Genomic DNA, 144,179 nt, shown 5'->3' with positions numbered 1-144,179 from the left:
CAATTTTCGACCTTCGGGTCAATCAATTTCCAAATTTCGACCTTTAGGTCAACCAATTCTCAATTTCGACCTTTTTGGTCAAATCAATTCTCAATTTCGACCGCCAGGTCATCCAAATTTGTGACCTTCGGGTCATTCAATTTCCAGCAACCAATTTTCCAATTTCCAGTTTCGACCTTCGGGTCAATCAACCTCAATATCCAATTTCAATCATTTTCTCTTGCGAAAGACCCTTTTTAGGGAGAGTTCGAGGGAGCTCGTTCTTTTCGCATGCTATCCAATTCGTTCACTTAGCCCCTTTTCAGGGAGAGTTTGAAGGGACTCGCGTCTTTGTGAACCGTTTGCAAAACAATTTCTAATTTCACACGAGGAACCCTTTTTAAGGGAGAGGCTCGACGGAGACTCGCTTTTCTTGTGACCCCCCAATTTCATACTAGGCCATTTTCGTCATGAAAGACCCTCTTTGCAGGGAGAGTGTGATGGACTCGTTCCTTTCATGACCCAATTTTCAGACCTCACTATTATCGGCCCCCTTTCCATAAGAGAAGCCTAATATTAGGGAGCTTTGACGAAAGCTCAATTTCTCTTCGAAAGTTCGTTTTGCAAACACCTCCTCTTCAGGGAAGAGAGAAGTTTTTCCCATTTCCCATTCAGGTAAGGGCTAAGCCTGAGTCTCTCTTTTTGGGGAAAAAGAGAGGAGAATTCTCGTCATGGATGTGTTGAGCCGGATTTCAAATACTCGCTTTCACTAGGGATTTCAAGAAATTTTTTTCAAATTGTCAATCAAATTATTTGTTGATTTCAGAATCTTTATTGCACTAATCTCTATCTCAATTTACCTTCAGCATCACTTCCAAAAGAGTGAAGCTTTTGCGAAAAGATATTCAAAACTCAAATTCTTTCTATTGGCCAACCAAAAGGATGAAGGATAAATCCTTAATATGGCCAGAAAAGAAGATTCAATGTTATTGAAAAGCCGTGGATGATCGATATTGATCGCAGTCAATGGCGCATCTTTAAAGGCTATTCTTGTAAGGATGAGGCAGTGGAAATATCTTGAGTGCTAGAAAAGAGAAAATTCACCCAAGCCCTGTCTCCTCAGAATCACCTAAGCTGCAATTAAGTATCCGCAAAAGGGATCTCTCATCTGTCGTCAAGATGAAGACGAATTAGGCAAGTAGACCTCCGGGGCCAAAGAAGATTCGAAATATCTCCAAGATGACGGAATTTGTGATGGATCCTTCCAGGGAAAGTCCAAAGCACTGTCAAGATGAAGGCATATGCGATGGACCTCTCGACAATCCCTAAAAGATATTTAATTTCAGCTATCGCCCAAAGATCTCCGAACCCATCGTCCAAGAAGGATCGAAACATCTCCAAGTTGAAGGAGCTTGTGACGTACCCTTCCCAAAAGAGAGCAAGAGAGAGAAAAAGTCAGAACATCTCCAAAATGAAGGAGAATATAGCCAAAACACCAAAGAGCCAAAAGAGTGCAGAAAAATTATCAAGAGAGAAGCTCTCAGGATATCAAACTGCCAGATCTATCAAGAATCCTCTTTAATCTTGTGAAATTCTATTATCAACATTCTTTCATCAATTGCTTTCATAATATCAAATTCTCTTTCCTGCTCATATCAGAGAAATTGATAACTTCCTTGAAGAAGGTCAATTGTAAGCAATTTGGATTTCAAGTCTCGATTCTACGAAGTGAATCTTGTTTGGAGGTAATGCTTTAGGTAGAAAAGAAAGAATATCTTTGCAAAAATGTGCAACATTTTCAAAAATCTTGAATCAACAACAAAATTTCCAACATTTTGACAATATTTTCTAGTCATCCTGACGTGAAGTGAAAGCTTGATGTCCATTTTCGATGCATCCTGACACCAATTTTAAATCCCTCTTAAGGACTTGATTCCTTCCCTTCTTTGAGAGCATGAACTCTCAGAATTGCACACTTCCCTGTGTCCCCACTATCCCACCATAGACAGTCCCATTTCGGTTCGAGGTCGAACCACCAATCATTTCCTGCAAAAGGCAATTTCAAAAGCTGATTTTAGTCTCAGCAATGAGACGCCCAAAATCAATCCCTTTTCAAGCTTTAGGGACCCCATTTTCCTTCCTTTTGCATAAACCCTGTCGGATTTATTGTGCAAGATTCGAAGGTTCCATCATGGTCTCTTCTTTCGAGGATTCCATTCCATTTTTCGCCCGATCAGGATAAGGGTACAAACCTGAGCCTCACTCAACGAGGTATTTCATTTTTCGCCCGATCAGGATAAGGGTACAAACCTGAGCCTCCATCGACGAGGTATTTCATTTTCCGCCCGATCAGGATAAGGGTATAAACCTGGGCCTCCATCGACGAGGTATTTCATTTTCCGCCCGATCAGGATAAGGGTACAAACCTGAGCCTCCATCGACGAGGTATTTCATTTTCCGCCCGATCAGGATAAGGGTACAAACCTGAGCCTCAATCAAATAGGCATTTCATTTTCCGCCCGATCAGGTTAAGGGTACAAACCTGAGTCTCATGTTTTGAGATATTCCATCCCCAATCAGGTTAAGGGCCAAACCTGAGCTTCGTTCCATACGAGGTATTTCTGTCCCATCTAGGTTAAGGGCATAAAACCTGAATTTCACTCTCACAGAGTGAGTCTTTTCTCTCCATTCTTCGCTTCATATCAACCATCTTCCTCGGGCTAATTTCTTCACACCCAGTCAGATCCTTCTAACTGGGGCATTTTTTTATGTATAGCCCAAATTTGGTGTGTTTTTCTTTGCCACTAAGCTCGGCCATGAGCCGGCTTAGTAGCAAAGAGGGGCATCTGTAAACACCCCAAATTTTCACTCACCTCCCCTACATCTCCACCAAACATCATCATTCAACCTCTGAAATCGTCGGAAGGCAAAATGGTCATTTTCTGAGCCCGGACCTTGCAAAAGTCTAAATTTCATCTGAAACTCTCAAAATTTCTCTATTTTTAGCTCAGATGTTCAAAATTTTACTCCTGACAGGAGACAAACATCTCCGAGTCTTGGCTCAAGATTATATTGCATAAGACATGACATTGCATATCATTGCATGAGCATTTCAAATCACTGCACTGCACAACATGTCATTTCGAGATCCAGAACTCTTGATTTCAAAATTTTCAATCCAGATTAGAATTTTAACTCTTTTCAAAATTGACTCCAAAACCCTGGGTCATCAAAATTATCAATTCTTCCCATTTTACCCCCAGAACTCTGAATTTTAAAATATTTTCTCAGGAAAACAATCTGGATAATTTTCAGTAAATTTCAACTCAGATTTTGCCTTTTGTCAGCTATTTCAACTATCTTCCTTTTGCAAAATCTCCCCACAGGGGCCAACTCTTTCCAAAAATTCCCGTTTTACCCACTAGTCCAGATTTTATGAAAATTCCAAAAAGAAGTTGTTGTTTTATCCTTATTTCAATAAAGAAGCAATGTGGGACCCACACTGAGGTGGTGTCACACAAGCTTCTCTTTAGAAAAATTTGAATTTTGAAAAAACCCAAAAATATAGGAGCCTTTTCCATTGGATTGGTGCCACTTGTCTTTTCTCTCTCCTCCCATTTCCATGCCAAGTGTCAGTGTGGGGCTACCCTAAGAAGCCGCCACATGTCATCCCATTTATCTGCCATGTGTCACCCTATCCATCTTGCGCCATGTGTCATTTCAAGGAACACCAGGAGATGCCAAGTGTCATAGGTTGTCCTGTCTAGAAAAGTGGAGCTTGTCTCCACTGAGGTGGCGCCACTTGAAGTGTGTCTCCTACAGGGGACACGTGTCAACCTCTTACTCCTTCTAGAAAAGTAGCCTGACACATGTCTCTCCCTACTTTTCTCAGAAAAGTAGGAGACGTGTCACTCCTAGATTTCTCCAGAAAAAGTAAGCTTGTCTCCTCTGAGGTGGCGCCATCTGGAGTGTATCTCCTACAGAGGACACATGTCAAGCTCTCATTTCCTCAGAAAAAGCAAATGCCATGTGTCATTTCCTGCTCTCTTCAGAAAAGCTAGAATTTAACCATTCAAATCTCCTTATAGGTGGCGCAGATCCTGAACTTCTACCTTTTTCAGGTTGTCTGAGATGGCGCCACATGGCTTGGCCCTCCTTCTCTCCCCTCTGCCACATGTCATTCTCTGCTTCTTTCAGAAAAAGCAGGTGACACATGTCTCCTTCTACCTCCTTCAGAAAAAGTAGAGGACACATGTCTTCTCCCTACTTTTCTCAGAAAAGTAGGAGACACATGTCACTCCTGGTTTTTTTCAGAAAAAGCAAGCCATTCAAATGTTCAAACAGGGCCTAGGTGGCGCAAATCCTGAGCCATGATTTTTCCAGATGGCCTATGAGGGCGCCACATGTCACTTCCCTCCTTTTCCTCCCTCTTGCCACATGGCATTGTAGAAGCCACCCTGAGGTGGCGCCACATGTCCATCCTCCATTCCTTCAGGGCCAACCTCCATTTGAAATTCAAATTCTCCTCTGAGGTGGCGCCATCTGAAGAACCTCCTCCAGCAGGCTGACACTTGGAACCATCCTGGACTGCCACATGTCCAGATCTCCTTTCTCCAGAAAAAGTAGAATTCAAATTCCTCTGAGGTGGCGCCTTCTGAGCCCACTGCTCTGTCCTTCTGACATGTGTCAAACACCTTTTGAGGTGGCGCCATTCCAGGACTCCACTTGGCTCCATTTTGATTTTTTATTTTATTTTTAATAAAAGTAGCCCACCATGAGGTGGCGCCACCTGAGGACTCCCTACAAATGGTGAGTTTGAATTTCAAATTCCAAGAGAGCACCCTCTGAGGTGGCGCCTTCTAGGAGTTCCCTGCAGAGAGAATCAAGCAAACTTTTGAAAATTTCTAAATTTCCCCCTGCTGAGGTGTCTCACCCACAAAATTTCCATTTTTTTTTTATTTTTCTCAAAAATCAAAATAGCCTCATAAGGTGGCGCCATCTGAGGGCTCCCTGCAAAATCCAAATTCGAATTTCAAACCCCCAGATGGCACCCCCTGAGATGGCGCCACATGGAGGGCTCAGATTGAGCCTGTTTGAATTTCAAATTTCTTCAGAAAATTTATAAAAACAAGGCTCCACGCCCAGGAGAAGGGAGCATCTTTGGAGACCATTTTGTGAACTTGAAAATCCGACCTAGCCTCCCTAAAATCTGATTCTGAAATTTGGAAATCGTGCCCCCTTTGGCTCATTGGAGAAGGTGGAGTAAAGTTCGTGCAGTGGCCAATTCGATTCAAGCATAGGTCGATTTTGGTGAACCATCTGAAGCCTGGAGTGAAGGACGAAGGAAGCTCGTGATAGCCGCCCTTTTCAAGAGCTTCTACGCTGCGTAACGAAGCAAAGTGCACTTCTTTTCCCCTTGATGTAATTCCATAATCCGATTCGGGAGTCGTTTGAAGAAAGAGCTCATCCGAGAGATGGATTGAGCTATTCTCATAAAACGACATATATAAAATGTTTAATTATGCTTCCTTGATGATTTTTAACATTCATGTAGTTAGCTAGGTTTAATTTGCATTTTATTTCATTCATTTAGCACATTTTATGAATTAATTAGGATTAGTTTAGCATTTATTTCAACTCTGCTCATTTTTAGTAGGTCTCTGTTTTTGTCAGTCAGTCCACACGTCATTTCATGCATTTGTTTTTTATTAAAAATCCCAAAAAAATCACGAAATGCGCCCTTAGGTGTCCCTGAAATTTTGCCAAAAATTCGGAGGCATTTGAATTTGTTTACTGCAGTAAACATTCAAAATGGAAAGTCGGGTTTTGTTACCCAGGATGCGTTTTGAAAATCATTTGCCGACTTGTAAAATCGAGATATCCCTCATGGAAGATCTTATTTTCGATCCGAAAGATGTTATGAACTCGGGAGAATGTCTAGTTTTTAATATGATTTTCTCAGATTTTTCTGATGTTTTTTAATGTCTGACAAAAATCCGAGAGTTCGGGACACGTGTCAGAGCCTAATTTGAACCTCTGAGATCTTGGATCGACTAGGGGCTAGGGTTTATCTTTGTGTGTTGCTCCAAATCCAAAACTGTAAAAAGTGAAAGTTGTGTCCAATATGTCCTCTGTTTGCATCTGAAAGCCTGTGATTTTTTGGAACAGTATTGATACTTGCTTCGGATTTTTTTTGTCAGTCCCCTGTTTTGCTACATTTGTCTGTTCTGTTAGTTTAGGCAGGAATAGTTATATTTTTATCTGTGTTTCCGTTGATCAAATGCCAAAGTCACAAACATGAAAGTTGTTCATGTAGGTGTCGTGCGTAGCTCTGATTAATTTCATAAATTTCCATGGCTGTTTTATATGTTTTTGGCATTTTACATCAGATTAGGGTGATTTTTAACTCTGTCAGAACTAAATCCCTGTTTCCGAACTCACCATGGCTCAAATCCCGAGGATGTAAAAACCAAAAATGTTCCATTTCGGGTCTTTTATCAGTCTCCAAAATATCAGAAGTTTCCATGTTGTAAATCTTGCATTATCATATTAGGCATCGCATTTGGTTCGGATCCATAGGCAAAATCCACCATTTTAAGACTTTCTTTGAATTTTAGCATTTAAATCATATCATTTCGTGATTTTTAGCATTCTAGGTTGTTTATCAGAGTAAGTAAATGCTTCATACCGAATTTGGTGCAATTTGGAATCCATTTGAGGTTCGGATTATCCATAATACCAAAACAGGGTCCCGCAGGACCCAGATCCAAGTGAAAAACAAGCGAAATTCGCTATTTTGGCTAAATTTCAAAATGTCAAATTCTGATTTTACAGTCCTAATGTGTTTATCAGCATGTCATCATGCCTCTTACTGCATTTCATCATCATTTGATTCAATTTGAATTTCGAAATCTCAATTTTACCAAGTTTTCCTTCAAAAAACCCTGATTTTAAAGGTGTAACTTTAATTTTAAGGGTATTTTGGTCATTTTGACCCCAATTCCGAATTTCAAACTGTTTTCCACTGAATTCTCTGCATTTACATCATTTCAAATATCAAGGAAGCATGAGAATAGGGTTTATATCCAATTAAATCCAATAATTTCATAATATTATTGGAAAATCTTGGAAAAACCCACATATTTGAGCTAACCCTATTTCAAGTTTGGCAGGAACAATAAAAAAAAGGAGCTGAAGTCTGCAAATTTCTTTTATTTCCTTTATTTAGTGATGTAATAATGTAAATTTTGGAATAAGAGAGTTAATTTCCTACTTAGACTAGGATGCGTATCATATAGTTTGAATTTATGCAATATCCTGCTTCTATGATTCATGCATTTTATTTCAAAAGCACTATGGATGTTCACGAATGACACGTACACCAACTCTTAGGGAGTTGATGAACTCGGTGGAATCCATATTTACGGCCCTAGTCGGAATATGGACGAGACCCAGATCCATCATCTTTCTACTAGTCACATTGAGCCTACACTCTTAGGCTATCTTAAAATGCACATCATATTTCCAATGTTTTCAAAGCATTGTGCATTAAATCAATTAAACTCGGAACATATTCATGGCCACAGTCAGAATATGTGAAGGATTTATTTTGACTTAATACACATTTTTCCAACAAATTTCTTAGAAAGTCTTCCAAAGTGATTCATACATTCATATCATTTGCATAATGAAACCATTGGTTTTCTCATGATTCTCTCAAGAAAACCTCATTCTCAAAGAAATCAATTTCTCAAAAAACCCACAGTATTTTCCAAAAATCGGTTTTCCCAAGTCAAGTGTTCACAGTTTTCCATGAAAACCAGTCTCTCAAGAAACTTCTAAGTGGGATTTCCAAAATCAAAGTTTTCCCTTGACTTTCCTTGGAAAAGGTTATTTTCTTATGATCTTCAAAAAGAGTTTTCCAATCTTTCTCAAGAATAAAAAAAAATTGATTTCCAAGTATTCCAAGGGTAAGATTCCCAGGATTTCAAGTTTTGAATTTCCTTCTCCAATGAGTTTTCCTATAAATTTTCCATCATGTTCCTGAGAAAATTCTCAAAGTCCAAGTTTTCCTAAGAAGTATTTACCTTTTCAAAGGTTCACCCTTTTCTCAAGAATCAATCCCATTTTCCCAGGATTTTCAACCATTCATGATTTTCCCACAACTTCATGAACTTTCTCATGTTTTCAAAAACTCTTTTTATCTGAGTTTCCTGAGAAATTGACCCTTTTCCTGAGAGATTCTTTCCAACTCCAAATGTTTTCTAAGTATACATCATGTTTTCCAACCTGCATTTTCCAAAATCTCATAGCACATGCCTGAATTCTTTGTGCATCTAGGATAGAACACGATTTTGATGATTTAACTAAGTCAAGCATAGTTTTGGTCCTTGGTTCGATTACCCCTGTTAAAGGCGGCAGGAACGGTCGAATCTCGTACCGACAGGTCGAGCCCCATCCCATGGATTTTCCCGCAATTTTCAAAAACGGAGGCGAGTATTTCAAAAGCAATTTCCAAAATCCGGTCAAGTTTGAAGCGCGAAAGCGTTTTCCCTTTCTCTCTTCCGCAAGGAAGGGAAGACGGGGGAAAAATTTCGCGACGATAACAGGTTTGGCGACCGTGATGGGACTGTCCTTGTCTGACCTAAATTATGCTTGACTTAGTTCAATTATGAAAATTATGTTCACAAAATGTCAGCTCTTTTACTTTCAATATCATGTGAGCCTAGGAGCCTAGATTTTGACCTAGCTGACATTGACCAGGTTTGTTGCACAAATAGCAAGTAAGAACAAAATGTCCTCCTTGATTATTCATAATAGGAGGCATATTGGGTGTGGATAACAAATCACGTCCACCTCCATTGTTCCTTCTGCCTTCACGAAAACCACAACCTCTTTCACAGGAAGACCCCATGAAGAGGACATCATATACATCTTTTGGACCTTTGTTAGCATTATCTGACAACCCTTTAAGTGACATTTTATAATCGAGTAACTTGGGTCTCAGATTCTTAAAGGTTGGGAGCTTCTCAAGACATGTCATGGTGGTAGTAAGGACATGATACTCTAAAGCTAGCCTATTAAGGGATTATTGTATGTTGTCTTTATCTGAAACTTCATAGCCAATAAAAGCAAGCAGGTTCGTTATGATCTTAATCTTGTTCAAATAATTCAGGATGTTGGTATTGATGTCTTTTTTCGAATTCTAAAATTCTCGCTTCAAATACATGACTTTAGACTCAGATATCTGAGAATATGTTTGAGCCAAGTGTATCCACAAGTGCATAGTGGTGCAAACATCTGGTATCCCAACAAAAACTTCTTGAGATAATGTAGACATGATATAAACAACGAGTGTCTGATCATGCTTTATCCAGGATATGTATTTTTAATTCTGAACATGAGAGGTTAAGACAATAGCCCATTTTTCATCTTTTTCATTCTATAAAATAAATTTTGGTGGGGTCTTGACTGACCCACCCAAGTAACCCGAAAGATCTTGGCTATAGATGAAAGGAATAATTTGTCTTTTTCATGTAAGAAAATTAAAATCCGTTAACTTTTTGTAAACAAGTTGATTAAGAAAATTGGCTGAAAGAACATAGATTTTAAACATGGAAGAATCAATTGATGTTTAAACAAGGAAGAAGAATGAAGATATATTTCACAAATTTCAAGAAGAGTGGCATGGTTTTCAAGAAGACCAGATTATAAGAAAAATAATTTCTCTCAAACAAGCTACTAAAAATATATTAAAGAAAATGAGTCTTCAGTGATATAAATACCTGCACATTTTTTTTTGCAGATCAACAGACAAATACAAATTTGGTAGTATGTGTTTCAACAACAAAGATTAAGCAAAATATGAGGGTTTTGATAAGAAAAGATTAAAAAAAATGAAAAGGGGATATTCACATGAAATAGGGTTAGTCACATGAAATATAAAGGATATAGTAGAAAATCACAGTAACAAAGGGAGATGATGCAGAAAATAAATTAGAATCAACATTCAGCAAGAGCAAAAGAGAGAAAAATCTAAGCATAAAACCAAGATTTAGGGTTTTCAACAAAGAACAATCAAAAAAGAAGGAAGAAAAATAAGAAAGCACAATAGCCAAGCATTTGTAGACTCACCTTGATGAATAGATCAGGACTATATATTCTGATACCATCTTAAATCAGATCAAAACCACCATAAAAGAAGAGAGAAAAAGGGAGAGGAAAAAAGAAGAGGGGTTGATGCAACTCCCAGGGCATGTTTTCCCTGTGTGGGAACATGTGGGTCTTCCTTTTATTTATATCAACCTTCCTTTAAGTGATGTTATTGTTAAAAATAATGAGAATAGAGAAGAGGAAGAACCAGAGTTTTATCTAGAACACAAGAAGAGAGAGGCAACAAAGTGCTTTTATATTCAATAACTCATGAGAGGCTTTCCTACTCACTTAAAAAGGGTCGACGCCCTTTAGTTTACAATAAAGAGTAAAGAAAATATTAAAATACCCCCTAGTATTAGGTAATGTACAATAAGTCCTAATACAAAGGGGTATTACACATAATTATAAAACACTATATTACATAGTTTTCAATACTCCCCTTCAAACTTGGAAGGATGCAAAAAAATCATTCTAAGTTTGAAAAGGAAAGTACTGAAGTGCGAGAGAACAAGGCTTTTTGTAAACACATATGCAATATGATCCTTTTTACTGACATGCTCCAAAGCTATAATCTCATCTTCATAAGCCCTTCTTATATAATGGTAGTCTATTTCAATATGCTTGGTGAGCTCATGAAACTCAACATTCTTGGTTATATGTATAGCACTCATATTGTTACAATATAACTCAGTCTTCTTTTCACATGAGAATTCTAATTCATTTAATAACCATAGTATCCAAATAATCTCAAAAGTGACTTGAGTCATAGCTCTGTATTCTGCTTCGATAGTCGACAAAGCAACCCTCTATTGTTTCTTGCTCTTTCATGAAATCAAAGAGTTTCTAAGAAAAACACATAACCCAATAGTGAAAAGTCTATCTTTAGTAGATCCACCAAAATCAGCATCACAAAAACTTCTCAACTTTATGCCGGATGAAGACGAAAAAAATATACCATAGTGCATTGAGTTTCTTACCTACCTGATGATTTTGAGTGCAGTTGCAAAGTGAAATGATCTGGGGGCACTCATAAATTGACTAGTTACATGAACTGCATGGGTTATATATATTCTGGATATAGTTAAGTATATAAGACTCTCAACTAATTGCCTGTATACAACATGATCTTCTAGCTCAACTATATCAGTGATCTTCATCTTCAAATTTGTCTCCATAAGAAAATTTACTCTTTTTGAGTCATCAACTAATCTTGCTTTCACCACCAAATCTGTAGCATACTTATGTTGAGACAAGTACAGTTTCCTTGGAGAGTATGTTATCTCAAGCCCAAGAAAATACTTTAAACGCCCCTAGTCTTTCATCTCAAACATATTGGTTAGTTTTTTTTTTGGTCTCTTGAATCGTCTTTATGTTATCTCTAGTGAGAATCATATCATCAACATAAAGAAGCAATATACATCTTCCAAGTCCAGAGGAAGACACAAAAAAAGCAGGATTATGGTGACTATGCTCAAAACCAAGTAATCTCACCACTGAACTAAACTTCTCAAACCAAGCTTGAGGTGCTTGCTTGAGTCCATATAGTGCTCTGCGAAGTCTGGAAACTTTATCTTCTAGATCTAAATATCCTTGTGGTAGCTCCATATACACTTCTTGTAAAGCTTTATTCAAGAATGCATTCTTGACATCTAACAGCCAAAGATCCTACTATTGTACGACAACCATTGATACTAGTATACGAATTATGGTCATATGAGCTACATAAGCAAATGTTTTAGCAAAATCAATTTCAAATTACTGACTGTATCTCTTAACTACTAACTTGGCTTTATATCTTTCCACTGACCCATCCGCCTTTGTCTTTACCTTGTACACCTACTTGCTTCCAATAATATTTTTCTTTGGAGGAAGTTTTACTAATTCTAATGCCTGCATCATTTCAAGTGCATTCATTTCATCAATCATGACCTTTTGCCACTCATTTCCTGTTGCCTCTGCATAGGACCCAAGCTCAACATAAGAATGACTTAAAGCTAAAAATGCACGATGATGAGGAGCAAAAGATTTATAGGATACAAAATGAGAGGGAAGTAAAGAGGATCTACAATTTTTATGTATTTGAGAAGAAGTAGAAAAGGAAGATGACAACAATAAGTTTTGTTGGCCTAGATCAGTTGATGTAGGAATAAGATCATGATTGACCTCTTCACTTCCCTGCTCTTCTACTTGATATAAAAATGGGATTTCAATCACATATTCATGACACCTTGAGTAAGTCTAACCAAATTTATTTTTTCTAGCCAGAACATATTCTCCTTGCTCCTGTTGACTATTCATTCCCTCTCTCACACCTTCCTTTTTTCTAAAGAGAACAAAAAAGGATAAGTCAGTTTCATTTTATGTCTTTTCTTTATACTGACTAAAATACAACACATTCTCATGAAAAACAATATGTCGAGATACCCACACTTTTCTTTCAATAGGATCATAGCACATATACCCTTTTTTACCATTAGTAAAACCAAGAAAACAATGCTTGACAACTTTAGGAGATGACTTATCTCTATATCTCTCAGGTAACAAGACAATATATACAACCAAACACCTTCAACACATCACAGTTTGAAAACTTTTTCATATAATTTTTGAAAATAAGATATGCTCTTAAGTACTCTAGAAGGCATACGATTTATCTGATAAATGTTAAGTTGAATTGCATTTGCCTAGAACATTTTGGGTACTTCTTCTCCAAACAGAAGAGCTCTTGTTGTCTCTAAAACATTATTCTTCCTTTCAGCTATACCATTTTGCTTAGGAGTGTAGGGACAAGATTTTTGATGAATCACACATTTCTCCTGTAGGAACATTTCAAATATATAACTGATATATTCACCACCAAAGTCAGTTTGAAGAGTTTTAATCTTGATTGCAAACTGATTCTCATTCATGGCACAAAAACTTTTAAAGATTTCAAAAAATTTACTTCTATTTTTTAAAAAATATATCAATGTAAACCTTGTACAATCATTTATGAAAGTACCAAAATATGATGATCCTCCTTTTGACACAACAGAAAAAGAACCTCACACATCTTAATGTACCAGATCAAAAGGACTTCCTGATACTCTATCACTAGACCTGAAAGGCAAAGCATGACTCTTAGCCAATCTATAATTTACACAATCTTCTACATGATTTAACACAACTAATTTAGATTTTCCAAAACTTTTTGAGGACACTAGATTTTGAAATCTAGAGTTGAAAATATGACCCAAACTCTGGTGCCACAAAACATACTCATCTATAACTGAAGCTCCATATCTGATTTTAGTCTCCTTTTGATCCCTCATATCAATCCAATCCAAATAGTATAGATCTCATCTTCTATGACCAATCCCAATCTTCTTCTCTGATAACTGATCCTGCACAACAGAACCAACAGGAGAGAAAATAACATTATAGTTATGTGGTTATTTGACCAATAGAAATAAGGTTCATAGCAAGGGATGAAAATGATACAATTGATGGAGATTAAATTCAATGCCAGGATAAGAGTCATAGGTAATTGAACCTACTTTGGAGACAGACATATACAAACCATTTGCAATGCGAAAAGTACCATTGCAGGGTCGACAGTTAGCGAAAAGTACCACTGTAGTACCAAAAGAGGAGGCAAGAGTGACAGAATAAACAATGATTGACTAAATAAGAAGCTGCAATTGTTGAATATGATATAAAATCTCATATTGAACTTGTTCTAACCTCCAAAGCTGCTCACCACCTAACACTCCACTGCTAGTAGGTGATAGGCCAACTGACTGCTCATCCTTGGACATTACATCCTCACTCTCAGAAGAAGCTACATATACCCCACATTTCTTTTTCTTGAGAACTGGGCAGTAATTTTTCATATGCCCAAAGTTCTTATAACAGTGACACTGAATAGAACTAAGATCACCTCTTCCACCGAAACCCAAATTTTCTTGTCCTTCGGTCCTATCACCACCTCTTCCAAATATACCTAAATACAACCATGACATTATCTCCAGATGAATATGATCCAAGATACTTCATTTTGGTCAATTATGCAATTAACTCTATAATAACTTGACTTACATATGGTAAGTGGGAACGATGCAAAATGACACTCCTCGTTCTATCAAAATCTGGTCTAAGAGCCATGAGAAACTCAACAATTCTGTCAGACTCCCTATGCTGATCAAGAAGCCCTAGATAGGTTTGGCATGATGTACATGGCACACACTTTGTACATTTTTCATATTTCTTTTGGCCCTCCATAAGTGCAAGAGCATCACAGGTTGTCTGCATATCTGAATAAAATTCTTCAATATATTTGTTTCCTTGGCGCTTACTTCTCAACTATTGAGTGAGTTGATAATGCCTTGCCCAATTCTTCTGTTCATAGACTTGCTTGAGATACACCCAAACTTCTTTTGCCTCATGAAACTTAAAAATATTCATAGCAATTCTCTGTTTCATAAACCCAAGAATTCATGCCTTGACTCTTGCATTGTTCATGACTCATTCCTCTATAGACTTATCAAAACCCTCATAAAAGACCTTGGGTTTTACCTTTGAATCATCCAAATAGCCTCCCAAACCCTTCTCCACAACCACTGCTTCTATGAAATCAACCCAATATGCATAATTAGTTTCATTCAACTTCACTGGAATAATTTGAATTCTCTTTTTCTCCATAGTTTACACAATCCCAACTACACAATACTATGTAGTTGCACTGAAGAACAACAAACCAAGGTCCAAGATAGAGAATACAACAGTACACCAACACAAATTCCAATATGCAAATAGTTATATCTACAAAGAACCTCGCAGATTGCCCCTATAAAAAAGAAATGAGTACCAAAAACAAATTCAAATCACTCTCGTAGCACCCAAGCATGACCAAGTCTACACGATATGGTTTAGAAATGCAACTCTGCTGCAAAATATGTCCAACTACAAAAGATAGACTATAACAACATCTCTATTGCTAATTTCACCAATAGAAGCATTGAAAACACTTCAAGCAACACAAAAACCCAACCAAACTGCGCGATATGCCTTGCAGCCACCACAAATACAGGTGTGCTATGATAAAAAATCCAATCACAACAACTAAAACAAGTGATAATAATAAAAACAATGTTACCGCCCCAATAGGCACACCAAAAGCATGACACAACTCCTCCAAATCACCACCTCAAACCCCTAAATCACTTCTAAAACCATTCTACCACAAAAGGATCTGATTACGCTCTTTTGGAGGATTAAAAACTATCCATTAGGTCAAAATCTATAAAATTCCCAAATCTGGACCCTATTTGGTGCTATTTTCAGAAAATGTTGAAAACATCCTAGAAATCTCAAATCTTCACTAAATGACCTAATTATTGATTGTATCAACTCCTAAAATCAAGATCGACTTGAACCATACCTCAAATGGAGATGAATCAAACTTCGTATGGCAAAAGTTGATGATGTCAGCACCAATAATCGAAGGCCAAAAATTCGTTCTTCCTTCTTCCAATCTTCTCTCTCACGATCCTCTATTGATCTGATACCATGTTAGAAATAGTGAGAATAGAGAGGAGGAAGAACCAAGGTTTTATCTAGAACACAAGAAGAGAGGCAACAAACCGTTTTTACGTTTAATAACTCATGACAGGCTTTCTTACTCACTTAAAAAGGGTTGACCCCCTTTAGTTTACAATAAAGAATAAAGAAAAGACTAAAATGCCCCCTAGTATTAGGTAATGTACAATAAGTCCTAATACAAAGGGGCATTACACAGAATTGTAAAACACTATACTACATAGTTATCAATAGTTACAACATTACCCAATGAATACAAAAGGAAAACATAACTCATAGGGTAATAAAGAAAACATAAAGAAATAATTAAAAACACGCGAATATACAAATTGACCTAGGCTAAAATATATCATATCTAGATCTGAATCTGATCCAGACCCAATCACATCACAATAGTCGTCTCTGTGTCCTTCCTTAATCTCTCCATGTTTGCACACCTACGATCTTCCTCCAACTACTGCTTCTTAGCTCGTCTCTCGTCATGATCAACCCTGCAAAAGAAAAGTGCTTGTCATCATAGGATATTCTAAATGCAGGAACACTAATTTGACAGAAGGAACATTAGAGATTTGTATTTGTAGCTCTCCATGTACTCCTCTGCACTAGCTTCTATGGCCTTGAAGAAATTGTCAAATCCTCCACCATCTCGTGCAAACACTCCAACAGATTTGAGGTTTCTGTAGAACTCATCAAGCACTAGAAGAAGGTTTTTACTCAAAGTTGATGTATAAGATGAATCAAACTCTAGCGCAACATGAAATACATCAAAATCTTCCATCCACTAAATGGTAACAACATTAACAATATGTCAAGGAAAGACAAAAACTTAGCACTCCTGTTATTGCACCATTACACCATTTCAAAAAAACAGTCTCTACCAAGTGCAAAAAACTGCAACATTCTTTATTGAAGAACAAAACTAGGAAATTTCTACAAGGATGCATAAGATCATGCCATATCTCAAAAGCCACCAAACTAGAAGTACATATACCTCCAAAAAAAACTCATGTCACGTGTAACACTCTCATTTGGGACCTTGAGAGTTCGAGTTCAGTTGGAATTACTTCCCAGAGGCAAAGCATACAGAGTTCACACAGAGAAAACATGGCTAAAAAATTATTTTCATTCTTTTTCAAATAACTCACTTTCTTTCATAATGTGCATCATTCATAACATAAGGAAATAACAAGTACATAAATGTTCATTGACAAGAAATTAAAAACTACCAAGTGCTCTGCTGAAGTAGAGGTAGTCAATCACGTCATGCCTGTGCTAGTGTGCATGAAACTTGCAATTGTAATTATACAGGGGGTGAGTCTACAACGCAGTAAGGAATAATTATAAGCAAATAAAACTTTAACTTACATCTATAGTGGGCTCTAAGCGCCTAGCTTGAGTTTAGTTTTCGACACACCATACAAGTTTGTATGTTTTAATTATCCTCCTTTGACTCTCTCAAACGCTCTGTCACACCAAACTAACACTAGGTTGGCTATACCGGTCATAGCCGTTTATGGGTGCAACAATCTGCGCAGAACACCCAAATTCTACATGTTGGTCAGACTATGAACCATAAACTCCCAATGATCTTCGGACCACCAGGTACTACAGTGAAACAAAAAAAAGACCCCACCGGTAGCTAGTCGGGAGGTCAGGCTCAATCTCAATCTCGGTATAGTTCATGCCACATCCTAACCATGATGGTTCTCAACCATCCATGGTTGTCTAGAGTTCCAAACACAGTGTTAGTATATCCTAAGGTCATAAATTAAGTTCATTACATTGAACCACATTCTCAAGCTCATTTTCACTCATTCTCTCACAAGTGATGTCGTGAAATGACAATGACATATATCACTCTTTAATCTCATGATGACATTAGGGTTCACACTTATCTCATACTAAGCATGCAATGATGTAGAGTCTCCACATTGTTAAATCACTGATGACCCACTCTCCATAATGGCTGCACTCTGGCCACAAACCAGGTAGCCCTTACCACAGGTCGCCACTTCTGAGATTTAAGGGGTTATGCATGCTGATCTCAATATAACCATTCACATGACATGAATAAAATAAAGGGACTCAAGTCTAATCACAATCTTATCATGATGCATGTTATTTGCAATTCATCAGAAAGATATGCTATCATAAAATAATCTCTTTCTAATATGCATGACATATCACCACTAACATGTGTATGTAATCATCTCATAATTATATGCATGGTCATTTTATACACATCATGTTCACACTCAAGAGTTATCTTTCTAATCATACTAATTCATAACATTACAAAAACATGCAACACAAAAAGGTTTATTCATAACTAAAATTACTTATAATATCCCTTACATCGAATACAAATATTGTGCTCTAGTCACAATCAAATCTCAAGATGCTCTAATAGTAGGATCTGATCACTACACAAGCATATTCGTCTTAATACATATAACCTCTTATATTTTAACAAAATTACCAAAATGCACTTCTCAAATTGACTCATGAGACCTTGATTTTTATGCCCCTGATTTGACCAAAACCAGAGGACATAGAGATTTCCCTCTATAATACGAGTCCAATGCACCAAACCTCACTCACACTACAAGAAAAATGTTATTTAGCGACGGAAATTTGAGACAGAAATTATCCATCGCAACTTTACGATGGATTAGCGAGAGAAAACTATCTGTCTCCAAATTTGGAATTATTTGTGAAATTTGTGACAGAAACATTCTGTCACAAACACCGTCATAAATTTGTGATGGATTAGAGACAAACAAATTTTGTCTCACACTCCGTCACAACTTCGCGATGGATGAGCGACACCAATTTCCCGTCACTACTCTATCACAAATTTGCGATGGCGTTTGCTGCAGAATTTTTCTATCGCTAAGCCGTCGCTAAATTTCCTGTAAAACCCTAATGCAAGCCCTTTTCTTTGCCCTTTCTATTTCATTCTGTCGCCCGCCGCCCGTCAATCGTCGCCCATCGCCCGTCGCCCTCTCCTTTACCTCCTCCTTCTTCCCTCACTCTATCTCTTGCCACCGTGTGTCGTCGACGCCGACCCCCAAGCACCGACGTCGTTGTGTGCCATCTGACACCGCCACTGACCCCCGATCATCGACGCCACCGTGTGCCGATGACCCCCAAACAACCTGATTCATTGATAGTGCCTCGTGGTGTGATAGGGTCCGGACACGGCTAGGCTCTCACCCTCTCCTGTGCCCCCTTCCAGGGGACTTGGGTCTAGTCCGTCGGTGAAGACACTTCTATAGACTATAATTTGGTAGGCGAAGCCTACCGATTCTCAAGCTGGGCTATTCTCGGTTCGCTCACTGTTACTAGGGGAATCCTTGTAAGTTTCTTTTCCTCTGCTTATTGATATGCTTAAACTCAGCGGGTGGCCTCACCTGACCTGGGGTCACTAAGCTGAGATGAGAAATCACCTTTAGAGTTCCAGCAAACTTTTGACGCTTCATGCGAGCTGCAACAATCCACCACACACAGAGTGCACGACTATGGTAATCCCCCGCTTGCCTCACCACATCGTGCTGTGAGCCAACATTTCAGCCGATGACATACCCATAAAAAAGGCACCACAGACCAATCTTCTGTTTGTACATTTGTGCTTTGCAGATGCGTAGCTGATCTAATTATGTGATGCTTAGTGCTAAGCATTGCATGCGGGTAAAAACGCCATGCAAAAAGAAATAAGAAAAATGCAAAGACAAAAGCATGTAAATCGGGTAAATACCCATGGTGAGTAAGTGATGCAGGCACATCACACGTTATTTAATTTATTGGATGCAACACTTTTTTGTTCACACGCTCACTTAGTTGTGGATATCTAGGACTGCTTTGCTGGAGTTCGGAGATCATGTTGAGCATGATTTGAATGTATGAAAATAGAAGTGCTCTTATTTTTGAAGTTCGGATTCTATACTAGTCATGGTAGTAGTTAGCGAGATATTAGAGTGTGTTTGTTGCAGGTACATGTTTGACATTATTGTGGTATGAATGAGTGATTGTATTGTCATGTTTGATGTGATTGTATCCATGCTTGCATAAGTTATTTTCAATTTGATTCTGCCTTCCATGTGAAATTGTATCATGAAAACATGCTTCAAATGAATGTATCGTATTGATGAATATGATTTCATCATTCTAAATATCCTTGAGATGAGTGTAAATATGATGTGATGGTTTTGCAGATGAAAATATTAAGTTATCAATGCATGCATCATAGTTCTTTTGATTGAATGACATTATATATATATATATATATGTGTGTGTGTGTGTGTGTGTGTGATATATCAAATCATTACATCCACCATCAATGCATGATAAATTAGACATTTTATTCATCATAGCATTCTTATGATTCTCTTTTAACTGGTTAGGATAATATCCGTAACAACATAAGACAAAATGGCTACAAACCGTGAATGGATGTACCGTAGAAAAGTTGACAATGAGGTATCACTTGAATATATGAATGGTATTGACAGTTTTATTGAATTTGCAATGGCAAGTGTCAGTACAGTGGATCCCACTGGTCGGATTAGGTGCCCCTGCACGATGTGTAAGAATAATAGATTTATAGAACCTCATAGCGTTAGACATCATCTATACATAAAAAGTTTTGTGAGTGATTATCAGAATTGGATGCTTCATGGTGAAGAGTTGTACGCCGCAGTGGAAGGGTCATGGCTCTTCTACTATCAGGATGGATTATTGGGATGCAATGTGCGATAAGTGGGTGAGCCATGAATGTAAGACTCGATAATTTTCTGAGAAAAGTTTTTCGATACAAGATAGAAATTCATGATTTTATATGTGTTTGCTTAGGCCGTGTGTGTGTGTGTGTGTGTATATATATATATATATATATATATATATGCGCATGTAATTGTATATCGGAAACCCTAATGCGGATAAATATTTATATACGTATTGAAATAAATGCATATGCATGCATATTTTGATGCATCGATCATCAAAACCCTAAGGAATGTAAATTTTAAGAGGCATAGGTCATACCGAAGATGGTCTTTCATGAAAAACAATAATTTAGAATATATTTTAATATTTGGGTTATATTTGAATTTTTGTTGGGTTTGAGACTGACTAGGGGTTGACCTAGCCCATGGTCGACCATAGGTGGACAAGGATAACTCTAAAGACCAGCTGGTCAAGTTGACCAAGCTGGGCGATGGCATTGTGGTAAAATATGGTAAGACTTTTCTCAGAAATGTTTCTGATTGGCCATGTGGGCGGTAGCCCATGGCACTTCTAAAAGAATTTAAAGGTAACTAAAAGGATGTAATCTGATTGGTTCTAGCCATGGGACACTTTTTGAAAAGTTTTAAAGGCAAGAGGGCATAATAGACTTTATTCAATGGCATTTTTGAAAGAAGTTTTGGAAAATTTAAATGCTTGCTTCTCATAGGGGGCGTGGGAGGTGGGTTTGGGAAACCCCAACCATGCCATGGCCTAGATGGGTGTGCAACCCATTTCAGCCCTTCCTTTTTTGAGAATCAATTCCAGCCCTTCAACCAATTAACCCTACCTATTTAAGTTTTGAGAGGAAAGAGAGAGAAAGCATTTAGGCGATTTCTCTTCTCTCTCTCTCCCTCCTCTCTATTCTTTCCCTCCTAACTGTGAGCCCTATCTTCTCTTACTCCCATTTTGTGCTTGTGTGTAGGGGTGGGTACCACACGAGGGACTCCCCTCTACACTCTAAGCAAAGGAGAGGTCGACATTCTTGGATTTCCAGAATAACATTGTGAGATTTCTTCCTTTCTCCATGTGCATTTTTATTTTTGTTGTTCCTTGAAGTAATGTGTTCTTCATTCCTTGTGTGTACATGAAACCAGATTCCATAATGCATATATGTTGAGTTGCATGTGGATTCGGCAGATTAGATCCGTGTTGTTGCTCTCTACTTTCATTTCGTAGCACTAGATGTGGTGCATTCCATGACACACACACGGTTTTAAAAAAAATGTGTGTGCATTTTGGTAGTTGAGGCATTTCAGCTGGCTCGCTTTTTTTTTTTGTTCTTTCTCCTTTTCTGTTGTTTGATGGCTCTAACCCAGGGTCTGAATACACGGTTCAGGCCTGGTCCGTTAGCCTAGTCCATACTCGGTATTTTGTCAAAACGAGTTTTCCGAATCCAGAGTTGTCAGAGATGCCTCTGATGAATCGACTGTATCTCCCTAGATATTGGTTGTTTTTTTGTATTCTTGGACATTCTGGAAAGCTCAGACTTAGTTCTCTAACTTTGTAGTTAAAGGAATGGTCCGATTTGATCCTCAAAGTCCTCTAAAATCCCTGTCAAAAATATAGTTTTTGTAATCACTGGTTCTTTTTTATTTTCTGAGTTATTAGAGACAACTCTGCTAAATCGATCCTATCGGCCTAGATACTAGTCGGCTTTCGATGTTCTTGAACATTATGGAAATCCAAGACATAGGCCTCTAACTTTGTAATTAAAGACTTGGCCTTATTTGGTTTACATAATCCTCTAAAATCCCTGTCAAAAATATAGTTTCTGCATGCACTAGTTCTTCCCGATTTTTTATGTTATCAGAGACAACTTTGCTAAATCTTATGTATCTCCCTGGATATAGGTCGGTTTTATGTGTTCTTAGACATTCTAAAAAGCCAAGATACATTCCTTTAACTTTGTAGTTGAGGACTTTTCCTGATTTGGTATGCAAAGTCCTTCAAATCTCTTATCAAAATATATAACATTCGGATATTTGTCAGTCCCTCCTCAGTCCAGAACGTCCTGGACAATGTCCCATATTTTTGAGATTTCTCCTGACTCCTTCAATGAAAATTTGATTGGTTTGATTTTGTGAAAATCTAAGAGATAACTCTACAACTTTTGTGTTTAAGGTTAGGGCTGAATCTTCGCCTAAACATCTCAAAAATATTGAGCTTTCTGCTATTGTAGGAAGTCATGTTTTTTTTTATCCTATTTGGATCTCTCTCGTTTTGGGGCCAAGTTGGGTGCAGCCTAGCTGAGACACCAAGCAACACAACACACTGGGTTTTCTTAGTTACAGACCTGCCTTTGAATAAAAAAAAAATATAAAATGGTTTTTGGTAAAACTACAAGTTTTTAATGGATGTTTCTATGTCAAACGTGTATGCGCTTGTCACCAGGCTGTTGGCGCTTGCGGACTCTCGGTGACCCTAGCTTGGGTCTTAGGGCTGGGTTGTGCCTCTCAGTTGTAGTCTAAACCTCTCGGTTCAGACCAGGTCTGATGCACTCTCGTGACGGACCTTGGTCTGGTCTCCCACCGAAGTCAGCCCCAAACAATTCAGCAAAACTGCACCTCTATAGGTGCAGTCTGCCGTGTTCACCATATAACCCAGACCAGGCTGAGTGTGGGCCCAACAGTGGGCTGGGTACCTACGGCTCCAACCTACCTAGCAGTTGGCAGCAACCTTTACGCTTGCACAACAACTTCCAATCTTCTCCTATGCGGAAACCGGTAGGCGTCGGTGTACACTTTAGCATTGGAGAAAAGTGATCCCTTGAACAATCCCCTTTCACATTGCCAAATTGTGACTCTTAGCTACCCCATTGCAGCCTGTGTTAGACTCGCATTTTCAAGTTGTTTGACATCGCTTATATCGTAGTCAATGCTCTGTAGCTTGGGCATTTCTTGACAACTTCCTACACGCTACTTTTCCCCCCTTTGGTGGCGCACACGATAAAGCATAGTGCTGGAATATTTTTCCTGCATTTCGATGTTATAGCAACCCTTGTATGGCATGAACCTTATGATTTTGAGGATGCATGGTGGTTCTCGTTGACTTTAGTGATTGATGGTTCCAACATACTTGATCGAATCTATGGTAGCTCCTTTGCATCAACGAACCACATGAATTCCTTCGCTAAACATACATCTCAGCTTGTTAAATAAAATGTCATATAGTTCATCATGTCACGAGCACAACCACATAGGTAAAACTGTATGCAACTTGTTCAATGCATGTAGTTCGCACTTTGGCATTTCAAAAATTTGGTAGTATGCTTGATAGAATGAAGAGTTAACATGTACCATGGCGTACCTTGTCACCAAACTCAAACGACTTAATTAAGCTTGTTTATCATTAAGTATGATTAAATTTTGATTAGCCAACATGCGATATCATGCTTGTATTGCTTTGATTTATGTATGCTTACACACTACATGAAAACAATGTGCTATCAATGTTATAGCACAAATGAATACGTTTCACTTGCACATCTTGTCACCGAATTTAGATGTATTGAATGAATTACCTAATAATTCAAGTGTCTTAGCATTCAACGAATGATTGAATGTTTTTGTGTACGGTTGCATTGGACACACGATTCACTCTTGACACCTGATTTGTACCGTAAGTACAAAGGAGACTTGAAGCACATTTTAGAAATATACTTGTCCTTGAGACTTGATTGTATGGCAAACACTCCGTGGTGAGTTAATATGGGTGATGGAGTCATCTCGTGAGTCAAGCTCACTTATATCAGAAATGTGTAGTTACACGTACTTTCCTTCTTAGTACATCTGGTATGATATGATTCTAGAGGTGTCATACTTTGGATATATAATTAATGAAATATTCATTATTGAATGCTAATGTCAATTCCATAATCCTGTTAGTCGCTTTATCATGAACACACTGCTTGTTTTTTATCATGATGCAAGAATAATATCTTCCTTACTCATTTGCTTAAATATTTGATGTTACAATTTAAGTATGTTAGTTCTTGGCATTGTCGCTTATTACTTAGTGTTATCCATTACTACCTCGATACTTGATGTAGTTGCACTTAATTAATCATTTCAAATATTCTAACTGTCTCACCACGATGCACATATATATGTTTGCTTGTCCTGCTACTTTGATCATTTATGTTAATGAATGCATGTCATGTTATAAATGCTATGTTTTTCGAGACTTGTTTGAATATCACAAACTCTGTGGCAAGTTAGTGTGGGCGATGGACCCACCTCGTGAGTCGAGCTCACTTATGTTAGAAATGAGTGGTTATATGTACTTTCACATCTTGTGTGATACGTTTCATAAATCCTCATATTAGGGTTCTGACACTGGTTTGAAAGTTGAGGAATGTTTGAATTCCGTGACGAGTAAGCATGGGCAATGGACCCATGTTGTGAACTAAGCACACTTATCTAAGAGTATCACACCCTGAATGTTAAATGGTTGTTATCGCCTTCACCAGCGAAGTACTCCTTTTGGTTTATAGAGCTAGAGCTCTTAAATGTTCGAGTGTGACCTCTACATTTTGATTGTGTTGCCCTACGGGGAACACAAAGCCAGATGGGCCTAAGTACCTAAGAAGGAGGGAATGTTGCTAGATATGCCTAATTAAGATTAACAATTGATTTATGAGTATGCTGATTTCTATCATCGTAATTGCTTAACTGTTCAGTTGCTTATTTACATAATTGCTTAATGGCTAAAATGCTCAAGTACACTTGGTTATGCACCTAGATGCATATTTGCTATCTAATGATGTTATTCATTATTTAATATCAACCCTGTGTTTTAGGGTCGTATGTTTCTACTCTTAGTTATAATTAATGAGATATTCATTATTGCCATTGACTGTTGATGTTAATTACATAGTCATGCTAGCCATTTGATAATAATCCATACTACTTTTTCATTTATCGCAGTTGCACTTGTTTAATCACTTCAAATATGCTAATTGTCTCACCACGATGCACACATATGCCCACTTGTACATATGCATTGCTTGTGATATTTTATCTGTTATGTCATGATATATTCTCTTGTACTGTTACCTTGGTTATTTATGTTATTTGATGCATATCATGTTATAAATGCTATGTTTTTCGCAAATGGATTATCGTGGATGATATCTCACCAACTCGCAAGAGTACTCACTTCGTTTTATGGGGATACAGGTGATTGACAGGTTGTGCAATGAGGCTCGATGTGCTGCGAGGCTTGAATCTCACACTTCTAAACTTCTCACGATTCGGGCAATTTTTTTGGGGGATGTGTTCCATTTCTTTTTGAGATATATTTTATTAAGAAATGAATGTATATCTGTCGGTCTCATTTTTGTAAATTAATTGAAATGTGTTGTTTCTACTTGTTGTTTCCTCCTGTAACCCGCTCAGAATTTTTAACTCCTTTTTCCTTTTGATTTTTCGCTTTGCTCAATGTTTCAAAAAAAACATTTACTCTAAAAATCTAAGGATTTTTCAAGTTGGGATTCTAGGGCGTTACAATGAATTTCAAAACAGAAAAGGCTGCATAGAATCGAGCCAAGATGCCCGATGTCCATCTACACACAGGTGGTTCTAGGACTTTTGGGAGCCACTAGAAGAAAATGGTAACTCATCAATATATATATATAGTCAAATTTATAAGTATTTCTGCATACTTTCTAATTATTTTTTTTATCATTTAACCTTGCAGGAAGCCAAAAAAGGAGGCATTGTGCCTTACAAGGATGTATTTGTTGAAACATATAAACGTAAGGGCACGAGAGAGTTTGTATCAGAAAAGGCGAGAGCGACAACGATATGTATTTATTGTATTAATAAACATTATAATATACAAGTTACCATGAATTACATTATCATAAACATTGTAATTCTTAATTATTAATTCATACTGTAATCATTACTTTGTAGGAGTCATACGAGCAACAGATGGTAGAGTGATACGACGATGACTCCACTCAGCATCCGCCTTTTGATCATGCATCATGGGTGACTGCAACCGGTGAACCGAAAAATGGTCGTGTGTTCAGGTTTTGGAGTAATATGAACACCACACCATTCATTGCCTCCTCCAACGAGGGCTCTCAGAGTTCTCCCACCAGCATCAACTCTCAGCGTCCGATTAACCCTGCTAATTCTTGGGATGGTGTCTGCCACCTTGTTAAGGACACAGTACATGACTTTTTACATGAAGTCATTTTCGACGTTGTCCGTAATGAGTTGTGAAGCTTCTTTGGGGACAGGGGAACTTCGTCTGCGGGTGCCTAAAAGGTATGAAAGTTTCATGTCAGTTGTTTCATGTCGTTAGATTTCGAGCTAGTATATGCATGATTTCATCACATATGAGCGTGATTTCATCATTATGAAAGTTTTTTTACTACATTATAACATATATATTCATGATTGAATCACTATGAAAGTTTTTTGACAATCTTAGAATACATATAAGCATGATTTCATCACTATGAAAGTTTTTTGACTGCTTTATAACACATATATGCATGATTGAATGACTATGAAAGTTTTTTGACAACCTTAGAACACATATAAGCATGATTTCATCGCTATGAAAGTTTTTTGACTGCCTTATAACACATATATACATGATTAAATCACTATAATTTTTTTTGACAACCTTAGAACACATATAAGCATGATTTTATCACTATGAAAGTTTTTTGACTGCCTTATAACACATATATGCATGATTGAATCACTATGAAAGTTTTTTAACAACCTTAGAACACATATAAGCATGATTTCATCACTATGATTTTTTTTGACTGCTTTATAACACATATATGCATGATTGAATCACTATGAAAGTTTTTTGACAACCTTAGAACACATATAAACATGATTTCATCACTATAAAAGTTTTTTGGCAACCTTAGAACACATATATGCATGATTGAATCGCTATGAAAGTTTTTTGACAACCTTAGAACACATATAAGCATGATTTCATCACTATAAAAGTTTCATGTATGCATGATTGAATCACTATGAATTTTTTTTTACAACCTTAGAACACATATAAGCATGATTTTATCACTATAAAAGTTTTTTGACAACATTAGAACACATATAGGCATGATTTCATCACTATAAAAGTTTTTTGACTACCTTATAATACATATGTGCATGATTGAATCACTAAGAAAGTTTTTTGACAACCTTAGAACGCATATATGCATGATTGAATCACTATGAAAGTTTTTTGTCAAGCTTAGAACACATATATAAGCATGATTTCATTACTATGAACTTGTTTGACTGCCTTAGAACACACAAGGGTAGTTTGGTTATTTCTATCATTATTCTCAAATTTTAAAAATAAATCATACCCTTGATCCAGATCCATTTCTGATCTGAATCCATACCCATTTTGATGTGGATCCAGAACTGGTCCATCCAACAATGAGTTGGATTTGGATTCAACTGTGATCTTGATCTAGCCCCAGCTCTGGATCTAGAACTGATCCATTCAGTTACCTAGATCCAGTTCTGAAATGGATTCAATACTGATCCAAACCAGATTCAGTTCAGTTATGGATCCAGAATAGTCAAATAGGATCCAGACCTGAATCTCTCTAGATTCAGTTTCATTTAAATTGGTCCAGACTAATTGGATCCATAATCGGTATGATCCAGATCAGACTGGATCTGTATTGAGAACCGAGACCCAATCAGACCCGACTAGGTCTGGTTCACACCCAAATTTGTTTGGTCTGGATGAGTCAGTCTGAATAGGTTCAGTTCGGTCTTAATCAATTTGATCGAGGTCGGTTCGGTTTTGAGTTGGCTCGATCTGAACCGGTTTGGTCGAAATCGGTTCAGCCTAAATTGGTTTGATCATAACCGGTTTGACCCGATTTTTTTTTAATTCACTTGGTTCGGTTTGGGTGCGACCCAGACTGACTAGTCTTACTCATAAAAACATCGAAAGAAAAAGGGGCCTCTGCCCCTTCCGTCTTCTCAGGTGCAGGGGGGCGTCCCCTGAGCTGACCCTCTCACTCTGCTTCTTCCCTATGATAGAGGGGCTGGCCATCGGCGTCAGCCTCTCTCTCTCTCTCTCTCTCTCTCTCTCTGTCGTAGCCCCCCTTTTTTTTTCTTCACTACAACTCACCAGAAGCCATGGTTGTCGACCCTCTTTTAATCGGAAAAAGAAAGGAGGAAAAAAAGAAGAAAAAGAAGAAGAAACATACATGGAGTCGCCACCGTCTGGTAAGTCCCCTAAATTTTTTTCTTCAAGCCCCTCTCCTTTTGTCGCTCTCTTGTTGGGTAGAGGAAGAGGCTTATAGCTCTCACGCAGGGTGAGGAGGGTGAGGATAAACCTCACCGCCTCCCGAGGATTGTGGGGAGTGAGGTTTATCCACATCCCCTCGGAGGCGGTTCTCCAAAATGGGGAACAGTCTCCCTTGTTTTTTTTATAAACTCTATCTTCTCCATCGTTTTTGTCGGGGGGGATTACAATTCTACCCTCCTTAAAAGAATATTCGTCATGAATCTTACCTAAAAACAATTGTGAAAATTATGCACAGATGTCTGATTCGCTCTCTTATGTAGCCTCATTTTTGTTGTGATGACCCCATCTGAATAATACCAGAGTTATTTCTTTGCTTCTTAGCTTCTGTACTTTCGCATCCAAGATTTCTATAGGCTTCTCACTCATGCTCAAATTGTCTTAGATTTTCAACACTGATTCGACTGTATCTAATTTGTGAGAGGCATCAGGCACATATTTTCACAACATAGAGACGTAAAACACGTTGTAAATTCTAGACAAGAAAGGTGGCAAAGCCAATCGATATGTTGTCTGACCAACTCTTACGAGTATCTCAAAGGGTCCAATATATCTTGGACTCAATTTTTTTTTCTGACCAAAGCACATCACTCCCTTAAAGGGAGATATCTTTAAAAATATATGATCACCTTGCTTAAATTCCAACTTGCGACGTCTTTCGTCCGCATAATTTTTCTATCAACTTTGCGCTGCCAAAAGACGCACTTGAATAAATCTCACTTGGTCTGTCATACGCTATACTAAATCAGGCCCTAACAATCTTCTTTCTTCAATATCATCCCAACACAAGAGTGTTTGGCACCGTCGACCGTACAGTGCCTCAAATGGAGCCATGCCTATACTTGCTTGAAACCTAATGTTGTAGGCAAACTCTGCAACGCCCCAAAAATTTGACTCAAAAATTTTGGAATAAATTTTTTTTAAAATATATCACAGTGAAATACCGGTTAACTTATTCGGTCAAACTGTTAGACGAGTTACAGGGTATAACAAATAATACTCAAGGAACATTTATTACCATCAACAAATGATATATCCAAAATTAATACAAACTCATTAATAAAATATCAAAAGGTTTATCAGAGTTACGCAGGATCACAAATAATGAATCTCATGGCTCCACCCACGATGACATCGTAATACGCTCTGTGTAACTTATTCGCTTCCTACAAAAAACAAGAGAAGTAGAAGCTTCAGACTACAATCAAACTGAGTAAGAAGCATAATATCAATATGAATGTGCTTAGTGTCATGTGTACAAGTATAAATGTGTCATATTAAATAATAATATTTCATAAGAGTTTTATGGTAGTCATCCAATGTAAACAGTTCATGATACAATATATAAAGAAAATATTACTGAACAATGTTTCACATAAATCAACCTTAACTATGTTATAACAAATGCAACATCTAGCAGTGTATGTACTTGAAGACAACTAAAGGTGAGCTGATTTTATGTTTCTCTTGTTAATTACCCTGTGGGTACGCACAGATATTCGACATCATAGCGGACCGAGACCACACGGGGGTCTGTTATGCTTTTCCAATTAATACCCCATGTGATTAGCCGTACGAATACCTAAAGGGGACAATTTATAACTGAGAGTGTACTCCCCAATGGCAGCTAGAAATAGGATGCACCCTGGAAACTTCTACAGAAGACTTAGATCTACCACCTAGGAGACATTAGTAGTCCTAACCTCCTAACTCCGAGGATTGGGGATCGGGTGAGATACCTCACTCTCAGAAAAATATAATTATCCCATAGAGCTTATACCATCTACTCTCTCCAAGGTAGAACATGGGACTGATAATATATATCGTCTTTTAGGTGTACCCAGAACCCTGGAAAACTGATAACATATACCATCTTTCAAGTATACCCAGAATCCCGCAGTTAGGTTATATGTGCATATATTAAATTTTTTATTTCTTTATGCGAGTCATTGCACCACAAAGGATTTCCAAAATCCCATAACCACACTCGGGGTGATCAAGTGTATGTGCATTACCAACCTAGTGCCCAATAGGTACCAACAAAAATTCTCAGAATTATGGCTCAAATCTGAGCCGAGTACTTGTACTTGAACAATTTTAAAGATTATTTCTTAATTAGGGTATATGCATCATACCCCACTGATCATGTAAACACATGATTTGTCTCAAGTATAACCCTTCAGGAGTGTTCATATGACATTACAAGGGCTCTGCGTAACCGCAAGCTCAGTCTTGAGCTTTCACATAATTCATGACCCTACAATATTCATAACAGTGCAATTATCAAAATAATGCATTTAACAACAAGCGTTCTATGCATTGTACATGGTCATGCGAATCATATATTCAATTTATATGCAAAACAATTAGCATCATGGATATCTTATTCATGCTATAATACATTCTTGTACACCAATGAATGTATATATGAACACAATCTTAATTTTGATGAAACCATACATATAAATAAATGTCTCCAATATACATTTACGTATATCTATATGTATATGACTTATCTCTAGAGTTATAATTCAACATAAGTCAAAAAATTTCTTACTGTTGAGATAAACATATCTTTCATGAAACATATTCAATTAAATCAAACAAATACACGAAATTCAAGTTCTAGATGTATAGATTATGATAGAATCATTGTTCTTATTTATTGGATTCATTGTCTAGAAGATACAGGTCTTTCTCCGAAACTGGTCAAGTTAGAGAAATATGTATAATCCAGAAATAGGACAGAAACTAGTCTCTTCTTGCAATGAACATATCTCCTAGGATACAAATTCAAATGAATCAAATAAATACACCAAATTTAAGTACAAAATATGTAGATCAAGATAAAGTCTTTATTTATATTTTTTAAATTTATTTTCTAAGAGATACAGATGTTCTTCCAAAATAGGTTAGACTAGAACATCAATACAGTCTTGCAAACATGATAAAAACTAGCCTCTTGTTGCATTAGACATATCTCATAGGATACTACTGTAAATAAATTAAATAAATACACCAAATTTAAGTATAGAATGTGTAGATCAAGATAAATTCCTCATTTATATTTTTTAGATTTGTTTAATAGGAGATACAAATGTTCTTTCAAAGCAGGTCAGACTAGAATATTAATACAGTCATACAAACAAGACATACATTAATCTCCTGTTACAACAGACATATATCCTAGGATACTACTACAAATAAATCAAATAAATACACAAAATTTAAGTACAGAATGTATAGATCAATATAAAGTCTTCATTTATATTTTTTGAATTCATTTTTTAGGAGATATGGATGTTCTTCCAAAATATATTGGACTACAACATCAATACAGTCTTGCAAACATAATAGAAACTAGTCTTCTGTTACAATAGACATATCTCCTAAGATACTATTGCAAATAAATCAAATAAATATACCAAATTTAAGTACAAAATGTGTAGATCAAGATAAAGTCCTCATTTATATTTTTCAGATTCATTTTCTAGGAGATATGGATGTTCTTCTGAAATAGGTTGGGCTAGAACATCAATACAGTCTTGTAAACAGGACAAAAACTAATCTCCAGTTGCAACAAACATATCTCCTAGGATACTACTACAAATAAATCAAATAAATACACCAAATTTAAGTACAGAATATGTAGATCAAGATAAAGTCCTTATTTATATTTTTTTGATTCATTTTCTTGGAGATACGAATGTTCTTCTAAAATAGATCAGACTAGAACATCAATTCAGTCTTGCGAACATGACAGGAACTAGTCTCCTGTTGCAACAAACATATCTCCTAGGATACGAATTCAAATAAATACACCAAATCGAAGTTCAGAGTATGTAGATTAGGATAAAGTCCTTGTTTGAGAATTTGGATCAAGATATAAAGGAGATCCAACCCGTTTTTTGAGACTGGTTAGTATGAACACATAACACCGGACACACGCATAGAGATATAAGGCTCCCTACCTCTTTCGATAAGTTGAATCACCAAATACTCTTGCACGGTTTGGTCGGATCTACGTTTGCACACCCTCCTTCAGTCGTTCATTCGTCTAACACCTCCAATAAGGATGGTTGCACGATAGAGATGAAGATAGAAGGGAAGAAAGGAACAAGAAAAGAAAGGAAGAGAGGAGAAACCTAGAGAGAGATGAGTGAAATGAGAGAGATATCCAACCACCAAAATCGTGTAACTTATCTTTTGACACTCAAAATTTTTCCCTTTTTAACCTTTTTTCTTCTTCTTTGGTTTATGGCCAGAATTTCAAACTCTTGAAAATTGCCCTTCCTTTAACCATAATTCGAGATTATCATTTTGATAAAGTTATCAAAATGATAGTTACTAATTTGCCCCTCTCCTTATTCACGCCTATTCACTTTTTTCCTTATTTGATTTCTCAATACCCCTTTTCACTCTTGCCCTTTCTTCCAGCTATGCACACAAGCCCCATCACGAAAATTATGGATATGAGAGGAAAAATAGCTAACTTCCTAATTCAAACATTCAAACTTCCTTTTTTTTTAATCTTATCTTGAAACCCATAGAGGAAAAAATGTGTGGTAGTTTCTTCATATTTGTAGAGTCAAGTTTTTTTAATGTAAAATCCCTAATCGAGTTTGTCATTGTAGAGTTTTCGACTAGCTTATCTCTTATATAAATAAAGTATGTAAACTTACCATTTGATTTCAGATTTTTTTTTTTGTAAAAAGAAACCAAAGTATGAAAAAGTAAAAAATTGTGTGCATGGGTGATTTGAACCTAGGTCACTCCCCAAAGAGGCAACAAACATTTCCACTACACTATAATTTATTTTGTTGCAATTAGAGTCTTCTTTAATTTACTTATACACGTGCAAGTGTTATGCATTTTTGTTAAAAAGAATATAATGTTTCATCATTGAGCCGTACACGTGGGTGTGGTGGGATTTGAATTTGCATCAATCCCCCAAGAGGCAACGAACCTCTCCACTACATCACATCTCATTTCGTTGCAAGCTTTGTCTACTTTAATTTAAATATACCTTTATTCGAGTTTTCTCCAACGAGCCCTCAGATTTTCGGATTTGAGTTCCGAGTATTACAAATCCATAGAATCCGCTAGTTGGTTTTTGGATCTTGATTGAGTTATACGATATTTGGATCCAGTAAGATCAAAATTAAATTTTAATTGGGTTTTGGATTCATCTGAGATCCGAATCCACTTGCTCTATTAATTGGGTTCTAGATTATCCGAATCCACTTGATATTAATTGGGTGCTATACATATCATGAAAGGAAGATGTGGGACAAAAATGACTGTCTATACAAATCAAACTATGAAGTTTTTAAGGTTCTACCCCATCATGTGATGACTTTTCCATGTTTTCCAATTGATCCCTCTAAGTATTCGGTACCTGCAGTTTTTCCTGTAACTGGAAACAAAATAATATTCATATGCATAATCAAGTGAAGAAGCACCTCCAATCTAAATTGTGTTTGAAAATCAATTCCTTAAGGGTGTGTTTGATTCGTAAAACCAGATTCTTCAGGACAAGCTTGTCCTGAACAAGCTGTCCTCGAGCAATTTTTGTCCTGTGTTTGATTTGACTGAACAATTATCATTGAACAAGTAAATTTGTTTGAGTTGCTAGGACATCTTGTTCTAGTCAGTAAAATTTTGCTAAAGAAATTAAACTTTGGCACATGGTTGCATATTTTTGAACAACGCTTGTCGAAATTGGATTATGAACCAGATCTATTTTTAAAGAAAAAGATTTGAATTGGCGTGTATCTAATCGACTTATTTTAAAAACTAATTTTGTTAAATTTTCAAATTAAAAAAGAGAAACTTTTTGTTAAAAAATCAAGTGAGACCACAGCCAAAAGATGGCTAAAAGTGAACTTCAACAACAACAGTACACACTGAAACAGGATCACACAAGAGATGTACTAAGAAAAGCCACCTTCAAGAGCATCACCACTGTCATAATATAAAGAACTCTTGCAAGTCAGCAATTGGTTTTACCAACCAGCTACTCTTATAACAACTATCAGAGACCGACTTTCATAAACTTACACTTCTCAAAATGACACAAGCATCAATCAAACCCACACAAGAATCAAAATTCAGTATGATACCATTCATTCCCTCCATATTGGCTGGAACAGGCCGGCAAAGCAAGGAATTTCCACAAATACCAGTCATAATCCATTTGCACAGAGAGACCCAGATTCCTCAAACACAAAACAGAGTTGTGGTGCTGAACCAAGAGATGGTTGAGGCAAATGGTCGAATAGTTGGAATGCAGGCCGAGGGAGGAGCTCACCAGCCGGAGAATGTTGGATGTGCTCGAATTGCCTCTCGAGTTCTAATCCAATACCGTATATGCCCCTCGAGGATCCTGACTAAGGGTGTCAATGGGTCCGGTTTGACCCAGACCCGACCCTTACCAAACCTTACAGGGTCAAAGTTTGGTGATAAACAAGGAGGTCAGATTGGAATCCGGGTCAGACTAAAAAAAACCGGTTAATACAGGGAGCCAGGTATTAATTGTGAAATTTCATGCCAGACATGGGTCCAAACCAAGTTCTGACTAAGATCTGCAAATTTTCAATGTAAAAATGATACAAATATTATTTTATCGGGTATGGTCCGGGTCTGGTTCATGTAATCCTTATAGGATTCATGTATGGTTTATCTTATTATAGGTACAATTGAACCTGGGTCTGGACTTGGCACCAGCATTTCAAATCAGATCTAAGTTTGGTCTCACCTGGGTCCAAACCAAACCCGACCCATTGACACCCCTAATCATGCCTCTCTGAGTTCTAACCCTAATCCAATATCCGACTAAGTTTGTTATGGATAGGATCCTTGTTCGGATTTACAATATCTAGATCGACTAATTTGAGTCGGATCCAGTTCAAACACGGGCCAAAACTCGAAGTCCTTTGTATCCCCGCCGAAGGGAAGGAGGGAGAGAGGGAGGGAAAGGGGGAGGATGATTCCCTATAAGTAAGGATGCCAATGTATTAGATATGATCATGCTAGATCTGGATCTGAATCTGAACTCAAAATTGTGTGCAATAAGTTGGGATCTGAATGATATATGATGAGGTAGGTCGAATTTGAGTCTGAAACACTAATATGTATGGTAATACTGGATCTGGTAAGAAAAACTATAAACAAGATTTCTAAGCAAAGAGGTCGGATCATGTTCAAACATAGATCAGATATTGAATACAGGACTGGTCCAAATTTAAAAATAATCCAATTAAATAAACCCAAATCCGATTGGAACACACATTTGAGGTGTTTCCTTCCCGAAATCTACTCCGTGCCATGGTCACAAGTTAATATATCGGCAACTTATTGTTTGCCACCCATATCACATATCGGCTATATATATAGCTTATATATCGTTAATTTATCGATAACTTAGTTACTATTAAAATATACACAAAAATCAGTAAATTTGACGCACTAAATTACATCCATTAGCTGTAACCATCAGTTAATCTGCAAAAAAATATCAACAAAGAATGTGTATATACAAACCCATGTGAACTTAGATAACCACAAAAAATGCAAAAAGTATTCTTTTTAGAAGGCAATTTTCACTGCAGCAAATGTTTAAGTGAAACACAAATGGAAAATAAAAACTACTAAAATATTGGAACACCCAAAAGAAAACTTAGATTATACCATGAATTAAGGAATCTAGGCTTAAACAGAAAGGTATGGTATGAGAAAAAAAAAACGTAAATATAGTGCAACCTGCAAAGATTTGCACATAAATACCTTAAATATCGGTTTCTTCATAAACCCACATCATTTTGGAAGATAAAATCTGGAAAAAGATCAAAAGAAAAGAAAATATTGTGGTTTTTATTCAAAACTTATTGCGATATATCGCAATAACTATTTTTTTGGGCTGTTTTTTGAGAAATTTATAGTTTTGAAGCAAATGGTGATACATCGCTATATATAGGCTATATTGTTACCATGCTTCGCGCTTCTTGTAAATTTCAAATATGCTCTGATTTTTTTTCTTTTTCGACGGAGAAAGCCGGGGTTAGGCAGACACCTACCAGTAGGGATGGCAGTGGACTGGGGGGAAACGGGCCCCGCCCTGCCTCGCTCCGTTTGGACCGGGGATGGAGGACATGAAATGGGAATGGAAGCGTGGATGGAGGTTAAAATAAAAACATGTGCGGGGATGGCAGCGAGAATGGACTTACGCTTTCCCCCGCCGCGTCCCCATCCCGATCCCCGACTTGTCCTGCCCTGTCCCCAATCCTTCTTTATGGATGGCAATGGACCAAGGGGAAATGGGCCCCGTCCAGCCTCACCTCGTTTGAACCAGAGATGGAGGACATGAAACGGGGATGGAGATTAAAATCAAAACCCGTGTAGGGATGGAGGACAGGATTTTGAGACAGGGCGGAGGTGGAGATCTTGTCCCCCACCCCAGTCAACTGCCATCCCTACCTATCAGTTACACAATCGTACCATTTGGGGTTCGAACTTGCAACATCTAGTGCACTAACTGCTCCTGCCAGACAAGCGAGGCCCCGTTGGTAAATATGCTCAGATTTTTGCACAACTGGCAGGACAAGATTGTGGAGAAGGATCAGGTCCAAGAAACTAGACAGAAAACCATCCCAGGCATTTCAAGCCAGTCCTAAAAGATCCAATTGATAATTGGATAATTAGACTTGGATTCAGTCTACGATTTTACACCAGAATCTGAACCCGACTGACGTTCAAATCTGATTAGATGTAAAACGCATACCCAGTTAACTACTTAAGCTAATCCGGATTAGTAGTAGCTTTTTCCATCCAGATCAGGATCTAACTTGAAATCCAATTAAGCCATTTCTAATTATGTAGGATAAAAAAATGCCTACATTTTGTATTGAATCCGACTTGTTTACATCTTTAAAAACCAGATCAGATATATAACCAGCATGACTTTATTTCAGCCACACAATGACGAATATCATTATATTTTTCTAACTATCACGAAAAAAAAGTTAAAAATACATCGGAACATGACATTTACCTTAAATAATGCATTTTTTATTATAAAACACATCTGTAAGTTCAGATTAAGCAAACACCTACAGCTAAGGCCATGTGGTATTCGAACTAGAGACCTTTCGGTTAAGATAGTGCAGCCCTACCATCCAGCTATCTCGTTTGACCCCAAACAGAGAGTCATTTCCCAATGCACTGCATGCAATGCATCCCCTTTAGTAGAAAGACGAGAAAGTTGCACTCCTTATCAATCCTGTCATCTAAGTAATCTCTATAAAAATTTTATTTTCCTGTGCAACAGAAAGGAAAAGTGACTGTCAAGCACATATGGAAAGAAAATAGAGAAGCACATAAATGCCCCAAAAAGAGTAATCAAAGATTCCACCAACCCAAATTATGATAATATGTTAGACAGTAAACAAGGATAGACAAACTAGCTTGAGGTTATGTTGCATACGAATTGTTATATGTCCCTGACCCACTGCTTGCACATCTTTTAACTTTATACAAAGCAGAAAACAACATGATGAACAAGAGTGAACCTTGGCTTAGAAGGGAAGATTGGTTACCTAGGAAAACAGTAACCAACCCTTTTAGATACGAGAGAGAGAGAGAGAGAGAGAGAGAGAGAGATTATACACTCCAATGTGACCCTTTATCTATTTTACCTTGAATACCCTTTCACACAGTTATTCCTGATTCACGACTATAGTTTCTGTGTGATTCTGTTATGAAAATCATCCAAAATAAACATGGATGCTTTTCAGGAATGATGGAAGGAAATTCTGCATTGAAAACCATGAACAGAATTTTCATGATATGTGCCACAGGCTAGCTCAACCAGTATGGAAGATGAAAGTTCTCCACTAAATGTATTCTCAGACTCGGACAATGATGAGACCACTATTATCCAGTACACAAAATTGGATTACAAAATCAAGGAGAAGACTTGAACATGCAGTAATAAGAGTGACAGATACCAAATTTCTTGTATGTACTAAATCAAACGAAATATGAAGAACGAGAAATAAGTTCAAGAAAAAGAAGTATAATACATCCCACACACACATACAAAATGTGTCATGGGTGTTTGTGGACCAAAATGCTACAGTATTGGGCCTTTTGGCACAATTACAATATCAACTGCATCATAATTAAAGCAGGCAAAGCAACATTGCAAAAGCAAAAGACAGAAGAAACCAAAAATGGAAAAGAAGAAAGCATGTGGTCATCATCTATTGCCTTTATTTCAATGTTGACATGAGCGCTTGCATCCTCCTTACGAACTAGCACTCGGACTTCATCAAATAACATTAAGATAAACATGATTTAACCCTATAATCTGAAGGTATTCACCTTAAGTTTCAAGAAAAGACAGTTGGAAGACGGATGACACAACACAATATAACTAATATAACTAACAAAACTATATAATTAAAGCTTCACATACCAAATTCTTAGAAGCTAGCAAGCATATACTAACACTGCACTTATAGGGTTCAATTTCCCCAAGGCACTACTGTAGCACTAGAGCAGAATTCATATAATTTGGATTCCTTGACTGCCAATAGAACATGGCAAACAAGTGCAAATATTTACAGCATATGATTGTCAAGAGAAGATGGCAACAGTATGATGCTCAAGGGTTGTGAGTTCACAAAAAAATAGCATGTGTAAAATCTGCATAAAACAGCACCAGCAGATTTTAAATTTTATAGCATTTGGTTGAACTTGTCAGTCTCTGCTACAGTTTCTCTAGTTGCGGACACTGCTGACTGTTAAGTTGTATATGTGTATATACATACATATATGTATTATATACATTCTTGTATGTATTTATATCTTTTCTATTTTTAGAATGTATTTAGGTTTTGCATGTAAATTTTACTTTTTATTTTTTGTATTTTTAGCTTGATGCCCTTTAAGGGCATTTAGGTTTTTTGCTCAGTCTTCTGGCCGTTAGAGCTATCTAATGGCTAGTCTGACTAGCTGTTAGGCTCTAACGGCTAGAAGCCTTCTCCCTTGCATATAATATAGGGGACTGTTATCCCCTCTTTGTTATGCATGCTTTGTGCATTCTCTTAATCAATAAAATATTTATTTTATTATTGTGAGTGTGTGCTATTGTGATTCTTGTGAGTACCCCTTTGCGGGTTCTGTTGTGATCTTGCCCTAATAGGCATTATTTTTTTATTCTTAGAGATATCATTACATGCAATTAAGCCAATTGAAATAGGATCAATAAATAAAGAACCTACATATGACTTGTCTGGGAGTGTGTGCTATTAGTGAGTTGTAAACTCGTCATATCCTTTCAATTCCACTACATGGTGTTATGAAGAATCACCTTGAAGACATGACAAGAAGGGAAGTGGGCCGCCCACTCTTTTCCATGGTTCCTAAACCTAGATATCAGTATTTGACTTGTCTGGGATTGACTCAGGACTTAGTTGGGTCAACCTAGTGAATCAGTTAGCTCCTGTTGACTTTATACACATATACACCCAGAATATATATATATATATATATATATATCCAAGAAAATATGTTGATGTCAAAAAAGCACGATCCGAAGTGCAAATCCTAACAAATAAACCCTGTTGAACACACTTGTCAGGTTAGATTAAGTGGATAGAGCTTGCACCTATGATTTCCCCACTAGATTTGTCTGTACAGTAGACTATATAACACACACACATATATATCACAAATACTAGTATTAACTGTTCTTTAATTTATCAAAATTTTAAAATATTTTTATTAAAAAAAATATTATCAAATTATCATGATCAATCGAAAAACCCAAAATGAAATGATCATCTATCACAATGATTTCTTCAGAGATTCATTTTTCAAAAACATTTCAAGATTTCCCCAAGGAAAAAACTACATATTTTTAAATTCTCCCCAAAACAATAAGTATTTCCATGTCCAACTTTTCCCAACACGTTCACATCATTAGGAATTAGAACCTGTAGCACAGAAACATGACTCGAACTTCAACATGGTAGTCATGAGTCCTGAGTACATGGATCACAAAAATAACTCTTCCCTTCTAGTATGGCCTCCCTAACAATAACAAATCAGCCAAAGAAACATGTAAGGACATTAGAACACTAGACAATTCACCATCCAAAAAATGAAGCTTAATACATACAATTCACCAAACTAGGAACTAGAATTGAGAATGGATAGGAGAAGCAGAATTGAAGTATTTTAAGATTCCCAAGAAGCAAGAAATGAGAAGCAAAACAATCAAGTAACACAGGAATTAAATGGAAATGAATGTAATATGTTCTTTTGACCAATAAAAATATAATGTCATAGAAATGTAAAAAGACATAAAACTAAAGAATAAAAGAAATTATGCAGAATATAATATCCATGTAAACATCTAATAAGTTAGTGTTCAACCTTCAAATGACAACCAACATAATAAAAAATTCATATTCTATATTACCAATGACCTAATAAGAATAAGAATTACCAACTCTACATGAAGGAAATAATACAACAGCATAATCACATTATAATTATGATTTCCATTTTAAGGAATTGACCTTTTCATGTGTGAGAATCACGAACTTCATTGAATCTCAAACATTTCAGAAACAAGGAGTTTTGCACTTCAAAAGCACGTTCCCTAGGAGCATGCTTCCCACTCTAACGTGCCACTTTCATCAACTCCAAGAGAGACCACAATTAAAGTTAACTTACACATTAGGAACCAACCAGAAAAAAGGAAGACACTGCAACAATTTTTCCTTCATAATCAAATTGAATCATTATGGAATGATGTTAAGAGTAAGAATTTGACAATGTTAAGAAGTTGTAACTGTCAAAGCTGAAGAACTTGGAGTCAATCATGGCTGAAAGAGGCTAAAATAAAAAAGGCTTGCACATAGACAATGTTCAGAGAGACTCAAAACCATTTCCTGAACCAATCACTCGGTTCTCCTAGCCTCCATCGTTGGAGATGCTCTGCTCCCAAGGCAAGAAAAAGAATTGATGGAACTGTATGATAAAGTAAAGACAAAGTTCTTTCCAACAAGCAAAGCATACAAAAATAATGGAATTTTTCTAAGAGAACAGCAGAGTAAACATTACAAGTCAACAAAGTCTTTGAGCTGCAGCTCACAAACTTTATCAAAATGAAGATGGTTCAAACAAAACCATGTACAACCTTTGCCAATTACACCCAAGAAAAAGGATAAAACAACTCAAATCTTTGGCATAACTGGAGAGTTTGGGCTAATATTTTCCACATGAAAACAATATTGAGAGTGACCTAGCAGGGCACCAGATACTTACACACTTGGAAATCTCAAATAGTAATAGTGCAGACATCAGAGATTCATAAATGAACACAATTTTTGATGTATATCAAAAGGTTGCAAGCTAGGCGAACCACTTTAGAGTTCAGTTCAATGAAAATATCTTTCTACTGGGTATTGGATAGGTGCAGAAAGGGCCTCTCCTTAACAAAGACCATTTACTTAGAAAACAAGTGCATCTTCCTCTGTTTGTGTATAACCCCACAACCAAATGCAACCAACCATGAGATGTGCCGTTGCCAATTCTGATTCCCTTCAAGGTAGGCAACCATGCCCACTTGTGACCAATACTACAACAAGATGACAAACCACAAAATGCACCATATTTAGTTGTATGCATTGCCTAACTCCTTATGTTTCAACTCTAACACCATATGCTCATTTTCGAGTTTCATCCTTTCATTTTTCATCCTAAGTTTGTCGAGTTCCCTGTCCTTCTTCATGCTGAATTTCTGCCACTTTAAACGCTGCTTTTCCAACTCCAAAACTTGAGCCTGAAGGCTCAGCTTTCGTTCCTCCAGCTGCAATGCACGATTCCTCATCCACTGTTTCTGCATCCAAGTTGCATTGGACCCATCCTGGGGCATAGGATGCATGTCTGGGCCAAGAGTCTCAGGATGAGATCTTCTGGCAGAGTCCTGAGAGCTAGAAGCATTAAAAAAGCTTGCATCTTCAGCATCCTGTTTCGATTTCATCCTTTTTGAAAAGATATCACCCTCTTGAAGACCATCACTTTCATCATGAAATCCATTGGTGCCCTCAGCATTATCATCCCTCTCATCGATCTCATGTTCTTCTTGTTCATCTTCATCGACATCATCCTGCAAATGCCACCTCCTATCACGATCTTCTCCACTTCTAAGAGCCAACTGCACACTCCTCTGAACAGCAGGATCACTAGGCAAACAAAATCTGTTCTTGTTATGATACGAGCACATCTCCTCATAGAACAGCTGCTTTGAGCTCAAAATCTTCCTAGCACCCTCCTTCGTCTTCTCAGAGAGATTGCCCATCAAGTCCAACAGGGCCGGATTCTCGACAACCTTGCACGATGTGCCCCTACCAAGCATGTCCGTCAACCTCTTATACCGTTTGTTCAGATCATTGAACTTGTCTTCACACTGTTGAGGCGAAACATAATAACCCCTTTCAGCCATGACTTTGGAGACCACTTTCCACTTCCCCTTCTTCTGCAAGATCGCGAATTTCCTCTTTCCACCACTGCACTCAGAAGCTGATTCCTCCCCAATGTAGGATACAATCGTAATCAGAAGCCTCACCATTGCATCCGTCCACTTCATACGATGCCACTGTGAATTCAACTTTCCTTGGCCACCATCGTTATGAGCTTCAATTCCCTCATCAGTGAGGCTAGGCTCATCCTCATCACTCATAAAAGTCTTGCCCATATCTGCATTCATCGAATTCCAATGGCCGCCTTTATAATCCATGACAGGAATCTGCTGACCACACTCGTTCGCATTTCCAACAGACATGGGAAACATATCCTGAACTTGGGGATGGGCGACCGCGTTAGTGTGAGGTTTTTTTTTATGGCGATGGACATTCAGAGAACCCTGAAGGCCTAATACACCATATGGAGGGCTTGGTAGCAGATTACCTGCTGATAGATGACCTTCCATCGCTACCAACAAACTAAAAGTAGCTCAATGATTGATCTAATCTCAAATTTCTCTAGCACATCCCCACGACTTTATACCTACTAACCAAAACAAACTAAAATCTATTTCTTAAAATAACCAAAACAATACTCAGAAAAAGCTACAACCCACAAAAAAAACCCACCATTGCTTAATCTTCTCAGCACTCTTACAGAAAATCCATTACCCAAAACTATCAAGTCCAATAAAAAAAGTGGCAAATGAGAAAAACCCAATTCAGAACATCACTCAAAAACCCCAAAAAACTCAAGCAACCAAAACCTGTGCGTGCGTATGTGTGTATGTATGTAATACATCTCTACCACAAACTAAAAGAGAGAGAGAGAGAGAGAGAGAGAGAGAGAGAGAGAGAGAGGCTCTAGATCTTGCTACAAGCAAACTAACAATCTAAAAAAACCAACCTTTTTATTATCCTTACTTTAAAGCAGAATCAACAATTGAGTGGCCAACAATTTGCAGAAAAAGTAGATGTACCCATCCCACCATCTCTATCATTAAGCAAGAGGACCATGCCTTTGAGTAAAAATGATAAAAAAATATGGTTTTACCAGGTATGGTATGGGTTCATGTAGTTTTTATCGGTTCCGGACCAGTTAGGACCTGGGTCTAGACCCGAGACCATACCCAAAAACCAGATCCAAGTCTGGTTGGTTCCACCTGTGTCCGAACCAAACCCAACCTATTGACACCCCCAATGTGGACATGGGTTTGTTATGAACTTATGAGTAAATGGTACGTGCTAAATAAAATATGCTAAATGAAAAGTGCTAAATGAGTTTTTCAGTTTTTATTTTATTTTATTTTTAAATGCCTACCTTATAGATGTGATTTATGTACTTTATTTTATAGGGACCTGCTATTGAAGTGTTCAATTCCGACAAGGGGTGGGTTTTTATAATGTTTGAAAAATCAATTGTTCAAAATCTTTGTAAAATTTTGTGGCTCCAAATATCATTTTTTCCATTGAAAACACATGATCCAAGTGGGGATTGCTGGTAAATCGATCATGCCCAACACATTTGTAGGGTCGAAAACTGCAAAAAAAAAATACAGAAAAACTCATTTAGCACGTACCCGTTACTCAGTTTGTCATTATTTAGTTGATAAAAACATGTATTTTACTGTGTTTAGTACATAATCATATATTTACAACTATACCATTGGGTTTGGAACCTGCAACGTCCCAACACAAGGTGAAGTGCGCTAGCTGCACCTACCAGACAAGCAAAGCCCACATTTTTTTTTCGCTAACAAGAAGAAACCACTATAATGGTTTAGACATTTTGTTACGGGAGAAGAGGTGTCACGTTAACCATAGCCTTGTTTTAGTATATGCATCTTAGAACTACACAAGCACTTCTGTTTAGGGGTGGCAATCGGGTCGGGTTGGCGGGTCAGCATACCTCAGCCCGAACCCGACCCGTTTATTAAACGGGTCGGCTGTGGCAAACACTAACCCGACCCATTTAATAAACGGGTAACCCGACATGACCCACCAACCCGTTTAATAAATGGGTTGGGTCGGGAAAACGGGTTGGCGGGGCGGGTTGGCGGGTTGACCCGCCCGCCTAACCCGTTTATTAAACGGGTCAGCTGGGTTGGCGGGTTGGCATACCCCCAACCCAAACCCGACCCGTTTAATAAACGGGTTAGGCGGGTCAACCCATTTATTAAACGGGTTGGCTTAAGCCCAACCCGAACCTGCCTAAGAGGCGGGTTGGCGGGTCGGGTAGGGTCAGGTTTTGCCACCCCTACTTCTGTTTGCCCACTGGGAATAGTTGTTTTTCATGGCTTCGGATTTGCAGCAAAAAGCCCGTACACCTAGCCCAGGTGTGTAGAGCCCTTGCTTTTTGGAAGAGGGGAGGGTGCATACAATGAGCCAACGCTACAACTAGTTCTGAATTTAGTTTAGTTTGGGAACAAACTTGGTAGGTTGTGTACCAAGTTGGTCTCAAATCGCATTCATTAATTTATGGGTAATTAAATTTATAGAATGTGGAATATGTGTATATTAATGTAGGATTCAAATCTGGTTGGTGTATTTTATTCACTTTTTTAATCCATTCAAATATGAATCCGTTAGGTTTGTGTTTGGTTTATTTCATTTTTTTTATATTTACACGGAGAACACCTTCATTATCAGAGACATATTCGTGCTGCTCTGCATGTTGTACTTACAGCTGCTGTCCTGTCTGCGTAAAACTCCATGGGCTTACACTTTGCTGTCGAGGAGTCGCCATGCTTTGGCTTGTGCAAGGAGTGACGCCTATGAGATTTGAACCTAGATCACCTGGCTAGCGGCCTAGGTCCCATCTCACTACAAAACCCTTTGGGGTTCTGGTTTATTTCACTTGCTTATTGAAAATAACTATTTGTGTTTTAGTGCAGACTTGTTGGGTCTTAATTTTGTATATCCAAGAACCAATCAATTTGTTAAAATAGGACAAAGTTACAGAGGGACCCAAATCACAGGCCTATTAAAAAATAGGACTAAAATCAGGACATGTAGCTATGTAAGGCCTGATTAGTTTTTTTTTTATTTCTTTTTTTAAATTGGATCGAGTTTAACCGAACCACTTATACCACTGTACGTAGTCATGCATTGATTGAACATTGACTAAGCGTAACTAATTTGATGGCACCACTGAGGTGGTATCCCATATGGTAAGCGGGTCCTGTGTCAAGCTAAAGGCCCAAGATCGAATCCCTCTGCCACATGAAGCGGTTGTTGTTCTGGTAGGGGTCCGCCTAACTCCGGTTTGCCTTTCAAAAAAAATAAAAGCTAACTTGTCAATTAAATATGATGTGAGCGATTCAAAAATATAATATAAACGGACACAACAATTTGCCATCGCCTTGGAGTTAATGAAATTAAGAAAAGCCCACTTGCAAGTATCAGCTTAAAATTGTATATATATATATATATATATATATATATATATATATATATATATATATATATATATATATATATATATATGGTTAGTATTTGGTGTTCAGGCATAGAACTAGAGTATAAATAACCTTCTTTTTTTATATTTTTTATTATTTTGTAGATGGGACCTGATGTGATCTACACAATTTGTTTAGAAGAAAATTGACTTTTGAATCAGGACATGACAAGTAAGCAGGTATTTCAAGAGCTTCAAAAATCAATAACCCACAGTGAACTAAAGCATAACTCAAAATGTCACGTTTTTAGATCTCAATAACACGTTTTGAAGTTTGATCCATAGCAACCAAACCATGTTAAACACATCTATGTGGTTAAATTGAGTGGATAAAACTTTGAACATATGATTTCTAGCTCAATAGTTCTATGCTTTTAGTAGCACCAAATATTAGCTGAAATATGAGAACAGTTTTTATGAACAAAGATTTTCATTGGCTCTTTTATTTTCTTCTTAACTGTGACAGTATGAATGTGATATATATTTTTGCTTTTATAGGCACTTGTTCTTAGATAATCTGATTATATGATGTATAAGAAGGATCTTTGAGGCTTTAAAATCAATGGCTAAATTTTTTAATAAATATACAAGCATATCAAAATTTTGCTTTTCATCTCAAAAACATGATCCAACAGTCGATTCTTAGCAAATAAGTTTGCAAAAAAGTATAGAAAATGCCTACTTCACACAAAAGTTGTATATATGGTTTATATTAAGTACAATCGTTTGTACCTACAATTTAGTTTGAATCTCACAATCCAGTTGTTTTGACACAATCTAACCTTGTGTTCAAAATGCTCGATTTAGTTGGAATAGACTCTTGGATTGTTTTTTTTTTACGAAAAACATGTTTTTATGATAAAAAAAATTAATGCCTTCATAGCCAATGATTTTTGGATCATCAGAAAGACCTGTATTAGCAATCCAAAAACTGATTTCCACTAAACCAAACATGTAGATCACATCTTTGGTGTTAGATGTGCAAACACTATAACAAACCTGAACCCATATATATATATATATATATATATATATATATATATATATATATATATAGAGAGAGAGAGAGAGAGAGAGAGAGAGAGAGATCACTTCTTGGAGCATTTGATTCTGAAGAATAGGTTTTTGTAAGGTTTCAAAGATCAATGACTTATAATTTTCATAAATTTTTGAGAATCAAGATACTGTTTTTTCATCCAAAATATAATCCAAATGTTGATTTCTAGTAAATCAATCATGTTGAACACATCTATGGGGTTGAAATTTTGAAAAAAATATAAAAAATCCAATAACATATTTCATTTAGTGTGCCTATTTTTTTGGTTTTTATTTTCATATATATATATATATATATATATATATATATATATATATATATATATATATATATATATATAGAGAGAGAGAGAGAGAGAGAGAGAGAGAGAGAGATCATATTCAAAAAATGAGTGTAGCTGAGATGCGTATGCTGAGATGGATGTGTGGAAATACAATAAAAGATAAGATTCGGAACGAGGAGATACGTAAGAAGGTAGGCATTGCACCCATTGAAAATAAGATGAGAGAGAATCGTTTACGGTGGTTTGGACATATTCGACGAAGGCCTAATGATGCTCCAATTAGAAGGGTGGAGAAATGGGAAAATATATTAGTTAAAAGAGGTCGGGGTAGGCCTAGGAAGACATGAATGGAGGTGATAAGAAAGGATATGAATGCTTTGAACCTCACCGAGGACATGGCATTGGATAGAAATGTATGGAGGAGAAGGATTTATGTGGAAGACCCATAATGATTTTCTTTGTTGGTTCATATCGCCGACCCCAATTGTTTTGGGATGAAGGCGTAGTTGTTGTTGTTGTTGTAGAGAGAGAGAGAGGCATTGCTAACATCATGGGTCCCATATTAGAGTTTAGGTGGTATTGACATTAGCTTGCACTAAAATTCCTTGATTTGGTGAGCATTATTTACATCAAGAAACGTTGAAGGTGCCAAAAAAGTAGTCTTGGAGATTGTTGTGCCGAACGTGCATTGCGTATGCCAGTGGCGGAGCCAGGGGTGGGCAGTCGCCCACCCCAGAATTTGAAACCGAAAAAAAAAAATACTGTGCCTCCAACGATATTTCGTAAAGAAACAAAGAATCTGATTTTAACTCTTGTATGGTAATGCCTACCGCTATGTGTGTTTTAATTTGTCTGGTGTGTGACACACAGAAATTAAGTGTATGTTTACTTTTAATCTAGCAATCTGTTCGAAGATCAATAACGCATGCTTGGAATTGAAAAATTGTTAGTGTTGGACTTGACCTGTTCTGGATATTATCGTCCGTGGTGTGTTGTCATTTAGATGCAGTTTGTTTTAGGTGGCGAGCACTCGCCCAGGACAGCGATCAGCAAGTGGTGCAGACACGTTTATGTCTTCCCGTGGCACCGGTATCACATACACCCTAAGCTTCCACCTAATCTGGACCAGCGTCTGTCACTCCCCGAGTTCGAATCTGCATTCAACCGGGTTCTGGATTGTGCGTTTTAAGCTTTAGAAACTGCTTTCGGAAAGCATCGTAATGTTCTGGTTCCTTGCTGTTTATTTGAGCTGAATGTATGCAAGACAGATCTCAAATGATTTGATTATATTGTGATAAATATTGCTGATTTTTTTTACATTGATAACCAATAGATTTCAATATAGTTCAAAGACTTATTTAAGTTTTATCTCTTAACCAACAACTGTGCCTTCAACGAAATTTTTTTGGCTCCGCCATTGATCCAAATAAATGGATCGTCCTTCAAGACCATAGCATTGTCCCCGAGACCCAAAGTCTGCCCACCCAACGAAAAACTCCTGGCTTCCGCGTATGCCATGGCAATTTGAGAAATTTTCTAGTATCAAATTGCAAAGGATATTTCCCCCAAGAAAGCTATTTTTTATGAGAAGTCCTGAGAAATCTACCATTGATTCTCAAAGAAACGATGGAGCTAGGTAGAGGCCACGTGCCCACCTTGACCCAAAAGTTCCCCAAAGTAGGGATTGAGTCAGGGTGGGCAGTGCCATCCCTACTCAAAAAGATGCGCCTTATGTGCTCCAGAGTTGTTGAGTAATAAATATTTTTTTTTCCTTTTTGGAGTAAAGTGCAAGCTTTATTCTTTCTGTCTCATTTAGAAGCTCCTTCTGCTTAGGGATGACGGTGGATCGAGGGAAAACGCCCCGCCCCATTTGAACCAAAGATGGAGGACATGAAATCGGAATGGAGGTTAACATCAAAGCTCGTGTGGAGATGAACTTACTCTTGGCCTCACCCCGTCAGTCCCCAATCCCTTTTACTATATATATATAACATTAACATAAAACCCTTTCTCGAATCTCTTCTCTCTCCTTTCTCTCCTTCCTCTAACAAGCTGTGTGAACTTTCATTTCTCTTCTATCCTTCCTCTAACAACGGAAGCAACAGCGGCGGAAGGACCGAGAAAATGGGGCTTCGACCCACCTCGCCCCATTTGAACCAGGAATGGAAGACATGAAACAAGTTCTCTCCTTAGAAATAAGCGTAGGGGCGTTTCTTTCTCTATTCCTTTCCTTTTAACTTGTGCTTTTCATTTAAAGCACCTCCTTAGAAAAGAAAGATCTAATTTATCTCCCTCACAACCATGTTTATGAGTTACTTTATAACAATGCATTAGCTTTTAGCAGTAAGGGTTGAAAATGAACTAGATCCAAATTGGAACCTACCATATCCGATGTTGAATCCAAAATGGCAGATTAAAACCTGAATTCAAAAGCACATCCAAGGTGGTAAGATTGAAGTTGGATGTAAAATATACGTAATTAAATTGGATCCTGTGAAAAAAATAAAAACAAACCTCCTAAGTGCAAAGAAATGCAACCGATTTCTTCCATCATTCACGCCATTCACGGGGACATTTTCTTTATGGCCTGCTCGGTCTTGCCGGATTGGCCAGCCTGCCTTGGTGTTTTTATTCATGCTGCCAGAGCTGGAGTTGTAACCTGATTCGGCTGTTTCTCCTTTTGTTTTTGTATTTCCTTCTCTTCTCATTGGTTACTCCTCGTCACCCTGCATGATTTTCATCATCCTCTTGCATTCAATAAATTTTCACTTTCTCTAAAAAGAAACACATTCTCGTTAAAAATTCTTTATTAGCAACATGAGGGGCCTTTCATTTAAAGCCAAATGCTGCTACTTGGACAATGACTACCTTAGTTGATAACAACACCTCAACTTTGGAAGTTGAGTGGATGAATGCATCCAACAAGAAAACGCTGCTTTTGCAATTATAGTCATTGTTGCTTTTCAAAGTTAGTGTTGATCATAATGGTGATTAGAAAAGAAACATTTGCACTTTTTTTTTTAATTTATAACATGAATAAAGGACCTGTCATGAAAACCTGGTGGAGCTTGGCTCAACCTGCCATACTCACGGTTGTGGTGACAGCATAAAATTGTGAGGCTAGGACCCCCCTGCCCCCGAGGCCTATGTGTTGGAGCAAGGGCAGCGGAAGCAACTCCAGGAAAAGCAGAGGCAAATTGAACTTTTCGAGTGATAAAAGAAAGAAAAAAGAAAAAGAGGAAGAATTGGGTGGCATCTTTGAGGTTTGCTTTGAAGGCTTCTAGTTACAGAGGTAGATTTCTCTATGTGTGTTTTTAGGGGCCGAGTCCCTTAGATTTATAACCTTCGGTTTTCCTCTCTCGGCTCAACAGTCAGTTAAGATAATCACGATGAGTTGAGATTTTTGATAAAGATAAAATACGAATTTTGAAATGCTTTTATTAAATTGACTCTGCTTATCCATGAACAGGCCTACTCATGGCCACACACACCAACATCTTTCACTTGGACATGAGACTGCTCAATTTGCTCCCACTAGTGTGGGCTTCCTTGAACTGATTACAAATTTTCCATTAAGAATTTCCTTCGTAATCATATGTATCTCAATCTCATACGGGCAACGTGCTTGGTAAACAAGTCTTCTGAAATACCCTTTGTTAAGGGATCAACTACCATATCCAATGTAGGAAGGTAGTCCATAGATATTTTATTATTTTTAATCATATCATGTATGTAGTGATATTTCACCATTATATGCTTGCTCTTTAAGCTATCAACTCTACTTTTTATTAGAGCAATAACAGCTTGATTATCACAGTATATTTGTACAAATTCACATACTAGATCTATCTTTAAGTCTTTAATGAACCTGTTGATCCATACTGCAAATGTCGTGGTTGCATTACACATTATATACTCAGCCTCTTGAGTATATTGAGCCACACAACCCTGTTTCTTACAGAACCAAGCAACAACTTCTCCTCCAAAGAGGAAGATGTAGCCAGAAGTAGATTTGTTGTCATCTTTGCACCCTGCAAAGTCAGCATTAGAGTATCTGATCAAGTCAAGGTTGTCAGTTTGAAAACTCAGTTGTAAGCCTTTAGAACCTTTTAAGTATCGGAATATCCTCTTAACAGCTTACCAGTGAGGCCATCCTGGATTACTTTGATATCTATTAACAAGACCTACCGCAAAGCTTATGTCAGGTCTTGTACATAGCATCACATACATTAGGCTTTCAACAGCCTGAGCATAAGGAATTTCAAGTCTTTGTTGGCCCTCACCAGGACAATCACTCTTACTCAAGTTTACTCTTTTAGCAACAGAAGTCCCAATGGGTTTGGAGTCATGCATTCTATATTTCTTCAGAATATAGTCAATATACCTTTCTTGACTTAGACAAAGAGACCTTGAACCTCTGTATCGGGTGATTTTAATTCCCAAGATATAAGAGGCTTCACCCATATCCTTCACTTCAAAGTTGGTATATAATCATTTCTTTGTGTTGACTATCATTTCATTATCATTACCATTTCATTATCATTATCAGTCAACAGAATATCATCAACATTTAATGATAGGATACAAAATATACTCTCACTTTTCCACACATATACACAGTGGTCTAACTGATTTGATACATATTCAATCTTTGTTATGGCTTTGTGAAAAGCCAAATACCACTGTCTTGGTAATTGCTTTAGTCCGTAAAAAGATGCTTTCAACTTATACACTTTATCATTATTTGTCACATAACCTTTTGCCTGAGTCATATAAATAACTTCTTTTAAATCACCATTTAGAAAGGCAGTCTTTACATTCATTTGCCATATGTCCAAATCATAATAAGTAACTATGGATAATATTATCCTGATGGATGTAAATTTAGCAACTGGTGAATAGGTTTTTGTATAATCAATCCCTTTCTTTTGGGAAAAACCTTTTGGAACCAGTCTTGCTTTAAACTTGTCTATAGATCCATCAACTTTATACTTTTTTTTAAGAACCTATTTACAACCAATCAGTTTTCTTCCTTCAAAAAGTTTAGTTAATTCTCAGACTTGGTTCTTTTCGATGGATTCAATTTCTTCATCCATAACCCTTTTCTATTTTGATGTCTCTTTCAAATTAATTGCATCAACATATGAGAGATTATCGATTATTTCATCAAGGTCTATAGAGTAGCAAAGTTTTTCATATAAATACACATAATAGTCATCCAAATAGGATGGAGGAGCTCTAGACCTTTTATGACCACTTAATCCTTGAGAAGTAGAGGGTTTGGAATCAGTTGGTTCATTGCCTAACTGTTTCATAGTTGGTTCATTACCTAACTATTCATCTTGATCATCAAGATCATCCAGCAAATCAAATGGATCCTCAATTGGATCATTGAATTCATTATTGAGATTTTTTAGAAACTCAACATCTCTACTCTCAATCTTTGGTGGTACAACCTATAACCTTTTGATCCTTTTGGATAACCAATAAAGATACATCTTGCAAATCTGTTATCCAATTTATCCATAATTGGATCTAAGATCTTCACATGAGCTACAAATGTCCATCTCCTAAGATGATTTAAATCTGGTTTCATACTAGTCCATCTTTCATATGGAGTTGTTGGAACAACCTTGCAGGGCACTCTATTTAAAGTATGCATAGCTGTATTTACAACTTCACCCCAAAAAACTTTAGGTAGTTGTGCACCTGCCAACATAAGGTTTCTTCTCATTGAAGGGACATAGAGAACATCTTTAAGTAAGACACTAGTCTCTTTAACATTGAGTCTGTAAGACCCGACTCCTAATACATCATTGTAGGAGTTATTGCCCATGTAGACCTTGTGCTCTCCTAAATCCAGCTCTTTGGGATCCACGGCTCCATCAGAAGACTTGGCAATGTGGTGCATAGCTCCAGCGTCCACCCACCATCCAGAGAGTTCTTCATTCGTGAAGTGGCATTCTGATACAATAGAGACAACTTCTTTTTCATCGTTCTTCTTGTTTGAGGTATTGTATCTTTCATTGTTCCCATTGTTCTTATTGCTGGGAAACCTTGTCCTGTAATTCTTTTGAATGTGTCCCATCTTGCCACACTTGAAATACTTGACTTGCGAGCCCTTTGTGTCCTTGAGGTTTGAAACATGCATTTTTTCCTTTGTAAAACTTGTCATTACCCTTCTTCTTAAAGTTGTTATGTTTAAAGGGTACTCGGCTATTAGATGGTGTGTCTTGAGTCACCATCAACTCGGTCTTCTTTTCTTTAGTCATATGTTCTTGCTTTATGGCTAATTGTAAGGGCACCTCGGTCAGGTTTGGGTTCTTTGAGTTCAACCTCAGTGCAGTTGTCACCATTTTTCATGAATGTGGAAGACTATTTAGTATAGTAGATACCTGCATTCTGTCTGGAATGACATTTTTAGCAATGACTAGATCTTTAGCTATGACCAACATCCTATTCACATGGTCTACTACACTTTCACTTTCCTTCATCCTATATGAATTGTATTGTTTAAGTAGTAGTTGAATATGGACTTCGGATGTGGTATCGTACTTCAAGGCGATTGCCTCCATCAACTCCGCGACGGTCTTATAGTTTTCAAAGACCCTAATTAGGTCATCATCCATATAGGCGATCATAATTGTTCTGGCCATTAAGTCATCCTTTTGAAATTTTTCGAACTTATTGATATCATCTTGGGATGCTTTGACACTTGGTTTGTCCATAGATGTGTTCAGAACATATTCTAGACCTTCAAGGGTTAAGGTCAAGGGTATTCATCTTTTCTAAACCAGAAAATTAGTTTCAATCAATTTATCGTTTTTGGCTAGCTCAGAAGCACAGACTCGACTTGTCATTTTATACTAAAGTATATTGTTTTATTATTTTATGGCAAGTTACCACAAAAGAACAAATAAAAATAATAATAAAAGAATTTTGTGAGGCTAAAAAATGAAAATAGAATTTAAAACGGGTCTCTGTTCGCGAGACAAAACAATTTTGGGCCTTAAAATGGAATTTAACAAAAACCAGGAGCTAACTAATAATAAAAAACTTATTTCTGCAAAACTGAAATTGTTGCAGGTACTGATTTGGAATTAGTTCTAATTTTGAATATAAACTAGAAATTTCAACTGATGCAAGCCTGTTTCTGAAAACAAAAAAAAGTAAAAAGGCGGGTTACAAATTTAAGAATTATAACAACCTTTTTGAAAAAACGCATAAAATCCTAGGGCAAAAAAGTCTTTTTGCCCACCAGGATATAAAAACCCTAAACCTTGTCAAAAACTTTATTTCAACAAGGGGTTTCTCTCTCCTCTTTGTCGGAGCTTCAGAGCGATCAAAACGACTGAAGAGTTTTCGGTTGTTCTCCGGCGGCGACAACCTAACTCTGTGGTTGGGTTTGCTCCTCTCAACGCAGGCTCCCTCTGCGCATAAACCCGGGGCCAAACGATGGCTGAAAACTATTTTTTTGGTAACTTAGGGTTTATTCTAGAGTTTTCTTTTTGCCTCCTGTGTTCGGTCTCCCGAGTTTCTACTGTTTCTCTTGTTCTGTTATTTGGTATTTGCAGGTTGTTGTTCGGCCACTGAGGGTTTTACCCTCTACGGAACCGGGAGCATAGTGAATGATGCCGGAAAAGAGAGGGCTTCTGTTTACAGAGCCCAGATCTACTTGGTGCTGTCAGAAAAATGGCAGTCGACCTACCTTAATCTGCAACAAAAAAACTTTCCTTTTTTTCTTTTGGTTTGCAGAGACAAACAGAGAAAAGATCGCCTCTTTCATGAAGAAGTCAAGCCTCTGTTTGCTCTTTAGAGTTTTTAGAGACAGACAGGGAAAAGAAAAAAAATTGCCTCTTTCGTGAAAAAGCCGAGCCTCTGTTTGCCCTTTAGGGTTTTTTTAAAAGACAGAGGAAAAAAACGTAGATGAGAAGACTCACTAGTTAGCCTTTTTTCTTTTCCGTAGGTTGGAGGCAACACAGCTTGGGGAGCATCCTCGAACCACGACTCTGATACCACTGTTGGAGCAAAGGCAGCAGAAGCAACTCCAGAAGAAGCAGAGGCAGATCGAACTTCCCGAGTGATAAAAGAAAGAAAAAAGGGAAAGAGGAGGAATTGAGTGGCGTCTCTGAGGTTTGCTTCGAAGGCTTCTAGTTACAAAAGTAGATTTCTCTATGTGTGGTTTTAGGGGTCGAGTCCCTTAAATTTATAGGCTTCGGTTTCTCTCTCTCGGTTCAACAGTCAGTTGAGAGAATCACGGTGAGTCAAGGTTTTTGATAAAGATAAAATATGAATTTTGAAATGCTTTTATGAAACTGACTTTGCTTATCCATGAACGGGCATACTCATGTATAAGCATAACGTGCAGCACATGGCCACACACACCAATACTATGCTACTCATTGGCTTGGGCAGAGGGGCGACGCCCATGAGAATTGAATCTTGATTATCTGTCTATCTGCCAAAGCCCTACCCGAACCCAACCCCCTTGGGGCTAAACATTTGAACTTGAATAGTTGAAAATCAAAATTTTTTTTTTAAAATAATGGGGAGAAACCATCGTTTTAGTTCAGACATCCTGTTTTGAGTCGATAGGTGCCCACTTTGACTGTGGCCGTGGAGTAAAACTCCACTAGTACTCCACCCTGCCCACCAGGGATAGTTTCCTGTTGCAGTAAAGGACACTTAGCCTGGGTATTGAACGAATGAAGGCAAAATTTAAGAGATTGAGATTTGCATAGGAGTGTCACTGGGTCAAAATTTGACATTGGCCTGTCTTGTACGATGTGTTAGAATGGACTTTGATCTCAATTGAGTTTGGCTAGTGCTTGAGAAATGTCACCAATCTTGTTATTGGGATGACAAATTTTTTTTCCACGAGCTTGCTTGGCTCGCCATTTATATAACCCGATCACAAACGAGTTTTCAACGTGCATAACAGAGTCAAGCCACGAGCTGTTCAGTTAGCTTATCAGTCTTTATACAACAAGAATCGATCTGGGACGGATGGACTCGAACCTCCGATGCAGACCCAGAAGAGTGGCCTAGCAATAAAAAAGACTACTTGAAATAGGAAATCAATTTCTGCGTTTGTACCGAGGCTACAAATTTTTTTTTTTGATATTTTACCTGGAGAACCGCCCCAGGCGCAGAAACCTAGTGACGCTGGCTCAGCTTGCCGTATGTAGCGTTGCTGTTCTGTCGGTGTAAAACTCTCTGAGGGCTTACCCCTCAATCCCAGGGAGTGGCGCCCATGTGATTGGAACCTTGGATCTGTACCGAGGCTACAATTGGTAAGGCTGGGTAGTAGAGACGAGATAAATGTGCGAAATAGTTAGATATACACAAGTACCATCAGAAACCCATGAAACTCGATTGCAAAATTTCGTAGACGGCCATTCATTGCTCAACCTACCAGTGGAGCTTCAACAAATTAGATATGCCCTAGTGCTTGTTTATTAGTTAACAATACCCATCCCTCCCTGTCTCTCTGCACAGTGTGTAATTTGTGTGTGGTGGACACAGTGGGCTGCCCGTTGGGAAAAACCCAGCCCACGGGCCGTGGGCCTAATTGGGCCGGGACTCTCTCTCTCTCTCTCTCTCTCTCTCTCTATATATATATATATATATATATATATATACATATATATATATACATATATATATATATATATATATATATATATATATATATATATATATATATACATATATATATATAAGCCGAGTTGGGCCGCAGGCCAGCCTGTGTCGGCCCAATTCCGGCCCATGGCGGGTTGGGACAGGCCGGCCCGATGCCCACCCGTACATGTATATATGTGTATCCCACAAGCACACAAACAAACGTGCATATATGACAGGTTGGACTTTTTTTCTTTTCTTTTTTTAAGATGACTATTAGGGCACCACCCCAGGGGGTCGCCCGTGTGGCCAGCGGGGTGGTTGTGAAGTCCCCGGATCAAACCCTGCTGGCACACGGGTGTTTCTGTAGCTTTCAGAGGTGGGCCAGGACGGGTGGTTGTGGGGCCCCACCTGGAGTTTTCCCTCTCTTCAGCAACAGTTCCTCGTCATAAAAAAAATAAGACTGTTAGGGCTGCTGCAGTATAAATGTAGTGCAATACAAGAAAAAGATATTTTTAATGACGAGAAACCATCACCGAGAACCAGGTCATTTCATGGGCCTGTCCACCCTGCGAGGTAAACCCTGGCCCAAGCCCTTACCGGGCTCACCCGTAAAAGGCACCCGCACACCCTGTGGGAGTCGATCACCTGGGATGAAAGGGTCAGCACCTTCTTGCAGTACAAGAAGAAAAATACTATTACAAACAATCCAAAAAGAAAGAAAAATATTATTATAAAATCCAAAGCCAGAACAAGCGACACAAGTCCATGCATATGCATGTCCCAAAGTTACCTCCTACGGCAAGCTTACAAGAAACTCTGAAAAGTTTATTTTGCAAGAAACTTGTTTAGGAAGCCGAAAATCATGCACTTTCTTTTAGGGCGCGTTTGGAAGCAAGAAACATCTAGGAAAAGTGAACCTACGTCGAAAAACCTTTTCAAATGAGCAAAAATGTTTTGCTGAGAAACATTTTCAAAAAAGTACAATTTTTTATAGGAAAGACTCCTCCAAGGGGTGGAAGAATCTTTCCTATCAAAAACTTTCTGGGCCCTCTTAGCGTCACTGTCACCGCCCTCTGCTCTTCTTCTCCTTCTCCTTTTCTTCTTTCCTTCTGCTCTTTTTGTTCTTCTTACCTTCTGTTCGAGGTGTAACACACCAAGGCTTGACATTTTTAGGTGGCGGTGGTGCTGATCCTGCAGTTGAACCCCAAGGCGGCGACACTGGTGGCGAGGGTAGAGACGAGCAGGAAGGTGAGCAACAAATGATGTGGTGGAATCGGTTATCCTGAGAGATAAGGACAGGGGTTTTGGGTTTGTGCTCCTCTCTGATTCCTCTTCAGCTGACAAAGCCCTCCAACACAAGCATGCTATCACCGGCAGAACAGTAGGTCTCTCCACTCACCCGCTCCTCCTTTCTTTCCACTTGTTCAAGTAAAAATCAACCAAACCCATTTTCTTATTCTGATTTTTTTTTGTTTACTTCTTTATGTTCTTCACTTTTCAATGGTAAGAACTGAGTACATGTTCTTTTTCTCCCTTCCATTTGTTGTTTCAGTAAACGAAACTGCATCCTCTTTCTTTTTTAATTTTTTTTTTCACTCTGTGATGTTGCTTCTGTTTTCCATCCTCTGATTCTGCTGCATCATTTGATGATGATCTATCTATTTTTTTTAGAAGTTCAACTCACATTAGGTTGAATATTCTTTGCTACTGAGTGGAAACGTTTTGCCTTTTCTTTTTAGTATTGAATCAAAGTGAAAAGAAAAAACCTGTAAATAGGATCCTATGTAGCTGCTCATCTTCTCCGACGCTGAAAACTGTATGCCATTTGTTTTAGTTATCAACTTCAAACAAGCATCATGAGAGATCCTTCATGTGGTTTTATGATCTGATTAGTGTTGATGATTTGTTGGAGAGTTTTTCATGCAAAAACAAACAAGCAAAAACTGTTCTCTTACATTTCTGGCTGGTTTTTCTCATGCTACACAAACAAACAAAAAACTTTCTTTTGAAAAACTTCTCATAGGCAAAACTTTATTTTCCTAAGAGTTTTTCTCGCTTCCAAACACGCCCCTACGCTTTTTGAAACATTATGATAAGCTCAGCTCCTTTAATATAAAAATTGCAACTCTGATAGATGTTGAAAATGCACTTTTAAAAAGAAATTTTAATGATTCCTTATTAAAAAATCAACCTAATGAATTTTTTTTTTTTTTGAGAAAAAGCTTAAAGAAGGAAGAACACAAGCTTTATGTTTTCCTTTTTTATATCACTTGCATTAATTATTGCTTTAACGTAGTAAGATAAATTTTAAGGCTAGGTCTGTGCGCCTGGAGTGGTTTCTCCGAGTACAAATCGAAAAAGATGCTTTTTAAACATGCATTTCTCACTTCACATTCAGCTGAAATCGCTTCTTGCACTCATTACTCTGGTAACTATGGCATGTCCAAGAAATCAGTAAGATTATGGTAATGAGCTGTAGTGTAGGATAACTGGGAAACAGAGAATGTAGGAAAGAAAAAGGAACACGTTTTAACTACCATTAATACAAAATTGAAAAGCCAGAATCAACAAAACAGATCTATGTATATGCTTGTCCACCGAGAAATCAGTCAGATTATGGTAAAGAGCAGCAAAAGAATAACATGTTTTTAACTCTCAGCATTTCCTTATTCCAAAATGGATGCCAACGTTTCTCCCCCTTGCAACGAAACATTCAAATGTTCAAAAGCCCCCTGAAGCAGAAGCAGACGTGTTCAAGTCGGGGTTTCTAGTTACAAATTTTTGCGGATCACGTGATTGCATTCTTAAACATTGCCTTTCATGATGCCCTTACCAGAAACTTCAATCTTCCAGAAATTCAAGCAACTGCATATCAACCCTTGCATCGAGTATTCATCAAACACCTGATGTTTCAGACGCCACCAACACTGAAAGGCACCCACCGCAGCAGGATCCATGGATTCCAAATTCTCATTTACAAAGGGATAATTATCAGCCAGATGAACACCATTCATGAAGATAATTACAGCAATGTAGTACATTCTCCACTGGCAGAAGCCCTAGAACAGTTTATAATCCACGCAGGTTGCAAGCAACAGAGCCTTTGAATCTTGAATGAACATCCTTCAAACAGAGTGCAGCACCGAAGATCAATCAGATGTATGCGATAAAGCTGAAGTACACTTAAAAATTTGTCATGCACTAATATGTTCTAAAATGAATATAAGATACCTTTATGCTGGTGAAGTCCAGGAATCATCGCTGCAGCACTTTATAGTGGAGTATCAAATCTTCTGGCTTTTTCCAGATGTATGCCTTAACAGTGGCCAAACTCATATCAGGATTCAGGAGCTGCACAAAATGTATCACGATTTCCTCAATCAATTTGTGAAAAGGATTGAAACACGAGTTGCTAAAAAAGAAGCACAACAAGCTGAATCAAAGACCTTTACAAAATAAAATATAAGGTGAGAAACCCAGAAAAAAACTTTCACCACCAATTACAAGCCCAATAATACTAATAATAATAATTATTATTATTATCATCAGCATCATCACCACCACCACCACCACAGTGGAACTACAAATTAAAGCTTTAACAAAGTCAAAATAAGCTCAAGACACTGATAACATCTCTGAATCATGTGAACTTCACGAATATCTCTAGAATCCAGAGATGGTTCAACAAAAGCTTCATGATACAACTTCAAATACTTGCTTTTTTGAAACCTAATGGCTGAACCATTGGAGACTTTCACTGTTAAGATGATCAGCTTAACTTGGGAAGTCACTCATGCTTTTAGTTATAGGAGGGCTAGCTTCAAAAGGGAGAAAGTATAGGGAAAAGGTTCAAAACAACTTGAACACAATAAATGATCAATATGCAATGACGAAGTATGAGGATAAATGGAGTGAAATGTTTAAACAAAAGCAGCTGAAAGCAAGGTTTGAAAACTCGCTTGGTCAACCTGGTGACTCGGCCCAGATTGTCCAAGTACTGGGTCAAAATCCAGTACAACTCGGTTTTGTACAAAACTCGGCCAAGTCAGCCGAGTTTTAGCATGATTCGGCTGAGTTTGCCCATGTCTCAACTGAGTCATGCATATATATACATAATATGATATATTTTATATATAATTATGTATATTATATATAAAATATAATATAAATATTATGTATATTATATATAAAATATGGTTATACATGCATTAATAATATTATACATTAAACATATTATGCATATTATATATAATATATTAATAACATACTATAAAATATACATAGTATATATATTTTATATAAAATATAAACTTAACATGACCAGGCTGAGTCACCGAGTTGACCCAGCCGAGTCACGAGTCACTGAAGGACCAGCCGAGTCACGAGTCACTGGGTTTTAAAACCATGGCTAAAAGTGCATAAGTGGACCTGTACAACATGTCATAGGCAAGATTCAAATTAGTAAGTTCTGCACAATGCACAGGCAATGAGCGATTTTCAAGACTAAGGTGCTGAAACACCACGATTACAATTCAGCACAAGTGCACAACCATCATCATCATCTACATGACATCATCTTTGCTTGTTAGTTGTCACTCATAACTTTGCATTCACTTTCTAGTGCCAACTTTGGAGCCATGACACGCAGACATCCCCTCAACCAACCTTGATGCCAGAACTAAGTTCAAGTAATTGTTAACTCTTGAGCTAAACCAACTCCCAAGACAAAAATCAGGCGTCTTTCAAACGAGGGAAAGAAGTAAAAAACGATACAAATTCTGTCATGATTATTATTCAGACATTCAAATTCTGCATACTAGCAAGTCAAATCATCAAAAGATGCTGTAACGCAAGCAAGTTACAACTGTAAGATAAGAGTTAGTCAATCTTTAAGTAGGTAATGAGGATAACAGGCGTGAAAATTTACTTGACAGCATTTTAACTACATGAACACCAACCTGGTTATTGCAAAGGATCTCCACAGAAGAAGGCTTAAGCTTTTGCAATGGCTTCAAGCCAGATCTGAAGGAGCCATCCCCAATAGGTGGCAGTGGTGATTGCCCAGTCATTCCAGATACAAAAGCTCCATCCGAATTATTTTCTAATGGCTTATCAAGAACCATTTTCTCAATAACATAATTTGTAACCTGCAAAACCAAAAAATTATTGTTCAAGCAGGTTTTCCACTATCCTGTGCAAAAGTACAAAAAAGGGATTGTAAAGGCAAAACAACACAATCAGTTTTCCATATATCCCTATCATTTAAAAACATTTGGAACATAAAGGCAGAATAATGACATTCCCTAAATCCCCATACGAGAAATTAAAAATTCATGCCCCAAAACTCAAAGATCAGATGATGGTATTTAAGGTTTTTCATAAGGTAGGCATGATTGCAGATCTACATTTTATGATAAAAAAACTTACCACTCCCATACCACAGTCAAATAGTATGTCACAAAACACAACCAAAAATTAAAAACTTCTAGCATCATAAGGTACTAATAACGCCAAAATACATGCTTACTTTATGTATCCGCAAAATCCGTGGTGCACTTAGCTTCCCTTGCGTAAGGACTTGCACAGTTGTTCCTTCATATGGTTGCAAATAAAAGCTGCATCTGCAGGAAATAAAAACAAATACAGAAATTTACATGTAACAAACATAATTGCAAGACTAAGCATAAGAAAATCAGACAACTTCAGGATTCATGATCATTTCAACAAAATTAGTATATTTAAAAGATATTTGGCCCCATAACATGCTATGATTCTATAAAGTAAAAGTGATGTGAAACATAGAACAAGTGTCTTATTTTCACATGAAAAGGACAAAACAACATGCTCTAGGCCTCGAATACAGAAAGCCCATACTGCATGCCCCCCTTGACATATATCAATTGGTCTGGGCTGATGTGGGCTTCCATATTGACCACAACTCTGACATCAGGCATCTCATATTGGCATTGGATAGGCACAAGATGAAGAGGTGGTTTCTAGTCTGGCATCGGCTCCCAGGCCAAGTTCAAGGTAGGAAGTAGTGTACACACCTGAGCACAATCTAACCAAGTTCAGGCTCTGCATGGACTGTTAACAGAACCCAAGCTCAATGCATTCAAAGTGAGCACACAGCCTATCTAATATCGACAAAGTTTCAGTGTAGTATTATTAAACATGTAATAGATAGAAGAAGGTACCTTGTTAGTCATAAAGCACCCATGTCAGCATATCAGAAAGTCTATCCATGAGCATTCCAATGAAAAACATACAGAAAGAATATGCAATAAATAAGCAATTCGGGAAAATATTTCCCCCTCACCAGATGCTCTGCATCACGCTGCTGAAGACTTTAAGTTTACTATGACAGCCAAAGAGCAAAAGTTCAAAAAGTATAAGGGGTGACAAGGTTTAACACAAAGCACAAAATGCAAATATATTGTAGACAATTAGACCTAGCTATTTATAAACGGGGAACCTAATACCATGTGACATGATGCAACCTGATTATTCTACACACAACTTTCCTGACTTCATCTCTCTTTTGGAAAAGCATACATTAGATAAGCAACAATCAGATGCCTAATTAACTTCTCCCCTAGCCTTGCTTAGCTTCATAAGCCATCCAAAAAGTTCTAATCCATGGACAGATCCCTCAGCCTAAATCCATTTAGAACTAGAGTGGAACTTCATTGAAAGAACCATAAGTCGGATCCATCTTATTCAATGCTCACAAGATCCACCTAAACATTTAAAAGGCAGAATGTTCCAGGTGCTACGAGTTTGTCCACCAATTTCCTAAAGAACACTAATTCTTAAGTTCCACATTGGGAATCATTCCGGGTCTAGAGTGAAATTCCTATAGAAAAATAATTAACTGGAACCATATTCTTTTATCCCTTCTAGTAAGGAGTCACCAAGTATACGGAAACAATAAGAAAAGGATACACCAGCATAAAGGTGCCGGAAGGCCACTATCAGATTCCCGCACACACACACACACATACAGAGTCCACTTATTAAGGAATCACATGTACACAATTCCACTATCATGAATTTGAGGGCATGTTTGCAATGCCCTGTGATTCCTGGATTTTCTAAAGATCCTGTGATTGCAAATCACAAGCACACTACTTTCTCGAGTTTACTGAAACATAAAAAGGTAAGCTGAGATTGTGATTCTCACTTGAGAATGCTCATCCCTTGAAACATGTGATTCTTGGTCACAAGACCAACAATCACAGCTTCTACTTTCTCAGCATTGATTGTTCATCCCCACTATGACTAAAGCAAACATGCCCTAAATGTTTGAGTTCAGAAGAACGGTGGCATCATAAAATCTAAAGAATACCCATCTCTGTAGTTCGAACTTTCAAGCAGACAAGACAGAAAACGCTAGATAAAACAACTATAATGTCGATGGATAGATGTTCTGGATTTTGAATGCTAGGCTACAGCAACACAGTAAGCAACAAGAGGATGGCTTTATGGCAGATAATGTCAACATTTAAAATGACTACTTTAAATCAGTCATTGATCCAACAAGTCACAAAAAGGAAACAAAAAGAAGAGAGAAAAGAAAAACCTCGAGGCATGAAAACGACACACCAAATAATTGCAATCGTAAGTATACTTCAAGGAGAGGGCTTACTTGGTATTTTCTCTAGGAGGTAGTCGACCATTCAAAACACAGTCTAGACACCACCATGGTAGCTCCTTTTCGTCTTCTGAGCCATCCAAGTCTGTAATTTTCTTTCTCCAAGGACCTCCATGAGAACCTTCAGTAATGATGGAAGGAGGAGAAACTGTTGAGAACTCAAATGATGGAACTGCAGAGCTGTGATTTTCAGTACCATCATCAACCTCTAGCCTTGAATGAGGATGGTTCCGAATGGATATATCTTTCCCTGTTGGAACATCTCCATTAGCTGAAGCTGGCGATCCAGATCTTTTCTTTCGTTTGGCTAACCAGTGGGCCAAAAGACCCCGAAGTGTTTCTTGAGCCAGATTAGTCTGCATCATTCAAACAAGAGCTTTTTTCATTTTCACTTTTTCGAAAATAAAACCAGTGTACATTAGGCACCAAATAGTATATAATACATTTCTTCACTTTCATATTTTCAAAAATAAAATCAATATACTCATAGAAACTTTTCAAGCCCAGCTGACGTGAAGCCCACATCAGCCAAGCCACATCAACTTGCTTACATAGCTTTGTTTCGGCAAGGTATATCTATTCAATTTGCATGCTGAGGGGAAAAAATTAAGATTTGTGAACATCAAAGGAATTTACAGTTGCCATGTGTTAATGTACATATATATATATATATATATATTATTTATTTATATACAGTTTATAAACATAATAGGATATGCCTCTTAGGGGCATTTTAATCATTTAACTTTTGTAATAGGGACTGCCCATTAGGGCCAGTTTTGTAAATCTGTTTTTCTCTATGTCACATGGGGTGCGGGTGCGGGTGCGGGTGCGACACGGGTGCGGCACGGGTGCGGCGCAATTTTAAAAATTTTGGACACGGGGACTCGGCTATATATATATATATATATATCCAGTGTGTGCATATGTCTATATAAATTTTGGACTCGGCTCGTGACTCTTCCAAGTTGTCTCAGATCCTCAACTAACTGAGTTAAAATAGTAGTATAACTGGGTTAGAACCAAACTAGGCTGAGTTTATCATTGACTCAGCCGAGTCTTAGCTACCATGGGAATAAAACATCATCAAGGTATTAATTAAAAGCATGTTCTGGTAAATGCATTAAATATCTTTTGCTAAAATTCATAACATTAATTAAAAGCATTAAAAGCTTTTAATTTTTCAAAGCTAGATTTGAAAAAGAGAGAGAGAGAGAGATCTCGGTGGATGAGAAAGTGTTGCTACTCGTGGATGAGAATTTATTAGCTTTTATAAGAGAGAGAACTTGGTGGATGAAAAGTGTTGGTACTCGTGGATGAGAATTTATTAGCTTTTAAGATTGAGAGAGAGAATTAAATGATAATATTTAAGAATAATTTTTTTTCTGGGCCTAATGTTTAAGACTCATGCTATATATATATATTTTTAAAAAATATATAAAAAGATCTTCTTTTTTATTTTTTGTACTAAAAATGGACATTTTTGGACTCGGTCAACGTTGACCGAGTCCAAAATTAAGACGGACTCGGCCTGGACTCGTTGACCGAGTCCGACTCGGCGTTGACCGAGTCCAGGCCGTGTCCGAGGCCGCACCCGTGTCGGGGCGTGTCGACTCGGGTGCGGCACCTCCCTAGCCGAGTCCGTGTGACATAGGTTTTTCTGTTTTTTATTTTTATTTACTTTATGTTTTCCAACTGTTGGAGCTAGCCCAACTAGCCATTGGGCTAGTCCAACGGCTAGTTGGACTAGCCTCTTGCTTCCATGTTGGCCTATATATATGGGATCTCTCTCATTGTTTCCTTAATGCTTTTCTAAGCATATTAATGTTAAATACAACACATTTTTTTTTATCTTATAGCTCTCTAGTGGATTGTGTTTGTGTATCGCCTTTGTGAGATTGTATTTGGTCCATAAGTGGCCTTTTGTTTGTATTTGTGTATCTCCTTTGTAAGATTGTATTTGGCACATAAGTGGCCTTTTGTTTGTGTTTGTGTATCTTTTTTGTAAGATTGTATTTGGCCCATAAGTGGCCTTTTGTATTTGTGCATTCTTATGTGTTCTTGTAGCCCTTAGAGGCACTCCTTTGTATTCTTCTTTGTTTCATTTCACCATGCATGGTAAATTAAAATATTAAAGCACTTTTTTCTCACAAGGAATTAGAAAGCATCACAAGTTGTGGATTCAACAAGGGAAAAGAAAAGAAAAAGTTTGCAAACGATGTTCCAACACCCACACCCAGAGACAAATGAATAAAATAACAGAAGCCATGACCAAGGTGCACTAGTAGCAAAAGCATGTGCAAACTCTTAAAAATGTAAATGTATATATATATATATAGTCATATGTAATGTCTCTTTAGGTTATCTTTATTTTTTGGTTGCATTTGAACTAGTCAACATAGGGAACTGTTGGGGTCCCAACCACTCTCTATGGCCTCCTTCACTTGTGTATAAATATGAGGCAAAGCCCTACATTGTAATGAATCTTGCATATGTTAAGATAAATAAAATCATTATTTTTTATCTCTTGTTTTTATTTTCCTTTAGTGGGTGTTTGTGAGTGAACCCATTTGTGGTTATTTGAGTGTTCACACTTGGTGATTGAGTGAACAACTTTGAAGGAAATCAATTCCTTACATGGTTTCAGAGCTTGGTTGTTTTTAGTACATTGGGAAGCATGCCACTCCAAATTTGAAAGTATTAAAGCTCTATTGCAATTCTTATTCAAGTGCTAGTAAGATCGTGATTATTTTCAAGAAATAGGTTGGTGGTGCTTGTGTGGAAAAAGAGTGTTTGTGTTCTTGATCGGTGGCGTTTGCATGGTGGTGGAATGCTCGTGATTTTCACCCTTGCTCTTATTCTCTCATCTATACTTTCTCTCCTTCTCTCTAGTCTTTTTTCTTTATTTTTATCCTTGTAAAATGGATGACAATGAAAAATGTCACCATAAAACTGATGCAGCGAGGATCGGTGGCCAGTCAATATACTTTGATTCACTTATTGAAAAGGGAGGTACAATGAAGAAAGGAATTAAGAGAAACAAAAATAACGGCTGCAGGGAACAAGTACTAACAGAAAACAAAAGAAAACCATAGAAAAAAAGAATAACAGCTCCTCAATATTCTTCAGCCTCACGTAACCCTAGGGCTGGGCATTTAATAGGCTGTGCACCGGGTCTAGATCGCGGATCTAGAACCCGGGACTGAGACCCGATGCTCTCAACTCTTGTTGGGGTTGTTGACGTGCGCTGCACAATTTCCATTCTTCGCTCGCCTGGCATAAGTGCGCAGGGGCACATCCCTGCATCGTGGTACCGGACTCGCGATCGGATCTATCACCTGGGTCCGATCGTCCATCCCATTGGAGTCGGGTTCCCTAGCCGTGCCTGGGTCATGTGGTATGGATCCGGGTCGGTCCTGCTCTGCATCATTCTCCCCCGATTGGGAAGAAGTCTGCTCTGACGACTTGTCATCACAGTAAGCATATAGATCAGACACATTTAAGATAGGCGAAATGTGTCAATCTTCGGGCAGTTCAAGGAGGTAGGCATTCGGACCTAATCGTCGAAGGATCTTGAAAGGACCATATTTCTTAGGACTCAACTTGCCATAAGTACCTAAGAAACGTTCAGGACGTAGGTAAACACAAACTAACTGACCGACTTGAAACTCGATATCACGACGACCTTAGTCTATAAAAACTTTGTAAGTTTTGTAACTTTCAACAAGTTTGGCTCAGACTTGTCTCTGAATATCATGTATGTACTCAACGGCATCAAATGCGTCTGGGTTGGGTCTGAGAGACTAGACACAGGTGCTAGATCTACTACATGGGTTGGTGAACGACCATAGACCTCTTGAAAAGGAGACTTGCCCGTGGACCAATTGATGAAACTATTGTAGGCGAACTCGGCTTGCGGTAAGACTAGGTCCCAAGTTTTGACATTCTCCCCCACTAGACTCCTGAGTAGGTTCCTTAAGGTGCGGTTCATGGCTTCGGTTTGGCCATCGGTCTGTGGGTGGTATGCACTGCTAAACTTGAGCTTGATTTTCAATAAGGCCCATAATGATTTCCAAAAAATGGCTCATGAAGCGAGTGTCACGATTTGAGGTGAACGTGTGAGACAATCCATGAAAGTGGGCCACGTCCTTGAAGTAGTACGAAGCTACTAACAAGGCGTCAGTGGTTCGCTTACACAGGACAAAGATAGCCATTTTGAAAAATCGGTCAACCACAACTAAGACGGAATCAAAACGACGCGAGGTTCTGGGAAGACCCACAATAAAATCCATGGAAACGTGTTCCCAAGGCCTCTCGGGGATGGGCAAAGGAGTATACAAACCACTGTTCTGACGTCGACCCTTAGACACTTGACATACCCGACAACTTTGGACAAACTTGACAACATCTTTGCGCATTTTGAGCCAAAAGTAGCGTTCATCTAATAGTGTGAACGTCTTATCATGTCCAAAATGCTCAGCTAGTCCCCCTTCATGCAACTCATAAATCAATTGTAGTCTAAGAGAAAACGCAGGCACACATAACTTATTACCTCGAAAGAGGTAACCGTTATGTATAGTGAACCGTGGGTCTGCCGTGCTGGCAGAGGAGATGCACCCTTCCCAGACCCGCTGGAAATCAGGGTCCGTCGGGTACAACTTGCACTGCTCAAACCTAATCACTTGGACGAACATAGTCATTAAAAGACTATTCTTCCGGCTAAATGCATCAGCTACCTTGTTCAGAGTACCTGATTGATGGCAAATTGTAAAAGTGTACTCTTGCAAGAAACTGACCCACTTGGCATGTCTAGCACTCAACTTCTTTTGACTATTTAAATACTTCAATGCCTCATGATCCGTATAAAAGACGAACTCCTTATAAATGAAGTAATGCCTCCAATAACGAAGGGCTTGTACAACGACATAGAACTCGACGCCATAAGTAGAGTACTGGCACCTCGACTGAGTCAGCTTTTCACTAAAGAATGCGATGGGCATGCGGTTCTGACTCAAGATGACACCAATTCCCACTTTAAAGGCGTCACACTCAACCTCAAAGACTGCACTAAAATCAAGAAGGGCTAGGACGGGGGCACTAGTCATTTTCGCTTTAATGACCGTGAAGGCTTTGCCCACGGCTGAAGTCCAATGGAAACTAGTACCCTTTAGGCATTCTGTGATAGGGGTCATGAGGGTGCTAAAGTTTCTCACGAAACGACGATAGAAAGTGGCTAACCCGTGAAAACTACGGATCTCTCCTATAGTCCTTGGGGTAGGCCATTCGCACGGACTTTGGCAGGATCCGCTTTCACTCCATCAGAGGACAATAAAACCCAAAAATACCACACTTGACGTCATAAACTCACACTTCTTGGCATTCACATACAGCTTCTCCTTCCTTAAAATCCCGAGGACTTGACGCAAATGATTCAAATGATCAGACAACAAAGAACTATAGACCAAAATATCATCAAAATATACTACGACGAACTTCCCTATACAAGGACGCAACACTTGGGTCATTATGTTCATGAAAGTACTCGGGGCATTTGATAACCCAAATGGTATGACTAACCACTCATACAACCCATCACGTGTCTTAAATGTCGTTTTTCACTCATCCCCCTCTCGAATACAGATTTGGTTATACCTACTTTTTAAATCGATTTTGGAGAAAATAGAGACACCAACCAACATATCAAACATGCCATCCAACCGGGGAATGGGGAAACGGTACTTGACAGTGATGTGCTTGATCGCTCTATTGTCGACACACATGTACATGGATCCATCTTTCTTAGGAGTGAGAAGGGCGGGCACTGCACAAGGGCTCACACTCTCACGAATAAAACTCTTTTGCAGTAACTCTTTAACCTGTCTCAACAGCTCAGCATGCTCAGATGGATTCATGCGATACGCGGGGAGGTTAGGTAGACTAGACTCCGGGACAAAATCAATGGCATGATGTACATGGAAGGTCGTCTGGCATAATGTCACTAAATTCCTCAACAAGGGGCGCGATGTCCACGGGAACGGGCAACTACGTACTCATAGACGGTTTAGCCACCAGGGCATAACAATAATCATCCTCCCTACAATGGCTCAAGAAAGTCTGGCATGATAGGCCCGCGAGCCGGGGAGCTCGCTCAAGATTATCCACAGTGGAAAAACCGGTCTCTTTGATAGGAAGAAGGATTATTTTATGACCCTTAAAAATAAATGAGTACGTGTTCCGACAGCCATCGTGAATGGTCTTGCTATCAAATTGCCAAGGATGTCCCAACAGAATATGACACGCACTCATAGGGGCTACATTACACCACACCTCATTGTGGTAATGTTCACCCATGAAGAACCAAACTAGACAACGTTGGGTAATGGGAACCTCGTTTCTCTTTTTGAACCACGCCATCTTTTATGGTTGGGACAACTTTTCTGTTTTCAGATTTAGGGTGGACACGACACTCTTGAAAACCATGTTCTCACAAACCCCAGTGTCAATGATAACATCGCATGCATGCCCCTCACAGTTGCATCGGGTTCTAAAAATGTTCTGCAACCATTTTGCAGGAGCCGCCGACTCTCGGGGTGCAGTCAAAACATGACGGATTGACAACAAATTTTCGACATTACCGTCGAACTCTATGACTTTCCTTTCATTCTCTCCCTCAACCGACAACTCACCCTCAGTCTCACTATCGGATGCTGACTCAACAATACCCTCGATGAAATGGGCGTTCTTGTTCACGGTGGGGCACTTGGATGCTAAGTGTCCCAACTCCTAACACCTAAAACAACGAATGGTAGACTCACTAGGCTTGGCTTTGGATCTGGTATGGTATGATGGTCCAGACTGGCCAGACTTGCTAGGGTCTACTCTTGGGGTGGACTTTGATTCTTCCTTCCTATGGGAGCTCGCTCCCCTAGTTGGGAAACTCAACTAAGCTGGTCACTCCGGGAGGCTCTATATTCCTGCCTCCTTTTCAACTTGTCCTCCACATTCATGGCATAATTGCTGGCCTGATCTAATGACTTGATTGTGACACAACTGAAATCATCAGAAATAGCATGACGAAGACCAGAAATATACCTCATGACCTATTGGTGGGCGATCTCCTCGATCTGCACTCGCAGGAATAGACGATGGAACTCAGCAGTGTAGTCCGCCATGATACGTGTTCCTTGCCGCAGGGTTAGGTACTCCTTGTAGGCCCTCTCGGCGTGGTCTGAAGGCACGAACTTGGACTGCATCAACCGTTGCATCTCCTCCCATGTTTGTGTGCGCTCTTGTTTCTGTCGTTCCCTCGACTATTGCAGAGCAACCCACCATGTCTGCGCTAGGCTTCTCAACCGAGTGGATGCTAGAGAGACACGACGGTACTCAACTACAATATGGTAGTCGAAGAAAAATTACACGGCATAGGCCCAATCGAAGAACTGCTCGGCATCAAATCGTCCCACGAACTCTAGAAGGTCCAACTTCACCCCGTAGGTAGAGGTATGCTCTGGCATTCTCTGTTGACGAGGTTCCACCATTCCTGTCGGGTACTCATTCCAGAAAGCGTCATCATCCAACATTGCATCATCACCCTCATCACGATACTGCTCGCCTGGAGGTTGGTGCTGACGGACTCCAATGACGTGTGGTTGGCGCTCAGGTCGCACCAGTCCCTGTTGAATCTGCATAGTTGTTGCCTGAAACTGCCTCGGTCTGGCCCACCCTTGGGTGGGAGCCATTTGTTGCCGGCGTTGAGGCACCGGTATAGTAGGTGGGAGGACTGGTCGGTGAACCGTTTTTGGGTTGGTGGGAATGGGGTAATATGGATTTGGGTTGGAAGTTGGGGTATGGTGGAAGTAGTGGGTTGGATATGAGATAGGGTTCTGGATCAGGGACGAGATAAGGGATTGGGCCAGGTTTGGGTTTTGGTATGGGTATTGGTTATGGGTTGTGTGGTACTGAGATGATTCTCCCGATTGAATATGGATCGGGTCTAAACCTACGCTAGTCGTCGGACCCAGAATGGGATAAGTAGGGTCATGGATTGAGTTGTGATGGTTAAAGGCTTGGTTAGAACTCGATCCATAATGTGTTGGGTCTGGTTTTGACCCGGCTCAAAATCAAGTTGGAGCTCCGTCCGGGTCCAATATAAGATTGGGTCGGTATTGGATCGCGCATTAGGGTCTAAAATGTTGGGCTAGACCAGATTCGGGATAAACCGCGAACTGGGCCCAACTGGGTAGGTTGGGGGAATAGGCTCAAGGCTCATACCCGCTCCCTGGGACCCAAAGGGCGGTCCCCAAGACCCGGGTCTGGGCCCTACTACAACTGGTTTCGGTCCAGACCTTGTCGGGTTCGGACAAGTCCATAGGGGCCCACCTCCCCCGACTCGTTGTTGGGCTGTGATCGAGCCCTCACGAGCGAATTCCGGGGGGGGTGAAAAATCAACCCCACCCCTCACTACTGTGACGACGCCTGCAAAACCTTTACCGTGGTCTGATGCCAGGTCGATGCACCCAAGCCGACGATGGGAGACCCTTCGACGAACCCCTGGCTCAGTGGGTACGCACTGCCGATCTGGTTCGTTGCTGCTACCAGGGCAGAGTTCAGAAACGGTACCATCGGCTGGCATGTTACGCGACCGGCATCCCTGTGCAGGCCTGCCTCGGTGCCATCCGGTTGCACAGCAGGTTGGCAGGGGTTCGGGTGGACTTGTTTGAGCGTCATCGTAGTCGCGGGGCTTGCAGTATCGTCGCCCACTCCAACACTCGTTTTCAACATGATCATTGCGTGCGTCTCCACCGACGACTGAAGAACAACGATCCGTCCTTCGATCACATCCAAACGCTTTGACATGCCGGCTACGTCCTTGCTTACGCGTAGCAGATTTTCCTGGATCTTCGTTATCATATCGATCATTCGCATCATGGGGCCTTCGTTGACGATACCTGATCCCTCACACTCCTTCCCGCTCGCAGGATCATCCCTCGCTTCTTGTGTCATTCCGTCGACCAAGGAGGAGGGGTTGTACTCTAATACCACTTTGATGCAGCGAGGATCAGTGGCCAATCAATATACTTTGATTCACTTATTGAAAAGGGAGGTATAATGAAGAAAGGAATTAAGAGAAACAAAAATAACGACGGCAAGGAACAAGTACTGACAGAAAACAAGAGAAAACCATAGAAAAAAAGAATAACAGCTCCTCAATATTCTTCAGCCTCACGTAACCCTAGGGTTGGGCATTTAATAGGTTGTGCACCGGATCTGGATCCCGGATCCGAAATCGAGACTCGATGCTCTCAACTCTTGTTGGGGTTGTTGACGTGCGCTGCACAATTTTCATTCTTCGCTCGCCTGGCATAAGTGCGTAGGGGCACGTCCCTGCATCGTGGTGTCGGACTCGCGATCGGATCCATCACTTGGGTCCAATCGTCCATCCCATTGGAGTCGGGTTCCCTGGTCGTGCCTGGGTCATGCGGTATGGATCCGGGTCGGTCCTGCTCTGCATCAAAAACTCATCAAGCTTAATGATTCAAACTATGTAACATGCGCTTCAATTATGAAGCATCTTATATGGGGAAAAGGGTTGTGGAGATTAGTAGATGGGACTGATCTAGAACCCAAACTAATCCTTATCAAAGTAGGTGAGAAAAAGATACCTCTTACGAAGGTTGAGAAAAATAAATCAATGACTACTTATGAGAAGAAGTTGAAGGAACGGAGGATAGGGCATCCAAGATTATGTCTTGGCTCATTAGTAGCGTCGACATTAAGAAGCATTTAAGTCTTGCTAAATTCGAACATGCAAACAATGCATGAGATTATCTTAAGAGAATGTGTTATCTTATAGATATTGCACATGTGTGCAACTTGCAAGATAACATATGAAATATGGTTCATGTAGACAAAAACATTGGTTTGTCCGAAATATGGGAGGAGTTGGGTCTTCTTGAACCAAAGTAGCATTGCCCGGAAGACATAGAACTCTGCCAAAATCAAATATACGTTGAACACTTTTACCAATTTATTAATGGGTTGCGATTGAAGTTTGAATCCACCAAATTCACTCTTCTTCATTGAGGAAAGTCTCTTTCGATAGAAGACACTATAGAAGAATTAAGTATGGAGGAGAATAGGCTTAGAAAGTGAATCTCTAAGAGTAATAATGACTCGGTTCTAGTCGTATTTAGACCGAAAAACTATGTTTATACCAACAAACCATCACACCATCGAAGGTCAAACGATGAGAAGCAAGGCAATAAGTATGAAAGAAAGAAAATTATTTGCTACTATTGTCGTGAACCGGAACATGTGAAAACATATTGTTCTAAATTGAAGAAACCTTATGAGAAGGAGGTTGCTTCTGTTGGACCTTCCCAAGAGTCAAGTGATGTAAAAATCACACAAGATCTATCTATTGAAAACATATCCTTAACACAATTAGTGGAGATTCTACAACCTCTACTCAAAGAAGCATCCTCATTCACTAGAGTTGTGGTCTCTTCCTTCAGCTTCTTTGATCTCGGTAAATCTCTTTGCCTTCTTGACTCAGGTGCCTCTTTTCATATGATACCAAATGATGATAAGTTATCCGGATGTTATAACTCAAGTGGGTCAAATGTTTTCACAGTTGATGGAACATCTCCTGAAATAAAATGAATAGAAAATTTTGAAAACATCTCAAAATTCAAAAATATTTTATATTCCAAAATTTAGATATATTCTTAAATTGAACTTAAATCTTTTATTTATTTCTCAATTATCTGACCATGGATGTAAAGTTTCCTTTAACTCTCGTGGTTGTCAAGTGCAAGATCGTTAATCAGGAAAGCTGATTAGAGGAGGCTTGTACTACATGAATTTTTTGGAAATACCCAAGAATACATTTTGTTGCAATGTTCAGAAATTTGATTTGGATTTATGGCATAAGAGACTTGGTCATCCTAATATATCCAAGATTTATTAAAACTTCTATTTTTCGATGACTTTTTTTGTCTGCTTTCATCCTTAGATTTAATTGCTTATACTAATGTTGATTGAGGGGTGATCCAAATAACCAATACTCAACCATTGGCTTTTGTGTATTTTTAGGTGAATCATTGATTTCTTAGAAGTACAAGACATGGGTGTCAACTGAAGCAAAATTTAGAGACATGGCTACAACCACTACGAAAGTGGTCTGGTTAAGAAGATTGCAGGCTGACATGGGTGTCAGAGTAAAGGAGCATCACGATTATGTCGTGACAACAAAAGTTTCATCTACGTTACCAACAATCAAACATTCCACGAATGAACCAAACACATTGAGATGGACTGTCACTATGTACGAGAGGAATTCCTACACGACATTATTGATCTTCTCTATGTTACTTTAGAATATCATTTGGAGGATTTCTTCACAAAACCTCTCGCTTTTCTTAGATTTCACTTTCTTTTGGACAAACTTTCGGTTATCCAGCCGTAAGTTTGAAGGAGAGTGTTATATATATATATTGTCATATGTAATGTAACTAAAAATAATAACTAGGAATAGTTTCTTTAGGTTTTCTTTATTTTTTTATTGCATTTGAACTAGTCAACACATGTTAACTAGTCATTTATCTCTTGTTTTCATTTACCTTTAGTGGGTGTTTGTGAGTGAACTCATTTGTGGTTCTTTGAGTGTTCATTTTGGTATTTTAGTGGAACTCTCTTGAGTGTCCACTCTTGGTGATTGAGGGAACATCTTTGAAGGAATTCATTTCCTTACACAGACATGTCACTGTTCAACAATGGTCAACTATTATAGAATCTTGCAAAAAGTGTTCACTAGTAAGTTCTGGCATAGAACACCATTAGTTCTTTAGGATGTTGAATATATGCACAATGATGGATGGTGGGCCTGGTGGCTGGTCGACAAACTTCAGCTGTGAAAAGCGAGCCATGTCACAGGGTCATGCCGTTTTGGTAGTGTGCCCCTTGTAACACAACTAGGCATGCTATATGTACGGACATTACTTTATTATTTTTTAATCATTTTTAATGACTTTTAATAGTATTTCAATAAAAATGCATTTTAATTTTTAATATATTTAAATATCAAAAAATTTTATTGGGTAAAAACTTAAAAATTCCATGTACCATGTCCTATTTTTCAAAAAGTTTACGAACTCACAGCTCGTGTTGGGTCGTTCCTCGTATCATTGGTTATGACAAGCAAAGATCCCATAACTATGTGTGTGTGTGTGTATATATATATATATAATTTATTTAAGAAACTATTGAGTAAATTACGCTTTTTCGACCTTTATGATCTACATGGTTTTGTTTAGTGTGAAATGAGCTGTCACATGGAAACAGATGCAGCGGTGGGTGCGGGACACGATGTGGATATGCTTAGTACAATACGATCATTTGTAAATATTAAGCATCCAAAAATCGCATTTTTCATCGAATATACATGATCCAACAGTCGATTCCTAACAAATAGACCGCACCGAATGCATCTGCAGGGTTGGATTTGCAAAAAAGGGTCAGAAATGCCTAGTTCACACTCCAGTTCACATATTTTCAGTATATATATATGCTATGTCACACAGACTCTTCTAACAGGGCACCGCACCCGCATCGCACCCGCACCCAAGCGGGTGCGACTTGGACACAGCTTCCTTTGTGTTAGGTGAAGTCAACCACACTGAGGTCCATTTCTATCCAAAAGTAGATTCAGTTAACCCTAATCAAGTCCATTTTTATCTATATTATATATATACATACATAAATGCACACACATACACGTATTGTTAACTTAAAACTGTTACAAATTATATATATACCCTCCCTGCACCCATGCACCCAAGTTTTTTTAAAGTGCTACAACGCTGCCTCTGCACCCGTACCCTCACCCACATCCGCACCCACACCTATGTCACATAGTATATATGCTACTAATGAAGGTAAGGAACTAATGATCCAGACATCATAGGTACAAGTTGTATCGACTCAATCTAACCATATAAATGTGTTCAGCATGGTTTGTTTGCTAAGGATCAAGCCTTGGATCATGCTTTTCTAATGTAAAAAATGATTTTTTGAGTTATGAGATTTGGCACATTGTGGGCCATTGAATTTTGAACCCCTTTAAAAGCCTAATTACTTGTCATAATCACATGATTCAAAACAAGTTTCCTACTAAACAAACCATGTAGATCACATCCGTAACATTTGATCTACAAAAAAACGGAAATTTTTGAAGAAAAGATTGATTTCTACTCATTAGTTTCTTAGCTTCATTAGTAGCCAATATTTACCTATATATATCAGATCAAGAAACTCAATGAACTATGGTAGCCCATCAAATTGCTTTTGCCCCTAACATGGCATTCTTAGGCATTTTTATAATAATTCTCAACATAAAGGATGATGAAGTAATTTTATAAACATTGCCGAAGATTGACACATCATTTATTGATGTTTTGGATCTTTGCCAAAGAATTTTTTTGCCACATTCACATCAACATGGTCTAGCTTGGATAGTTAAGCTTTTTTAGCAACCCAAAGACTGACATGACAACGCTGAAAAATCAAACTTAAGGAAAAAAACATGAATAGAGATCCATTAAGGTGATGTCGATCTTGGCTGAGGTCTGTCACAACTGATCTGTCATCTCAAGCCCATTATGGGATAGTTGGTTTCAGTGTGGGTATCCCACTCCTGCTAGGCATGACTCAACCTGGCATATAACCCAAAGGGTTCAATATCCAGCTTCCTATGGCCCACATACGTGACCTGATTTCTAGGCATAACCTGTAAACAGGCCTGGTCTCTGATGTGACAATGACGAAATGAATGTATAAGGTACTTGTATTTCCTCCAGGCAATTTGGAAACAGATTGAAAAAAAGATTTCCAGAGTCCAGACCTTCAGGTGTAAAAACCAAAACTGAATCCAACCTGTTTAAGTAATTGAAGCTAGAAAGTGTTACCAGATCCAAGGAAACAGGTTTGGTTCAGTCAGATATCCTACTCAAATCCATACCATTGACAACCCTATCTTTGGTAGGCCTCCAAAGAAAGGTGAATAAAAAATAAATGACCCTATATAAACAATGTATAGAAATGGAACCACATGATCCACTCAAAGTTTTTACACTGAAATCTAGTGAACAGAACTGATACGCACCATAGCATGCAGGAGGGTTGGAGGACTCACATATGGCGCAGTGGAGGTGTTCCTAGAGCCACCTGGGTGGTTTATTTAGGGAGTCTTGGGAGATTACTCACTTTTGACAGGATGAAAAGATTTGGTATCACCCTAGCTAACAGATGCCCATTTTGTGAGAGGGAGTCCAATCAACACATTTTTATCTCGTCAGATTGTTGGTAACATCTGGAGGAAAATTTGCCATTTGTTTGGTTGTCGGTGATACCCCTGCAGGGAGTTCACTTTGGAGTTGCGTTGGTGGCAGCAGCAACAATTTTCAGATCCTTGGATGACTAAATGCTGGGGACTGGTTTTCAACACTGTTTGTTGGAAGTATGGAGAATTCAAGATCGGATGGTTCATGATTCAGTTTCTTATTCAATTAGTAAAATCTTCCATGAAGTGTGGATGGCCTGCTCTCAGGCATTTTTAAAGTTCTACTGGGAACCAGTGGAGTTGTTGACAATCAAAGCATGGACAAAATTCAGGGTTAGGCCTGGGAAATGGCCACCGGATGGTGTACAGCCGCTCGACATCCCAATGGTGGCAAGGGCTATTCCAGGCAGCACATGATTGGTGTTCAGTATCCAGAATAGAGACGGACAATTTTTGGTGGCTGGTGTAACACAGTGGAGTTCAGACCTGCTTATTCCTGAAGTTCAGTTGCTTGATAGACTGCTGGGGTTTGTGGAATAGTCATCTAAAGCGATTTCCATCAGCTGCTCTAGTGTTGCGAGTAGGAGATGGATAAAATCCATTTGCCTGGGAAGGAGATCTACCGGTGATAATCTCCGTGCAATTAGTAAGGGCTCTCTCAAAGTTGTCGGTGCTTAATGAAACCCCTTCGTATATGGTATGTTCTCTTCTTATCTGTAATATAGCAACAGGAGAATCGGAGTTTGGGCACAATAGGCTGCCCGCCTGGGATGTCACCCAGGATAGTTCTGTATTGTTATAATTCAATTTTGTACATTTTGTGTATAGATAATTTTGATTAATGGAAGGTGGCCTAACCCCCAGCACTCATGGAAAAAAAACTGATAAGCAAAATTTATGCAGTTCTGCACATAGTATCTCTCCTGGAACAGTCTAGTCATACACTGAAACAACATCCTTAAAAGTTATACTGCCTTCTCAAAGCCGGAAGCACTTAAAAGGATTTAAAACTTTTAAATAAAATAAGATTGACAAAATTGGAGTATTGAGCTTGTAAATTTTTCATGCAATAATTTTTTAGTTCATAATGGATCAAAATTTACTAATGATTATGGGTTTTCTTTTGTGCTTGATGGAAAACTAAATGGCAAGCATAGAAACCAAAGCAAGATCACAAATTATTTACCTTCTGTTCTTCAGATGCACCTAAAATGTTCAAGTCTGTGGCATACATCTCTGCCGAAAAGCATTGTGGTGTGTCCAAGTGGATAGACATGCTTCCTAGACGAGTATCCATGGTGAACCATGCAGGAATGCTAACCTAAAAAATTTGAAAAGGAAAGTCAATTTACCACCTTGTCAAACAAAATAATCTCCTTAAAATGATTGCACTTAAATATGTGCAATACCATTTCAAACAACTCTTCCTTCTTCTCGTCAAAAGAAACCTGAAGTTGAAGAAAGCATAGAAGGGTTAGAGAACAACCACAAACAATTATATTATGTTAGTTGCCACAATGTTGAAGATGATTTTTCTGATATTTTATTTAGCACTATCCTACTCTGATAAAGATTGTGGAAAACAATTTTATGAAGATAAACCTTGCCATAGTCCTCAATCATAACACCTCTAGTAATCTCCCACAGCTTCACTGACCCTGCAGTGTCCTATCAAAGAAAGATTCCACAACCTTAGGTTTCTAAGATACATCTTATCAGAGTGGTGGTTCATTTTTTGACACCAAATAATTAAATGAAATATAGATTACACTGCACGTGTAGGAAACTTTACCTTAGTCAGAACATGTCTTCTATTATTCAAAATTTCATGCTGCACAATCCCTGGGGTTCCTGGGATAGTGCATAACGGATTTTTATAGACAGGTACCTAGAGAAAAGAAAATAAAGATCAAATATTTCTGGGTTAAAGAAAAGATAAAGAAGCATACATGAAAAAGAGGGTCGAAACAGGACAAAATTTTGATTCCTCAGAACAATGAGACATCTAACAACCAACCAAACGGCTTCAAGGCATTCAGCAATCATTATAAAAGATGAATTACATCCTAGAGCAGCTCACCTCTTTGCAGTTTAAGCATTTCATATCCATTCTATGCTTCCTTGAAACCCATGGTACAAGTATAATAGGAGGATGGAAAGGAAAAGCAACTGAAGACAGCTTAGATGAGCCCCAACTTTCCTTTCATACTTGGCCTTAGCAAATACTTCTCCTTCATAAAAGCCCTGATAGTTTCTAGTTCTTTGAGGCCAATACAAGCATAATTTCAATCATTTAGGTTTGAACTTTAAAATTAGTTACAGCAAGACTGTCTCATCATCTTGCATGCATGTTTATGTGGCAAAAGGCAGAGCCAGGGAGGATTAAGACAGAACAAAAAACCAAGGAAATGATCCCCACTAGGACTAGCACAGATGGGAGTGACTGGAGGTCAACCCCTCAACTGAGAGGTAACTTAAGACAAGTATGCAGGAGATGAAGAACCGGATGGGGCACTAGGTTTGGGTGTGCACCGGTTCCACCAACATTGAACTGTCCAATCAAATGATTGGATGGACAAGAAAACCCCCACAGATGTGATTTACATGGTTTATTTAATGAAAAACAAGGTTTGAATCATGTGATTGGAACGTGTAAGAATGATTTTCAAGGGCTTTTAAAATCAATAGCCCAGAATGTACCAAAATTTGACAAATCAAAAGAATATGATTTTATTTTTTTTTTAAAACAAGATCCAAGGCCTGATCCCTAGCAAACAAACCATGCTGAACACCTCTATACGGTCAGATTGAGCAAGACAGGGATGGATAACCTCAGTGCACACACTTTAATCAACTGATTGAATTTTGTAAATACATAGTCAATTTTTAAGGTTTAAAACTTTAGTTTCACTTTACGTTTTAAGGTTTAAAACTTTAGTTTCAGTTTTCAAAACATTTTTTTTGGAGAAACTTTGTAAAACAAAATTACAAAAGCAACTCTTTTTACTCTCTGAAAATTGTATTTTTCTTTTCTTCCAAAACAGGATTTATATACCCTTAAAAGTAACCAGTACCACTGTTTTTTAGGGTCTTTTGGTCATTTCAACCAGTTGAATGCCGCTAAAGTTAGTATAAAGGGTTTAAAGTTAGACTAACCCTATATATATATATATATAGCAAACAAACCATGCTGAACACATCTATATGGTCAGATTGAAAAAGACAGAGATTGATAACCTCAGTGCACACACTTTAATCAACTGATTGAATTTTGTAAATACATAGTTACTTTTTAAGGTTTAAAACTTTAGTTTCACTACTTTTTAAGGTTTAAAACTTTAGTTTCACTTTTCAAAACATTTTTTTTTGGAGAAACTTTGTAAAACAAAATTACAAAAGCAACTCTTTTTACTCTCTGAAAATTGTATTTTTCTTTTCTTCCAAAACAGGACTTATATACCCTTAAAAGTAACCAGTACCACTGTTTTTTAGGGTCTTTTGGTCATTTCAACTAGTTGAATGCTGCTAAAGTTAGTATAAAGGGTTTAAAGGTAGACTTACCCTATATATATATGTGTGTGTGTGTGTGTGTGTGTGTGTGTGTGTGTGTGTGTGTGTGGAAAAATGTTTTGTACAAATGAGTGCACCAGAATGGTGATACACTAGCATTTTCTGGCCACGTTCCACCATCTGATTGGCTGCAACTGTTAGGGTCACACCAGCCAGCATGGACGGTGCCAGCCTAATGGTTTCCAGCCGATCTGATGCGCAAATAGTGCCAGTTATAGGCTGTGATAAGACCGAATATGGCTATAGGACATCGCACCCTTTCAGATGGTACTGATTTCACCAGCTTCCGGTATCACAATGGCTGATGGTAGAGTACATAGGGCTGCCTATACACTCATGTGAAGGGTTGCAAATGGGTCGGAACCAAGAAGAGGGATTTGCAAAATTTGGCTGTCTCGGATCCGAACCAACCAGACTCTCCAATGTATTTGGGATCCGAAATCCGACCCGTTTGCATCCTCCCTACTCATGTGTACAGAATCGCCCCTTATATATATATATATATAATTGTCACCGATATCAGAGATATTTTCAAAATATTGCCAAATATGAAAATATCAAGATTTTTTCATGATATTTTTGAAAAAAAATATTTTATATATTTTAAACCAATTTTTGTATTTTGTTTCTTTTGTATTTTAAAAACTTTTCAAACTTATTTCCTTATATTTTTGCAAGAAAAACTGAAACAAAACCTATTATTTTCTTATCTTTCTTATTATTTTTTATATTTTTCTAATTTTTGAAACTCCCCAGAAATTATCTTGAACAATAGGTGACTATATACATTACCATCAATTTTTTGGCATAAAAGTTATCAAGGTTGGATGAAGGAATTTGGGGATCCAAGCTTATTGTAATTGGTAATGATGGCAGATGCCCAGTGTCAGTACGTGCAAAGACAAACTTAACAAACAAAAAAATTGTTCAAATAACTGATGATCATTACAATACGAGATTCGCATAATCTTCCTACTTTTTTAATCTTTGTAACAACAATCAGACGGCAAGACCTAAGCTAAACATGAGATATCTATGTCACAGGGATTCAGCCAACCAGGTGCCGCACCCGCATCGATGCGACGCGGGTGCGCGTGCGGCACCTGATGTGGTCAACTTGACCCTGGGTGCGGTCAACGCACCCAGGTCATAAATGTCTAAATTTTGGACTTTAAAAAAAAAGAACCCGATGAAATGGGCTGATAGGAGGATTAGGGCAAAAAAAAATTGCCCTCTCCTCCCGACGCCGGCAGCGACTACGAGCTACCACCTTCCGGCGACGCCTCCTCTCCATCTCTAACCTAGGTACGCATTCACTCTCTCTCATTCTCTCCTTCAATCTCTCTCTCCCCTCGTCTCTCAATCTCTCTTCTCAGAACACTAAAAACACAACCTTAATCATAACCCAAGACTTTGATCCGTTTATAGGTTAAAGAACCATAATCACAAATCTCATTTTCTTGTGATGTTTTCAAAACATGGTTGCCAATCGAGGAAGCGGGAGCGGGAAGTGATACGAGAAGCGGAAGCGGGAAGCGAGGCACTTTCAAAATTTTAGGAAGCGGGAAGTGCGGGACGACTTAGAAGCGAATCAGGAATCGTCTCGGAAGCGACCTAGGAAGCGAACCAGAAGCGACCTAGGAAGCGAGGGGAAAGCGAAAAAAAAAGAAAAATAAATAAAAATAAAAATAAAATGACGGAAGCAAGGGGGAAGCGAAGGAGAAGCATGCTTCCCATAAATGGGAAGTGTGTTTCCTATAAATGGGAAGCGCATCTCCCATAAAAGGAAAATGCGCTTCGGGGAAACGCGCTTCCCCACTAGGCTAGGCATTTCCGATAACTCTGTTTCAGAAATCTGTTTTCTTGGATAAATGTCAGAAAAGTTATGGTATTTAAAAAAATTTGGGTTTTCCTAAAAAAGTGAAGGAAATGTTTTGGCGTGTATATATATATACACACACACACACACGTGCGCTGGTTCTGCCCACTTTCTTGTTCTGTCCCATTTTGCACAGCTCAAAATCACAATTTTTTGGTGTTTTTTCTCACATTCAACACCATATATGTGATATATAGGTTTTGTAACTTTAGTGGGAACCAGCTTTTGGATCACCGGAATCTGACCTGTATACAGGTTTTTCCGGTGATTCAAAATCAATGGCTATGAAGTTATTAGTTTTTTTTTTGCTCATAAAAACATATTTTTTCATCAAAAAATCATGATCCAAGAGTTGATTCTCACTAAATCCAGCATGCTAAACACATCTAATGGTTCAGATCTATCATAAGACACTTCAAAACTATGGGGCAGAATCGAGCATGAATTGATTTGATGATATTATGATAATTGTTTTTTATTTAACTGTTAAAATTTAAATTATGATAATTGTTTTTTATTTAACTGTTAAAACTTAAAAACTATATATATATATATACCCTCCCGCACCCAAGTTTTTTTAAAGTGCTGCATCGCCGCACCCGCACCCATGTGACATAGTGAGATATGGATCCTCATGCTATGATAAAATGCTTGGGGCATTAGTGATTGCATGTCACATGGGTGCAGGGATGTGGACTAGGTTAGGGTTGACTGAGTTCAGTTTCAGACAGAAATAGACCAAGTGCGGTTGACCGCAAGCGACTCAGCAGAAGCCATGTCCAAGTGTCACACCTGCATCAACATGGGTGTGATGCCTTTTAAGAGTGTAACATAGGACTGCATGAGATAGTAATGAGAGGAGAAAAAAATAAGAGGATAAATAACAAGCTGACAGAGTAATGCAAAATCAAATATAATCTTCAAATAATCAGCTTGGTGAACAAATTCACATATTCCTTGAAGAATAAATTATAGCAATGTCACATGAAAGTTAGTCCACCTTAATATTTATTAGGTTAAATGAGAACAATCAAGAATATGAGAACACAGGTAAAAAAGAAAACCACAAAAAATACAATAAGACAAAAAAAAATCAGCTTGGAGAATGAGTATTCCTCATACAGTTACAATGAATTCACCGTAAAACCTACTAAAATAACAGATACCAAAACGCTGAAGATTAAGAACATTAGATAGTGTCAAACAGTTACAGCAATACAATGAATATAGCATGGAACATTGAAGAACTTATGCAAACGTAGAAAAACAAAGATGCCACAGGAAGCTTCCAGCCTCCAAAGTTGCAACAGGAACAAAACAAAAGGCATCAACTTACAGGAGCAGATCCTTCTAAACAAGCCCTTGCTCTTGTGAAAGATAAGTTCCCTGCGAGGAATGAACCACCTCTTTGAAAAACCTTTTGAGGATTACACCCTTCAGCTGGCCATTTATGTATAGAAAAATCTGTTGTGGCAACCCATATGCCATCACCTTGCAATGCCATTTGCAAAATGGGATGCTCTTTTGTGCACACTAGAAGGCTTTCCCTTGTGGACAGGTCTGTTAAGTATAACTGAAATAGCAGATACAGGTAAAAAGGAATGGGAACAAAGAAAATACCTAGGAGGCAAAGTGGAAAAGGTAAAAGAAAAACTGCATCAGTCTAACCCAAAATACTCACTGAAAGGTCCCTCCCACCGCTATACACATGGCTGAATGTTGGGGTACTCACAAGTGCCCAAACAGAATCTGTATGTACAGCATAGGAATGCACACATCGCTGCTGACCAAGATCCCATAAACTACAAGATATAACATATCATAAATTGCTTGCATTACTTCAAAGTCAACTACACATAAAGAAATTAGATGCCAAAAGTGTATCAATCACATCAGCAGTTAGAATCTTTCATAAAATAGCATTTCATTGCAAACATAAACTGACATTCAAATCCAAACCAACAACTCAGTTATCCAGAATTTTCCATTTTTTCCTTTTTTTATGTTGATATCGTTTTGTGATTTATCAAAGGACCTACATAATACCTCACAATTTTATCTTCCCGAGACAAAGCCAAGACCTATATGTGACTGTCTTAAACTATGTCACGGGGACTCGGCTAATAGGCCGCCGCACCGGGTGCGGTAAAAACCCCTAGTTGCCGGTCATTTTTGTTCAAAAAAAAATCTTTTTTTATGTCGGTGAAAGGCAGGGAGGAGGAGAAAAAGCAGAAGAGAGAGACAGAGAAAGAGAAGTAAGAAAAGGAAGAGAGGTACATTCTTCTTCTTTTTCTTCTTCTTCTTCTTCTTACTTGCAGAGAGAGAGAGAGAGAGAGACGTTGGTAGGGTGAGGGTTACAAAGAGAGAGAAGAAGAAAAGAGGAGAGAGAGGCGGTGGGTGAGGGTTGCGAAGAGAGAGAAGAAGAGAGGGAGAGAGGGGTGGTGAGGGTTACGAAGAGAGGGAGAGAGAGGTGGTGGGGTGGGATTACCGAGTGGGAGATAGAGGGGGTGGGTTAATGAGAGAGAGAGATGTGGGGGTGGGAGTTACAATGAGAGGGGGAGAGAGAGACGTGGGGGTGGGGGTTACAATGAGAGGGGGAGAGAGAGACGGTGGGGTGGAATTAGGGGTGTTAACGGGTGGGGTTTACTCGGACCAAACCCTATATGGTCCGAGTATGGTGACAAATAAGAAGACCCATGTCCGGACTCAAAGGTCCGATTAATAAATGGACTCGGGTATAATTTTTGAAATTTTATATCAGACCCGGACTCGACCCAAGTTCCGATTAAGACCAGCACAATGTAAAAATGATAAAAAAATATTATTTTACCGAGTTTAGTTCTTATAGGTTTTGGGTATAGTTTCTCTTATAGTAGACCCGATTAGACCTGGATCCAAATCTGATATCATACTCAGAAATTTGGCCCAAGTCTGGTTCCACCTGGGTCCAAACCAAACCCGACCCGTTGACATCCCTAGGTGGAGTTATTAAGAGAGAGAGAAAAGAGGGGTTTGGGTCTGAATCTAGATCCATATTTGATTTAGACCCAAACTCCCTCTCTCTCTTTGTATATATATATATATATAGATATATACATACCCACTCGCACCCCCACACCCAAGTTTTTTTAAAGTGTTGCATCACCACACCCGCACCTATGTGACATAGGTCTTAAATGAATATATTTTTCATCTCCTATGACACAATATAGTACAATAAAATATGTGTACCTTAGACCCATGCAATTTATGCTATATAATGATTTTTTTATTATTTCTTCCATTGAACTCCACACTTGAGGTGAGATGCTTATAATAATAAGCCAATGAAGCACACCTAAGCTCTTCTTGTTGAGATTGCTTGTAAGACCCGTGTTATTTTCTAAAAAAAAAATGTGTTAGGATCCGGACTCAGCTAGTTGTTCGAGGTATCAAAAATACATAGCATAACAAACCTCCGGACAGTCTCAGTTGTTTCTACGTTTTGCTCTCACGTGTACCCTCAGAACAACTAATATCAAAACAAAGTTATCATGTTCATTTTATTTATTTTCACTTGCACACCGCGAAAGGAACAACATATATGTTAGTTTGGTTCTGAATTTTGTTAGCATGCTCATTTTGCTCAGTCTTCAGAGACATCTGATAAAATTGGAACATTACAAAAATAAGATTAGTATGCTCATTTTACTTATGTTAAACTACATATCACGAATGAAATTACGCATGTGTTAGTTTTGTTCTAAATTGTTATACTTGTGCACCTACCAGTTTTTCATGAAACTGACCCTTCTTATGGGTATAGGTGATGATTAGGTCGGTACAGCAAGCGATGACACAATGACGTGATGGTATCAAGATGAGACTCTTTCCTTGACATTTCGCTCCTGAGGACATTCTTGTAATTTGGTATAAGAGTTTCTTTGAAATTTTACTTTTCGTATAAACTTTAAATGATTTAAAATCTCGTTTTGAATCTATTTGGTTTCAATGAATGTACGGAGTTACAAATCCATTGTGTAAAGGAAGGTTCGCAGTAATGCGCCCAAGGTCCGTTGACTTGCTATTTCAAACACCATTTTTCGTTGAACTGCTATTTTAAACTTTGAAAAATGATCGATTTCAAAGCTTTCAAACTTTTCATAAAAAGTCACATGTCCAAGATTTTGGGGGCGTTACATTGCTTCCCCAAGCTCAAGTGAGTACTCCATGAGTTGAGCCCAAGCTGATCATCTGCATCCGAACTCATTCACCACATTTAATCATTTACGCCTTTTATGCTTCCAAGTAAGAGACATGCACCCATCTATCCATGACCCATGTTAAAAGAATATGACATCCAATGATCCATGAGAGATGGATCTACAACAGTCATCAAGGTGAGGTTGTTAAGTACCCAAGGAGCATTACACATTGTAAAGAGCAAAGTCACCTAAAGCATGAACGAATTTGCATATAAGAGCACCTAAAAGGTACACTAGGAGCCCATTATACAAAGTTAGGAGAATCAACGGAGGATAGTCATTATTTGGTGATTTCTCTAAAAATGAAGAAAGAACTGTGATTTCAATGATTTAGCCTTCTCCCTTGACGCAAGTAACCCAAAGGCTTATGTTGAAATGGTTTTGTGGATCAAGATGTGTTGCTATTGACTTCATCCAGAAGCTACAGCTTGTGATTGGATTTTTCCAAATAATCATAGTTAATTTTAACAAAAGCTTATATGTGATCCATGCCTTCTTTCTTTTCTTTTTGTTCATGCCAAAAAGGTTCCTACCTTGTTTTCCAGGATAAAGATTAAGATATGTTGGCAGCCTTCATAGGAAGCTATGACTTATAATTGGATTTTTCAGGATGGTTGCAATAACTTTAAAAAAAAAACAATTTTGCTCTTCACACTTTATCTAAGTGTTTTTTTATTACTGTTTATTCTTATTTTTAGGGATGCAAATGGGGCGGATCAAGGATGGGGGTTTTGTAAAAAAAATTCTGTTCCAGATCTGATTCCGATCCGAATCCCGATGTATTTAGCTGTTCCGGATCCAAACTGTTTGCGTCCCTACTTATTTTCCTTTTAATATAACATTTTGTCTCAACTAAAGGGTCTCTTCATTCTTTTAAACAACTGTGTAAAGCTTTCCTCTTCATTTAAATATCCGTACAAGAGGATCCAATCCTATGCTATGTACCATTTGCACATCAGTGATAGAACAAAAACTGTAGATCGCAAGCAATCAAGAGTTTGATAGAAATAGACCTAATAGTGAATAAAATCTGCAAAACAACAGAAAACTCGACTGATGCAAAAATGGGGAAGAGTTGTACCGTATCATAGAATCAGATGATCCAGACAAGCAAAATCTGCAAATTAAATGAAAAAAGTCAATAATTGTAGCTCAAAATTGAAGAGCCAAGATAACAATTCAAGAACTACCATGCCTATATGATAATAACATGTTAATTTCATAACCATAATAAAACGACTTTTTTCTTAGAGGAAAGATTAATTTTCAATTACAGGTAGAGGTCATTGTGACAAGGTGTCACCATTACAAAGTATAAAACTATAAAGTTATAAACAGTATGTTAAAATTAAAAAAGAATAAATCATGAGTAGAATTTTTTCTTTCGATATCAGGAAGAAAAACACCATTATGGTTCGGCCAAGAGTTGCCACATTGACCGTGGCCCTATTTCAATGTCCAGGGTGCAAAACTCCATAAGTACTCCCAAAGGGATAGATCCTATTGGCTTTGACCTTGTGGCAAGGGACATGCCCTGGGTATCTAACTCGCGAGGTCCTTCAACTTGAATGCCTTATGCCGACCCACCTAGCCAGGTGTGTGGAGCCCTAGGTAAGAATTAAGATTGACAGTGCCTCCAAATCTGAACCTCCCGATCCATCGTATATCCTTTTCTTTCCTTTCCACTCCTCTATACCGTACAACAAAATTTGGACTGCAAGTGACCATGTATCAATTACAGATCTTCATGTTGCTCTCTGAAGAGTCTAAACAATTTGTTGTTGCATCCCTCCATACATGCCACCATGCTAGAAAAAAGCTACCATCATCAATATCATATACCATTTGCTCTCTTTCCTTTTATCCCAGAGCAGATGCTACTGCCCCTTCATTGAAATTCCATTTGGGACAGGGCATTTTGAGAAAGGATAGGAAGGCAGAACAAGTACATGTAAAAATGTCTTCAAAAAGACAATTGTGCACAAAGGCACTAAGTCTTCAATATGTAATGTGTGCACGATAGCACAAAATGAGAACTTGAAACAAGTGTGCACAAAGGCACAACACATAAATGAGAACACAAATGCTCAAAATAAAAGGAATCTTTATTGAAATGAATAGGAGTTTTCGCTAAAAAACTTAGAATTTACAAAGGGGGATAACCCCTATTTATACAAGAGGAGCATCTTGGAGGGGCTCCACTCATAGACGTTGGAGGGGCCCAACGTCTATGAGTTGGGGCCCCCAAGGCTAGAAAAAGACAAAAAATAAGAAAAAAAGAAAAGAAATAAATAAGAAATAAAAAAGAAAAAGTAATTATAGTCATATTCAAAAATATGAATATGGGCAAAAGGGGAAAAGACAGTTTTACCCTTATCGGGTTTTACCCTTGTAATATATATCTATACTTATATGTATATAGATACATATATAATATATATATAGCTTATATTTTAACACTCCCCCTCAAACTTACGATGTGATGACCGAAAGTTTACCAAAGAGAAAATGGAAGCACGGTGAACACAACGCATTAGTAAAAAAATCAGCTAGTTGATATTTAGATGTCACGTAAGGTAGGTCAATGACGTTCTTCAGATACTCTTCTCTAACATAGTGGCAATCCATCTCGATATGCTTCGTGCGCTCATGAAAAGTATGATTCTTTGCAATATATATAGTACTTTTGTTGTCGCATGTAGGTCCTTGGACATTAACCCTATCTTTCAGTACTGCTGAATCCAAACAATTTTCATGGTGGTGGTTGTCATGGCCCGATACTCAATCTCTGTAAAAGATAGAGAAACCTTCTGTTGTTTCTTGCATCTCCACGAAACCAAAGATTCACCTAAAACAATACAAAAGCCAGTGGTGGAGTAACGGTTATTTGGGTCACCTCCCCAATTTATCTCAGAAGATGAAGATACAAATACTCACTTATTTATGGACTCTTTCACATATCTGATGATCTGAAGCACAATACTCATGTGAACTGTTGTAGGAGCATGTTGGAATTAACTTGCAACATACACTGCATGGGAGATGGCCTGGTAATAGTAAGATACATTAATGAACCAACAAGTTGCCTGTAAGGAGTAGGATTTTCTAGAGAAATCCCATCATCAATCTTCATTTTTGTTCCTACTACTTCAGAAGTATCACAAGTTTTGTCATCTAAAATGCCTGACCTGTCAATGATCTAACAAGTTTAATTTGAGACAAAAAATACTCCTTGTGAGAGTAGGCAACTTCAATGCCCAAAAAATGTCAGAAATCCTAAGTCTAACATTTTAAATTTTTCGGTTAGAGTAGATTTGATACTTTTGATCCCTATTGCATCATCCCCTGTGATTAACATATCATCAACATATAATAACAAAATTACAATACCTACATCAGAGTTCTTGACAAATAGAGCAGTGTCAGTGTAACATGAAACAAAACCATTTTCTACCACTACACCAGTAAATCGATCATACCAAGTCTTAGGAGCTTACTTCAATCCATAGAGAGCTTTTTGAAGACGAAGAACTTTACCTTTAGGCACATTCATACCTGGAGGAGCATCCATATAAACTTCTTCATGTAAATCTTCATTTAAAAAAGCAATTTAACGTACATTTGATATATGCTCTATTTTTTAATAGATGTAATTGTAATTAGGCACCTAACAGTAACCATTCGTGCAACCGGGGCAAAGGTTTCATCGTAATCAATACCATATTCTTGACTATACCTTGGCAACAAGACGGGCTTCATATCTCTCAAGAGACCCGTCACTTTTGGTTTTAACTTTGAAAACCCACCTACATCCTATGTTTTTTTCCTTTAGGCAAATCTTGAAATTCTCAAGTTTTGGCTTTCCTAAGGGCTCTAAGTTCATTATCCATTGCCTCCCTCCACTCTATCATTTTATTGGCTCCTTCAAAAAATTTAGGTTCCATATAAAAATGAATAGCACTAAGGCATGCTCGATATTTAGGCGAGAAGGATTCATAAGAAATAAATCTAGAAGGATTTTTCTAATTCTCTCGGTTCTACGAGAGTTATTCAATGAGGAAGATTCACTAGATTCACTGTATTTTTCAATTGCACTTTTAAAGTTATTTTTATCTCTATGTATATAAGTAATAGGCTCAGTAGATGTTCTTTCCTCTATGGGAGGATCAGTAGGTTGATAAGAAGGATGGTTGTCTTCATCTATATTTTCTTTTTCACTAAACTCATTGAGTTCGTCATCACTAGAAATATCATCTCTAGATAGTAACTCAAACAAGAAAGAGTAATCCATATTCTCTTTATGGGATTCATCCTTCTACAAACCACTAACGTTTTCTAAGAAAGTCACGTTCCTAGAAACATATAGCTTGTCGTTCTTAACATCATAGAATCTAAATCTTTTTTTAGTTTTGAAATATCCAAGAAATGCATAAGGAATGGCTTTTGGTAAGAGTTTGTCATTGTTGCCGGTAAGGACAAAACATTTACATCCAAAGATTCTTAACCTATTGTAGTCGGGTTCCTTTTGGTATAAAATTTCAAATGGTGAAGTTTCGTTTAGATTTTTTGAAGGAAGGCGATTTATAAAATAAACGGATGTAAGAGCCACTTCGGCCCAAAAACTTTTTGGAATGTTTTGAGAAATGAGTAAAGTTCTAGTTGTTTCAATAATATGCCTATGTTTTCTTTCGGCTAGACTGTTTTATAGCGGTGTTTTGGGACAAGATCTTTGATGAACTGTTTCATGGTTTTCAAGATAGTTTTTAAAATCATTTGAAAGATACTCTCTTCCGGAATCGGCTCTAAAGATTTTTAACTTATCATTAAATTGATTTTTAATCATATGATGTCTTAAACGATGCAAAGACTTCATGCTTACGATTAAGAAAGTATATCCAACAAAATATTGAATAATCATCAACAAAAATAACATAGTAAGCAAATCCTCCCTTAGATACCATGGGTTCCAGTCCCCATACATCCGAGTGTACAAGTTCAAAAGATTTGTTTGTAAACATAGATCTTTGTTCAAAAGGCAAGCTTCTCATTTTTTCAAGAATGCAATCATTACAATTGAAATTATTTTTACAGATATCCTTAACAAAATGCAAATAAGAAAGCTTGACGACATTAGGATGTCCAAGTCTTTTATGCCAAACATTTATATCTTTATGTTGGGCAATATTACAAAAAGAATATTTTGGAATTTGTAAAAACTCCATATAGCAGAGATCTCCTTTTCTAGAGCATTCCCCAATCAACTTCCCGAACCGACAATTGTGTACCCAACATTTATTTGATGAGAACTTAACATCACATCCATGGTTCGAGAGTTGAGAAACCGAAAGCAAGTTTAAATTCAATTGTGGTATAAATCTAACTTTTGGAATAAAGAAATCTTGTTTTTCAAAATTTTCAACTCCTTTGATTTCAAGAGAAGTACCATTAGCGGTTGAAACAAATGATGAAAAAACATTTTTTGAATATTCAGAAAGTGCACAAAAATTTAGAGTCATATGGAAAGAGGTACTCGAATCTAAGAGCCAAGAGATCTTACCGAGAGGAGAAGACATAGCGGCACCGGAGATGGATCCTTTGAGGAAGGGCTGAAGAACCTCCACGATTTGACTTAAGGACAATGCCCTATTATTGGAAGTAGAGGCATTCTCTTCTCTTTGTGGTTGAAATGTAGTAGACTTAGCTACCTTCTTCTTCCACTTAGGACAAACGGGCTTAATGTATCCCGGTTCTTTACAAAAGTGACAAATGATTTTTTCATACTCCCTTCCTTGATTTCATCCTTTACTTTGTCTTCCTTCTCTTTGATTTTGATCTTTGTTGAAATGAGGAGGCTTATATGACTTTAAATTGCTTTCGGGTCTAGAGACGGCATAAGCACCTTCATTTTCATCTTTGTTTGAAGGTATCACAAGAACACTTGGGTTTGATTTACTCATTCTCAAACGAGTCTCCTCTCCACTTAATTTGGTAAGAACATCTTCTAGAAGAGGAGAAGTAAAAGAAGATAGGAGAGAAGACCTTATTTGTTTAAATTCGGGCCTCAGCCCATTCAAAAAATTAAAGAACCGGTCTTCTTCTAATTATTTGTAGCGAAGCTCAATGGCTTTTCCACTCCACTTAGGTTCAAGCATAGCAAACTCATCCCAAATGGAGGACAATTCGGCAAAATACTCTCTAATAGTCATTTTGCCTTGTTGGAGAGTCAAAGCTCTCTGAGATAAATCTCTTGAGGTATACATCCTCTCAAGATATACCCATACTTAAGACACTTTTTTGAATTTTAAAATATTTGCATTGATCTTTGTCTCAACCGAAGAAAATATCCATGATAGGATTTTGTAGTTTTTCATCTCTCATTCTTCATGTTTTTTGCTATATTCCTCAAGCGCTTTTGTTCTTTCATCTCCATCAAGAATTTTTATTTTCTCTTTTTCAATCATCGTAATCTTTGGCTCCGGTTCCGGTATTGAACCTTGGATATACCCCCCAAAGTCCCCTACCTTTGATATGTGCTTCCATATTTTCGGCCCAAACATGATAATTTGACCCATTGAGCTTAAAGCCAAGAGAAAAGTGGGAATCTTTTTCCGCCATGGAGAAGTTCATGAGGGAGAAAGAAAAACTTCGAGAATAGAGGCTCTTCCCACAAAGGATCTTTTAATCTCACTTGAAGAGATATATTGCACTTAGAAGTGAATTGCAAGAGCTCTTCACGCCAAAAAGGAAAGATTGAGAAGGTGCATGTTTTTCGAGGCAACCATCGGAGTATGGCAAAACATGAGTTATTCTTTTATCGATCTCGCTCTAATACCATGTAAAAATGTCTTCAAAGAGACAATTGTGCACAAAGACACTAAGTCTTCAATATGTAATGTGTGCACAAAGGCACAAAATGAGAACTTGAAACAAGTGTGCACAAAGACACAACACATAAATGAGAACACAAATGCTCAAAGGCATAAAAAAAATAAAAGGAATCTTTATTGAAATGAATAGGAGCTTTTGCTAAAAAGCTTAGAATTTACAAAAGGGGATAACTCTTATTTATACAAGAGGAGCACCTTAGACGTTGGAGCCCCTCCAACGGTCACAAATAAGGGCCCAACGTCTATGAGTTGGGGCCCCCAAGGATAGAAAAAGACAAAAAATAAGAAATAAAAAAGAAAAAGTAATTCCAGTCATATTCAAAAATATGAATATGCGTAAAAGGAAAAAAGATAGTTTTACCCTTATCGGGTTTACCCTTGTAATATATATCTATACTTATATGTATATGTATCTATCTATATATATAGATATATATATAGCTTATATTTTAACAGTACATGCCATGTTGGTTCTTCATCTCCACCACACACATAACATATCGCAACCATATGAAAAACACTCCTCTTGAGAAAAATTTGCGTCGGATGATATCTTGAGACACCAGCCATGTGAAAGTCATATCTCTTAGGCTTTGATGGGGTCCCCTTGTGGTATTCTTTGAGAAGACGGCATTGAATGGTTCTAATGGCGAGTAGTAGCAGTATTAGATCAAGAAGACAATCTTTAGAGCATTTCCAGCTAATAGAATGCTTCGCATGGCTCAAACTTATTGGCAAGAACTTGGTTAAGCCAGTCGTGTATTCAGCTTGAGAAAGATTCTTCTAAAGATTATGTCCCAAACTCCACTACCTAGGCAAAAGCTAGCAATGGTGCTGCCCATGCTAGTGGCAACATGAAACAAACTGGGATATGTTATGAATAGGGTCTAATCTGTCAATCATGGGTCCCACCAGAATCTATCATTATTACTATTCCCAATATTCAAGCTAATTCTCTCTTTTCTAATGCAGCCAATGCTTTAAACTTCCCATATACCAGAGAAGGAAGGTACACTCAAGCTGTGAACCTAGTTGAAAGGCAAATTGTGAAGCCCATATTTTGCCTTTATCAATGAAATCCACTAGCTGGTAACGAAGTTCAGTTTTCACCATAATTTCATCAGAAAGGCACAGCCTAAGAATATACCAGAGAAGTAAGGTCCACTCAAGTTGCAGAGCCACTTTAAAGGCAAACTGTGAAGCCCATATTTTACCTTTTATCAATGAATCCCACTAGCCAGGGTCAAAGTTCAGTTTCCACCACCATTTCATCAAAAAGGCATCATTGGGAGATCTCAGCCTAAGAATACCTAATCTGCCCATCATCAGGAAGTGTGATTTTGTTCCAATCCACCAAATGAAGCTTGTGCTCTACAACTACACCACTCCACGGAAAGTTAGACATTCTCCTTGTGAGTCTTTTCTCTATCTTCTTCAGCATTTCAAAGAAAGACAATTGGTAGGAGGGGATGTTACCACTCCATTAGTGACAAAGAGAAATCTTGACTTCCATGACTGAAGTTTGGTCTTTAAATGATTTTCAACTCCTACCCAATGTAAAGCTTTGGAGATGCCATTAAACATATTCATTCGTAGGTATTTTATAGGTAGTGAACCAGGTCTGATACCCAAATATATGTGCATTTGAAAAGGATCTGTGGAGACCCACTTTTGATGGTTGCCCTAGTCTCTTATTGTCACCGGCATAGAATTTCGGGACACTTATCATAGAAACTTTTGACTTCTTTGGATTACGCATGCACCCATTCAATAGTTAGATCTGTTGGATCGTGATGGGTATTGAGTTCGATCTAGGATCCAAATCCAAACTATTGTTTGTTATGCTGTATTATTAATGATTCTTTTGTTTCCCATATTGTCCTTTTCTTTAAAGATGTTGTAACGTGCTGTCAAGGATATATATGTAATCTGTCAATGTCTAACAGTTTTCTAATCAAAAGGAATAGTAACCCACAATATTCCACATTGGGAATCGTGGTGAACTGCAGCCCCTATCGTTGTATCTTCTTTCTTCTATTGTGCTGATGCTTTGGGTTTAAGATTAAGGTTCTGATATGGTATCAGAGCAAGAGGGTTTCGCTTGGACTTCATCAAGATCGGCTTGAAAGGTCAACTTCTTCTACTCTTTCTATCATCTCCTTTTGATTCTTTTATCTCCCTTTATTTGATTCCCAATTCTTTCTTCTCATTATTCCTCGCCTCTCTCTCACTCTCCCTATTCAAATCATGTCAGATCTGATTGGATCCTTCACTTGACTGACGTGACATATATTCCTCTCGTTTGGACCTGCTCAGATCACATCAGATCTGATTAGGAGTTTTCCTGGCTGACGTGAAATATCATAACCTGTTTTCACGAGATATAAAGTTTCTTGTAATTTTGGATCTTATTCCTCTTTTTTCACGTTGGGTTTAATTTTATTTTATTGTTGAGGCCTTCTGTTGTTTCCTGCGATTTGCAAACAAAATGCAGAACCATTTTAGTGGCCAAGTTCGCTCTTTCTTACTTCAGTTTGGTTATACATATTTTTGCAATGTGAATCTACTTGTATATTTCCCTTTTCTTTGGTTATATTTGGGTGTTTTGACCCTTTATACACAAATATGGATCCAAGCTCTTCCCAACCTGTTCTGAAAAGTTGACTAATTCCAACTTTCTGACATGGAAACATCAAATTGTCCCCTTCATTTGGAGCCATGATCTTTCAAGCCATCTCAATGTATCTCATGCAAGATCAGAAAGATGTAATATCCACCATTGCTGTCAGAAATCCAGAGTACGCTTTAACAGGAGGTCCTTCTTGGTATCCCAGATGATTGCACTGCTAGGCAGCTATTGTCGTATCCAATGTTGTAAGTATCGTACCGTATCGTATGATACGGTACAATATGTGTTGTTACTATGGAAAATAACGATACGATACAGACCTGTGTTGTACTGTATCGTACGATGCACCTAAGACGTACTTTAAAAAGCGCGAATCATTTTTTTTAAGACCTCTTGAGGGTCAACTCCCTCAATTGTTTAGAAGCCATTAGAAGAGTATCCATGCACCCTAGAAGTCGTTAGAGCGATTTGGGGGCCGAACCGTGTGCAAGGGAGAGGGCTTTTGCAGTTCTCTCTAGTAAGAGTGCATTTCCACAATTTTTTAACTCAAGTGGAGTATGGTAAAAAATCTCTATTATGAGTAAATTTACAAAACTACCCTCCAAAAAATTTTGGCCTCGAGGGGCAATGCCCTCTGCAACCCCCCACTAACTTAACACGAAGTTGGATCCGTGAAAATTAGGGATTTATATCATGGTAGAAATCAGGCTCCATACTCCAACAAAGATGACATCAAATGATCTGGCATGACAATAGGGCACTCAAGTAATGAGTGAAAACCGATTGAAAATTGAGTGCAATTATTGTCATAATATTTTTATTTATGTAATATGAAAGTATGAGTCTTGTGGCATGTTTTAAATTGCAAGATATTTAATATTTTGTATTATTCTTGTGAGATAGTTGATGTTTGATGATGTCTTATGCAACTTATAAAGACATAAATGTTTCATATGTGATTTTATGGTTGTATTTTATGCAATTCATCATTGTTTCATGTGTTATGATTTTTTTTAAATTAGCTACTTTTTTCTGATTTTTTGGATTTTTTAAAAAAAAATTATTAAAAAATATGATTTTTTACTATACGATACAATGTGATACTTATTTTGGGCTAGACCGATATAGGTAACGATACAATACTTACAACCTTGGTCACATCTAGCGCACACATATTCATAGATTTCAGGATCAAGAGTCATGTACTCTCAAAAAGGGAGCCATGAGTATTATAGAGTATCTTAACAAAATGAATCAACTTGTTCTAGTTGGTTTTAAAATTGAAGAAATTGTACAAAAGATTCTTCTTGGGTGAAGACTACGTTTTATCTACCACCCTAAATCTTCAAACGCTTCATGCACATGATGAGACAAGGGTCAAGCTTTTAATTATGAAGTTTTTTTTTTATTGGCGTGAGTCATGGTAGAGGAAAAGGAAGCCCAAGGGGTGGTAGAGGACGTGGAGGAAATCAAGGCGGTGGTAGAGGACGTGGAGGAAACCAAGGAGGTCGTGGATTGCTAACCTTGTCAAATATTTCTTTGATTGGTAATAATCAAGGCAGAGGGGTTCTCACTTGTTACATCTGTAAGAAGCCAGGACATATCAAGGCCAATTGTTGGTTTAAGGATGACCCAAAGTATAATTCGCAAGCATCTATTCAGAACAGGAATCAGAGTAAAACACATGCTACCGGGCAGACTAGTGAAGGACAAACCTCTAGAGGTCAAACCGTGGTGAACAAGTAGTTACTGTTGGCAGCTCTTTTAGGCCTCAATCTGAAGCAAAATGATCAAGGGGCGTGGTACATAGATTCGAAAGCAGCCAACCACATTATTAGAGATGAGTGTAAGCTTCTAAAATTGATTCCTTATTCTGGTAGTTCCAATATTATTACTAGTGACCAATGTTGTTAAGTACCTATGCCTCCAGGCGTGAAGCGTACGCCTTAGGTGCGAGGTGAGCCTTCACGCCTCGAGGCGTAGCATTGAGACATTAGTGTATAGGAGGCGCACGCCTTACTTGAGGTGTGTGTGTTATGGAGAAGTGCATGCCTCATATACATGTCCATAAAAAGGTAACTTTGATTGTTTGACATATCACGTATTCAATAAAAGACAGGGAAAACTATAAAGGGTGGATGTTTTGTTACCTTTTCGACTTTTTTTTGTCTTTTAGTCTTCCTCTTCTTGGCATGGGTTAATCTCTTTCTCTCTCTCTAATTTTTTGGTACATTAGGCAACCTCTTTTGCAGCTTTGCAGACCCACAAATTGAAGGCAAATCGATAAAGTTGTGCATGGTGGAAGGTCGATATTGGCTCAGCAAAACCAGGCTTGCAGTAGCTTTAGATGAGGGAACACACACACACAAGGAAAGACATGAAAAATGTGTTGTTCTTGTTTCACATATAAGAATAAATATATTAGTTTAACACGTTACATATTCCTGTTTCATATTTGAGAAGAAACAGATCACTCAATAGTATTGAGTCAATACATCACACGAACAGATTTGTGCATGGTGGAAGAAATAGATTAATTTAACACGTCACATTGTCAAGGTTTGTGCAGTTAGTTCTATGTGTTTGTAATTGTATTCAGATATCATTTTTATTTAATTTATGTTAGATTCTATATTCTTATTTTTTTCAGCTCGTGAGTTAAAAAATGATGAGAAAAGATCCAGCTTGGGCTCATTGTAAAAAAGAAGACCATGATAATCCTTTAAAAAAGGGAAATTATTCTCACAGGTTATTGATAGTAAAATACACAATTATTTGCTTACTTTTCATTTTATTATATAGTTGCATTTTTTTATCTTGTTCTGCCAATACCTGAGCTTCAACGCCTTGATACTTACGTCTCGCTTCATCAAGGTTGTAACACTTTGCCTTGCCTTGAAACTTGCTGGTGATGGTACCTTGAAACTTGCTGGTGATGGTACTCGTCATCCCATTTCACATATTGAAAGTGCTTTCATTCCTTTGCCTAATTCTAGTTCTTCCAATATCTTCTTAGTTCCTAATATCAAGAAAATTTTAGTTTTGATTCTAAATTAGTTGATGATTCTAATTTGTGCTTAGTATTTACCCCCTTGTAATGAAGTATGCGGAAATATAACCTAAAAATGCAAAAGCATTTACAAAGTCCAATAATGGACAAGCACGATGGTACAATAGAAATATAAGTAAGAAATCCACAATGGGACAATACAAAAGCCTTAAAAAGGCAACACAAGCAATTAAAGAATACAATTTTTATTAAAGAGAGATTAAGAATATATATATAAGTATATACATTTGCTGTAAACCGAAATACCCAGCAAGGGTATTTCGATCTTTTATTGTAATAGGCATCAGCCCATTAGGGGCTGACAATCTTTTACTTTTATTTTTATCTTTTAATTTTATTTCATTTTGTATTTTTTTTTTTCGATTTTTGTGTTTTTGGGGCAGCTCCAATATAGCTGTTGGAGCTGCTCCCAACGGTCATAAATATGACTGTTGGGAGCAGCCCAACAGCCATATTGGAGCTGCTCACTAGTGGTCCATTTGTATTATAAATAGGCCCTTTGTGGCCTTGTATTTTTAACTCATTTTTAGTGACTATGCAATAACAAATTTGTTAGACCCTTGTGTGGGTGATTTGATGATTCAATCAAGTATTCTAGTTGATTGAAAGTGTGTTATTGCATGTTTATTGGATTCAGTCCTTTTCATTACATGGTATAAGAGCTTTGGTGGTCCAAAAGCAATTTTTAGAAGAAAGTTTGTGACAATATCAAGAGGAGGATCGTGAGTTTAGTGGATACAACAAATCATGGATTATTGCATCGGGAAGCATGCCACCTCTCAAGAAAGTTTTGTATTATTTTTCTTTCTCTTTTTCTTCTTCTTCCCCACTCTCTCTTTCTCTACCCTTTCTCTTTGAAATGTAAAGAAATGGAGAATGAGAGGGAGATAATGGTCTCCATTCCCGTACGCCTAAACGATACTAACTATGTGGTGTGGGCATCCATAGTAAAACACAAAATATGGGAAAAAGGACTATGGGATTTGGTGGACGGTACCGAAAAAAAGCCTCAGCTCATTCTTACGAAAATTGAGAATGGGAAGAAGGCTGCACTTCAAGGAGAGGAAATGGATAAAGCCATTTTCGATTATGAAAAGAAATGGAAAGAGTTGAGGATGGGTCCTTCCAAAATAATAGGATGGCTCATTCATAGCGTCGACATCCACAAATGTTCTAGCTTGGCGAAATTTGATTTTGCTAGTAATGCGTGAAAATATCTTAAAAACATGTAGTCTTAAAGATATTGCACACATATGCAATGTTCAAAACAAGGTGAGAACCATGACTCAAGGAGAGATGAGCATTAAAGAATACTACAATGCACTATCTCTTCTCTGAGATGAGTTGGCTCTTCTTGAGCCAAAGTGGCATTGCCCACAAGACATAGAACTCCGTGAAAACCAAATTAAAATGAAGCATTTCTACCAATTTATTAACGGGCTTACACCTAAATTTGAGGGAACCAAGTCGACTCTCCTTTATAGAGGAGGTATTCCTTCCATAGTGAAAACTCTTGAAGAATTGACTATAGAAGCGAATAGATTAAAGAAGTCTTCCGTTTCAAAAGATGAAGAATCTGTGTTTGCCATGTCAAAGCCCGAAAATCATACTAGAAGCTACAAACCTCCTCATTTTGTTAAAAATGAGAAAGGAAGGAACCCCAACAACTATGAAAGGTATGAAAAGAGGGGTGATCATGAATACAAAAAAGGTGGAAAGATAATTTGTTACCATTGTTACGAACCGGGACATATCAAGCCTTTTTGTCCCAAAAGAAAGAAGGATGATCATAAAGAAAGAGTTATTTCGGTTGAAAGGAGTGAGATAGACGACTCCAAGTACATTAGCTTGCTCTCATTAGCTCAACTAATGGAAGCGCTAAAGCTCTGTCCTTTTCAGGAGCGGCTATATCTATAAGGGGTGATCATGGTAAGACCTCTTGGATCCTTGACTCCGGTGCTTGCTTTCATATGACACCAAATGAGTTCATATTGTCTGAACCTAAGTTTAACCCAAATAACTTGTGTTTCAACTGCCGATGGAACATCTTTGAAAATCAAAAGTTTGGGGGTTTTTTAAAAGCATCCAATCTTTCACATACCAAATATTAGAGTAGTACCAAAATTAAATTTAAATCTTTTATCAGTTTCTCAAATTACGGACCAAGGTTGCAAAGTATTATTTTCATCTAATGATTGTCTAATACAGGATCTCCAGTCCGGGAAGCCGATTGGGCGAGGCCATAAAAGAGGAGATCTCTATGTTGTGGACAATCTTAAGTTTCCAAAGCAACCGTTTTGTAATTTTGTGGAAAAGAAAGATAGAAATTTGGCACAAAAGACTAGGACATCTTAGCATGACCAAAGTACACTTGTTTTCATTTCTTTCAAATTATAAAGAAAGAGATTTTGTGTGTGAAGATTGCATTCTTGGCAAAATGAAGTCTTTGCCCTTTGGACCAAGACATTTTATAACTAAGAACCCATTTGAGTTAATACATTCGGATGTACTAGGACTGGCTCCAGTCGTATCCAAAGGAGGGGTATCCTATTGACTATAGTAGACATTCTTGGATATTTTTTCTAAAACAAAAATCAGAACTATTTGAGTGTTTTAAAATTTTCATTGTTATATTAAGAATCAATTTAAAACTAATATTCAAATCTTTAGAACCGATAACGGGAGAGAATTTGTGTCAACAGAATTCGAAAATTATCTTGACCTAAATGGGATTATTCACCAAAAATTGTGTTCATACACTCCTCAACAAAATAGATTAGCCGAGAGGCAACATAGACATATTATTAAAACCACTAGAACACTTTTTGTGTCTAAAAATGTTCCAAAAGCTTTTTGGGCCGAAGTCGCCTTTACGACAGTCTATTTGATAAATAGAATGCCTTCCAAAAACATTAAAAATATCTCTCCTATTGAAAAACATTTTAAAACATCTCCCAATTATAAAATGTTAAGGGTCTTTGGATGCAAATGTTTTGTCCTTACCAATAAGAATGACAAACTTTCTCCAAAAGCAATCCCTTGTGTTTTTTTTAGGCTACGGCGAAAGCCAAAAGAGATATAGATGTTACGACATTGAAAGAGATAAATTGTATGTTTCTTGAAATGAAATTGGTTTTTGCAAAGAAAAAATCCAAGAAAGTTGTGATTATTCGTTTCTTTTTTACCTTGTCAATGAACATGAAAGGTGTGAAAATATTCATGACACACATGAAAGTAGAAATGAAGACATGCATAATTCAAGTGAGAGTGTGAATGGGGCCTTAATGATATAGACTCATCTCACAATGATATACAAACATATACTCGACGTAACGAAGATTATCCACCATGTACTTTAAAAAGGTATTCTCAAAACAAGGATATAGATTCGTCTAGTCTTAGAAAATCCATAATAATTTCTAAAGCTCTCAGTAGATTTGTATCTTATGATTCCTTTAAACCAAGGTATAGATCATGCCTCATGGTCATACACTCATATTCAGAACCAAAATCTTATCATGAGGCTACAAATCATCAAGAATTGATTAAAGCGATGAATGATGAATTAGAAGCCTGGAAAAAAGCAAAAACCTGAGAAATCCAAACACTGCCTGAAGGAAGAAAGACCATAGGATGTAGATGGGTCTACAAGGTAAAAACTAAATAGGATGGAACATTAGAAAGATACAAAGATAGGTTAGTAGCCAAGGGATATAGTCAAGAATATATAATAGACTACGACAAAACATTTGCTCTAGTTACTCGAATGGCTACTGTGAGAACTCTCATTTCCATAGCATCAATTAAAAAATGGTCTATCTTTCAAATAGATATAAAAAATGCATTTTTGAATGGTAATCTGGACGAGAAAGCTTACATAGATCCTCCGCCAGGCTTGGAATTAGCACATGGAAAAACTCTTTGGTTGTGCAAAGCCTTGTATAGCTTAAAACAAGCTCCCAAAGCTTGGTAGGTAATGTGATGAAGCAGCTTAATTTTAAATCTTGTTTTACTGACACTGCATTGTTTGTTAAGTCTTCCAATGCAGGGATGGTGATCTTATTATTGTACGTAGATGATATGATAATTACAAGAGGTGATAGGCAGGGACTTGATCATATCAAAGATGTGCTTAAAGCCAACTTTGATATGACAGATCTTGATCTTTTATGATATTTTCTTTGAATAGAAGTGACCTACTAACCTCATGGTTATTTTTTTGTCACAGACTAAGTACGCAGCAGAGATCATTAAACTATCAGGACTCTCGGATGAAAAACCGGTTGATATTTCGAAGGTCATAAATGCCAAAATAAAGAAAGATGATGGAGAGCCTTTGCAAGATCCAACTCCCTACAGATAAATGATTGGGGCTTTGTCTTATCTTTCTATTCTATTACTCGTCCTGATATATCTCATCTTATTCATTCCGTTAGTCAATTTCAGCATGCTCTCACTACCGTACATATGAGTAATGTAATGAAAATTGTTAGATATATTAAGAAATCCATTAATCATGGCTTGTTTTTATCGTCCTCCTCATCATTAGAAGTCATTACATATTCTGATTCTGACTGGGAAGGGGATGTAAATGATAGACGCTCAACCACTGGTTTATGTGTGTTTGTAGGTGATTCCCTAATTTCATGACGATGCAACCACTGGTTTGTGTCTCTCTCCCCCACTGAAGTTGAGTATAGTGTCATGGGAACAACTACGTCTGAGTTGGTATGGTTAAGACAACTTCTCGAAGGCTTGGGAGTTCATATTGTGGAATCTTCAAGGTTATGTTGTGACAACAAGAGCATTGTATACGTAGGACAAAACATATTGGAATGGATTACCACTACGTTCATGAAGAATTTCTGAGGAAGACCATCACATTGCCCTACGTTCCGTCTGAATATCAACTAGCAGACTTCTTCACCAAAGCACTTCTGTCTCCCAGATTTCACTTCCTACTTGGCAAACTCTCGGTTGTTCCACCATGAGTTTGAGGGGGGGTTAAAATATATATATATACTGCAAACTGAAATACCCAGAAAGGGTATTTTGGACTTTTATTGTAATAGGCGTCAGCCCATTAGGGGTTGACAATCTTTTACTTTTATTTCTATCTTTCACTTTTATTTTATTTTGGATTTTTGTTTTTCGGTTTTTGTGTTTTTGGGGCAGCTCCAATATAGTTGTTGGAGCTGCTCCCAACGGTCATAAATATGACTGTCGGAGCAGCCCTGTCCAACGGCCATATTGGGGTTGCTCCCTAGTGGTCCGTTTGTATTATAAACAGGCCCTTTGTGGCCTTGTATTTTTAACTCATTTTTTAGTGACTATGCATTAACAAATTTGATAGAACCTTGTGTGGGTGGTATGATGATTCAATCAAGTATTCTACTTTATTGAAAGTGTGTTCTTGCATGTTTATTAGATTCAATCCATTTCATTAAACTCACAAGTGAAGGGGGAACACCCCTATATATATATATATATATAGATATATATATATATAAGAAAGAGGAGGAGGAGCCATTGGGAGCTCCCTACTCTTGGTCCCCACTCTTGGAGTCATTGGGGAGCTCCCAAGAGTCATATTTATGACTGTTGGGGCCCCAACGACTCTAAATGTGGGGCCCCAATGCTCAAAAGGAAGAGCAAAAAAAAGAATAAAAAGAAAATAAAAAATAAAAAAAGAAATAAGTTGTTTCTAATAAACAATTTATTATACAAGTAAAAAGACTAAAATGCACCTATCAGGCAATACAAAGGAATTACATTATATATATATATATATATATATATATATATATATATATATATATATAAAACACCCTTCTTCTATCTATGTCAAGGATCTTCACATGAAGAAGGCGTTTGTTGAGGAAAACGAATGGGAAACATGTACGTCTTCAGAGAAGATCCTCCCCCAAAGCTTGTTGCTCGTATTTCGAAGTTTATGTCAAAGTCAAAAATATTGTCTTTTGTCCAAAGAAAATAAACCGAGTGTATGGCATAGTCGTTTAGGACATTATAATCGGTCTTTTGTCGAAAGGTTGGTTTCCAGCGGTTTGATTCTTAAGTTTAGTTTGAGTTCTGAGTCAGTTGGTGTTATTTGTCCTTGTTGCGAAGTTTCAAAAAGTTGTGTACTTCCTTTCAATATTTTTAATAAAAGGGCTTCGAAACTTTTTGAGATCATTTATTTTAATGTTTGGGGTCTTGCTCGCAGTCGTTATTATGTTTCTTTTGTTGATGGATATTTACGTTTCACGTGAATCTACTTTATAAAACATAAACATGAAGTTTTCCACAACTTTCAACAATTTAATGCCTTAGTCAAAAATCAATTTTCCATGTCTATTATAAACTTTCAATGTGATGGTGGGGACTGGGGAGTATTCCTCAACAAAATTTATTGAATATCTTCATAATAATGGAATCAATTGAAGGGTGTCTTGCACATACACTCCACAGAAAAATGGGATTATTGAAAGAAAGCATCACCATATTATTGTGATTGCTTTGGCAATGATGCATGAAGGAAAAGTTTCATTCTACTTGTGGACTGAAGCATTTTATACAGCCATGCATGTTATAAATAGACTTCCTATGAAAATTCTGGATCATAAGTCTTCTTATTATGTGTTGTTTGAAAAACATCCAGACGTGCATATGGCTGCATTTGTTATGTAAATGAGTTTGAGCCTAAGGCCTATGTCTGTAAGTTTGTTGGTTACTATGATAGTCGTAAAGGTTTCAGGTGTTATGATATAAAGAAAAAACAGATAAGAATATCTAGAAATGTTGTTTTCGATAAAGCTTCTTCTCAGCAAGTCGAGGCATCAAACTTACAGTCAGAAAATAATATTATATGCCTTGGTTGAGTGTTGAATTGTTTTCTTTTACAAGTAATAGTGCAATTGTTCGGGGAAAGCCAACTGAAACTCAAGGGCAGCATGCTGACGGTTTTAACAAAATTCAAGGGATTCAGCAGACAGAAAAAAAAATCACATTGAAGTTGGCACTGGAAGATTCAAAAAAGGGTGTCTATCATAGAAGAACCAGATCGGAGCATATAGATCAATCGCATTCTAAATTGCAGCAGGGTGGTGAATCACAAAATGCTGAAAATCAAGTGATCTCCAACCAACATGAAATTAGAAGATCAAGCAGAGTCTGTCATCCTATTAAAAGACAGGTCAGCTATCAAAATTTCAGCATGGAACATTAAATATTTCTAGCAGAAAGTAAGAAACAAGTTGAGCCTAATTCGTATGTTCAGGCAGCTCGTAGTAGGAGATGGGTTGAAGCCATGAACAAAGAGATGAGTGTTTTGCATGAATGTAAAACTTGGGAAATTGTGAAACGGCCTCTAAATAAGAATATAGTGTTAAGACATTATATCTTTATTGCATTGTCCCAGGTTTGGATTTGGGTCCGATGTGGATCTGAGATCCAAACGTGTTGTGTATTGGTTGTATAATCAAGGGCTGTTTAGTCATTTGTATGATAGCCCTAATTAGAGGCTGTATTATATATTAAACAGATTCACGCCTGGGCGGTTGCTGCAGCCTTTGTGATCAGAGCCACTCAGTGTGTTCTCTATCATCACTGCCACTTCCGCAGATCCAAACCGACCTTGAACCAGGTACGCCCACGATCTTGCTGCTCTAACATGGTATCAAAGCTTGGTTCGTGATTGGGTGTATTCAGTCTGTGTGTTTCTTCGTGGTTGGGTGTGATCTATCTACATCTCTAGACCTGGCATAATCAGACTGTGTGTTCCATCATGATCAAATCAGTTTGGGTGTGATCTATCTGTGTCTTGAGACCTACGATGATCAATAATCAGATCTACAACGAGGTTTTCCATATTGGGTTATTCTTTTCTTGCCTTCCTTTAGTTCTTATTATTTGTATCGTTCTTCTGATCAGAATGGTTATATTCTGATCACGAATCTGAACATTCTCTAGATCGTGAATACTTTCGCTGCCTGATTCTTTCTTGGTTGCTATTCTATGTGTGGCATACCTGACCAGAAACGTCATTTTCTGTATAATGAGCCTGATTTTTTTTCTTTTTCGACTGCTCATTGTTAGAATTTCTGGGTCGTGAATATTATCTCTGTGTCGTTTCATGTGTCGTTAATTTATCTATTTCTGGTTTGGCTTTGTCTATGCTGGTGTCGTGAATTGATTTCTTAATATTTGTGTCGTTAAACTGATCTGTTTCAAACTGTTACGTCATGAAAATTCTGGTTCTATTTTCTCTTTATTTCTGCAGTCTTCTTCATTCTTGAGTTTACTTTAACTTTCTGCGTCATCCTTTTTGCTGTTTTGTTTCTTAACAACAATCTTCTTCATTCTTTTCTCAACAGAAGTCTGCCATCATCCTTGATTTTATTTTCAGCATTTTTTGTCATTACCTTTTCTGTCGTCATATTCTTCACTTCCTCTCATGGATACTAATGTTCCACAACCCATCTTGTCCTCTAGTTTCCTACCTCAACTTGTCTCAGAGAAACTGAATAACAATAATTTTCTGACTTGGAAAAGGCAGATTATCCCCTTTATTAAAAGTCGCGATCTATCTGGCCATCTTGATGGATCAATTAAAATGCCATCAGAGTATTTCATGCAGGAGCATAGAGACAACAAAGGTGCAGTGCATGTGGTCTATATTAGAAATTTTGAATATGTGTCATGGGTTAAAAGGGACCAAGCCATTGTTGCCTACCTCACTTCTACCCTGTCACAAGAATGTAAAGAGTCTTACACACAATCAAGTCTACAAACAACTTGACAAAACATACATTCACCCAATATGGTAAACCAAAATAGCATACAAAATGCTCCACAGCACAAACATAAGAATAGTGCATAAATGCACTTGAATCTGAATATGTAAGAGGTAAAACCCTCTACCTTTGTATTGAAATTACAATGGGCAGCATGCCCTTATTTATAGAGAGGTTACATGAGAGGAGCTATTAAAATAGCTGTTGGGATAGCTGTTGGGCTACTCCCAAGAGCTCTAATTAGAGCCGTTGGGAGTAGCCCAACAGCTCTATTCAAACAGTCAACATTTTGACTGTTTGACAGAACCTGACAAAAAGGCTGTTGGCTGTTTTGACAGCCCAACAGCTCTAGTCAATTATGATTGTTTGACAAAAAGACAAAAAAATAAGAAAGAAATAAAATTACAAAAATAAATAAATAAAAAAGTATTACAAGAATATAAGTATATACTTTAAATATATAGTTATATACATATATATATATACATATACATACTCTTGTATTACAAAAAGTATGTATATATATAAATAAATATATATATATATATACTTGAATATATATATATTCAAGTATATACATATATATGTTATTTTCTAACAGTCTCCCTCAAACTTATGGTGAAATCACCGAAAGTTTGTCAAGTAAAAAATTGAATCTTGGTGAGCATAGTGCCTTGGTGAAGAAGTCAGCAAGTTGATATTCTGATGTCACATAAGGAAGATCAATAGTCTTCTTCAAATATTCTTCACGAACAAAATGGCAATCCATCTCTATATGCTTAGTTCTTTCATGAAACGTATGATTTCGAGCAATGTATATCGAACTCTTATTGTCACAACACAATCTTGTAGGATTCTGAAGGTGAATCCCCATATCTGAAATCAATTGTTTGAGTCACACAACTTCCATAGTAGTAGTTTTCATTGCTCTATATTCAACTTTTGTAGATGATAATGACACCTTTTGTTGTTTCTTGCACCTCCATGAAATCAAAGATTCACCTAGAAATATACAAAAACCAGTTTTGAGCGCCTGTTATTTGGATCTCCACCCCAATCAGCATCAGAATATGCAATAAGATCTAAGGAGGAAGAAGATAACAGAAAGACTCCCTTATTCATAGTGCCTCTGATGTATTTAATAATTCTCATGACTGCACTCATATGAGCTGATATTGGAGCATGTTGAAATTGACTGGCTATATGTACAACATGGGCTATGTCTGGTCTTGTAATACTTAAATACATAAGAGATCCCACTAGCTGTCTGAAGGGAGTTAGATTGTCCAAAGGAACTCCATCATCGGCTCGCATTTTCATTCCGACAATCTCTGGAGTATCAACAACTTTATCATCTGAAAGTCCTGACCTGTCAATAATATCTGAAGCAAACTTTGTTTGTGACAATGTGTATCCTCGGTTAGAGTATGAAACTTCTATACCAAGAAAGTATGTTAGAAACCCAAGATCTGTCATTTCAAAAGAATTTTTCAAAAATTGTTTTACTTTCTTGATTCCCTCCTTGTCACTACCTGTAATTAACATATCATCAACATATAAAAGTAAAATTATAATACCAGCAAAAGAGTTCTTGATAAACAAAGTTGTATCAGTATAGCATGGTTTAAAACCATACCTTGTAATAACATTGTTAAAAGTATCAAACCAAGCTTTAGGTGCTTGTTTGAGGCCATATAATGCCTTTTTTAATTTAAGCACTTTACATGAAGGAATTATTAATCCAGGTGAAATATCCATATATACTTCCTCATTGAGATTCCCATTTAAAAATGCATTTTTAACATCCATTTGAAATATATTCCAATTTTTAATAGCTGAAATAGCTACAAGCATTCGAACAGTGGTCATCCTGGCAACAGGAGCAAAAGTTTCTTCATAATCTACTCCGTATTCTTGAGAATATCCTTTGGCAACTAGCCTGGCTTTATGCCTTTCCAAGGATCCATCACTTTTGGTTTTTACTTTAAAAACCCATCTACAACCTATTGTCTTCTTTCCTATAGGTAAATCCAGAATTTTCCAAGTATTAGCATCTTTAAGAGCTTCTAATTCTATGTGCATAGCTTTTATCCATTCAGGTAAATTTTTTGCTTCATTGTAACATGAGGGTTCAAAATATGAGTGGATAGCTATAAGACATGCTCTATGTTGAGGAGAGAATGAATCATAAGACACAAATTTATTTGGGATTCTTGAGGTTCGTTCTGATCTACGAATAGTGGTTTGTTCTAAAGGAATTTCTGATGCTTCATGATTACTTTGATTTACACCTTCATTGAATGCATTTCGATTTCTTCTAGTGTATACTATTGGTTCAACTGTTGTTCTATTTTCAATAAGAGGTTCTACATAAATATTTTCATCATTAGACAATAGTTTGAACAAGAAAGAATAATCAAAGTTTATATCTTTCGACATGTTTTCTTCAAATCCACTTTCATTTTCAACAAAATTAACATTCCTTGAAATGAGAAGTTTATCATTTTTGGTATCATAACATTTAAATCCTTTTTGTGTTTCTGAATAACCAATGAACGCACAGGAAATAGCTTTAGAAGATAGTTTATCTCCTTTATCATTCAAAACATAACATTTGCAACCAAAGATTCTCAGTCTTTGATAGTCAGGTTGATATTTGAATAATTTTTCAAAAGGAATTTCATTAGATAAAGTTTTGGAAGGCATCCTATTTATAAGATATACTGAGGTTAATGCAGCTTCAGCCCAAAGATTTTTTGGAACATTTTTAGCAATAAGAAGAGTTCTTGTAGTTTCCATAATATGTCTGTATTTCTTTTCTGAAATTCCATTTTGTTGCGGGGTTCTAGGACATGATCTTTGATGTAAAATTCCTTCATTTTCTAAAAATTGTTTAAACTCATTTGACAAGTATTCTCCTCCAGAGTCAGTTCTGAGAATTTTGAGTTTACTTTCAAATTGATTTTTAATCATGTTATGGAATGTTTTGAAGGTTGCAAATACATCAATAAACACAACATAGTAGGAAAATCCGTCTTTAGAGGCTACAGGAGCAGGACCCCATACATCTGAATGAACTAATTCAAAAGGCATTGAGGAGTAAAAAGTTCTTTGACCATAAGGCAAGACTGTCATTTTACCAAGTAAACATTCTTTGCATTCAAAATTATCTTTACAAAGATTCTTGGTAATAGGTACAAAATTTAATTTTCTTATATTTTGATGCCCAAGTCTATGATGCCAAGTCCGTATGTCTTTTGTTTGGGCAGTGATGCAAAATGATTCCTTTGGAATACAAAGGAAATCCATATAATAGAGATCTTTTTGCCTAGAACCTTCCCCAATCAATTTCCCGGACTGGCGATCCTGCACCCAACATTTACTTGATGAGAAAATGACATCACATCCATGATCCGAGATTTGAGAAACAGAAAGTAGATTAAGATGAAGTTTTGGTATAAGTCTTATTTTCGGAATATAAAAGTTGTTATGTCTTGACAAATCATTTTTAAAAATCCCAACACCCTCTATTTCCAAGGCAGTACCATCGGCAGTGGAAACAAATGATGCATTTGAATTAGGTTGACATTCGGATAGTATAGATCTATGTGGGGTCATATGAAAAGAAACTCCTGAATCAAGAAGCCAAGAGCACATACCAGGAGTAGAAGAGGTTGCAATGGTCGCTCCTGAGGTAGATCCTTTAAGCAGTGGTTGCAATGCCTCCGTCAGTTGAGATAATGATTTGGTGAGGTCTTTGAGATTCAAAGTATCTTCATCTTGTTTTGATGGTGCAGCCGCAACACGCTTTTCTTGAGGCCTATATTTGTATCTAGGACATTGAGGCCTAATATGATCGGGCTCATTACAATTATGGCAAATGATTTTTTATTCTCCTCGATTCTTATTAAAATGAGGAGGTTTATATAGCTTGATATAGTGTCCTGGTTTTGATGCGGCAAGTGCACAATACTCTTCTTGACCATTGCTAGAAGTAGCAAGCACATTAACATTTTTACTCATGTTTAGCCTAGTCTCTTCTCCAGTAAGTTTAGTGAGAATCTCATGAATAGGAGGAGGTGATGAAGATGATAGCAAGGAGGCTCTTGTTTGTTCAAACTCGGGTCTCAAACTATAGAGAAAAGCGAAAAGTCTCTCTTCTTCAACTTGAACTCGCTGTATTTCTATACACTTTCCTTCCCATTTGGGTTCAAATTGGGCAAGTTGGGTCCAAATGGAAGATAACTCCATAAAATAATCTCTTATATTTTTATCTCCTTGTTTAATGTTTCTAACTTTTTCTTGGAGATAATACTTGTGAGCCATATCCTTTTCGGTAAACATACCTCTAAGATATTCTCATGCTTCATTTGCCTTTTTGTAACACAAAAGGTTTGAGGCAATTTTTGTCTCAACTCCACTAAGCATCCATGAAAAAAATTTGGCATTTTTCATTTCCCATTCATCTAATTTTTTGTAGTATTATTCCATGGCTTTGTTTTTTTCTTCAATACTAGTCTCAACGTCATTTTCACCTAATGTAATTTTGGGAGTGGGTTCAAGAATAGTACCTCTTACAAATCCCCACAAACCTTGACCCTTGATGAATGTCTCCAAGTGTCCCGCCCAAATGTTATAGTTGTTTCCTTCAAGTTTGAATGGCGGAATGAAGTTGGAGTTGCTTGTATTGTGCGGAAAAAATTCACCCATGATGAATCCAAAGAAAAAAGGAACCACCAATCACGAAAGAGAGAAGGCACGCTTTACGAGGCAGCTCATCAATGCACGGTTGATCATACACCAAGCTTTGATACCATGTAAAGAGTCTTACACACAATCAAGTCTACAAACAACTTGACAAAACATACATTCACCCAATATGGTAAACCAAAATAGCATACAAAATGCTCCACAGCACAAACATAAGAATAGTGCATAAATGCACTTGAATCTGAATATGTAAGAGGTAAAACCCTCTACCTTTGTATTGAAATTACAATGGGCAGCATGCCCTTATTTATAGAGAGGTTACATGAGAGGAGCTATTAAAATAGTTGTTGGGATAGCTGTTGGGCTACTCCCAAGAGCTCTAATTAGAGCCATTGGGAGTAGCCCAACAGCTCTATTCAAACAGTCATTGACAGAACCTGACAAAAACGTTGTTGGCTGTTTTGACAGCCCAACAGTTCTAGTCAATTATGACTGTTTGACAAAAAGACAAAAAAATAAGAAATAAATAAAATTACAAAATTAAATAAATAAAAAAGTATTACAAGAATATAAGTATATACTTTAAATATATAGTTATATACATATATATATACATATACATACTCTTGTATTATGAAAAGTATGTATATATATATATATAAATAAATATATATATACTTGAATATATATATATTCAAGTATATACATATATATGTTATTTTCTAACAAAGAAGTCCTCATTGGAATCTCGGATGACTATTCAGCCAAAGAGTTATGGGACAACATAGTCAAGACATATTCTCAAATTTCAAAATCCAGAGTCATGGATTTGAAGAGAGAGTAACTGTTTCGGATCACGACAAAGTCCAACAGACACTAGCTGGCTTGGGAGATGAGTATCATGTTATCTCCACTACGTTGCATAGCTTTCCTATTCTCCCATCTTTTGAAGATCTTAGGCCACGATTATTTCAATTTGAGATGAATCTCAAGCATGCCACAAAAAACTCTGGGCAGTTACATGACTCTCATGAGGTGTTGTTTACAGAGACAAATAGGGGAAGAGAAAGAGGAGGTTACCGAGGAGGCGGTCGTGGCCGTGGAAGAGCTGGAATTCAACAAGGTAGAAGTATTTTACCTTTTCCTAATGCTTCAAATACCAACAGTGTTAATATTGGAGGCAGAAGGGTCCCGGTTTGTTTTATATGCAGAAAGTCTGAGCATGTAAAAGCTAATTGTTATCATAAAGATGATCCCAATGCAGAGGACAACTCCACTTATCATAAAAGCAATCCAGTTAGACCAACTATGAATTAGTCAATTGCTGGAGGGGAGAACTATATTGGTAATCTGAATGCATTGCTTGCAACCCTAAACTCTCTAAATCTAAAGGAGGAGGATCAAGAAATTTGGTATGTTGATTCCGAAGCAGCTAGTTACATCACTAGAGATGCAAGTAAGCTTTCTAGTCCCATTAGATATTCTGGAAAGGATAGTGCTGTCACGAGAGACAGTACTAAACATCTCATCACTTATGTTAGAAATGACTTTGTTTTCTCTTCTGAGTCTAAGTCTATTAAACTTTTTTTTGATATTGGGTGCCCAACTTGTTGAAGATACTAATTCTTGCATTGTTTTTACTCGTTCTTCTATGTATGTGAAGGATCTTCGCATGAAGACAACATACGCTGAAGGGGAGCGGTGTGGGAACATGTACATCTTCAAGAAAAATCCACTGCAAAAGTGTTCTTCTTCATCATCAACTTTGACTCCTAAGAAGTCGCTTGCTTTCGCCGCCAGTCTTGTCAATAATGTTAATCTTTGGCACAGTCGATTGGGTCATTGTAGCCATAAATTTATTGAAAATCTTGTCTCTTATAAGTTGATTCCAAAGACAAGCTTGAGTCATGGTTTAAATAAGACATTGTGTTCCAGTTGTCAGGTTTGCAAGAGTCATGTAATCCTTTTCATTCCATAAATGAAAGAGCTTGAAACCTTTTGAGATTGTGCACTCTGATGTTTGGGGTCCTACTCCAGAAAAATCTTTTTTTGAAAGTAGATATTATGTTGTATTTGTTGATGGCTATTCTTGTTATTCCTGGATATTTTTTATGAAACAAAAGTCTAAAGTTTTTAATATCTTTCGCAGGTTTCATATCTATGTTAAAAAACAATTTTCTACAACTATTCTTAATTTCCAAAGTGATAGAGGTGAAGAGTATGTCTTCAATGACTTCATTGAATTTCTGCAACTGAATGAAATTATTTGAAGGGTCGTGTGTCCTCACACCCCCAACAAAATGGACTTGCAGAACGAAAATATCGGCATATTACAGAAAGTGCCCTTACTATGATGCATGACGGTGGGACTGTGGACATAAGCCTTTCATTTTGTCGTCTATGTAATAAATAGACTTCACATGGAAGCTCTGAACAAACGATCCTCGTACTTCATGCTATATGGTAAACATCCTGATTATACACTTTTGAAGTCTTTTGGTTGCATATGTTATGTTCATATTGATAAGACTCAACGAAATAAGTTTGGGAACAAAGCTAGTATTTGCAAATTCATTGGATATGCCGATTGTTATAAAGGGTATCGGTTATGAGATTGCCACCAAAACCATTCGCATCTCACGAAATGTTGTTTTTTATAAGAACAAATTTCAACATAAAGACAACACCAATGTGCTTCAAGATCGGCAATCCAAGATTGAATATTATCAACCTTGGCTCAGTGCGAAATTATTTTCACATGCCGAAAAGGAGGCTATTGTGTCTGCTAAATCAGATAGAGCAGGAATTAATGATAAAGACAAAACAAATGAGCAAACACAACAAATTTATAGAGGGACAAATTTACACCAGAGGTACTAAATCTTGTTTTATGCCTCAAGAATCATAACAGAAAGAATTTGTGACAGATGATAACTTCACAACCTTGAGAAGGTCGACACGAGTACGTCATCCTGTAGAGAAGTGGATCAGTCATAAAAAATTTAGTGTCGATCATCAAGCTTTTCTTGCCACCATAGAAGCCCAAGAAGAACCCAAACATTTTATCAAGCTTATCAACGCAAGAGATGGATTGATGCAATTAATGAAGAGAATGAAGCTCTGCATAAATGTCAAACATGGGAAATAGTTTCAAGACCTTTGAATAAGAATGTTGTTGAAGACAAATGGATTTATAAAATAAAGTATATGCCCGATGGTAGTGTGGAGAGATATAAAGCATGACTTGTGGCAAAAGAATTTACTCAAGAGCATGGATTGGATTATGATGAAACTTTTAGTCCTGCGATAAAAATGGGTATCATTCACATTGTTATGTCTTTAGCTATTGATTGGCTGGACACTCAACCAGATGGATGTTAAGAACGTCTTTCTTTATGGCAACCTGAAAGAAGAAGTGTATATGGAACAACCAGAAGGTTATACTCAAGGTGATCCAAATGGTTATGTGTGTAGATTACAGAAATTCATTTATGAATTAAAGCAAGCTTCACGATCATGGTTTGAAAGTTTTTCCCAAGAAATTCAGAGACATTGATTTGTTCATTCATATCTTGATTATTCCCTATTCATATACAAAAGAGAAAAAACATTGCTCCTTATATATGTTGATGACCTGATAATCACAAGGAATTTAAAAGAATACATTCAAAAAATCAAAAGGTTACTTAGCAGCAGGTTTCAAATGAAAGATCTTGGAGAGTTAAAGTACTACATTGGTATTGAAGTTGACAGACAAGAGGAGAAGTTAACGATGACTCAACACAAATATACCATTGTGGGATGAAGGACTGCAAACCAGTGGCCATGCCATCTCTCATCCACCAAAAGTTAAGTAATATGGATGGAGACATATATGAAAATGCGACCAATTATCGGAGCATAGTCGGTATGCTTCAATATTTGACCTTTACTAGGCCAGACATAGTTTATGTTGTGAATCAAGTGTCTCAGTTCATGCATAAACCAAAAATTGTAGATATGGAGGCAGTCAAAAGGATCTCGAGGTATTTGAAAAGTACAATAGGAGACGGCTTAGTATATGAGAAAAGAAGCCAAAATTATGATGCATTAATGTTAATGGCATATTCAGATGCAGATTGGGCTGGAGATCTAGATGAAAGAAGGTCAGTAACCGATTATTGTGTCTTTCTTGAAAGAAACTTAGCTTCATGGAGCAGTAAAAAGCAAAGGGTTGTTGTCAGATCTAACACAGAAGCAGAATATCGTGCTATGGCTTATGTCAGATCTAAATTAACCTGGATTAGACGTCTTTTAGTTGAACTAGGAGAATTTTTACCAAAATTTATTTTTATTATGCGATAATCAAAGTGCTATAAAGATCTCACTGAATCCTATACATCATGGAAGGACAAAGCATATTGAAATAGACCAGCATTTCATCATGCAGAAGATTGAGGATCGAGAAATAGAAGTCAGATATATTGGAACGGAGAATCAAATTGCAGATTTGTTTACTAAAGGGCTGACAGTCAAAAGATTTTGGTTTCTTAAAGGCAAGATGAGCATGATTCAAATGCATGCTCAACTTGAGGGAGGCTGTTAAGACATTATATCTTTATTGCATTGTCCCGGGTTTGGATTTGGGTCCGATGTGGACCCGAGATCCAAACGTGTTGTGTAATCGGTTGTATAATCAAGGGTTGTTTAGTCATTTGTATGATAGTCCTAATTAGAGGTTGTATTATATATTAAACAGATTCACGCTGGGCGGTTGCTGCAGCCTTTATAATCAAAGCCACTCAGCGTGTTCTCCATCATCGCTGCCACTTCTGCAGATCCAAATCGGCCTCGAACCAGGTACGCCCACGATCTTGATGCTCTAACATATAGTTGGGTCAAAATGGGTTTATAAAATTAAATATAAACCTGACGGTAATGTTGAAAGATATAAGGACTAATTCGTTGCGAAAGGTTTTACGCAGAAACACAATCTTGTGAAGATACCTTTAGTCCTGTAGTCAAAATGGGGATCATTCGCATTATTCTATCACTTGTTGTTGACCATGGTTGGTCCTTTTAGCCGCACGTTAAATGCATTCCTGCATGGGGAGTTGAGGGAAGAGGTAGATATGAAGCAGCCGCCTGGATACACTGAAAATGATCCAATGAATAATGTTTGTAGACTGAGGAGAGAGATTTATTGGCTCAAACAAGCTTCCCGGTAATGGTTCGAAAGCTTTTTGCTGGAAATTTAAAGGGGGGTTTATAGATCTCATCTAGCCCACTCATTATTCATTCACAAGGGCGAGGATTACATGATTGTGCTTCCTATATATGTTGATGACATAATTGTCACAAGAAGTTCTGAAAGGCACATTGAAGAAATAAAAAATGTGTTGGGTAAAAGTTTAAGATAAAGGATCGTGACAAGCTAAAATATTTTTGGGGAATAGAAGTTGATAGAAAGGGCAATGAAATGACTCTGACACAGCTTAAATACACACTTGATCTTATAAGGAAGACAGGTAATGACTAATTGTAAGCCCCTATTAACTCCCAGTTTGATTCATCAGAGGCATAGTGTAGATGATGGCGCGTTATATGATGATCTGATAGAATGCAGTAGTGTGGTGGGAATGTTGCAGTACTTAACTTTTACCACACCTGGTGTAGTTTATGTTGTCAATCAAGTATCTCAGTTCATGAGGTTCACTCACATGGAAGCAGTGAAGAGAATCTTAAGATATCTCAAAGGAACATTAGGAGATGGTTTATATTATCGAAGGCGAAGACAAGGCAAATATTGTTAAAGTATATATATATATATATATATATATATATATATATATATATATATATATTCTTAAATATAAAGAATATATATAATGGCCAATAGGGGCATTTTGGTCATTTCAACTCATGTAACTAGGTCGGTTCAATAAGGACAAATTAGCTAGTTTTATTTTTTAACTAATGTAATTAGGTTAGCCATTAAGGGGCTCTATGGGAAATATCCATAGAGTCGTTGGGATTGCTCCCAACAGCTATAAATATCATAGTTGGCAAACCCAGCGAGTTGACTCGGGAAATGCCCGAGTCGACCCGGATCAGATCCCAATTGGGTCACGATTCAGGACTGCTGATCCAACCCATTAAATAAATTTTTTTATCAGGTATTTTACTATTTTAATGAATAATTCTTATATAAAGTCACTTGTTATGAAGAATCTAATATTGTTCAATGAAAAAAGTTAATAATCATGTATAATTATATGTTTTTTTAACTTATCTATTGACATATTAGCTAGAAGTTTAGTTATTTTCATGTCTTATTCATGTTCTTACACTATAAAATATAGAGTCTTGACTCATCTGAGTCACTGAATCAACCCGCCGACTCGGTGACCCAAGTAGGGGTCCGAGTCTGAGTCACGAGTTTGCCAACTATGATAAATATAGCCGTACGACTCTATGGGAGCTCCCAAGGCTCCTTGCCTCTTGTATTTTTGCATATAAATAGTTGTGTATAAATAGGAACACATTGTCCCCATTCATGTAATGCTTCTAGCTAAGCATATTATCTATAAAATCCTTTATTTCTAATATTTGTTGCAAGCTCTAGTTGGCTTTTTGTGTTGTCCAAGTGGACTTGTGATTGTGCACATACCTGCCAATTAATAGACCACACATTGAAATGCATAAGATGTCAAGCTTCGCTAGCTGGCACAGGGAGTCAATTCAATGGACTCCAGTTACTGCCAGCCAACAATTCTCAATTGTGTAAAAAGTACATACCTGCCAGTTGAGTCCACCAGCAATGCCCTTATATTGTCTGTATGACCTCTTAGTTTCATTTTCTTAGAACCACTTCTAGGATCCCACATGCGAACAACCTTATAAAATATGCAGTTAGTACATAATGAATTAGTATGCATACATAACCACACAGATATATCAAAGAGTCATCATGTATGCAGTACTTTCAAATACACAAAAGAGATTGTGAATCAGATAAAAGTAATATCATAATAAAATGATATACCTTTTCAGTCCCACCAGAAACAAGTAGTGTTCCAGAATCATTCATTGCTAGTGCATACACTGACTCTTTGTGACCTTTCGCAGCAATGGGACTATACCCCTGTGATTGTGTTGTATGAAGTGAAATTCCACTACTTGAATTGATAGAACGCATACTAGAAATTGGCAGAACAGTATTCCCTGAACTAAGAATTCCATTGGAACCATCATCCTCCATGTCATCAGCAGATCGTGAGATTGGATGAGCTGCTGCTTCAAGATCCCATATGAAGACCTCCCCACCAAGGCCACCAGAGGCAACAATATTGCTCTAAAATGACACTATAAAAGGATCAGACACTCATTTGACAAGAAAATAAGCGACACTTACAAGCACCATAACATGGAAAATTAATTACAACGTGAAGTTCAGAAAAGGGAAAAGTTTACATTTTTCTCTGCAGATGCCAAACATGTGACATAATCAGAATGTTGGCGGTATGTTCTTGTACAGATCCCATCAGACAAGCAATTCCAAGTCTAGTTCATTTCCAAAAGACCAATATAATCAGTAACTCAATAGATCGATGACAAGTCTGCAATATATAGGATACATATTGACCAAAACAATATTGACCTTCAGAGTGGTATCAGAAGAACATGAAACAAGTGTGTCGCCTACAAGGATTACATCATTAACCTGCACAACAAAGCTAGCTGTTATTATGGAAAAAAATATAAAGTGACAGATTTGCCAACACAAAAGAAGCAATACAAATTTTAAACCAGAAATGTACTAAAAGATGGTGATATGAAAGAGAAAGGAAACGTCAAAAATTGATTCTATAAAATAAAAAAGATCTATAATTGGATAACAGTAGTCAAGCAGTCACAAGAATATTTTCCAAAGATTTCCTCCTTTTTAGTCCTTTCATGAAACAAAAATGAATTCCATGTACTAGAAGTCAGAAGATGACACGAATCTGTGATGTTACCACAAGCTAGACCTACACACATAAACACTTTCACCTTAGCAATTTTTCATACATAAAATGGGAAACAAGCATGCGCCATGGCGCTCTGTTTAGCCAAGCACTAAAAGCCAGCAGAGATCAATCTCAGTCACATGCAACTGACAACAATTGGAGAAAACTAAATAAATCAACAGCGGTAGCAATCAGAGAGTTACCAAGAATTTTAGTATCTTAGGAATCATGCCCAGTTAATGATATAGCATGATCTCATGATTTTCTGATTCTTTCTCATCAGAATATCTAAAACAGAAGATTTGCTTCTGCACTAAAAGCATATGCATATGTGTTCGCTTAATCAGAGTTCATAGTTGTAAACAATATAATTTAGAGTAAAAAACATGCTTTAAATGAGATATTTTTTATGTTTAGATGTGTCCTTAGAGCAATAAAAAATCAATGGCTCATGCTGCACTAAAACTTGATGATGAAAAAAATCAAATTGTATGGTTAAATTGATTTGATCCAAAGCACAAATTTAATTAAATAAACAATGACAAACACAACCAGAGGTTTAGACCTTAGATTAAGGAAAGAATACTTGTAACTATGTCTTTTTGAAGTGTTAAGGATATTTAGGAACTATACATTTTCCTACATATACATAGATACATACATATATATAGCAAACATTGGCTACTAATGAAAGTAAGGAACTAATGAGTTCACTCTTTTCTTCAAAATTTTCTAATTTTTTGAAGATCAAATGTTACGGATGTGATCGAGATGGTTTGTTTAGTAGGCAACCTGTTTTGAATCATGTGATTATGACAAGTAATTAAAGCATGTTTTTACATGTGTTCAAAAATCAACGGCCCACAATGTGACAACATTTCATAACTAAAAAATCATGTTTTTACATCAGAAAAGCACAATCCAAGGCTTGATCTTTAGCAAATAATCCATGTTGAACACATCTATGTGGTTAGATTGAGTCTATACAACTTGCACCTATGATTTCTAGCTCATTAGTTCCTGCCTTCATTAGTAGCAAATATTTTCTCACACACACACACGTGTATATATATATACACACACCGATCTGTGTCTACCGCTGCCTATAGGGCTTTTGAAGGGTTCTTTTCCATGTTTTTCTCAAATCTAACCGTACATTTGTGTTCCAGTGTAAAAATTTTATAAATATCATAAATATTCAAGGCATAAAAAATCATGTTTTTTTATCGAAAAAACACGATCCCAGTGTCATTTCCTAACAAATTGGCCATGCAGAACACATCTGCATGGTCAGATTTGGGAAAAACAACTTGGAACACCCACCCACCCCCGCTTGCAGTAGGCTGTCATAACAGCTCTCTCTCTCTCTCTCTCTCTCTCTCTATATATATATATATATATATATATATATATATGTATATATATATATGTATATATATATGTATAGATGTGTGTGTGTGTGTGAAAGTGGTAGCTGCTAACCGCCGGTTAACCGGGCTTTTGAAGGGTTTTTTTCATGTTTTCCTTAAATCTAACCACACAGATGTGTTCTACATGCTTGATTTTATAGGAATAGACTCTTGGATCAACCGATTCCGATACGCAGGTAGGTTTTTATAAGGTTTAAAAATCGACGGTCTAATATTTGCATAAATATTTAAGGCTTAAAAAAATCATCTTTTATTGAAAAAAACATTATCCAAGTGTCATTCCCTAGTAAATTGATCATGTCGAACGCATCTGTATGGTAGATTTAAGGAAAACATGGGAAAAACACGGTTAGGCAGCTACCACCTTTTCATATATATATATATATATATATATATATATATATATATATATATATATATATATATATATATATATATATATATGAAAAGTCGTAGGTGCTTGAACATTAGGTACTTGACATGTACTTGAATATGCTGGCCGATGGCCAGCATAAAAAAAATTAACGCCTGTTGAGAATAGGTGGTTTAAGTTTAAATCTTCTTAGTTTGGAGGTTATTTGATAATTTTACTTAATAATTTTCTTAGATGTAATTTATTCTTTTGGCCTCTCTCTATTTAACATAGAGAGCAGCCCTAATATGAATGAACATGTTTTTTCTTCCTGTGCAGACGTCTCTCTCTCTCTCTCTCTCTCTCTCTCTCTCTCTCTCTCTCTCTCTCTCTCTCTCTCTCTCTCTCTCTCCCTAGGGTTCGGTGCATCTCTCTACATGGTATCAGAGTTGTCGATCGTGGGAGTGTGATCGATCGTGATCAAACTACGATTAATCTACACCAACGAAAAAAAAATTCAATCAGGTCAGCTGTTTATTTTTTTGTGTAAGATCTGATAACAGATCTGGGATTTGACCAAGGTCATGGCCCAGATCTAAGGGAGCATATGTGGATGCGTGCTGCTGGTTGTGGCTGTGTGTTGCTGGTCTGGTAGCTCCTCGTTTTGGTTTTTTTTCCTTTGCTGTGATTCCCTGTTGCCGAGTTTTGTCCCTGTCGTGATTTCATGTCGTGATTCTCTGTTGCCGAGTTTGTTTGCCGTGATTTCCTGGATTTCCTGCCGTGATGTTCTGTTGCCGTGTTTTATTGCCGTGATATCCTGATGTTTGGGCACAGCAGCAATCTCCTTGTCGTGGTTTTTCTGTTTTCGTGATTTCCTGTCGTGACTTCCTGTTATTTGGGAGAAACAGCAATCGCACTTGTTGTGTTGTTGCTCGTGATTGAGATATGACTTACTGTCGAGCTATATATGTCTGGGAGCAGCCTCTGTTATGATTCAGTTTCTGCGTATGCATAGTTATGTTGGTTGTGATTCCCTATTGTGCTGGAAAAAAAATTAAAACTATTATTCATGTTTGTGGGTTGTTGTTCACTACTGTCGTGGAAACTGCAGGCTTGATTCCCTGCTGTGCTGGGAAAATATTCTTGTTGTGGGCTACTGTTCCTTACTATCGTGGTTTTTTTTTTGTGAACAGCTGCTATTTGTCGTATCGGTTGATGTGTGAGTGTAACACACGCTATTCCCTGTGTTGATTGAAGTCTGTCCAAATTTTTATCTCTGCTGAAACAGAAGTATATCTTCAGTATGGTTGAAACTTCGAAATGTGATTCCAAAATGGAACATATTGTAGAGTATAAGGCATTTGCCAATCCCTTTTCGTACGGCTCTTCTATAAGGTTGAATGAAACTAACTATGCCAGGTGGTCTAGAACGTTTATGATGTCGGTATCTGGACATCGTAGAAAACATATCTTCTTGGAAGACGAACCCACTGAAAAAGTGGGAAAATATGTTACCTGTGATGAAGATAATGACATAGTTATGTCGTGGATTATGAATAGTGTTGAACCCCCTATTGGAGATGGTTTAATTTACTATCATACAGCCAAACAGATGTGGGACAATCTTCGAGATACGTACTCACAACAGACTAATGTGAGTTGTATCCTGCAAGTTGAACAGGAGATATATAATTTACAGCAGGGAGATCAGACCTTGGCCCAGTACTATGCATCCGTCAAAGTTGCCTTTGAAAGACTTAATGCTCACAGACCCCTCTACTGTTCGAAACAAAAGGATCATCAAGAACAAACTATGGTTGCTCGGTTTCTTACAGGTTTATCTTCAAAATTCTCTGTTGCAAAAGTCCAAATGTTGATTGGTTCAGATGTACCTACTCTTGCTGAGGCATATAATCGTCTGAGTAGACTTGCGGTCTCTCTTCCACAATCTCAGCCTGTGACCCAGTCATCTGCTCTAGTTGTCTCATCTGGTTATGGGCGTGGAAATCTTCAGAATATCAGAGGACGAGGTCGTGGACGAAGTATGGGAGGCAGAGGAAAGCTCCAATGTACATTCTGTGGAAAATCTGGACATTTAGAAGATCGTTGTTGGGATAAGCATGGCCGGCCAACCTCTTCTTCATCAAAGTCATATGCTCCTAAAACAAATGTTACTACTCTCGAGGCAACAAAGGTACAGAAAAATATCTCTGCAAGTGACAGTAGTATCACCCTCAGTCGTGCTGAATATGATGAGATGATAGCTCTTCGTCCTTTGAGTTTCACCCCTCCTGTAGCTAGTGTTGCATATTCAACCGGAAATCATCTTCATCCGACTGACAGTAAGTGGATTATTGACTCTAGTGCATCCAGACATTTGTGTGGAAATTCACTTGTTTTTTCAGATCTAAAGGATATTAATGCTCATCAAGGAGTCTCATTAGCCGATGGGAGTTCCTCCCCGGTTGTTGGTCAAGGAAATATTTTTATATTCTCCTCATTACAGTTGCAAAATGTTCTTCATGCTCTAAACTTTCCTCAAAGTTTACTCTCTGTTAGTTGCCTTATAAGAGAACAAAACTGTAGAGTAATATTTGATCCGATGGGTTGTCATTTTCAGGATTTGCTAACAGGGAAGAAGATTGGTGGAAGCTATGAAGAAAATGGAGTTTACTACCTACATCATCAAATGGATAATGTTCATGATGCAGTGGAACACTCATTCAGTCATGTTTAATGGCATCGTCGTCTTGGTCATCCTTCATTGTCAAAGCTCCGTTCGGTCTTTCCTCAAATTTCTTCCACCACATCATTTCAGTGTGAAGCATGTCAGCTGGGCAAGCATCATCGAAGTTCGTTCCCTTCGAGTCAGAGTCAGTCTAGTAATAAAGTTTTTGAACTTCTTCATGCAGATGTATGGGGTCCTAGTAAGATTCCTACTAGGACTCAGTGTCGATACTATATAGTTATTGTTGATGACTTCTCTAAGTTGTCATGGGTGTTTTTAATAAAAGAACGATCTAAAGTTCCAAGTATTATCAAATCCTTAATTCTTGAAATAAAAACTCAGTTTGAATCTATTGTCAAGATTGTTCGTAGTGATAATGCTCTTGAGTTTAAATCAAAAGTTTTGTTACAATTTTACCAAGATCACGGCATCCAACCTCAAACTTTCTGTGCCTATTCATCTCAACAAAATGGGGGTGGCTGAGCGAAAACATAGGCACCTGCTTGATGTTGCCCGGACCATTATGATTCAATCTAATGTTCCTGCGTTATACTGGGGTGATGCGATTACCACAGCTTGTTATCTGATCAACCGCATGCCTTCATCTTTCATGGGTGATCAAATTCCATTACATATCCTAAAACCTAATGCCCCACTCTTCTCTTTCTCGCCCAAAATATTTGGATGTGTTTGTTTTGTCCACAAACTTGGTCCTGACCGTGATAAATTAGTTGCTCAAGCTACAAAATGCATATTTATAGGTTATCCCAAAAATCAAAAGGGATATCGATGCTATGATCCTATTTCTCGCCGAGAGTATGTCAGTGCGAATGTATCTTTATTGGAATCCACTCCATATTACTCTAGTACCGGTTCCCCGCTGCAGGTCGATCCAGCTGAGTCTTTTCCATTACCTATACCTCTTTTTCCTTTGGAATTCGTGCCCTCATTACTGAACCAAACTTCATCCTCTTCAAGATTTCATAATCCTCCATTGGTATATGTGCGTAGAGCTCCACCTCCGCAAGTGCCTTCATCTTCTTCTTCTCCTGAGGTAAGTTCTACTGACAATAGTGATCTTCATGATGATGATAACAGGCCTATTGCTCTACGAAAGGGGACACGACAATGTACCTTATATCCCATATCTCATTTTGTCTCTGATGCCAGAATTGGAAATCAGATGAAGTCTTTTATTTCAGCCTTATCTGCTGAAACTATTCCTCTGAACTATCAACAGGCAGAGCTTGATAATCGCTAGAAGCTGGCTATGCAAGAAGAAATGGATGCTTTAGTATCTCAGCATACATGGGATCTAGTTGATTCCCCAGCAAATGCTGACATTGTTGGATGTAAATGGATATATACAATAAAGTACAAATCTGATGGTTCTATTCAAAGGTACAAGGCCAGATTAGTAGCAAAAGGGTATACTCATACATATGGTATTGACTTCTTTGAAACCTTTTCTCTTGTTGCGCGGATGGGTACCATTCGTCTTGTTCTCTCAGTAGTTGTTCAGCATGGTTGGAGCTTGTGCCAATTAGATGTGAAAAATGCATTTATATATGGGGATCTATCTGAGACTGTTTACATGCAACAACCTCCAGGTTTCGAGGTTGAGGGGGAGTGTCAGAAGGTGTGTAGATTGAGAAACGCGATTTATGGCTTGAAACAGAGTCCTCGCGCATGGTTTCAAAAGTTATTTGAAGTGATGTCATGCTTTGGCTTTAATAGGTCAGCGGCAGATCATACTCTATTTATCAAGAAAACTAACTCAGGCATAGTTGTTATGGTGGTATATGTGGATGACATCATTCTTACAGGAGACAATGTGAAAGATATTGAAAACACAAAGGCTCATCTTCAAAAGCACTTTGTTACAAAAGACCTTGGTTCACTTAGATATTTCCTGGGTATAGAAGTTGCTAGGAACCGTGAAGTGATGGTTTTGTCTCAACGGAAGTATGTTCTTGACTTATTAAATGAAACGGGAATGTTGGGAGCTAAACCAGCAAATATTCCCATGGACCATAAAGTTCAGTTGTTTGAAGAAGGGTCAAAACCAGTTGATAGCAAAAGCTATCGCTCCCTAGTAGGGAAGCTATTATATGTAACTGTGACCAGGCCGGATATTGCTTTAGCAGTAAGCAAAGTTAGCCAGTTTATGGACAAACCAACTGAGGTACACTGGAATGCAGCCATAATGATTCTTAGATATCTAAAATCTTCTCCTGGAAAGGTCTTATTGTTCAGGAAAGGTGAAACTCTGGAGATAGTGGCCTATTCTGATGTTGACTATGCTGGATCTGTAGTAGATAGAAAATCTACTACAGGATTCTGTGTGTTTTTGGGAGACAACTTGATTTCTTGGAGAAGTAAGAAACAAAATGTGGTTTCCAAGTCGAGTGCAGAATCAGAATATCGGGCTAAGGCCCAAACAGCTGCTGAATTAATGTGGGTTCGTGCTGTTCTTCATGATCTTCAGGTGAAGGTTTTCTCTCCTATGACCATGATGTGTGATAACAAAGTTGCAACATATATAGCGAACAATCTTGTCTTTCATGAGAGAACAAAGCACATTGAAGTTGATTGCCACTACGTAAGGGATGTGATTCAAGCTGGACATATCACTACCAAATATCTAAAGTCGGAAGATCAAGTTGCAGATATGTTTACAAAACCCCTTGCTAGACCAAATTTCTCAAAATGTTGTGACAAGCTGAGCATGATTGATATCTATGCTCCAGCTTGAGGGGGAGTGTTGAGAATAGGTGGTTTAAGTTTAAATCTTCTTAGTTTGGAGGTTATTTGATAATTTTACTTAATAATGGACTTAGATGTAATTTATTCTTTTGGCCTCTCTCTATTTAACATAGAGAGCAGCCCTAATATGAATGAACGTGTTTTTTCTTCCTGTGCAGCCGTCTCTCTCTCTCTCTCTCTCTCTCTCTCTCTCTCTCTCTCTCTCTATATATATATATATATATATATATATATATATATATATATATATATATGGTGTCCAATATCCCACAACAGAATACAGTTAAGAATTGCCATAAAAGTACAACACACAAGCACACAAAGCCACTCAGTCTTATATGTAAGATGTTAAAAAGGACACAGGTATACATAACATCATGAGAGATGCATGTGCTTCTAGAGGTATCCAGCTGTGCCAAAGCCCTGTTGGCATATCTCTGACACAGGTAAGGCTGCCAGCAGAAGTCCAGAATAAAGACCGAAGTCATAATAAACTCATTAGGTGTTGATCAATTACAGTTTCTTGCCGAGAAACATTTGTACAAAATTTTATTGTCTGGGAAAGGAAACAAGGCAAACTCACACTCAAATCAGGTAAATAAACAGAAAACAAAAAAAAAAACTGTGGGGCATGCATGCCTGACACCAATTATCAAAATCTAGTCAAATAAAAAACCATTTAAGTTAAGTAAAACTAGACATGGAAATGACCGAAGGGAAATTTAACAGACAATAATTGCAAAGCAAATAATAACTTGAAACAAAGCATTTTGATGATGTAAAATATAATTAGAAATAGACCATCATACTTAGTCTTTATGGGGCAAAAAGAAAAAAAATGTTGAAAAACTATCATAACTACCTGTAAGGCATATATTTTTTCTTCTAGTATCACACCCATATAAAACTTATTATCTTATCAGAACTGCAGAGACAACCTACAGTGCATGGAGCATAATATGCCTACTTGAAATAGAACTCCAACCAATTTTTTCAATTTTAAAAGTTCAAAGCTTACGTGCAAAAAACTGAAATTTAAGCAAATATAACTCATAGTGATGCCTGGATTTTCTATGTCAAATTAAGATAACACAAAACATGAATTTGAAAAGGAAGAAAATAGGCACAAAATATCGTAGCACCTAGCAGCTCTTCTCCAATATGTAACCTTCAGCAAGGAAGAAAATGTTACACAAGCAGTACTTTGCTGCCAATTTTGCAAAACCATAATGCCTACACAAGTACTGTAATGAAATGAGCAGAAGATACAAATAAGAGCCTACTAAGGGCATACAAGAGCACAATCACAATGTACACAACGACAAGTCCACTAGGGACAATACAAAGAGCCAACAAGGGCTTAATACAATTCAACAAACACTTAAAAAATAATAATATTTATTAATAATATGCTTAGCAAAAGAATTGTATCTAATGGGACAAGAGGTCCCTATTTATATACAAACAAGAGGGCCAAGATGACCCATATAGCTGTTGAGAAAGGCTCCAACAGCTATATTCACTAAAAGACAAAACTGACTATAGTTGTTGGAGATTCCCAACAGTTATATTGACTAAAAGACAAAACTGCCCTTTACAAAAGTGTAATGGACAGGATAAAAATAAAATACAAAAAGAGGTCAGTACTGCCCCTAAAGGGCAGAGCTTATTACATGTACAAAATCACCACAATACCTCAAAAGGGTATTACCTATTACAAAGGAAAGAAAAACCATTTAAAATTATATAATATATACATATACACTCATATATGAATATACATATATATATATATGAATCAATACATTTTAACAAGTACATCATAGTGGACATTAGCAGGTTCAGGGTGCTACATTTCAGTCTAGTGTGGTAACATATCAAGCCCTTTCAGCAGGGTAGGACTCACTGGCCTTCCAACAATCTATTGCTGTAAAAAAAGGATGATACTGTTCATGAATCAAACAGCAAAGAAGCAGATGACATTCCATTGGATCCTAAGTATCTTTTTTTGTAGATGACAACATATTGCAATACCTAGATATGCAAACTTATGGCTTCATATATTACCATGAAACTACCTGTTCAGAGGATATTAAAAACAACAAGAGGATATGGAATCTGTCAAAGCAACAGTTATGTTGCATAGCCAACATATCCATGAGGGGTGACACCTTGTCGCATCCTCTTCTGTTCATCAGTTGATGATCTTTGATTAAATACATTTTCCTCTTCTCAGAAGGACAGACATCAATAAAAGAAAAGAAAAGAAATGCAGATCCTAGCAAAATGATACAAACATCAAGTTGGAGAAAAGGCATGACATATGATAACAAAAAAGAAAGGCAGAGAAACTTAAGAGGCAAACAAAGAAGTATACCCAGTCCACATGCGACTCAAATGTTGCTGAGCAACTTGCAGAATCTCCATCCAATGCCCATCGCTTCAGTGTCCCATCTCTGCTTCCAGTAAATAAATAGTCACATTCACCACCAATAGTTGATGACTGTAATACAGCTAGGCAATTGATGCCCGCACAATGCTACACACAGCAGTTTAAAGTTAAAATCAGTTTACCGAATCTTACAAACAAATTCAGATGATAAGAAAAAAAACGTGCATAAGCCCAATTAGACATGCCATCTTAGTTATACAGACAACCTAAAAGTAAAGAAAGAACCCCTGACCTTTGTATCATCAGAATCAGTCAACACATATGTCAACCGCTTTTCCCTACGAGGACGTGTTGAGTTTGATGTATTTCCGGCACTACCCACACGGTGCATTGCTTAAATGCCTGAAGATAATAACCAATAGGTTAAAAAACTATATCACAGTCAATAATGCAAAAAATCCAATTCTATTTACTAATCATATACCAAAGAGCATCCTGTGTGAGCCAAGATTTTTAAGCTTGGATGCTTCTATGAGAAAAGAACTTAAACATATAAGAAAGCATGCCCGCAATAATCCTGGTCATCAAGTAATGTGTTGCTCTGCTTTACAAGGTATCCATCAGGAAGAGGTTGGCCACTTACTGCTGGATCATGTACTGGTTCTCAAAGACGGATGAGTCATAAATTCACAATATATTAATTGTAATTTTGTACCCTAAAAATCCATGATGCTTGACTAGCAAATAAGCATATTAGCTTACCAAAAACAAGTGCAGTTAACAGGTAGTTTGCTCTGTATAACAAGTGAACATAGTGATCTTGTCAACAAACATCTCTTGATAGTTTTAGTGCATTGGAGGTCACTGGAATTGATGATAGTGCATGAAAAATAATTGTAGGAAAAGTTTCCAGACTTTAATCCCTGAGGCAAGAGTGGAAGGGAGTTCGAATGATATAAAGTCAGCAATTTATTGCTGCTTATTATTATTTATCAAGTGATTCCGCTATATAGTTAATTATTAGCAAGTTCCAGTTAGATTGTGCAGATATCTAGCAGCTCGCTAGGGTCTTCAGTTGATTAAGCTGTCTCAATGTATCTGTGTGTTTGCATTAGTGGTTGATGTGTTCTAGTGTAACTCTCGGTACTGTTAGTGGGTTCTCTTGTTCAATTTTGGCAAAAGCATCGTTGTTACACGGAGGCAACCAATGAAGAACCTTGGTTGAACACCCACACTTGCCTTATCCCTTCTTTCCCCATTCTTCTTAATCTATATTGCTCTTGCTAGCTATTTTCTTTAAAACAGAACAATTGCATGAAGTTTATACAAATGACAGTCTCTAAGCCTTCGAATTAAAGAGCAACAAATAACAAATACAATTAAAGAGGAAAGCACCTTATGGCAGGAACTCGATTCTAGACAAGCCACCGTTTTACTACAGCGACTTCAAAGAAAAAGTCTGCACCAAAATCAGTGCCAACAAATCAAAATTGACAATCAGCATCATTTGGCCATGCATCGATCGACTAATCCACTCTTTAGTTCCTCACACGAATCATCTAATTTTCCTAAAATAAGACAATCAAATTAACACAATAAAAAATTCGTGTCTCCACAAAACCAAGGAGTTATTCACCACAGAAAGAGAGAGAGAGAGAGGGCAGCGACCCGGAAACAATCTCCTGACTCAAGAAATAGAGAAAAGCCCAACGAAGTTGAAAAAAAACAGGAGCTCGCGATCCATGTCGATCTAGACCCTACAACCCACGCCCGGGATGAATTGAGGTCTCCTTCTAGGAGAATTAGGGTTCTCCCTCCATATTAAGCCGTAATAAAAGACCAAGCAAGCAAGAAAAAACTAGGGTTTAGAAGAAGACGCAGAGGGACGAACCGGAAACTCGCCGATCGAGATCATGCCAAAGCACGGCGCCCGAATCCCTCTTTCGACCGTGCCGGAATCGCGATCATCAACAGAAAACTCGCCGGAAAACTGACGCCGGACGACCCTCTCAGCGTCGCACGACGACGGAGATGATGGTTACGGCGCGCCTTGGAAAACCCTTATATAGTGGCCAAACGACGGAAGAAAAATTTGTGAAAATAAATATTTATTTATGAACAATTATAATTTTCGGAAGAAATAGTAATACGTGTTAAAAAATCAGAACAACCATTTACTGCCACCTAGGAGATACAGATAGGTACACAGAGCATTTGTTTTGTACACTGACCGGAAAGATTTGAAGTGACTTGACTATGAGCGCGTTTGGAAGTGGGAAAGATGCAAGAAAAGTAATACCATATTAAATATTAAATTTAATGTTTTTACACTTTTCACTTTAAATTTTCACTTTAATTTATTTTTGAAAAAATATACACTTCTTTATAATAATGATTCTTTCAAGAGACAAGATGGTGTTGGGTGTTCTCTCTCGAATACGCAATGTTTCCTAGAAAGTGTGTTTGAGGGTCCGAATGAGCATCATGTATATACGCATGTGGGACTCGTATTCTTGTGTATGTCGACATCACTTAGCATCGGAGTCCGGTGCAGTTGTAAAGACTTAAGTATCATTTTCTGTCATTCTCGTCATGAAATGGTGGTTCGAAAAAATGATAAAAATATCTTTCATCCAAAAAAAACAAAAATAATTATTCAAAAATAGGATAAAAATGTCCTTCATCCAGAAAGTCGAGGATGATGTTAACTCTTCAAAGTCCAAACGTTTTGTTTTTGCCCTAAGCAGTAAACTTTTGCAACATCTGTTGTAACAGGAGCTCTATTTGACGATGCACCCTTTACCATTGTCTGCTGCAACCGGAGCAACCTTTGTCATCATCTCGAGTCCAGGCTTTCGCCATGGTTTTTAGCTTGGGTTACAACACATTGACGCCTTCTCGTTCCTGCCTTGTGTTACAAAACATTCTCGGGTTCGTTCCTACCTCATGGAGATAACTATAAATCGATCAACTGGTTCGATCATTGGTGTGCATCATAGGGGCATTTGTCGGCCATCTCTTTTTACAGTCTTCTGTTTTTTTTTCGTTTTCGTTAAGCAGTATAGAAAAAAAACAATGGCGCACAAACATTCCAACAAGTGTCATTAAGGCATCGTGAGTACCTTTCCATGTCATCATGCTATTATTGAAGAACATATATCGTCGTGAGTGTCATTAAGGCGTTGTTTTGTTATTGCAGGTGGATTTTGTCTTTTCGACGATTTGAAAATTAAAGATATTTGTAAGACGCTGAGACCTGTTGACAATAATGCTTCATACAGATGCGAGGAAGGGCCTCTACCCCATCCGGTATCGTTTATTCACTCAGTATATACAATGTATCGTAAATCACGATTGTAGTAACATACTATTGATTTGTGAGATATTGTTTTGTTTGTTAAATCGATTTGTAAGCTATTATGTTGAATTTTTGTAACGATTTATAATATGTTTTACGATATGTATATCAATTTTAAGATATTATGTGTTTTGTAGTGTCGATTTGTAAGCTATTGTGCTGGATTGTTGTATCGATTTGTAATATATTATGTGATATGTATATCGATTTGTAAGATATTATGTGTTTTCTAATACCGACTTATAAGATATTTGTAGAAAGAATTTTAAAACGTGTGTGTGCGGAAATACATTGTTGCACGCTTGTTGTGGCAATTTTCGTATTCAAATCGCTGCTCATTTAGCGATTTCTATTGAAATCGCTTCACAGCGTCGTAGATATAATTCAATCATTGTCATGTGAATCGCTATCAACAACACCCATATATGACAAATCATTTTTTTTATTGGCTTGGTAAATAATAACTCGATGCATAGTATAAGCAAATAACAAATCGATGTTGTTTTATATTGTGATTCATTCAATCATTTCTTTGACTTGCTTAACCTTATATATATATGTTGCTATATGCATCTTGAATAAAATGTAGTAAATGTATGTGCTGGCTAACGCAAATTGATATCTTGCTTATGACAATTGTGAGCTTATCATCTGGTTGCAGTGAAGACGATCTATCTCAATCATTGAAAAGTTATGGATAAGTTAACATCTGTATAAATGACGCACCTGAAGAATTGAACATGTGCACTAATGATGCACAAGATAAGAATGGTGTAGGCATTGGATTCACTCTTGACTTGAATGTTCCAGCAGAATAAATGCAATTCGATAATGAGGTAGACGATCATGACAGTACACTTGATAAAGGTGTAGGCGTAGTGAATGTACATGATAGTACACTTGATTGTTCCCGTAGAAGAAATGCAGTTTAATAATAAGGAAGATGCATATAGATTTTATAATGATTATGCCTTAAAACTTGGCTTCAGTGTTAGAAGATATTCTTTGTTAAAAAATGTACAGGGTGTCGTGATGAGAAAGACATATGTTTATTCTAAGGAAGGTTGAAAGAAGTCAAGTGGAAATCCAACAATGAGCAAGCCAGGTTAAGGATGTGGATGTTCAGTGAGAATGGTGTTAAGAAGACTTTTGAATGAAAAATGTGTAGTTCGTACTTTAATCAGTTATCATAACCATGATTTAGCAGCTTCATTTATGACTCTTATGTTAAGGTCACGTCATAAAGTAACTAAAGTGCATGTTGTAATTGCTGGAATAGCTGATAGCGCTGTCATTATACTAAGGAAGACATACAATTTGTGCGTGCACATAGATGGTGGTCGCGAGAATGTGTCATTCACACATATGGATCTAAGAAATCACTTAAGAAGGAAGAGGATAGATGACATAAAGAATTGAGAAATATGTTCTTTGGTTGATTACTTACAGAAGAAATCAAGCATTGACCTTGGTTTCTTTAGTGCAATGCAACTGGATGAAGATGGACATGCTGTGAATATATTTTGGGCAGATTCAAAATCAAGAGTAGATTATGAATGCTTCAATGATATTCTTGTTTTTTATATCACAGTGAACATTAATACTGAACAGTGGCCATTTGCGCAGTTTGTCGGAGTGAACCATCACTCACAGAGTTGTATATTAGGCGGTGTTTTTTTTTGTATGACCAGACCAAAGAAAGCTTTGAGTGGTTGTTCAAAGTATTTACACAGGCAATGAATGGAAAGCAACATGAAGTTGTACTTATAAATGGTGATCACGCAATTGTGACTGCAGTGTCTCATGTATGGCTAAATACATATCATCACCTATGTTTGTGGCATATCTTTCCAAACACAGTAAAGAACATAGGACACATATTTAATCAGAAGTTAGGTTTGACAAAAAGTTTACAAGGTGTGTACTTGAGAGCGTAGATGAGGTAACTTTTATGTCTGATTGTGAGGAAATGATTCAGATGTACGACCTTGAAAATTATGTGTGGTTACAAAATTTACATGCAGAAAAAGAAGAAGTGAGCATTGGCATATGGAAGACAATACTTTTATGCAAGTATGATAAGCACACAAAGAGTTGAATTTATGCATGTCACGCTGAATAAAACCTTGCATTCATGTTTAACAATGTTTTGCTTCATGGAAGAATATAAATTATTTGTAGATGGTCTTAGACAGAATACGCTTGAATAAGATATGAAATGCTTCAATACATGCCTTGTAACTTTTGGCATGAAAATATTGATGCGACCTGCAGATCTGTATACATTAATTGTATTTGAATAGATTAAGAAGGAAGTTACACAGGTCATGAATTGTAACATAGAAGGATGTGTGCAAACCAAAAATATGCATAAATATCATATTGTATGGAAGGGCAAAGAGCATCCGAAAAGGTAAGAAGAACATGTTACGTAAAATGTTGACAACATAATAGTTGAATATATGTGCAAAATATATGAATTCAAAGGTATTTTATGTCGTTATGCATTAAAGGCACTTAATCAAGAGAATATATAAGAAATACATGAGTCATATTTAATGCAAAGATGGATGAGACAAACAAAGATTGAACTGTTGGATACAAATAATGCCAGTCAATTTGGTGTTGATGAGAAGTGACACATAACCTCTCATTACTAACAACTATGTAGATCACTTATGCATGTTGTAGATTTGGCATCCAAAAGTGAATAAGCCTATGTATGCATGAGAAAAGTATCAAGGGAGTTACTTGAAAATGTGCAGATAATTCACCATCAGTCTGTTGCAGCTCATGAAGACCAGTCTAAGAAAATGAGTGCGAACAACAAAGGTAAAAATCATGTTTTTCTTGACACTTATGAGAAGTTGTGCGCAAGCGTAAACATCATCTTCAACAAGTCAGGAGTCAACGTTCTAGATTATAATAGAAAAATTCACCTAGCGAAGGGTATCAAAAGAAAACTTACCTCTGATCATAGTCGTTGGAGGATAAAGGGTGCACTGGAATTAGTTGGCAAGAAAAGGTCTAAGAAACAACCAACCTCTAAGCAAAAGCAACCAAGCCCTTCGCATGAACATGTATATAATACATTATATTGCTTTTCTTGTAAATTGCATTACGTGCAGCTTATCAATATCTAACTTATGTAATTCCTAACATGCAACAATACCTTACAGACGTACACTACAATGTTGAATCCTTCAATTCTCTCGACCAGTTTTTCTGGAATGATAGCTTCAGTTTACAAGTCTTTAGGTATGTAATCAATGTTGAGAGAATGTTTGCATTTCTTGTGAAACTAAATGTAGTGTATTATATTGCTCTGTTTCATGACAAACTCACTTAAATATCAATTCAAAAGTGAGCTATGGAGCACATAAATCACGTGTGAACTATGTTTAATAATTTATTATTCACATGTATAAATCATTGTAATATGTATCCTTTACATATATAAATCATTGTCTCATCTAGCCTACAGAGCTAGAAATTTGATACCGTAGGTAAATCGTCGTTGTTTAGTGCTTATACCATTAGTGAAAATTGTTGTCTCATCTAACCTTAACATATACAAATCGTTATACATATATTGTAGTTGAGTCGTTGCACAAAAAGTTGTTCTATAAATAAACTGCTTAATTTTTAAACTATTAGTAAATTATTTGTATAGTGATTTATTTGGTATATAAATCGTTATACCATGTAGTGTCCTATCGCGATCTACACAATGACGTCTATGTCGGCCACAACTAGATGAAAATCGCAATGTGCATGAGTACAAATCGTGATAAAAGTGCACAGACAAATCGTTGTCTCATATAACCTTCAAATATACACATCGTTGTACAATCCAATCCAATCACTCTCCCACCTAAACCCATAAATTTAAACTTCAATGAAAAAAATTAAAGTAAATTCGCCATGATTTACAACATGATACCGATTTACGTTTTATACATAAATAATATTTTAGTAACAATTGCAAATTGATATGAGTAAATCACGATATTATATATCGATATCGTTCACAAAGACAAACAAAGATATATCATTGTCGTAGTAGTTTCTTAAATACAAATCGACGTTATTTAGAACCAAATTCATTTACCAAAAATATGAGTATCTAGTTACAATACATTATGACCAATGGTTTTGCCATGAAACGATTTACACAATGACTGATTAATAAATGGTTGAAAAGAAAAATAGTAAACAAAGCCACACAATGTATAGACTTAGTAAAGTACAAATCGAGAATAATTCAATAATACAAATCTAGGTAACTTTAAAAATACAAATCGATTTCGTTCACAAAGACTAATAAAGACATCATTATCGCGGTAACTTCATAAATACAAATCGACTTCATTCATAAAGACTAACAAAGATATATCGTTGTCGCGGTAACTTTAAAACTACAAATCAATGTGATTTACAACCGCAATCATTTACGAAAAAAACTAGTTTTTTTTACATGACCACAATGGTTTGGCTTAGATAAAATACATGACCATCATCATAAAAAAATAGATATCATCATGAAGTTACAGTTGTAAATCATGTGGTTGTAGTTACGAAGTTACGGTGAGAACGATATGTATTTGTTTGTCTTTGTAAACGAAATTGATTTGTATTTAAGAAGTTAACTTGATGTGTACTTTACTATTTCTAAACGGAACATCGATTTATACCGTTGAAAGCCATTATGCAAATCGCTATAAAACATATCATTGACATAGACAAAGCCCGTAACAACAAATCGTGATAGGATAAATCTTTTTCGCTTTATATCCGTGTCTGTACATGTTGTGATCGGACACTTCCTCTATGAAAAACAATTCATGATTTGTTAAATAAAGAATTATATAATCATAGAATGTTATGTGACATAATGAATTATAATTGGTTGCAAGCTAATCGGTGTCAAGCAAACCGCGATAGCATGTAACCTTCATATGTACAAATCGTTTCAACCTTGAACCAATCATTCTGTAAATTGCGATAGGAAAACCGTAAAAGCAAATCATAATTAACACTGTACACAACGCTAATCGCTTTTACAATTTTCATTTACGAAGGTCGAACATTACAACGATTTGCTTAGTGGCACTAGTGTTTTATACTTATTTAAAAAAAACACATTGTCCAGGACTAAACCCCTAATCTATTTTAAAAAATAATACATTGTTTAGTGGCACTAGTGTTACATCGATTTATACTTTACTAATTCTAAATGGGGCATCGATTTGTACAATTGAAGCAATCATTTTGTAGATCGCGATAGGAAATATCGTTGATATAGACATAGCCCATAAAATCAAATTGCGATAGCACATAGCCTTCATACATACAAATTGTTTCAACCTTTTATCAATCATTATGTAAATCACAATAGCAAGACCGTAAATGCAAATTATGATTTCCACCATGCACAATGCTAATCCCTTTTACGATTATCATTTACGAAGGCCAAACATTACAACGATTTGTTCAGTGGCACTAGTGTTTTACGCTTTTTAAAAAAACAATACATTATCCAGGCTGTTCATCATCGACCCAACCCATTTTCTAGGTCTAAAACCTTAATATATTTAACCTCTCTTCATCTTTTCTTCAATATACTTCATGAGAAATATGCAATAGTCATGCGGGCTTCATCTTCTATGCTTACTGGGATCCATACCTTATGCAACTTCATCAACTCTACCTCGAAGCTTTCTGCATTAGCCTGCATGCATGAACACATGCAAAGCCTTATATGTGCTTAATCTAAAACAAACAAGGAGACCACGACTGTGGCGTATTTGTCGTAAAGTATATCAAAATTTACGCAAAATATAAAATGACAAATATGCTATATCGTGTAGTTCCATCTTCTCTACCTGTAGAAACATATTAATGATGAAAAAAGACAAATTTTGAAGAAACTCGTAATGCAGTTTAGAAAATATATGCCTGATTCATCGTTGTTGGTCGTGTAGTTGTCAAAGTCTTCTTCCTCGCCATTAATGGCCGTGTAGCGATGAAGCAGGTTATATGTTCAGCCCATAAACACGTTGTTTATAAAAGAAACGTCAGTTCGTCTGTTCCTTTTCGAAAATCATGTGTAAAGTATATAATTGTATTCATTTATAAAGGAGATGTTGTTTCACATACTGCTCCTTTTCAAAAATTATGCGCAAAGTATACAATTATATAAACATATAAATTACATTGCATATTAATTAAAAAACATTGTTTCATTTGCAAATCACTATAGAAAATAAATTAAAAAATGTCATGTCGATTTATTTATTATTTTTCTTTTCTGTCTTTTATGAATCAGTTATTGTGTAAATCGCTATAGGACATATCGTTCACATAGACACAGTTTGTAAAAGCAAATCTCTATAGGACATATCGTTCACAATGACGAAATCGTAATAGGATATTCAAACAGATTTGGTTCGATTGTTGGATGGATTTAAGTGGGATGGTTGTACAGGTCGTGATAGAATTGCTTCTATAAAAAATAAATCGTGATGTCTTATAGTACTGGTTGCAAGCCAATCGATATCAAGCAAATCACAATAGCACGTAGTCCTTATACGTACAAATTGTTTCATCATTTTATCAATGTTTGTGCAAATCATTTCAGCCATTTATCAATCATTGTGTAAATCACGATAGGAAGACCTCATAATCGTGTCAGTACGCAATGCTAAATGCTTATTTGATTTTTATTTACGAAGGTTGATCATTACAATTATTTGTTTAGTGACATTTGTGTGCTACACTAATTAAAATAGATTTATACACTTATAGAATGTCATGTTATAGAAAAGAATTATAAAATTACAACAAAGAATTATAGAATCTCAATAAATAATTACCAGGACATCGATTTGTATTTATGAAGTTATCGCGCTAACGATATCGATATGTTTGTGAGATATAGATGTTGCAATAAATATCATGATTTATGCAATAGCGTCTATGTCAGCCGCAACAATTTGTCTTTGTTACTAAAATATTGTTATAGTATAAAACTTAAATCAATGTGGTGGTAAGTCGATTTGTATTTATCAAGTTACCTCAATTTGTAATTTACCAATAAACATCGTATCGATTTGTTTTTTTTCTTTTTTTCGCCTTTTATCAGTCATTGTGTAAATCACGGTAGGACAACTCGTTTCTATCTTGTACTTTAAAGTCATCAAGTAACATGCCAACTTGTGCTTGCAGATCCAGGTAGCATGTATTGATCCAAGCTAGTTGTGAGATATAGATGTTGCAACAAATATTGTAGTTCATCTGCTCGATTTACAACCACAAATGTTTCATAGATACATCGTGACCAGTGGTTTGGCTTAGATACAATACATGACCATCATCATCGAAGTTAAAACATCATCATCAAAGAAAACACTAATGGTTTGGCTTAGATACTTCATCGCTTTACAGTTACAATACATCATGACCAATGGTTTGACTTAGATACAATACATGACCATCATCATCGAAGTTTACAGAGAAGATGCCATCATCATTGAAGAAAACATATGTTTTCATCCTCGAAGTATATGTCAGCATTCCACCTGACATTCCATTTAGAATTGATCCAATGGTCAAGCATGACCAAGGCAACA

At 37.3% G+C, this 144,179-nt stretch overlaps 2 protein-coding genes across 4 annotated transcripts; both read right to left on the bottom strand.

The window, feature by feature from the left end:
* Positions 1 to 41,849: 41,849 nt before the first annotated feature.
* LOC149837954 (uncharacterized) lies at positions 41,850 to 44,062 on the bottom strand. Its single transcript, XM_090006285.1, has one exon. It carries the CDS (start codon positions 43,805 to 43,807, stop codon positions 42,491 to 42,493), a length of 1,317 nt encoding a protein of 438 aa, XP_089862411.1. The 5' UTR covers positions 43,808 to 44,062; the 3' UTR covers positions 41,850 to 42,490.
* Positions 44,063 to 60,274: 16,212 nt separating this feature from the next.
* On the bottom strand, positions 60,275 to 135,220 carry LOC149837953 (uncharacterized). 3 transcript variants are annotated; one of them, XM_090006282.1, is made up of 20 exons: positions 135,082 to 135,220; positions 134,586 to 134,758; positions 133,483 to 133,592; positions 133,176 to 133,337; positions 123,174 to 123,236; positions 122,987 to 123,076; positions 122,559 to 122,867; positions 122,312 to 122,409; positions 90,528 to 90,563; positions 86,884 to 87,004; positions 86,539 to 86,775; positions 81,546 to 81,641; positions 81,356 to 81,421; positions 81,163 to 81,201; positions 80,940 to 81,074; positions 65,410 to 65,771; positions 63,289 to 63,382; positions 62,720 to 62,908; positions 60,993 to 61,112; positions 60,275 to 60,884 (listed from the first exon to the last, which is right to left on the bottom strand). In XM_090006282.1, the coding sequence occupies exons 3-19, from the start codon at positions 133,579 to 133,581 to the stop codon at positions 61,017 to 61,019; spliced, it is 2,292 nt and encodes a 763-aa protein (XP_089862408.1). In that variant the 5' UTR covers positions 133,582 to 133,592; positions 134,586 to 134,758; positions 135,082 to 135,220; the 3' UTR covers positions 60,275 to 60,884; positions 60,993 to 61,016. The 3 variants fall into 3 exon arrangements, with proteins under 3 accessions (XP_089862408.1, XP_089862409.1, XP_089862410.1); XM_090006283.1 differs by having other exon boundaries at positions 134,586 to 134,649; XM_090006284.1 differs by lacking the exon at positions 134,586 to 134,758.
* Between the last annotated feature and the right edge of the window lie 8,959 nt (positions 135,221 to 144,179).

This window comes from Nuphar pumila, chromosome 5 (genome assembly GCF_984573655.1).
Source record: "Nuphar pumila chromosome 5, dmNupPumi1.hap1.1, whole genome shotgun sequence".
NCBI lineage: Eukaryota > Viridiplantae > Streptophyta > Magnoliopsida > Nymphaeales > Nymphaeaceae > Nuphar > Nuphar pumila.
This window is presented reverse-complemented; position numbering and strand designations above follow the sequence as displayed.

Coding starts and splice junctions, on each gene's coding strand:
- LOC149837954 (XM_090006285.1), bottom strand. CDS start 43,807: ATGGAAGGTCATCTATCAGCAGGTAATCTGCTACCAAGCCCTCCATAT.
- LOC149837953 (XM_090006282.1), bottom strand. CDS start 133,581: ATGCACCGTGTGGGTAGTGCCGGAAATACATCAAACTCAACACGTCCT. Junction 81,075..81,162: donor AGGAAGAGTTGTTTGAAATG/GTATTGCACATA, acceptor CAAATTTTTTAG/GTTAGCATTCCTGCATGGTT. Junction 62,909..63,288: donor GGATTTTGCGGATACATAAA/GTAAGCATGTAT, acceptor TTGGTTTTGCAG/GTTACAAATTATGTTATTGA.